Here is a 144179-nt window from a genome sequence, read left to right on the forward strand (position 1 = left end):
AGGCAGGTTCTACAAGAAAAAAATATTGGATCTGCGTCGCGGAAACCTTTCATGTCATGATGAATTTCGTCAGATTACGTCGTCTCGTTGGGCTCAGTTGAGAAGCGCAGGGTACATTATCATAGGGTGGGTCGGGCAGGCACATGGCGTGGAGCGGGGGCGGGCGCCGCGGCGCTGGCGGTGGCGGCGCGGCCAGACGTCAGTTCCAACTCGAGCGACACGCCGACCGAGCGCCGACGCGCGCCTCTACCGTGATCGCGGCTCGCGAACATAACCTCATGTACACAACGCTCGCGCCGCACGCTACATAGCAACCCCTGGGATACGTACGTATCCCAATCGACCTCGTACTCCACACAAAAAATCCATCGACCCTAACCTAACACTGCCGCCATAACAACCCTTATTCACTTCACTCGCAGTCGCTCCCTCTAATTATTGACTCCCCTAAACTTTGTTGAAAAATCCGTTCGCTCTCAATTCGCTTTTATTGCTGTAATATTTTTATTACTCTCTCGCTCACACAGCGAACAATTCCTCTCGGCGATAGCCGTCAGAGCTTCCTCCTTCTATTTCCTCGATTGATTTAATTAAGATATAAAGGCGACAATTATTTTTTTCCTAGATTTCATTAGCCGGAAAGCTTCTCTTTGGAGGCTGTTAGAAGTGAGACTGTGTTGCGAAACGGTTTTGTCGTCACCGTTAACTGTAATCGGGTCAATTAAGGCGCGCTGAACCATGACACTGCGTTGACACGTATTCGGTTTCCCTCGTGTGAACAGTGGATGTGACAGTGCGGTTTTTCGTGGCCGGCGTGGTAGGAGGTGCATGGTGGCATAAAGCCCGCCGCAGCGGATGTGCACACCGCTGCCGACCTGGTGGTTCGTGCCGGCTGGAATGCCAGCTGCTCTTGACCTAACTAGGTACGTTTACACGCTAATCTATCTCGGGCACACATCAACACGCAACCCATAATGATTGCCCCGGCAAAACGCAATACCCCGACCCCAGCTGTTCAACGACAAACATTGATTTTTTAATGACCATTAAATCGTGGACTCCGACGAATGTTTCCTTCTTAGGCTACATTATTATTATATTATGGTTAGATTATCTACTACTTATGTTAATTTAGCTAATGAGGAAATATTCCACTGAGTATGTATACTTATTACGTCATTCACTGCTTTAATATAACAAACAATATTTACATCGATAAACAATTATTGAGACATGAAATGATTGTATTTGATTAATAGGAATTGTAACTGAGTGCACGTAGCTTTTTAGTTTATCATATCGTACGTGATAGAAATCTAAATAACATTACCAAAGACATTTAAAACCACACGAACATCAATCTACAACTAGCCATAGAAAACAGAAATCTGAAGTTGTTTATAGATGACGTAATAGTTACTGATAACACAATTAACGCATGTGCCACCGATAAAGCGTTTCTAGATGCTGTGTGTGGTTAATTTACGAATGCCAAAGCGTTGAAAAGTGTTTCCAGTGAAACCATTGTTGATGGTTCGATCGTTATATCATTAACAAACATTTGTGTTGAGCGGCCGATGCGATAACAATAACAAATGCTTATGATTTCATTTTGTTATGAAAGAAAGCGATAATAAACTATGGCATTACTAAAGCATAATATTGCATTCGAATGCGTGATGATGTTATGTCAAAGCAAAACAATATTGAAGCTGCACCAGTACGTGCCAGATTGACCATTAAGCAATTACTCTCGATACATTTTCCATGAACTATTTTAAAAATACATCCAGCCAAATTTTTAAATCCATCACGTTCAACGTTAGCAAAAAATATTCGTTGATAGCTTCATCGATTACTATATGAATATCACGTCTCTATTCAGTTACTGAATTATGTATTCTAACTGCGATAAAAACGTGCTGGCATGAATTTTGATCATGCGCAAGTAATATATGACTGGTTATTATTATCCTTGTCACCTTTGGCAGATTAAATCACTTGGGCCGAACCGAAAGGAGTTTAGTCGCCGACCAAACTCTAGTAACCGTGTAACGTTTACTGGGTGTTTATATTCAGCGTACCACCCGCGTCGTCGACGCGGCCTCGCGACGAAATCGGAGATGCCTTGCTGGTGGCACTGGCAACACATTCATGGATTAGCTACAATACACCGCACACTCGACTGTTGTACGACCACGTCGACCACCAGCTGAATTTGTCAATTTTTATCTTTTTACAGTTCCAAGACAAATAGTTGTGGCTGTAACCTGTCTCCTCCGAGCACCGCTGGCGCTCTACAGCGGCAATCTATCTCCGCTCCCGCAGGAGTTGTCGCGTCCCGACTGTAGTCCCAATCGCGATGTTACAAAAATATAGCAGTTTCTCGTCGCCCATGTTGTACAATATTGTCAATATAGCTTCCAAACTAAAAATGTTGCTCCGCAGTCACTATATTGGCTAATGGCTACCTTTCGCTGTCTAGATTATTGTTATTGCTTGCCTTATCGGCGCCATGTAGCTATAACATCTGACTTTTATTGGAAGCTATATACCCAACAATGTGTTCCGTAACGCGCATTGTTCAGATAACAGTAATAAATCTAGGAAATTGCTTTATCATACAGGACCCAATACATAGGAGTCGTTTATAAATACGTGACTCTATCCCTGAAGGCATTTTTTTTATCGACTAACAGTTCATAATCCAAATAAAGGGAGTTTAATTTAAAACTTTATGCTCCGTAAAGCAAATGATTCCATGTAATGTGTTCTAAAAAAATTAAGTAATTTGCGTGGTAAGGGAAAAATTTCTACATTTTTTGTTCATCAGCAAAAACAGAAGAAAAGTTTAAACCTGATTCATATATTGCGTGCCATGTTTTCAAATTAAAAGCCAATTCCAAAGAGCAAAGTCTATGTTAAAACAAAATAGATTTTGCTTTATTTCTTTTGTTTGCTAAAAAAAGTTATCTGTCCTTATTATGGTAGACCGTATACATTATGTTAATCTGCTGGATCGTTTTCAAGAAAAATTGTATCACCGGAATAATGCTGATTGCTGACCAAATCCGCAATTGCAACCGCAAATTGGTCGAATCATGCTATTAATATGCTATAGTCCGTATCTACTTCGTTATCCACCCTATTGAACAAAGTTGGTCCCCTGCAACGTGTATTTCTTACCAAACATCAAGTATTGCTGATAAAATAAGTTTAAGTACTTCTTGATAACAGGGATGATTTGGAAATATTGTACATAGTTTTGGAACTGTTATTTATGCCTGAAACTGTTCTAGGATGTATTTAAAGTTGATAACAAGTGTTATCGAGTAGGCCTTGTACAAAACTGAATCAATTCCATTTTAATAGGTAATTTGGTAAAACATTACAGTGAACCTTTACGATACTTTCTTTGCTAACAAACAATTGTTCGATAAGCTTTATAATTTACTACGGTCTCGTGTTGTAAGAACACGCAACTTTTATTGGGGTCCGGCACCCATTGTAGCGAGATAATCTACTTTTTGATTGAGTAATCGCTTGGAAAATTTAATATAGCGTAATTTTGATGCCTTTATTTCCCTTTTCTAAAGAAACTTTCGTGTCTTAGGTAAACCTTAGAAATTAAGATAACGTAGATGAGCCTTACTTAGGGATCTTTCGCGATTGATTTATGTTGTTTGAGTGTGTTTCTTCGAGCTATGGTCAATAAAATTGGTCGTTCGCATCGTAATAGGATACTATAACGTTATGTTTAAGTGGATGTCATTGGCAGCGTCGTAGTTTTAAATAATCACGTGTAATTAGCATGAAACCGTCATTTTATTCAATGGACTGGTTTGAAAAAATGTTAATATGTGGTTTAGCGTTTACATTAAGCGTACCTAAAGGAGCGGCGTCCGAGCGTCCCGTTTCCTCGAAGCGACATTTTATCAGAGTTCAGTGTACCGGCGTGAGTCGTAAACATGTGGGGGAGTGTCAGTCGCTCGTCAGCATCGGACTATGAATGCCCGACTCACTGAGAGCCGTGTGTCGCCAAGCTTGAAGCTTCACTCTCATCTATGAGCTGAAATTTTGTAGCTTATTTAAAATCAAATAGGTTGAAGATTTCAAAATGAAAATGTTTCCATAATTCACTCTGTCAAATAATTTTCATGTCTCTTCGGACTATTTTCTCAAATTCTATAAAAAGTTACAATTGGTTGGTTAACAAAAGGTACCACTCACTAAATGTATCATTCAATCGTAATTCAAAAATCCAAATCACTAATAAAGTAACTATTAAAGCTTTAAAAATTAAGTGGGTAATTTAAATGCTATAAAACAGGTAAAATTAACTATTAACCACTTAACTTGTTATTTTGATAGGTACAACAAAGTAGATCAATGAAATAAGTGTTCCTAATTATGTGAACAGGAATACGTATTTGTATTATTTGTACAGTAGTCATTTGTGGCTATTTAAAAAGCATCAAGTGAAGGGAACATACTTTTATTCACAAATAAATGTTCTTATCCTTGTAAATTTTTTTTGGAAAATCTTCTATTTTGTAAAATTTGAAATCACTTATCTACTCGTTTTTGGAAAATCTACGAACCAATACTTTCCTTACCGTATAAGTATGTAATAAAATCTTATTATTTTCTAAAATTGTCATACCAATTCTTAAACTTCGCAAAGAATTGTTAAACTCATAAAAACAAGAACGGAAAGCAACGCTGTTTTTTAACTTTGTAAAATATGTATATTACATCACTCGCTTCCAATTTCCATTCTCTAGCGGGTAAAATATACCGGAAGAAAATATTTGCTGGGAATCTCTCGCAAATTATGATTTAGCTGAAGAATTTTATTGCAGAATAAATCTACTGAAAGTGCCGAGAAAGTGGATTTCATTCTCTATATTGAAGCGAAACTGATACATGGATTCCCAAGAGTAGGCTTCGTACTGTATGCGGGTGCACGTACAGTCAGCACATAAGCCTAACAAAATGTAGAATTTACTTTGAACCCTAATTTAACCTGATACTATGTTCAAATTTATTTTGTATTTTAGACTGTATTTTATCACATTGCGCGTGTTTGTTCTAATGTTATTGTAAATTGGTCCGCGCAAGGAATGGGGTTATCTGGTCTGATATTCCAGTTTGTTTTACTATCGCCTTTATTATTATGACATACGGAATATCATTAGTGTTCAAATAATAATAATTACATTCTATTTAATCATTTATACGTCATTTGGGATTATTACAAAAGGGGCTTGGGCTTGTTCCTTGGGGAACCGAAATTCCCTGTAAAAGTTGCTTGAAAATCTCACCTGAGTTTTCTGAGTTGACACCTTTTCTCTCAACATTTCGTTACAAATAGTGCAAACGTTTAGCATCACTTTTGTCAAATAATGACCAAAATGAACTTAAAAAATCTAATAAAATTTCGTCAATTTCATAGGGAAGTGCTTAATCTGTTCTCAACATAATATAATATGAGTAATCATATCGTGTCGTATCGTTTGTCACGCAGAAGTAGATCCTGCGCTATTATCTCCGGATAGCAATCCCTCTTGACATGGGTCGGGACTCGGGAGTTCTCCAAATCCGCCTTGCTAAAATGTGATTCGCAAAGTTACTAAATACCTTCCCTGTCATGATATTTCTCCTCGTAATAATGCATAGTATCATTTCCAAACAAGTTTTCGTATTAAGTACCTATTGTAAAACCTAGATTGTTAGCATACCTATTGGGTAGAGCTACTAATTTATAATTATAATTATAAAATTACAGTCTTCTTAACTGCAATTTTACTAAAACGTGATTTGGCACGTGACATTTCCTCATCACCATGATAGCTCCTTCCAAGAAACTAAAATTAACCAAACATAGTCGCAACCTTGGGCAAAACAAAAATGTCTTATGAGAGTCTATGACCTCTACAGATCGTTGCACAAGAAATTAACAAGTTGTATTCTTTATGTTCAATGTTGAACAAGCTTGCACACGATACAATCAAGGATGCTAGGGCCATGGGTGTCAGCAGTCGCTGGCATGCGTTAGCGTACAGTACAATCAACTTGGGCAGCGCTGTGGAACTACTTAATTCGTGAAGCTTGTAGGCGGCAGTCGAGCTTCCGCGTTCGTCAGCCTTATGTCGGCACACGCCGACAAGGTCGTGCGAACCTCTTTGTCTCTATTTTGATGTAGGTAAGATTAAAAAAAACAGCGGTTATTCACACAACACCGATTTGCACGAATCGTTGTCCTGCCAGGATGACGTCACTGTTGTTGGCTTAGTGTCCGTTTGGAGCAGGGTATTTTTACTATGTATATCTATTTTAAGACACTAAACAATTACAATTCACAAGAACAGACGAGACCATATTTGTGCTACAAAAACATGCATTATTCAGTACATACATAAGTACAAGGTTTTAGTATGCCTAATTGCAAAATATAACTAACTAATTTCAACATTGAAAATATTTAGAATTCATTTAAAGTTGTGACGACAGTATTCGTAAATGCATCATGCATATAACATAAGATTACCATCACTTTCGTGGCTTTCTTACTCTCCAGAATACTTTTTACGAGCCATATTTAGTTAACAACCACAACGCACGAACGTTTTTTAATTAACGAAATTGGATTCTCGAAAATACCGCGATAATTGTGTCTGGAAACAAAGCGGTTCGTACATTGTACCAAATGAAAAAAGTAATAAGTTAAACTCTATATCCAATTTGCTCAAAATTCGTCCATTAGCGTGGCGTCGCAGGTTGCTCATTCTTCCGCAGACAGTGCAACTTATATTGTTGCAGCATCACAGTTTTCGCAGGTAGTCGTAACGAACTCCGGCGAACTACGTCTCTGGACATTGTGAAACGCCATGAAACGTTTGCTGGATTAAGTTTTCTTGTTCGCTCAGAGCAAATTGTTTGATAGAAATTTCAAATTGTCTCAATTCAATGACGAAAGTTGCTTTTGTAACATCCTTTTCTTAATGTAAACTTGTCTCAGAATTAAATAGGTGACGTCGCAAGAGCTGAGTGTCGTAAAACAATGAGATCAATCAAATTATTACATAATCGCGTCTGGGTATATTCCACTGGTTGGATAAACTATTTATTATAGATGCTCAAAGGAGTTCTTATTACGCTTTGCGTTTGTTGTTGATTCGTTCAAATTGTTTATCTACACTGGAAACTCGATTACATGTGGACTACAATAATATTTTGTAGACCATTAAACGCGGTCCTATCATGACTTAAACGCAATTGCGTCTGCTGTAATTTAATAGAGTATATTTACTGAGTTGTTTATTCTTTATTAAGTGATGAGGAAAAGTCAAGTTACTCTTTAAAGAGCCTCGGAAACTCGGAGACTCGGAGTGTTATGAATGTTTTGTTTACGGATTAGATCGGTTGTTATAGAATTATTAAGGTTGATATTTTTTTCAAGGGATTTTAACTGTATTCTAAGTATAATTGGCACTAACAGAAATTAGCTAAGACTGAGGAACATTGACACTAATTTATCTGTCCTTATAAATGCGTAAACTTAACGTTGATTGCAAGATGAATGGGATCAATTTTTTAAAAGTAAGATTTTTACAATATCCCTTTCAGGATGACCTAACACGATCGTGCACGTTATTTCAAAAAATTCCCGCGCCTTTTCTAACCAACTTTTCGGGCCCAAGACGCTAGCCAACGATCGTGCAACAGTCTGTTTATGAATTAAATGCATAGGTGCGAGAGAGAAGGCAGTCAGTGTTCTTTGACACCGAGGTAAAGATGTCGACCTCTTTTGTTGAGCGGAGTGGTCAGCGTAAGTACTTATTATTTCGTGATTAATTCAACTATTTTACTAGAATTTTGGTTTTAATATTTTGTTTAGTTAGTAATGTAATTCGGTAAATAATATTTTTGGCATTATTTATTTTGCAGTGGGAAATATTACCTCTCAAAATTTTGTTTGCACGATAGTGATGATCCGACTCAAACCCAACATTCGGTGACATACTTTGTATGGCGGTGAACTATTCTATTTTAATGCTTTCAATTAAATTTCGGCTTTTAGGAACAGAATTAACGGGTGAATTATTGCTTCAGCTTATTGGGCATGTCAATTATTCCGAAATTGAAGAGATGGAACATGATGAAGGCAATGTAGAAGTCTTGGTTTGCCATTGATGCCTACTGATGAGCCTCAATCACCTCCAAGACCAGGTCCATTGTCAGTTACTGTGCCAATAGCTCTCTAAAAGTCGTCGGAAAGCCATGTGACCGGCCAAAGGGTCTTGATACAGATGCCATTGAACCAGAGGAATTATTACTATCCAGAACTATTGTCAGCAGTAGTAGTCTCCTTTGACCTACAGGCGAAGGCTGTGAAGGCGATGAAGGCTTTTGACGATATGTTTTTTGAACATGCAGCTGTTTGTACCAATAATTATCCGCGAAACGGGAAAAGTATTGAATACCCCAGCAAAAAAGTGCAAAAAGTAGTTTGAATTAATTTCTTCATGAGATCTATTCCGTCCCCACGCATTCACGTGTATTGGCGTCGAATAGAATGAGATTAGCTTTAGTTGCTGACAAAATTTTCAGAGATCTTTTTTGAGATTTAGTGTGGCTTTCCATGTTGTAAACAGTGATAAAGCTCCTGCAGTAGGAAAACCAGAATTAAGTTTCGGAAGGAAGGGCATGTTGTGCTTACTCAAGTCTAGAATGCTTGAGACAAAGTAGAAAGCCAACATTTTTTTTATTCCGTAGACGAGCAAATGGATTTCATTCTCAGGGACATGTCCACATGGGTTTTGACAATTAAAAAAACAAAGCCACATTCACAGGAGCTTTTATCGCTACTAGCCATGATGGTTTGATGATTGACTTCGAAGTTTATCAGGCCGCAACAATAAACTTTGAAGATCTCTAGGTTTTTGAACTTCTGCAATTCTTCATCTCTCTCAAGTAGATTGCAAGCAGTTAGCTCTGTATCTTTTGACAGGTTTTTCTCATCCATACTTTTATTCGAGAAATTTAATGAAATGGGGCATCATGCGACTGGCACAATTATGAAAACTGAATTTCTAGGACGAAAAATAAGGACATCAAGCAAGAATCCCAAATATTCATTAGTAATGACATTGTTATTGTAAAATGTATGGATAATGGATAACAAACCCGTCTTAGTAGCATCCAATTTTACATCAGGAGAGGATTTTTTCCTCATCAAGAGATGTAATAAAAATCTACTAGTGCCTACCGTTTTAGCTATTTTTAAAATGATTTGCAATTTAAATCAGATATATTACTTCAAGTTCCTTCGTATTAAAAATATTTATGTTTCTAAATATTTTATTGTTTTTTAGGTTTTTAACTTCAAAACCTGACACCGTCACTTTCGTGCAGTAAATTAATTTAAGCCTGAGCGTCACGATCGTGCTGGGTCCCCCCACGGAGAGGGGGGCGAGAGGGATTTTTAAAATAATTTTTTTGGAGTACCTTATACAATAATAAAACATGTTATGTACTCAAAAATGTTAATCTAAAAAAATCTGAAATCCGGCCTGAAAGGGATATTGCTAGTCTATTGGTACTGTACTGTTTTCATAAAGCTTAAACATTAGGCAGTGGTCGTAGGTTGCCGGACGCGGTTCGCCCCCCTCGTGCGTTGAACCGCCGGTTATATTTAACTGCGACAACACGTGTGAGTCGGCAACACGACATACTACTCTCCAAGATCGACGCAGTTTTAACATCGAAATCATTCAGTCTCGCTCGTCTGGCAAAAATACCCCGCTTAAAGAATTTCAACTCGACTCCGTACCCATACAGATCTGCAGGGCCATTCATTCAAACAAGCGCTTTAAAAGTATTTCTAAAGCGAGTACAGGAAGCTTTTAAAATTTGCATTCTCCCGTAGTTTTAGACGGCATTCTGTCGCCAAAAGTGCATTGTCGCTCGGTTCTCAATGAAATTTCTTTCCTGTGGGCTAATGTGCGTAGTGGGGAACAAGGTAAAGGCATTCTGTGGCAGTACCTGAAGATTCACAATGGTTCAATGAACTCTGAAAGCTGAGAGAGACTCCCACTCGGTCGTCATTGTGACTATCGCTCGCGTACGCAATTGTGACTCCGGGCGCGTCCCAATGTTCGGGACCGCGTTATGAATATATTTGGCTATCCGTAACTAGCAAATTCGAGATACGTTATGAATCCCACACGGCCACGGTACGAAACCCGAAATCAGTATTAACTGCAAATCTCTCGGCTAGGAACAGAGTATGCACATAGAGATTCTCCCGTTCTTGTTTTTCAAACTTTAAAATTTAAACACTTTAGTTTACTGATAACTAGCATTCATAACCAGATACTTCGGCGTTTGTAGTATGTCTTATTAGTAAATCGTCTATCAGCTTGACTGTTTGATTTAAGTAATTGATGTGATAGTCAACAACAGTGACGGACTTCGTCTTTAGAAGATAAGTAGCAAAACTTCAATTTGACTTGCTGCAATTGGACAATAACTTGTACATAGCCTACAATATCAAACGTTTAACTTTGTAGGCAACATGAAAACAAAAAAATATGAATTCCATTTCAGTTAACGGTTATCGTACGGTTGATTAATTCAAATGCCACAAACAATTTATAGTGGAAATCGTTCGCGAAGTTATTGCCCATCGGTTGCAACAATTATGAGTGACTAGATGGATCGGTTATTCCGATGCTATTCCTATCGGGATAATTGGGATCACAATCAACTTCAGTTGAGGTATTTTCAATGACTGTCACAATACAAATGGAGATAGAGTAGGCCCAAATTATTTCTAAACACCATGACAACAAAAGTCATTAAAAAAGTTTGAATCATTTGCAGTTGCAAGCATCGATTCTGATCTTTGATTGGTTGAAATTTGAATATTTATGACAATCATTGAACCGAATCTTTGTTTGTCAGAATCACTTTTGAGCATCGTTCCGTAATACGGGTCTTAAGAATTGAAGAACAACCACAAGCTCGAATCGATTCTTAAGTGCAGTTTCATACTCGAGTGTCGTAATAACGAGCCTGAGTCTTCCTATTTTATTCATAAATGAAATTGATGCGTTAACTTCGCCATTATGCGGGGAATGTTCAGCCGAGTTGGACGTGCTATTTGTGCTTTAGGAATTTAATTACGGCTTAATGTCGTGGTAATTAACCTACATGTAAATTAGCGATGGCGCGTACCTTTTAACTTGCAGCTAGTAACAGAATTTATGAAATTCAAATTAATTTTATATTAACAAGCTTGTTTAACCGATTTGATTAATATTAGAGGGGTAAAGCTATAATTATTTCATTTAATACGCTCATAGTTTGAATTATGGAAATCACAATTTAATAGATATTTCCAATGTTCGATTGAAATTCACTAAACATATTCCGTTATAATTTTATTTACTTTCCAATCTCTTTTTGATATGAATTAATGTTTTTGCGATTTGAAAACACAATTTCTAACCGTCAATTCGTAATACTAAAGTGAAAAAGGGAAATAGATAAAAACGTGTTTTATTTGCCAGTTGTATAAGTTTGTTATTAGATTTATTTATTTGTAGGGAAGTCGTATACAATTATTGTTACAATATTGCAAAGTTCAAAATATCGAGAGAGAGGGGTGCAATTATATTGATATCATTACCCATATAGTAATAAAAAATACAACCATAGGTCATGCACATAGAGCACATAGTTTATCTTTTTTTAACCGACTTCAAAAAAGGAGGTTATTATGTAATTTCTTGACCTCTATGCCTAATTCTGATAATTTATCCATAAGGAGAAAGTTAACAAACACTATCCCAGAAGCAGTGATCTATGCCGACGAAATATACACAGTTCCTGGTGAAACTCGTTCGTCAGCATAAATTTATTAATCAATCGCAAACGCGACCACAGCCACACGAAAAAGCTAGTTACTAATAGCCCTTACATACGCCAATTGACTTATAAAACATGCATTTCCACAACCCGATAACGCTACATTCGAAAAATCAAAACGTCATCCAACAACAATGGAATGCAAATCGAAGTAAATTGCCGCACATTTGTATCATTTACATTGAATTTTCCACTAATGAATAGCTTCATTGTCCGTTAAAATTTGCTATTGAATTTAGTATGTTTCAATTTTAATATCTGGTATTTGAAAATGACGAATTGTCCGTGTTTTTGTTAGCTGTTGGATTTATAAAAACCGATGAACAGGTTTTTTGTCATGATTCAAGTTTGGTCCAACATCTGGTCTTAACAAATAATATCTAAAACTTAATAAGTATGTTTTCAAAGGCTTTTTATACATTACAAAAGTTTGATTGACGTTACGAATGTGTAATGAATAACAAATAATTACTCCTATTCGCAATGCTTGAAAAAAATATTTTAAATGAATCGCATGGAATCTTGCTCGGTACGAGGGGCGGCTGAAAAGTTTTGAGCCTAGGGTATTAAAAATGCCGATAGAAAAGTATAAAAAATATATTTTTCTATTTAATCTCCCTCTACTACAACGGACTTCTTACATTTGAGTAAAAGAGCTTTTAACCCACTGAAAAAAAATTCGCAATCTTTGCCTTCGAAATGAGCCTTTAACGCTGCCTTAATTTCTTTGTCACTCATAAATCTTCGTTCCTGGAGGACTTTTTTCCAATTTGAGAATTAGACAAAATAGCTAGGGATTCGGACTAAACTGTGTGGTGGGTGATTAATTTCTTGAAATCCAGTTTTACCCGGGGCAAGTCATGCAACATGCGCGGTGTGCACGGGCGAATTGTCTTGCAATAAAAGATTTCCATTCGCCAGTTTGCCTCTTAATATTTCAACAACCACTTGACGTACTCTTATCAGCAGTACAGCATAATAATCCCCGTTTATTGTAGTTTTTTTTAAGTAGGTAGTCAATGAATAAAATTCCTCCACAATCCCAAAAATAGTGGCTATGAGCTTGGGTATCGATTGCTCCACTTGAATTTCCGCGGCGGCGTTTTCCCTTTTGAATCCATTGCATTGACTCTTATTTTGACTCTAGATCGTACTGCCGGATCTATTATTTATCAGTCGTGACAATGTGAGAAAAAAAATTGTTAGGATTATGACCAAAGATGTCCTAAAACTCCTGCGAAGTTGTGACTCGACGCTGGTTGTCGAGCGGCGTGAGCATTATTGGCACCCATCGCGCGTACCCCTATTTCATGTGTAAATGAGTATGAAAAATATCGCCAATATGCTCCTTGCTAATGCCTATAGCTTCAGCTATCTGTCACAGCTTAATTCGCTGATCTCTTAAGCAAGATTCTTTAAATTTTCATTATTTTATTCCTTAATGGCGAAATCTGGCCGCCCTGACTTGCGGTCATCTTTAAGCGACTCCCTGCCATGCTTGAACTATCGGATCCAATCTTTCATGGTGGCAAATGAAGGCCCAGACTCCCCATAAACTGTAGACATCTCTTCAAATGTTACCGTCAGCTTTTTGTTCCTCTTTTTGAGGAATTTTATGACAACTGTGTACTTCAATTTCGTACATTGCGCGGATGACTGAGACATGATGTTGTTTACGGATTAATTACTAAAAGCGTAATGACGCTAATGAAATGAAACTTTGTACATATACTAAGGAGGTTATTGGCAAATTAATTCAATCAAAATAAAGTCAATAATAACACTTGAACATACTTAGGCTCAAAACTTTTCAGCCGCCCCTCGTATAAGCATGTAAATATTAGAGCTCAACTCCACGGACCAAGTACTTAGTGTCCCGAAACTTTCCAAGTGATAATCTGCAAGATCCAAACGTGCAAACGTCTAGCGAGACTACGGACTCATGAGCATCAGCACGGAGTCAACTAGCTTAGCCTAACTAGGGCTATCGATTTGGACGACGTCGTAACTATTAAGCCATAAACGAGGGCTGCCATACTCGACATAAGGCCGCGCACACGACGCACCAAACTTTAACTAAGTAACTAACTTCCCGGAAAACTTGTCAAAGTTGATCAGAAAATTGTTTGGAAATCTGAGTTGGGTTTTGATTAAAATTATTCAGTTAATGCACCACGAAAAAAAAATAGGCACACGAATTTAGTGGCCCCGTGGTGCGAACGCGGCGCGGCCGGGTTTATTGATCGTTGCGCGCGCAGCGTCTGCCCAACTGTACACACAGTAGACGGCCGCTGGAGCGTTTCGTCGGCGTGCCGCAACTGAAGTGAACACTTAGTCACATCAAAGTACCATTGACTGATGAGATTCAACGGCACCAACAATCCGCTTGTTGATAACGCTCTTCATTTCACATCTGCAACGAACCGTATTATGATGGCAACTTTAATACGAATTCAGCTGTCAATACTGACTGGTAACGTGTTGCTTTCATCACGTGATGAAAATTGATTATTTTATTGAATTTATGAAGTCTGTTAAAAATAAGAGCTCCTTTTACTTAGAGATATTTACGTAGGCATACCTAATCGTCATTTGATGAATGGTTATTAAATTAGGAACGAAGTTATCAAAGGTAAAAAGAGGCTAAGATAATTAAATGAAAGTGGACCAATTTATCATCGTAAAAGATATTTCATCGAAGTTAATCTTCCTATACCTACCTAAGTAGGTACACATTAATATGTAAATGTGCTGACACCTTTTAGTGATGAATATGGGGTTTTTAATCCACTTTTTAGTATTTCCCCATATTAAGACCTATGTCAATCAATTCGCCGAATCTTCATGTGGCAAAAAACCCAACAAACCATTTACATACAAAAACAACCATTGTCCATGAAAAACAGTTCTCTCTCGTTTAAATCCGTAGAAAATGTACATTGTAAACCTTAATTTAGTAGTAAAAATAAACTACCTAGCCATTTAGGTTCATAAAGCGCTGAAATTCGTTTAAGAAAACGAAAAGTCTGCTTTGTGGTAAATTGTCTGGTCTGTAAATGCTAAGACTACTTAGTATCCAAAACATTTCGGACTTAATCGTACTCTGAATATAAACAGCAATAGTTCTACGTTTTCGATCGCCAGAGGCCCTTAAGATGTCGGACTCCCTCCCGTGTGATTAATTACCTCTATCGGAGACCATAGTTTGGGCTTTACTTGCTTGTTCAGCTCGTTTGTTAGTCGATCTTACAATCGCAATAGCCTTCGGATCACCTACCATTACCTTTCTACGCACTATTCTTTAAGCGACCACCAAGTATGCGAGAGATGAGATACGTGGTCTTTGCTAAATTTAATTGAATTTGGAAACTTCTTGAAGATAAATTGCGTATCTTACTTTCAGCACATAATTATAATTGAAACTTGGCGTTTTTAGTTGTCTTTGCAGCATTCTTGATGTCATTACAATCTTATTGTGGCAGTTAGACTCTGCTGGTTCGGCGAAGGCCTGTTTCGGAATGTATCATTAAACCCAGTCTTTATTCCCCTTCGCTCCTCCAATCTTCACAGATGATCGCGCCATCTAACAGGGGTCGCCTTTCACTGCGACTCGTGCCTACGCACATCGCTCCAGAACTCGTTTAGTCTAACGGTTAACTATCGATACTACCAGTGTAAACAGCTAATTAGCTCTTCATCTGACTGACTCTACTAATGCCCTAGCTCATGATTAGATCGTAAGATAAACTAAAGTTTCGAAGTACTGTCGAGAAGCCTACATTTTTGCTGCAAAACAGGACTTATGAGGACCTTATAAGAGTTTTACTTCATGTCGCGTCGTCATTACAATTTCGATAGAAATAAATCGAGTCCCAAAGTTGGATATTTGTTACAATGCGATCAGCTGTAGCTGTTGTCCCAGTAGAATGGCTTGCGCTTATCCGTCTTCCCCCGTTGATTAATCGCCCGCTTCTAGGGGATCCCGCCTATCGGTCCTGCAGCTCACTCACCCTTGAATAAGCTTGAGATAACTTGCCAGTATGCAGCTGTTTTCTACTTGCAAAATAAAATAAAACATACCGTAATCTTAAATGTAAACAACATTCTACAAGTCACAGGTCGATAATTTGTTCAGTAAATTAAAAACAAAACAATTCTGTCGTATTCAAAAGACTTCATTTTAAGAACTCTCGTACTAATCTCTTGGCAGAAAAGGCAGCAGTGTTGATTAAAGTGGATCGTATTTAATTAAACAATATTTAATATGAAACGGAGATCAAAACCCTTACTTGGCCCTTAGGGAGGCGAGATATCGAATTGCCAAATATCTCGACGGAGTCCCCCCGAGGTCGCCGGGAACCGGGATAAACTGCTAGTAAGGTTTTTGCGCAAACGATATACAAGCAAGACCTTTTGGGAGTAATCTCTCGGAATGAAACTTATTCGGCTACTGTTTTTATCATTTGCTACGTTTTGTACCAAACCAGATTTCTCGCCTGATACGTAATTGCATTGGTAACTCTGGTCGAAAGAAGAAAATTGAGCTTGACCAAAGAAAATAATTTGTATCAGATTTGATATCGAGTAAATTAAGAAGATAATAACGAGATATTATAAAACTGCAACTGCATTCAGTACATACGTAACATCCACTGATAATATTCGCAGTACTCAGAAAAGATAAGGGACTGCCATGGGAGAAGATAATATAATTACTGGTATCGTATGGACCACGACAGCACACCAAGGCATAATACATATTTTGTAGTTGTAAGTGAAATGTATACTTTGATATAGTCAACATCTACTAAGTTCTAACGTAATGTAATTCCGTAAACTGCTATTTAAAACACAAAAGTTCTTCCCTCTTTATCCGATTGTGTGCTCTACATGTTCTTATTACTGTTTACTAATTTCAATAACCAACAATATTATACCTATCTTTCGTAACCACTCACTCGTAATGAAGATTAACTAAGTTGTCGTAGTGTGTGATATAACGTTGCTTCCCTGTTATATTGATAGACTTTCACCGGCTTGCTGGCATGGTGTTTGTTAACAATAACCAGTTAATCTTGAGATATACTGCGGTTCCAATATTCCTGGTTACATATACTTGATTATGCGTGTGTGATGCAGACGAAACTTGATTAACACGGGACACTAGGCGTTTCCAATATTGCCAGGGGCGGATTGTCGATAGGCCATTAATTTTGACGCGCTTTATTTTAAATTTTAAAGTGGAAAATATTTCATGGGAAGTGTTGCGACGTATACGTCCAGTTAATTGGTGTCACGACAATGACCGTGTCTATTAGCCTATGAGCGGTAATAAAGAGCGGACATTGCTGCGTTATGCCAATAACTACCACACATACATGGCATGGTAGCTAATCGAGTGAACTGTAACATCCCTCTAGCTAGTGAAACTGTAGATACTGAATAGGGCACGTATACTGACCTGGTTCATGTAAGAATCATGTATTAATGTAAAAGCTTATTGCCTGAAAAACTTTTACAACATTTATTCAATTAAAACTTAAATTAACTTTAAAACAAATAACATAAATGCCTTAGGAATTTTAGGAATCAATAATTTATTTGTTACATAATAGTTTATTATAACTAAAAGACCCAGAATGTAAGGATTATCTTTCTCCGAAACGATTCAGGTCATTTCAAACTTTGAATATTCTAACCAAACTGGAATCCGGTACAAGGTTTTACCATCTAGAATTCTAGATCTGCACTCAAATTCGTCTTAAAACTAGTTTCAAGGCTATGATCGCTCTACATTTTAGAATTCAGACAATCACAAACTTGATACAAGTTCCGACTTGGAATCAGGATTTAAGTGTATTTTTAAATTAAATGCTGTAGCTTAAAAGAACGTTACTGATGATATCGATCTCGTATCGTAATTGATCTTGTTGCCAATCTCCAAGCACGTTGAAGGATTAGTGACCACGGATGACGTCCTACGTGTGATATTCAGTTTTAATGCTGCCAATGGCCGTCAACCGTACACTTGACTGTAACCTTGCCCGTCGCCGCAAACGTTACCGGCTATTGCTTACCGAATCATCACGTTAGGCCAACCGCGAGGCCACAGACGGGTTTGGCACCTGATTGTTTATTCCCAAGCTCACTCAACGTTTCGCAACTGTTGACTGTTGATCCCGTACTTTTCAAGTTCATGTATTGTGTGCACAAACTCCGGAACAAAATTACGAGATCCAAGTTCACGTTATGTCATAACAGCGTAATACGCAAGCATAATTTTATAATTAAGCAAATAGATACAGTCAGCCTTACATTTATGTTTATATTTTGCAACTTTGACCTTTATTTTGAGCGGATTAGGTTCAGCATTAATTTGCATCTGACTGTAAATAGTCTTGTGGTAACGTGACAATTTCATAGTGTGGTGCCTAGCGTACTGTACATTGTACAAGGTGTGGTCCAAACTTTATTGCCTTAGGTTGTATCTCTAGGTCATTTTTTCCCTAAATTAGTAGGAAACCTTTATACGCCTTCCGCGTATAGACGGCCTACTAGAAGGACTATTTGATCTTTAAATATGAATATTTTTTAGCTAACATCTCAAATCTCAATTAACTATGACTTATTCAATAAATAATGTGTAGTTATTGAATAATTTAAGCTATTAAATTACCTACTTTTTATACTAAGGAAATTATCATTCGCTATTGGTTGAACCTGAAGCAATAACACCAAGTCATACCAAAGAATATATCTTGTAGGTAGATTATTAAGTGCGCAGGTGGCCGGACGTTAATATTTCCTTGTACCTGCCTCTAATATTTCATTTACTAAATATAAACGCAATGGGAAAAGGTTAATAAAATCCTAACCAGAATGTATTGCGGAAAACTGCGCGAGGAAAGTGTTCGTACGCACCTATTTATCTCTTGTATGCTTTTACGAATTTATGTATGTACCTATAGCCACAGTAATATTATGTTGTTCCAGTTTCTTAGCTCAACTCAAGGTATTTTTGCGCTTTATATTTATCTCACCTTTTTTCTTATTTCAGGTAATAACAGCTATTCAACCGATGGAATATGTTCACATTAATTGTAAGTTACAATATTTTCTATATTTTACGAGTTTACTACTAACTAATTACTGCCAAAATTTTTGGATTGAGTCTGAATTTTTGCAATTAAAATTTTCCACGACTCGTTTTTTTTCCAAAAATAAAATACATACAAACCTGTCAAGTCGACCTTTGCCAAAATGATTACGCCACAACTTTCAAAGTTATAACTTGTGTTGTGTCGAGGCTGCATCACAAGGTTCCTTCGAACATTAAAATATTTTTATAGTCCTCGCAAAACCGTCGGCGCTTTAGCAAAGTTTGGGATTAAAAAGCCCATTTACATCCAAAATTGAACGTTTCATAGACACGCGCTATTTCCCAAATTTTGTTCGAAATGAGTTTGGTTTCAACAGTTTGATTGGATCTCGATTGAGTCTAAGCGGATATGGCGCGCGCCTAAGGGCATTGTTCGATGATATGTGTTCTGATGCTCCCGAAGCCGATTAGTTCGAGCCGCCCATCGCCATCAGCATCAGCCGATCGATATCTAGGCTGCATTACTCGTACTAAGACCCTTCGATAAATAAATATTACAACAGTTATTACAGTTATCACCAAATCTAAACTTGATCGTAACCAAGTGACTGTAACACCGATACCTGTCACAGCACCGCTGAATAACGGCCTAACTTAGTATCGGCATCACAAATGCATGGAAAAAGTTGTACGCGTAGCGGTGCATCTTCGCTGCAAATCTCGCTGCGCCATCATTTGACACACATTCCGATACCAAGCTATGTTATTTATGTGCTTCTTGGTATAAATCATTCTCATCGAAACACCCTGTGCAAGCATTCGAGAACCCAGTTATTTATCCGGCTGCGAGGACCAAATAGGAAGTAATCAAAATTCAGATTCCAAATAGAACTTTTAAGTTTAATAGAATGACGGTAAAACCCGGAATTTATGACGTTAAACGACGACTTCGTTTAATAAATTACTTTTTAAGAAGCCATTGGATAGCGAAAAGTCCATTCCATTCCAAGAAGACGAAAATACCGTGTTGCTATTACGTGTATTAATGTCTATTACGATGTCATTTGTGTCGTCTTAATTCCTTTTTAAGTTTTCCACTTTTACCAATTTTGTGGCTTTTTTTTAAATCCTTCAGCAATGAAATAATTCAGATTTGTGTTAATAAATTTTCTTATTGATTCAATGTTCCTTCGAATCGCCGATAGCTGAATAATTATACGACGCAACGATTCGTCATTGATTCGCTTAAAATAGCATGCCAAAATCAACATCATTCTTGTGTTGATTTTAGTACTATATTCCCGTAACACAACCAGTTTTCAAGGAAATAGTGAGCAACACACTTATCGATACGACAAAATATCTAACGGAGCGAGTTGCGTGGGGGAAATGGACCGAGAGCCTGTTCACGCTCAGCGCCATAATAGATCGTCATCCGTCCCAGTTGGTTTCGGCGCGCTGCACCGACCACGTGTATACGACATTTGGCGTTGCAACCGCGCGACAATACACTGTACCTTGTGTGTGACAAGTGAAACAATTCAGTTTGTGACAATGACAGTGCCCGCTATAATAGGAACTATGTGTCTTAGCCAGGATAACTGTGATTGAGGTATGTCCGCTCTGTTATCAGCAACGCTGTGTTTTTGTTTACACGTTTCTAAAGTGTTGTCAAACAACCAACTTCTAAGTGCTCTTAAGTGTTATAATAATTACTTAATGATATTGTACTATGGTTAAGAATTTAATTATTGATAACTTGGACAATTAGTGGGCGTCATAATAATTACCACGTGACACATTTATAGGACTGACTACTGGCTTTGATTTTTTTGTATCAAAGACTGTATTGAGATATTATTTCCAATTTCAACAGTATAATAATCCTACATAGGGTTTATTCGTTAAAATTATGATGAAACTTCTTTAGTTCCGAAATTGGCTTGAATAAAACCTTCTAAACTACCGTTACATCTAAACTCGTGGAACTTTTTGAGATCTAAACAAGTGATTAAATTAACATTGTAATAGCTCTGCTAGATTAACCTTTTATTGATATCGTGGCAATGATGTGGCCTTAGTGCTCGTGTGTCTCGACCGCAGAATAATAAAACCCGCTATACATTTAGATAGCTGGATATCGAGTTACCCAGATGCATTTGTGATCATAATACTGAACAGAACCTATATTCGTCTGGCGATGCCCCGTATAGCTTAAGTGGCATTGGTCATGCAGGTCTGTTCCAAATATGAATCGAGATTTGGGTCGCCCGAATATAGCAGAACAATGTCCAGTAAAAGCGAATGCTAATAGATGTCTTATCTGAGTAATTAATATCCTAATTAAGTGTGCTATCGTTGTGGTTGTGGGTAGACATCTCCAAATTAGTTATTATGTTTTATGATTTTGCATTTTCGACATCTTTTATGTGTTATTCGTCTTTGAAAATGTTACAATTTATCATTTGTCTTCTTGCAAGAATGGTATGTAAAAGGTGAATTCAAATTGCCGCCATTTATTGAGTAACCAAATAATCTACAAAACCATTTGATTCTTTTCTTTTTTTTTCTCTCTCATTTGACTTGAGATTCTGAGGAGAATAAGAGGCAGTTGAACTCGAGATTAACGAATTCCTGTAACAAATTAAAACCCTATTCTTAGTGCTTACGAAAAAATATATTTTAAACGAGATCCTCTACATTCTCTGAGAAATCCGAAGTCCCCAAACTAATTCCTGAATAATTGATGTGCAGTTAACAAAGACATCCTATTCCTATTAAGCCCGGTACAATTACACAGTATAATTTACAAGAACTAGATCGTCTGACACGTCGTTATCTCTGACCCTTGGCTATAACTTTAGCTAACAACAGTCTGGCGATATAACCCTTCCAGAAATACGCAAGCGTGTTATCAGCGCGGACGTGTGTCGTGCGTGACCCGGCTTGGGGTCGCATGACGTTTGTGCGATTTTGTGTATCGCAAAAAGATCGTACTGTAGTCGCACACTTTTTAAAGATTCGTAATAAGTAAAAAAAAAAAAAATGCCCTTTCTTTTCTTATCTTCGAAACCACTAAACGTAAAGTTTAAAAAAGGCACTCAATTTAAAATTATTGTGAAAATTAAGTTTATGATAAAAGTCACACCTAATCATAATATCATAAGAATTCTCTATTATAATATTTTATAAATTACTTTATTACAACTTTATTTTATTTAACTATAAAATGTTAATTAAACTACTTATTTGATGCAATTAAATTCTACGAAAGAAACCCTACGTATGCGAGCGACTATAACTCAAACTAAGGCGTTTTTTAATTAACTGAAGTATTACAAATAAAATGCAAATACAAGAATTTTATTCATAAGCATACTTGCATAGTACAAACACAAGAATTCACAGTTTGTATTCATGACCGTCTTATTACTTGGGCTTGGGTAAAACGAAATAAATATGAATTGTAATGAAATAAAAAACACCTTAATGGAGGTGTTTTCTTATCAGGCATGCACTCGTAGTTGCGTGCGCGCGCGCGTGTGCTCAGTACGCGACCTGTAAATGTATTTTATTGTGGACTTAAAATTTGCCTTTCAATACGTGGCACATGCTGCGATCCGCGACGTAAACATAGTTACTGAAAGTGGAAAGCCTTGGTATTATCGAGTAGGGAGCACGGGTATATGCTTATTTAGCAGCACCGACGGCCGTTCTACGTGATTGCGCAAATATTTAAGCTGTTGCCGATTCGTTTTCATGCATGATTCGCATGTTGACTTCGCATCGATAACGGGACACACATGACCTAAAAAAGGTAATTTGTCTTCATTGAGGTGTGTGTTACTGAGCCGGTGTCAACACGATGTGATGTTCCCCACCTGTAATGAGGCCACGTAGAGCTTTGCCAAGGAACAATACTGGGGGTATGTGCTCGCAACGTAGAGAATTTGCGCTACCTTTAAGAATTTTCAGGTTTCGTATGCTTTTGTGTATTTCCTTTCGAATACAAACGCTTGAGATTTTGTGTTGCTTAGGTTTTTACATGGAAATGTACTTTGCGTAATATTCTGCATTGTCGCATCGTGAAGCGAAACAGCGTTTGTATTTCACTCAATTAATGTTTTTCCTTCAAATAATTAAAGTTATACATTTTTGTACTAATAAATCTGTAACACATAATGCTTAGCAACGAAATGAATTGTTAATTATGCATGACACGCACGTTGTGTAAGAGTATTCGTGTAGAGCCCTAAGTCTGGCCACGTTGCCTATACTCGGATTAACTTCGCCAGACCCGGCTCATTATGCATTGTTAATTTTCCACGGTTTTAAGTCGTAAACCATCAAGCCTTTAATGTTTTGCTTTTGGAGCTCATGCGAACGTTAAAACAATTGTTATACCTCTTTTGCAAATTGTGTGTTGAAACCGTGTTAGAAGAAAGACTATGTACGACTCATAGTCTGTGTTCTGGTATGGCTGATTAGGGTCAATCCCAACTTCCCAACTAATATTATAAATGCGAAAGTAACTCTGTCTGTCTGTCTGTCTGTTACGCTTTCCCGCTTAAACCTCGCAACCGATTTTTGATGAAATTTGGCATAGAGATAGTTTGAGTCCCGGGAAAGAGCATAGGATAGTTTTTATCCCGGTTTTTGAAACAGGGACGCGCGCGATAAAGTTTTTCTGTGACAGACAAAATTCCACGCGGGCGAAGCCGCGGGCGGAAAGCTAGTAAATAATAAATCAATGACAATTATGAATATTGGTTATAGTGGTTTTTCCTTGTTAAAATGTGCTATAATCATGTTGACTAACCTTTAAATAATTTGCCTAATTTAACATGGTCGTTAAATTACTGACAGCCACTTAATAAATATTACTTTAAATCCTTTGAAAGGAATCGAACTTTGGCACGAAGTACCTACGATTCTAATAAAAAAAAGTTTATTTTTACACTAACATAAAAGGCTCTGCATAAGTATTTATTGTACGCTATTTTATTATTTATTGACTTTGTTTATCTTTAATTATATTAATTGCAATGCCCTACGGTGTCTTATTTCCGGAAGCGTAGGTGTTCATTAATCCAATTACCTTTTACTATTAGAGCAATAAATTAATCACAAAAAATGGCCTCCAAATATTATAAATTTTCCATGATGTGTGACTAGCCCTCACGAATTTGATGTTGACCCCACTGCAAAAGTGGTTCGTATTGACAAGAACATTCGCGTCCGTAAATATGGAAATAACACAAAAAACCTGTATAAATAGGCAATTTTTATGAGAGTGGGTATTATTTTCTCTACGAAAAGAACATTTTCTATTGTAGCAATGAACTTGTTTTTTGTTAAAATTAAAGTATAGACACAGTATATTATATGAGCTAAAGCAGTACGGAAACTTAGCCCTTTCGGCGAGTTAAATACCTACACTTCAACTGAGTGTTAGGGTTGGCACTCTTAATCTTTATAAAATTAATAAGGTTCTTACTTACTTATTTATTAAAACGTTTACTTACGTTTTTTAATTATCAATTAGTACCTAAGTGAATAAATTAATTGACTAAGTAGTTAACAAAAATACAACGTTAATTAGGTTCTATAATGATCGAATAAATTGATTAAGTACTATTAGAGGCCGGTAGAAGATCTTCTACCGGCCGGTATTTTATTAATATGAGAATAGATCTATTCTCATATTAATAAAATACCGGATACTTACTTTCACATACCTATTGCCTCATTTTAAATACAGTTCAACACTTAGTACAAAAGCGTGCGGAGCAAATTACTTTATCAAATAGAACACATAAATTGTTAAAAAGCGTAATTACGTAATTTAAAAAGAACTATTACAAAATCAGATGTAAGCACTTTATTTAAAAAGTAATATTTAATCATTTTTACAATTCAGAATTATTACGAAGTTTAAAAAATGAAAGTTCTGGTTTTGAAGATGCCGAGTTCAAGCAGCCGTATACTACGCAATACACTCGTGGCATGTTTTTAAAAATACAGCGGACAGCACATGCAATAAAATTATTATTAAAAACACAACGCGCGCGACACTCGCGACGGATGGACTGCGAGGTTCGCTTAGAGCTCGTGTAAAGCGTGCGTCTGTGTGCGTGAGTCTGATTTCGAGCGTTTGTATGAAGCTTCCGTACTGTTTGATTTATCTACTGTGGTATAGACGTCTCGAAGTTATTTATTAAAGCTATAATTTTATTTGTATTTATCAAAATTAAATGTTAATTCAATACTTTCAAGGATTTCAGATATTCGTTTTCCCACTGGCACTGCACGTATCTTTCTACAGATATTAAGTATTCAGTAGCACCCCTTCTCCAATAGTTTGTATTATAAATGTAGTTTCGTGCCTGACAATAGATCGTTATGTTGTGCAGTTAAAACTGCTCTCATCTGCATCAGCACTGTATTTTCTTACCTTTTCTTTTTTAACAGTTTGCATTGTCAAACTGCAAACGCTGTTATTCTGGTAAAAACTCAATAAAAATAGATTGGACTTCGCGCGCCGCGTCAATTGTTCAAACAAGGATTGTCTCTCTAACGAAGCCCAGCTTTACACAAATCCTTTATACTGGGCATTAAAATGTGTTTCAATTCTCAACTTTTGTTCAACCGTGATTTTTCTGCTCTTCGATGTGAAGTTTGTTTGCCATAGGCACTGATGGTTACTACAAACTGCTGACGTAATAGTTCCGATCTTGATTTAATTACACCCCGCTTTGCTGTAAAACTATCACGTAATTTCATGAATGAATGACTGGAAAACATTACCAGTTTTATGAATTAGGGTAAGTATGTATTAATTTCTAATACAATGAGGATCTTCTGGAGATTGTAATTAACCCCATAAAATAAGCAAGTAATCTTTTACTCGTGGGATTATAAAAGAGTTCGTTTTTAAATTTACTATCTTTTATTATAAGTATTACCGTTGTGAAAGGATTCTGCTCTGAACCAAGAATAATCCATAATAGAGAGGATATTTTCAAAAGAGATTTTCCATTGAACGTTTAGCTGAAGCAACAGTCGTGTAGAGCAGAACACCGACCTAATTAAATTGTTGCTAGTTTCAAGACAGCAGCGTTTTCGCTTCACCGACCGGACTTAGTAGTTTGGTTCCCAGTTGTTACGCCGAGCGGGTACTACAAGACTTGCTCTCACTGTATACAAATTAATTCGATAAGAACAATTGCAACAACAATTATTTCGGCCAACCTTTGTTACCCACAAGTTGCGGAAGAAATGTTTCATGCTCAACACTGTAAGATTTAAAAAAAATACTAAATGTGGGAACAAATATCAGCCTCATAGTGCCAAGCTTTATTTATCGACTCTACAAAAATATTCGTAACCAGACGAAGAAACAAAGATGTTTTGATTGAAAAACACTAACGGACAAAAGTCAATTTTACTCATAAACATTGCAAATGATAATGATAAGGCAAAGAAGGTCATAATTTATTTAAGATTTCCCAATGTTTGCTGTCTTGTTTGGTTTTCGTCAACTGGGTGTTTTTGCTAGGTCACCGTGACCTTAGAGTTGCGTAAGACGCATCGGTTCCTCTTCCTAGTTGCTCTTTGTTTACACTGGCCACCGATTTCCGCCGATACGAATTCCGATGTTTTATTATGATTTTACCAAAAATATGTCATTTTGCATTTTAATTTTTAAATGTAATTCATCGGAATTGGAAAACGCTTGTAGTTTCAAGATTTTTCTTAATGATAACTCTATACTTCTCAGTAGGGAATCCCAAAATATTTTGATTTTCGCCGATTCCCAAATAGAAGTGTGTTTTTTGCGATAAAGACTCCATTAATTTTTAAACTTAAAAATAACGTTTTTACCAGCTTGCACCCTACACATAATTTGAAAGGCTATCATATTCATACATAAAGCGAAAACGCCGACGAATCGTGTTATGCTTTTTTCAGCACAAATTCAGTAACGCTCGCTACGAGCTTTCATTTTGGTGAAAAGCGCAATTTTCTCCATTCACTATAGCCGCCTAGTGGAACCGTTATCATCCCACCCACCGCGTGGCTCCTATTTCCTAATGGCGGTTTCGCGTGCATTACTTTTTTATTGCCTACCTAGTGTTCTGACTAATGCCTAGATGCTTATGCCTGCATTTAACAAAGGCTGTTTAAGTGTTCACTGAAACGATAGCGTGGAAAAAAGCTGACTGGGAACGAGCTGGGATTCGCACAAAGGGTTCTATTTTTTTGTTCTACCTTATAATACTTAATTTTACAAAATTGTGTCGAAAAACACCTTTTTCCTGTATGGTTCTTTCTTATCCAAAATTAAAGGGAAACTTTCATTTCGGTTACTAACTTAGTCAATCAGTAACTGACAATTTCAAAAGTGCACTCAGTAGGTCAAAAGCACAATGACTCCGTCAAACACCTATAAATTAGCTCTCTGCAGCTCTGTAATATAAACTAATTATTTTATTACATAGTGCTAATCATAATACGTAATTAACACTAAGTAAGTAATTCTATGAAACAACTAATTTTCTAATGACTTGTGATTGAAATGACGGCCATATAAATGTTCGTCTTGTTAACGACTCTTCGTTTATTTACTCATTATATCATTCAACTTCGAATTTATACTTACTTATACAGGGTGTAAGAGATAGATTGGCAAAAGACATAACGTCTAATAATTCCAGATTTTTCACTAAAAGCATGTTGAATATTGTATGTAATGTATGTTTATGTCCACCCTGTCTCTTACACCCTGTAATTATAGCGTTGTAGCAACTGCTATGATACATAATTATTATATGTTCTACACTAGGTTTTGATACTTACTTACTTATAAGTAAAACCAATAATTATGATCTTAAAAATGGTATTTTCTTTGTATAAATATGCCAATTTCTTTGACTTTAGTGAAAAGAATGAGATCCAAATAAGTTTTTCGTAGAAATCTCTATACTACGAATTACGACTCTCAGAAAAAGATTTTCCAAAAAATGATCATTACAATACAGATATTTTTCAGTGGCAGTTACCTACACAATCAAGATGACGCAAAACAAATAAATTTCTTATTATCAAGTTACGATTTATCCCAGCAACTTCCGCGCTCTATCTATTCAATCGGTTTCCTCGTCCATCATCGCGCAACACTTCTAGGTTGGTTATTTTTATTTCCTCCATAACGGTATCAAAACGTTGTGTTCGTTATTTTGCGAGTGCATTTTCAATATCCATAAATATCGTATTCATGATAGGGTATCGATTCTGTCGGTCGCGCTATCTTCGTCTGAAAATATCGGTCGGCACTAGCGCTGGGTGGCGCTTTATCTCCGTTCCCACAGCGTCATCGTCTGCGATTGCAACTTGTGTTACAAATTTCAAAGCGAATCTTGATTTCCTGTCTTATGCGGTACATAACAGGTTTACTTTTTGACTACGGTTAGCTTTGATGGTATGCTCTACCTTCGTGCTTTGCAATCAATAAAACGTACACCTACTAATAGGTCAGGCAAACAGAGCCATGTTTACTCATCATCATTATAATTTCCAAGTGAATTAATAAACAAAATTGTTTATGGAATAATACTTCAAATAAAACAACTTAGAAATAATGTACATTACGTCGCAAGATAACGCTCCTGTAGTAATGAACATCTTGGAAGATTACCCTGTTTAAAATGCAAAATCGTCTAGTACGCCCGCCCGCTCAGTTTCTGACTTTCGGACAATAAACTAAATTACACCGAGAACAACGGGGCGAACGGGCAACAATGATATTTCGGTAGCTGGGAAAAAAACAAGAGGGTCGTTTCGGGACCCGTCGGGAATTCTCTCCGGGCGCTTTGTGAGGAAAAGAGGCTAAGTAGACAGCGCAGGAAGAGCTCAGGATACTACTATTTCATGCTATTTACATCGCCACGCCATTGTGGACGTCCGCTTCTAGATGCGTTTTACTCGCTTTGGAATTTTAGAACAATTCTCGGAGTTGACTTTCGTCGTTACACGTTTAAAAGCAATGCTCTTGGTGGCCTAATGAATTAATTTATGATAACCATAAATAAATATTTAATTTACTATGTTTGTTTTAGATTATGGTGATAAGAATGTTAAACATACATGCATCATTAATATGCAATGATACAGTGGTGATAATAGATAATAATTGCATAACAATTAGGTCAAGTTGTCGAGTGTGAAGTCAAGATACTCGTAAGGCGGACAGGTGAAAGAACTTTGTGACGTCATCCATTTGCAGGTGTGGTCTTTGAATTTAGCTTCAACAAACTGACGCAGGTAGTCACCCTTAATCTACACAAAAAGGAAGGTTCCAATATTTATCTTATTGTAATTTTAAGTGTACCTTGCATACTTTCTTTCCCTATTCGAATACTACTTAATATTATAATCGATAGAGCTCATAAATGAATCATTTCATTAGTAACCTCATTTAAAATTCTGTTAAAAAAGGTGTTAAGTTGAACGTCATTAATAAATGATACTCTATCTAGAACGTCGTCGTTAAAACAAATGAAACTTACTAGGTAACTGTTACTTTGTTAAATGAAAACAAACCTGTATTTGCGTAGTCTTCAAATTATTATTTCTTACAAGTTAGCTTTCATTGTGTTATTTAGATTAAGAAACACCTCTTCTATCTTTATCTATCTGTTATGTTACCTACTACCTGCTTGAATAGAACAATATGAGCGGAAACGAATTTGTATCCAATAAGAAGTATTTTCACAAAGAATAATTCGAAGATACAACATCAGTTCGCTTAATTGTTCAACCACGAGTACTGGTGAAAGTTGGCCGAGCCTTCGGAAATGAGTCATATTTGAACAAACAATATTCACATTATGTAAATTAGGACATGCGCCTGTAACTACGATTTTCTCCGATACCAAAATTTTAAGTATTCTAATTAATAATTATTATTATTACTCCTTCAATTACAAATATTTAGCTATTAAATATTTGTGGTGAATAGATACCGCTTACGTCGATTTATCATTTTGAAAATCCTTTTCCCTACATCCTAGAGAGAGAGCATCCTAGAGCACGCTGCAAGCATAAATTTGAGTTAGTACTTCTTTTGTCATTCGCAAATCCATTTGTATTTTTTCGTTTCGTCCTCCGGGATTTTACTGGAATGCTCTTACTCGATGGAAACAATACAACTAGCATCCTATAAGAAAGACGACACGCAAAGCCCCACGAGGTCCATTAGTTGGGCACTGTCGGCGAGGACCGGATCCCTTCGTGGTGGGGGTGGCTGCGGGATTGTTTTGACGGGCCCGAGGGCCGCGGGCTGGTGGCGGCCCGCGGAGAGCGCCCCCCCGGTACCTGCGCGTGCGCCGATGCGCACCTCCGCTTCGCCGCGCCGCGGAAACGGCAGGTATCGCGCGCTCCGCCCGACCACAGCTCAGTGCGCGCGCTCTCTCGCCGCCAGTGGTAGTGTACGTAGTGCGCGAACGCTCGCGCGCGATCCGCGAGCATGGTGGTGGCTAGCTGGTGAAGTGCTTATATCAGTGCACCGGTTGACATACGACATGTCCTGTGACAGGAGAACGAGGGCCGCGCGATTGCTCGATCTGCGGTGAGTTCGCAACGCAGCACCATGCTTCCTGTCACGACCGACCGATCCTTTGTTGAATCCTCGCGTGGAGTGATGTGCCGTCTCTTTTTAACGCGATAACCTGTTGAGCCGACAGAATGGTGTTCGTGTTTAATATTTATTCTAATTTGTTTTGTGGTGAAATTGTGAATGTTCCAAAATTTACCCAAGTCGACACAAACCATTTGTTATTAGTGTTCAGAGTGGCATTTCCAATTATTAAAACTGAAGATTTATTTGTGTTCACTAATAGGTAAAACGCTAACATTTCAAGTACAAAGTCATTAAAGTTGTGACCTTGACAGACTAAGTTACGAAACCAGCGACCAACCCGAGCACACGTAATCTCAACGAAATTGGCGGTCACGATTTTCTCTTCAAGCCTTCAAGAGGCTCTAAACCTTCAGAATTCGTTATCAGATCCCATTAAACCTTAAATAAGTGTACAAAATCTTGGTGAACTGTTTCGCCACTGAAGCAAGAGCACATAAGCGAGTTACAACAATGGCATCATTAGCGACAAGTCGTTATTCTGCGTTGCACCATCGATGCTATAAACGGTCAGCAGTGCACTTATGCGACGCCGATTGCAAGATCGACTTCTTTCTGGTGGAATGCAGACTGTAAAACACGAGAGCGGGTCGGCTCGCCAGGCGCAGAATCGCAGATGTGGGGCGCAGGCACTCTCCCCGCCTCGCCTCCCGGCCTTGAAAGGCTCTTGACCAAGCCAGCGCCGTCGATGTCGTATTTATTGCAACCTCCACGATCCGTACCGACGAGGTTATTGACGCCTTACTGCCTACCCCCTCTCAGCATCTTTTCATGGGAATACTAATAAAAACAAACGAGACACCGCTAATGCTCGCCTTCTCCTTGAAGCAATTGTTCTCACGTCGATCTCGTTATAATGAATAACTACAATAGTTATTACGTCATTGCTAAGCGAGTTTCCGCCTTCAAAGTTTGGTAGTTAACGATGTGAGTCACGCAACTAACACGCTTCATAATAAATCTATACTCTGCAGTACAAAAGTCTTAAGTGTATGAACCTTGGTGGTGCACTGTCCGTCTTTTGAGCTTCATACTTGACTGTTCTACAGCTGAAGTCACGCGCACGTACATAGTAGACAGGCGCAAATACAATCTATAAATACACTCGTCAGGCGAGCACCTACACAGGATCGATGCCCAGCCGGTCCTAGGTGAAGGACGATTGTTCAGTTCTTCGCCCCTACAGACACAGCAGCATCTCATGACAAAGGTTAAAAACCAGTAAGATCTTTATTGGAATTCATTCCGAACGATGAACGCAAACTATTTTCTCTTCAAATCTCACAATACTTTTGCTGAAATGATTATTATTTTTGTCGTTGCTAAACTGAATTTGTACATACTTGCTTCAACTGTACCTATAGTTTATTAGATTGTTGTTGTACGTCTGTTTTGTCTTGGAATTTAAACAGTCAATGAACAACTATCAAAGAAAGCAGATTCTGAGTAAATTCATAATTCAGCTGACGCGCCCAAATTAATTTAAGTAATTTCTCAAAAGTGTAAATACACCACGCTTTCATCTTTCTCCCGGTCCGTATACGTATTTATACGTCGAGTTGAATCAGCTGTCTTTGTGCCATATGGCGTCGAGATCCTCACTTCATAAAGCGAATGAGGCCGCATATGTTACCGCCGCTTTCACTCCCTTTATCACAATCGGTGTTTCGGAACAATGTTTACATGCGTAATCGCAATATTCGGCAAAAACTGCGTTCTTTTTAACGAAATGCCAACTTCAAATACAAAGTTTGTGCTTCGGCGAATAATATTTAACCTCATGGGAGGCACGCGTGCTTTAGAGACATAAATCCTTTTCCTTGATAGCACTGCCATTACTGCACATGTAAAATCGTTTATTTCGTATCTGCCTTAATATAACTTTCCAGACGTTCTGTCATTTAAGGGATAATATGCTTTATGTAGCGAAAGTCATTGAACCATTGAAAACAAAAACTCATCAGTAGAATGAGATAGTAACAATATAAACGTTTAGTTAATTAGAGTGTAGAATAAAGAGCGACGCATGCAGCAACACGCGTGCTCGGTTGAAAGCAAGGGTAGTTTTTGCCGACAGCAGCTGGTAACCCCACGAGTGACTCACGTCCTGTGCTGTCTGTGCCCCACTGTAGGGCGGGGTGCGTGTCATTGACCCCACTCACAGCCCCGTTCTGACACATACATACGCCACACAATCCATTGCCCTTTGTACTCTCTATTATTTATAGCATTTTTGCTCATACAATACATCCCTAGCCCTGCGCTTTTTTCGTCTCCACGCTTCTGAATTATCAATTTTGCATGGACAAGTGAGATTTTTAACCTAAATCGTAGAAAAAACTTAATGTGCATGTGCAATTTGCATGATTCATATTGGATCTATGAGTACGAGCAATTTTTTGTAGCATTGTTGTGCCTGTAACTTAAATGATAACCCTTTGTCATAAAAACTTAAACAGTCCATTGAAAAAACACTATTTTGTGTCTATTCATCATAGTGAAGTTGGGTTTTTTAAGATTCTTCTGATATTTACCGGTTTTATATTTTTTCTAAAATTTACCGTCGTTTCCAGATTCTATGAATCATTTGGAATTATAAATATGGGTTTCCTTTTAAGCTGTTTTTACTATTCGTATAATAACTAAACGATTCTGATTCTGGGAATGACATTGAAGCTATGGTCGATAGCCTTAAGGCGTTTGATCCAACTACAACTGCGGTTAATACCGGTTTCCACCAAGCCGAGACGCATCGCATTGTTGATCCTTCCACAGAAAAACAAATGAAACAATCTCTTTTTTATTATCTCGCTCGCTCGTCAGCGCTGTTGCGTTGCGGGCTTATACCGGCTATCTTCAGACCGTGTTTCGTTTTATGAACATTGACTCTGTATCTACCTGTATAAAAACTAAACTGAACTATTGTTGCAAAGTAGTAGTAAGACGATTTCAAGACCATGCAATTCCATTGACATCGGTGCTCACGGAAGCGTCTAAACCTCGTCATCACCGTGGTCACGCGTCGGCGACGCGATTTGCTTAGCAAATAGCACTGCTTCCTGTCAACCCTGTGAAGCAGATTTCAGATTTGAATTTATACTATTCTTTACTGGAGTTCAAATAAACCAAAATCCACGTTAAGACAAGTTTCATAAACCCAAGAATTTAGGTAGAGTAGTGCTCTACCTAATCTCACTAGGAAAATATCAGTGGTTGTAAATTTTTTCGCAATTCATATTACCCATTCAAAATTCCGATTTCATACTGGATTCTTATAATGTTTCGTGGTCTTTACGATATTGTGTTGCTTGACTCTACTACAATCTACATTCTACATCAACAAAAGCTGTGGAGGTCATTTAATTAACATTCAAGTGTCCAACTATGTACACCATTTTTGAGAAATCCTTCGTAATTTAACATTTCTTCACAAACATTATGTAAATATGGTTCTAATTCGCTAATTTGTATGCGAGAACACTAAAATTTTCGGGCCTCTAAAACACTTGTTAGTATCAAAGTTGACTCTACTTTCCCTGATGTTGGCGCGATGTAGTCGCACATTACGGCGAGCTGACGGCCGAGCCAAGAGTGCATGAATAATGCAGATCGTCGGCACCCTTCGCTGCCAAGGCCTGAGAAGGAGGCAGGAATGCCAATGTTCCTACCACGACTAATATACTAGCTATCTGATCATCCAACACGAAGATGTAGGTATATCTCCAACACGAAGTTTGTACATAGTTCTCTGTAATTGTAAATCGCTGTCACAAACATAAGACAGACAAAATTGCTTTAGTCGTAAGCGTAACTTTGAAGAAAATCCCTAAAAGAAAATGGAGAAAATTACATTTTATTACCGTCCAACAAAACTGTCCTAAAGCTGATGCTGACGGGAAACCCGATTGAAAATTGGTGTTTGTGCGGGGCCACATACAAGAAAAGAGCTTGTAACCTCCCAGAGAGTAATAATGTAGCTCCAGTTCAAAGAACGCCGCCTGTTTGCTCACACTGCTCGGGAAGCTTTCCACGGGAGTTTTATGTATGTGCCAAAACGTTTCTAAACTTTTAGTCGGAAGTACAAAAGTCTTTAGACGTGGGAATTGTGAGAAAGAATCTTTGCTCGAATGTTTACGACGCGGCAAGTAGAATGGCGTTAGTTGGATAAATTGTTGCTAGTTCCATATGCAATTTAGTATTAATGTACACTTGGGTATGGTCCAAGTATGAGATATTTTAACGATCGTATCGTGTGATGTATTGGTTTATTTTCCAAACTTGAATAAATTTTAACTGTTTTAACGCAATATTAAGTTACATACCTCATTAGATATACATTAGAGACGTTCCGGAGGAAGATATTGCTAAGTTTCTCATTCAGCTCGTAGACGCGGGCTCATTCAGCGGCGCTAAAGGCATTTAAAGGTGGCGGAGGGTGTGCTTATCTGACGGGAGGCGAGGGAGGCTTTGTTCTCGCGCCGGACGGCCTCTCCAACCACTTAGAAGATTGCTCCGCTTTGTCTTCGCCTTATACTTCTTTGTAACGGGAATCCCGTCTTCAATTTGGGTTTTGCATTTACACTAGTAAAGTACCCGAGTTTTGAGCACGATTAAAATTAAACCTGTCTACAAATTACGCCAACGTGACTTCAAATGCATTACCCTTCAAATAATGTAAATCCTTTGCGCATCTAATCATTATAAGCCTTATAACAGCGTAGATCAGCAGCATAGGTAATTCAAGTGACACGTTTAAGGCCTACTCAACTCCTGCCACGAAGGCCGTGTGCAAATTGTTTTTGCCTTCATTATGTTGCTATAATCTATTGTTATCAGTGTTGAAACATTCAATGACCCAGTTTCTCCTTCGTCTTGAATCTTACTTCCTAGGTAGACTATCCTCCTTGCTTTGTGTCTTGGAGGATGACTCCCAGAGAGCTTTTGATTAAAAGCTTCCGTTGGAATGTTACGGGATGTTTTTCGAAATCTTGTGCCTTATGGCTGCGGCGGCTTAGCGGCAGCAGATCTATCTAGGCCCAGCTCAGGCGTGGCGGCGAAAGCAGAGCTCCCTTGACACGCTACGGCGCGCGCGCATTGCAGTCAAGGCCCTCGGCTACCGGTGCATGCTCGACCCGACCACGCTATGCACCGCGCTAATGAACAAACAATATCAATTGATACATAAACATTACCCATTACACATTACTCACCGATCTAATCTGCTCCACTAATCTTCCCGCCTGAACACTGGAATGACGAGAGCCGTAAATGTTACGCACCAGTAATGTATATTCTGCGCATTTTGTTTACGTCACTTTTTATTAGTAATGCGTACATGTGCTGGTGCTGGGTTTTCCAATGATTAATATAGCTTTGCCCCTTTAATATAATGGCCTGAATATTTAATTCGAATTATTATTCACTGTATCTATTCATAGTTCGTACTTCGTACTCTACAATTCATAGAAGCTACCATGCTAAGGAAATGTAAAGTCAGATGTGCGAATGTACACGTATCCGGAATTCCGCATGTCCCGCTTACAGAAGTATTCCAGGTATTTCCAGCCAGGCCTATTAGAAACTTGCAGTAATTTTAATCACCATATTTATGTAAGTATTCAGTGAGCGAAATTATTTTTTAAAATAGCCCCGAAAGCCTATGATGCCTTTTTGGTAAAATCGTAGTTCAACCAGTATCAGATTCAACTTTCCTAAGCCAAACCTATCATGAAATTTAAAATTATTTTTTTTAAATCGAATAACATTCCGAAATTATCTGTCGATATTTAAGCAGGCTGTGGGCATGTTGACGGCCGTGGCACAATAGCTTCGTTAAATAATGCTGAAGTCAACACATCCTTGACATGACGAATGCAGCGAGCAGCATGCGCCGCGTCACACCGCGGCTTGTTATGTAACCGTCACCCACCAGTATCATTATTCAACGCCTCTTTAATCATTCAATGCATCCTCTTTTATCTCCCATTCATTTTGTTTATATAAACAAACAATAACTGCAATAGCATCAAGAATATTCAATCAAAAATTAGTGCCTTTTAACTCTACATTCATGTAAGACCTAAGGACGGCAATTTTGCAAATTTGCGAGAAATGTCGTGAGTGTAGTGACGTCAATTGTTTTGATTTATGCTAAAACAATACCCAACCATAACCTTGTTCAGTAGGTACTTGTAACTAACTAAAAACGTCAATTCGAATAAATATTTTTAACGTTTCTGTATTTTTAGACGTCAACTTCGAATATGTTAGATTGTACGTTTACCGTTTTATCTACATTTGTATAGGAAAAATCGTTTCTCGGTACGCATGCGAACTTCAAGTTAGCAACGTTCGGGGCCAGGGAAACTGTTAAGTGGGTTTTTCCTTGACACGAGTTGCAACACGGCAAGACGCAAGGTTGTAACGACACGCCCTGGCGATTATTTAATTGTTATTTAAAACCAGAGACAGTACATCACCGCGGTGTCGAGGCTGCCCGGATAAACCGATTTCAGTTTCACGCAATCCTTTTTACTTCCGAAATTGGATTAATTTGCTCAACTACCATGTGTTTAGGACACGCGTTGCTCTGTGTTGGATTTTTCACCTTCTTCAAAAAAGGGAATGTGAAGAGTAAAAAAAACACAAATTTCCCATCATAATGAATATCACGATATCACAAGATAAGTCTTACGACTGCAAAACATCCGTTAATTACTGAAGAATCTTGTTAATGAATAAACAATTCTCAGACGACTAGTATTTAACTTTAGCCTCGTCCCTGTTTCTGTACATTTAGGTTCAGTTACAGCATGTAAAATTGAATGCCAGTAATCGTACATTTGCTTGTACATCTTATCACATATCTAAACTTTGAATTACGAGCCCTACAAACGGATAAATATTTGACATACGATAACCAAACCTTACCCTCGAGTCGTATCTGTTCGCGAATGAGTTTTCCAACTTGAACTATCAATTTTAACCAAGTTTGGAATCGAGCACGATAAAGGATTTAGCGAGTTAGCGGCATCGAAACGTATTAGAATGGTGGATGTTGGCGAATTGTTCAACTTGCTACTAACACCCAGCCCAAACTGTTAAGCGTCTCGTGGAAACGGCATTTAAATACATTAAGTTATTTAAGCATCCTTATATGGCACGGTCGTCGTTTCTTTCGCAAGATGACCCTTACCATTAATGCAGAAAGTGGCAGCTCGCTTTCTGCTCGCAAGCTGGGAGATTTTAAAATTGCGCTTCGGCTCGTCACATTAACTTAATACGATACCGACGTGCACAATTATCTCGCTATTTATTTTCACAACAATTCTCATTTGCTAAATCCCTGTCATTTCTCCAATTAAGCACTGTTTGACATTGTAGCGTTTTAAATTCGTTTAAATAATAAATGTACGTGCTGTGATCCAATTAACAATTAATCCACCCTCCACAGGCTCGTTCAGTATTCAATTCAGTTTCAGCAGAACGTTTCAATTTCGCTCGTAGATTTCGTTTTTGTTTGTTTACCGAATTAAACGTTGCCAATCAGTATTTTGTTTAATTACTAGCTACCTTGGCCTCATAGAGTTGGTGTCTGAAAAATAAAGCAAAAAATATAAGTATCAATGTAAACACGATTGTCGAGATAATATTTAAATTCGAAAACAGCTCTACCAACTCAATATTAATTTCGGGGCAATATTGCGCGTAATCGAAGCGAATTGAGGCGATATTGCCAATTCGATCACAAGTCGTTGACTCTCATGACATGGGTAGTATCGCGCGCCGTACGCCCAGGGATATAATATTTACAATGGTGACGTCCAGCCAGCGCACGTCACTCGACTAGTTCATTGTTCGGGCGCGTTGGCTGGCGCAAGCTAATGTTGTCGGCCTAGCAACGTTCGCCTGTTCCATTCACCTCTCACCGAGCGTGAACGGCGCTGAACAACCGCACCCGAGCTTTACATTTAAGTACTCATTGCTTTAAAAAAGAACCCACTCTATTTCTACATTTGCCGACGTTGGTAAAACACGCCGCAACGTTTTCCCACGACGCGATGCGATGAGGCAATATCAATAGTATCGTGTATCCTGGCATTTCAGACGCGAGTTGCAGCACTTGCGATTTGATTATTGAAATTCTTGTTACAGTGTTTTTTACAGAGAAACATCACGTCACTTATTGCAACATTTTAAATCGAACTCAAATGTAAATCACTAAGAGCATGCCCGCAAAAAATAGGTCAGGATTAGTTTAAAATTGTCGGTTAGCATCCACGTGGATCGGTTCCAGAGCCGGCATGTCATGACGTCACGCTGTCGACGGCCACACGTGTCCTATCTGTTTGTTTACTATCTGGCCACGCCACGTGATTCTTGTATACCCCAGATTATATCCCACTATCGATTAAATTCTGTTTGTGACCCAAAATCTGCAATTGCGTATTTATTTTTTACGCAAAAAGTTAAATGATAAAACAATGTTGTATTATTCACGAGTGAAATAAATCAAAGCGGTTTTGAATGTTTAAAATGACGTGTCTTCCGCTGTCTGAAAGGATCAATGAACTCCTCGAGCTATTTGCAGTCACATTCTTTTGTGGCCGTGATACCTAAATTCATTGCTTTTGCCGGTTTCATAATTGAACTGCGTACATACAGACGTTAGTGGCTTTGTAAACATATTTATAAAACCACGCTATTAAAACACGAACATGTTTCACAATAATTATGGCAAACCTGCTCAAGTTCACCGTTTATCAAGTGTGTCAAGCCAGTCGCCGTTCTAGGAACGCAGCGTTTAACAATGATGTTGGTGTTCGTGGTGTAGCGACGCGACGGGAGGGGACACATTCACTGCCTTTCACTTCCCGCTTTTGTCATGGAGTCGCTCTAGGCAACGGAAAGGCAGACGGCCTTGTAGCTTGCGTGCCTTCTAGGCGTCCCTTCTCATCATGCTCTCAGTCTATGTGGCCGGGTCTAAAACCTCACTGCGTCGGTGACATCATCCCCAATTTGCGAATGCTACGTCCTGCGCTCTCCGTACACGTCCATTTTAATGATGTATGGCCACACCGATATTATTTGGTAGTCTATACCGACAAAGAGCCAGCAAACACGCCGTCCATAATCAAAGATTTGCTGTGCAATTACATGACATCATGGTCAAGGATAAAAATAAATAGCATTTAAAGCATCGGTCATAGAACATTCGGACATATGTCGGTGGAGCGAGGCTCCAGGGCCGACTTAACCTTGGCTGTTGATCGGTGACTTTCACGGTTAGACGGCCGCCAGTTACATAAGATGCGCGGCTACTCCGCGACGCCCCGGCATCTGCTATGACGACATGCGTGCCACTCACTAACGTCCAAACCGGTTCCTCCGATGTCCACAATAGAATTAAGTAATAATTGCAAATTAAATACGTAATTGACTATCGCGAATTCATAACTCCCCTCGCGGCCTTAGAATTCTTATCTAAGTTATCATACAATTTTACGACTGTAATTACGAGACTGTGGCGCGGGTGGAAATGGAAATTCGCTACTTTAGACTTCTTATTTTCTGAGGTCGACCGTTCATTCTGTTCCTGTTTTTTGTGACTTCTTAAAGGTCAAAGTTGTTAAAAGTATTACGCGCTCTTTGATCGGCATCATTTATGAGAGAAATCTGCACTGACAAAATTTAACGCTCTCCTTTAACTGGTTTTGGATGTCGAATGCATTAATGCGACCTCTTTGAAGATGGATGGGGTAATGAACATCACGTGATATCTGATCATATCCTTCTATATTAATTAATAAAACGTGCACCTTTGTCACAAAAATTTTGGATTACCTGATAAGAGTTGATAGAGTAGGTACCCTCAGATATTACACTGTGCTGTTGAGCAAGCTTGTCAGAGACGGCTATGTTGGATTTTTGGATTTACCTTTCGTACGCCTAAGCACTAAGCACTGATCAAGACGAGAGACACAATGACTTGCGCATTGTTGTCAAGAATCTTGGTATAGGACTGGTTAGGGAACATTGATCAATTATCAACTCCTCAAACGTTGACATCCTCGATGAAGGGTATCCATCAAGTTTATGGACAATCAAACGTTTATGCTATAACGTTTAATTTAATTGTTTCCAGGTACAAGAGCGGGGTGCGCTCAGTGAGGGGCGGGGGCGGCGGCGGCGGCGGCGGCGCAGAGGAGGCGCGGCGCAGCGGCCTCAAGGCGCTGCCGAAGCGCGCCCGCACTCGCTGTAGGGGCATGAACATGGGTCAAAAGCTGTCCGGCGGAGTCAAGTCGGTGTCGCGCGAGTGCACGGCGCCATTCAAGGTACAACTAAACCAGTTTCACACAACTCCAGCCAAAATAAAGGCGGTGGCGATCACTGCGCGTGCAAAAGTTGTTCGCACTGCCTCTTTCGCGTTCCAGAAGTTATAAAAAATTCGCCATTTTAAAATCAGAAACGTCAAAATAACCAGCGCGATCTGATCGCCATCGGGCCGCGTGCAGACGCTGTATAGGAGGCCGTGGTCAATGACAGAACTAGCTGTAGGGGCATGAACATGGGTCAAAAGCTGTGCGGAGTCAAGTCGGTGTCGCGCGAGTGCACGGCGCCATTCAAGGTACAACTAAACCAGTTTCACACACTCCAGCCCAGATACCGAAATAAAGACTCGGCCATACCAACGCGTTCGCACTGCGTCCGCGATAAATGCGCGTGCAATTTTTTTCGAAAAATTCGCCATTTTAATATCAGAAACGTCAAAATGACCAGCGCGATCTGATCGCCATCGTGCCGCCTGCAGACGCTGCAGCCAAGGACAGGTCACATCAATGTGAACACGTTGCTACGAATGCATACGTGTACGACGTCTGATCGCTACCGTGCACGACATCGCACGCCATTGGTTTGGCCAAAGCTTAACTCAGACTCCGAACACTTTTGCCAAATTAACATAACTCATGAATTGGTAATTTGGGAGATGGGAGATTCAACTCATCCGTTATCTGATTCTGTGACATTAAAAAACAGTTAACAGCTGCATGACGATTTCTAAAATGAACCCTTGAGACCTTTGGCGCACAGGTTATTGGCGAGGCCAACACAACTCTACCATGTGTGTTTTCAATTAAGAAACTGTCTTTTTGGTTTTTATATTTCGAGGAACGTAGAATTCACTTCCACGAAAATATGTCTTTCTTTTTCTATATTTTGATCCTTGTCCAATATTTATGGTTCATGTTCATTTTAGTCTCCAGGTAACAACTTTTTCTGTCGTATCGGCTGTAAATTCGTGATTATTATTACTGTTAACATAACTATAAAGTACATAATGTGCATCTTTCTTTTCGGATGGACTCTCTTCTTTAGAGTAATTATTCTGACAGTTGACACTTCTACCAATAGCGTTGGGGCCCACGTCACTCGTGAACTGTGTGGATCTAGAAATCAGCTTATCTCAACGCTGATTTTTGATTTCGAACTATTGAATATTAGTGTCCACCCACAAGGTCCGACGACATCATTAAGGTAGCAAGAAGCCGCTGGACGCAGGCCGCTACCAGCTGGACAACATGGAAAGCATTGGGGGAGGCATATGTTCAGCAGTGGACGTCCTATATGGCTGAGATGATGATAATGATGAATATTAGTATCAACTACCCATTTGCTTTGTTTTCTTATACAATTTTGAACTAATAATAATAGCCTTTATTCAAACATACAAAAAGTTTACAAAAAAAATAACATTATTCTATTTGACACTTGTCTGTGTGCCTTTTTGGGCAAAGACCTCCTCCGTTTCCACTCTCCTTTAATTTTGAACTAACAGTTAATTCCTCAATTCCAGGCGGTGGTTGCGCGCGAACTGGCGCCCGAGCCGCCGCGGCCGGCGCGCCTGGACGCGCTGCTAGATGCGCCTCCCGCGCACCCCGACCAGCAGATCAAGCATGCGTGGAATCCAGATGACAGGTGCGGCAATGGCATTTGTTTTTTTTAATAAGCAAGACACTGGCACTTGTTTTTTAATAAGCAAGACACCGGCACTTGTTTTTTTAATAAGCAAAAGAGGCTATAAGCTTTTATTACCAGAGAGATGATAGACCCTCAGGTGTAAGACCCCACAAGCTACAGACTTTTTTATTGACCGATAGCCTGATCGGCTTCTAAATTGCAGTTATCTTTCCCACGGGACAAACTTGACCTTCACTGGTTGGGTTTTTATTGGCGGTCAAGCTGTAGATCCTAGCTACACAGGAGTTGCAGCGGTGGGAACGTGATATGGGAATAGTCCCGTTTCTAATTTGCATAAGAAATCAGCCGACACCAAATCGGTGTAATGTGCGTAGGTACTTTAATGCTTGTTCATCAAGCGACTAGGTGTCTCACAATGCGTAGAGTCAAGCTTTTCGGAGATGATTGTATCATCTACGTTGAGATGAGAAAAACATGCGTGTGATTCAACAGATCGCGACCGTTCAGTGGCATCCGCTACAAAAGTGATTCGTACTCTATTTTTGATGTAAATGTAATATTATGTAAGACACACCATGAAGGGAATCCAGTTTTGTGGATTTTTCCTATGAAAATGAAATAGACCGCAAAGAACGTAATACTGTTGTAGGTAGGCATGCAAGTTTCGTGTCGTTTTCCGAGCAAACTTACATAGAACGTAACACTAGGCAAAGGTATATTTACATTCTACGTGACGTGCGTGGGGCGTGCGATACTGAGACACCAGCTAGTGTACATATCGCACACCCTACATAATTATATAAATTCGCCCTCAAACAATGTATTTTAAGTATCTCCGTCTTACTCGCTCTAGGATGGAGGGTACATCCGAAAGTTCCGAATTAGTATCTTTCTAATTAGATTTGCTATAACCACATAATAATAATGTACTTTCTGGGGGCACGGCAGTGCCCCCACCAAGTCGAGCAAAAAAGCGGCACGGCCGTACCATCCTTTTCTCGAAGCAATTCAGGCCATTTTCGACCGCCTGTAACTTCGTTGTGGATAAAACTAGAAGGCTGAATTTTCATTAGCTATGCAGGCATTGTAAAGACACGGTATATTTAAAATTTCATTCAATTTGAACCAGTAGTTTAAGAATTATAACGGGTCAAAGTTACTTAATTTTGTCACTCACTGACTGACTCACTGACTCACTGACTCACCGATCATCAAAACTCTAAGGCACTTCTAGCAGACCTAGAAGCTTCAAATTTGGAATATAAGTAGTGTTTGGTGTATGAATCAAGGAAAAACTAAAATATTTGGGGGCACGGTAGTGCAACCGCCAAGTCGAGTAAAATTTTTCAATTTCGGTCCAGTTTTCTAGATACATAACTGCTGTCTACAAAATACGAAAAGAAATGATATTTGGGGGCACGGTAGTGCAACCGCCAAGTCAAGTAAAATTTTTCAATTTCGGTCCAGTTTTCTAGATACATAACTGCTGTCTACAAAATACAAAAAGAAATGAGATCCCATCAAAAACAATACTTGTCAAAAAAACCAAGTCTCGCAACTCAGTTGTTCTACGTTAAAAAGTTGTGAGATCCATGTAATACCAAGTCCAGGCCAGGAAATCTTTAACGTTTTACATAAATATATTGACTTGGCCATCGCATGAAAACACGTGTAAATTAAATTATTTAGTGCGATGGCCAAGTCAATAATTTATGTAAAACGTTAAAGATTTCCTGGCCTGGACTTGGTATTACATGGATCTCACAACTTTTTAACGTAGAACAACTGAGTTGCGAGACTTGGTTTTTTTGACAAGTATTGTTTTTGATGGGTATAACTGACACGTAAGTATAATAAACACACAGAAATATTAGTGGTCAATGCTATGTTAGAGGAAAATTAAATACAGCACACTTAAATTCACCATTAACTCCTAAATCTGATGTAACGGTACTAAAACAATGGTTATTAAATACCACAATTTATTTTATGTGGTTAGAATGAATAAATTTGAATAATATTTCAGCAGGAGATAGTAGACGGCAGACAAAAGATAATAAAGAATGGAAGTTAATTGGACAAGGGAACGTCGATAACTATGAGTCCCCAAAAATAGGGCTTCCCTTGTTGGTCATAAATTAACCGCCAAGTTTTACATGGCTAATGATGCCAATTTGTTAATTACGCTCATATAAAATGTATTAATGACCTTACGTATAGTATGTAAACAGGAAACTACTTTGAACGGTACTCGTGACGCACAAAGCTGTTTTGTTACTGGAATCCCTGATCCCATATTTTTACAGAAATTAGTAATTGAAATAATGAAGTTCCACGATTCGTGGTCAACAGTTATGAATCTTGTAAATATAATTATGATAACTTGCAATGAATAACGTTGTCGCATTACGATAATTGCACCTTGCTTTTTGATTGGACTTGATTGAGCAGTGCAAATAATGAGCGCTATCAGTCGACGGTCGTATCATTACAGCTTGCAAAGGTTGCTCTTCAAAATAACTGTTTCGCCACTAATTGCTCCATCGTAAAGACAATGACTGCCGCGTCAGCCGTCTGAATGATGACCCAATCAAGTCCTCCCACCGGAAAAGATGTCGACAGGCGTCTAGCAGATGATATCTTTGATGAATAAGATTTTACGATGCTTTGGTCCAGCTAAGACAAATTGTTCTAAAGTTCTAAGAAATCTCTATGCATGAGACGCGAGACGGCATTGAGCGTATCAACCGTGACAGGCGCGTTGTTAACATGCAGCTATTTATATGCTTGATTTGTTTGTCAATAGGTAGAGGTAAATAAAATAAAATAATATATTGGTATAAAAATAAATGAGCAAGCCATATAAATCACAATGGGTCCGTTTGAAGTACGTATAGTAAGTTGCGAGAGTGAAGACATTTCATTGCAAGAGAGAATTCTCTCATTATAAATCTAAGCTGGATTCCAATATTATAGCAGGCGATAACTTTGAGTACTTTACAATCAAATACTTTCTTATATGACTTCCCTCCTGGGCAGCGAGGGTCGAGTCCTCCATTCGCCTCTAAACGATTGGAGAGGGTCGTCCTCCTGCAATGAAAACAATGATGTGACTACTAATGTGTGTACTTATAAGTTTCTTCGTAAATTCCAGATCACTAAACATATTCGTAAAAGAAGAGGACGCGTTAACGTTCCACCGACACCCGGTGGCCCAGAGCACGGATTGCATCCGAGGCCGAGTGGGCTACTCGCGTGGTCTCCACTGCTGGGAAGTGGTGTGGCCGGCGCGCCAGCGGGGAACGCATGCGGTTGTGGGCGTGGCTACGGCACACGCGCCGCTGCATTCCGTTGGGTACCAGAGCCTAGTCGGCGCCACGGACCAAAGCTGGGGATGGGACTTAGGCAGAAATAAGGTTGGTATCATGTGCTAGAATGTTCTGTGCCTGTAGAAAAGTTCACCTTCGTTTTGTTCAAAACGATTTGAGAAGTGAGAGTGTTAACCTACAGTCATTCGTTCTTGGGACGTCTGCAGCGCATGATATTGAATAACAGTGTAGAGAGAGTCACATGTATTGAGTGATGTTTAATCCTCTATCTCCCGTCCTCTCGACTTGCTTAGCGATATTACAAATGATGATGATGAAATCATCTACGAAGACGCTCATTCCCATTGGTTTACAAGGATTATCAGATGTTCCAAGCAGGCGCGGATCCAACCCCAAAAAAGGTTGTGGTCCCATCACTAATACTGTCGATCTCCATAAGATTATGTCCATTTTGCCCGCTATAGTGGATCCGCGACTGGTCCCAAGGATTATCAATCATAGTCATCATTACTTTCGTTCCTTTTCCTTAACAAAAACCTTCTATTTCCAGGTGTACCACAACGCCAAAGGCACGGGCGGCAGCGGCACGACCTACCCGTCTTTACTACGGCCCGACGAGCAGTTCTTAGTGCCAGACCGACTGCTCGTAGTCCTGGACATGGATGAAGGCACCCTGGCCTTCTGCGCTGACGGCCGTTACCTCGGAGTAGCAGCGCGTGGCTTACGCGGGAAAACGCTGTATCCTATCGTGTCGGCTGTGTGGGGACATGCAGAGATCACTATGAAGTACATCGGTGGGCTAGACCGTGAGTACATTTGAATATATCTCTTCTTGAACAAAGGACGTCCAGTGCTGGAGAAAGCCAGTTCTTAAGTGCTTGTTCACGTTGACTCGCGGGCGCGGTGGCGGGCGCGGTGACGAAATATCAAACATATGTAGTGATTCCAAGTGTTCACGTACGAAACGCACGTGCGGTCTAACTAGCGGGCAAGCTAGCGACTGGTGCGCGCGGAGCGCTCGCGGTAATTTCAACGCGTGAAGATGTTTGTGTGTGTTCATGTCAAACTAGCGGCGGCGCGCGCGTTTCACTCGCGACGTCAGGTAAGTTCAACCAGTTTGAACTTGTCGCTAGAAACGATAGTACGTCACACTCGCGCGAACGCCTGGTGGTTAATGTGAACACGAGCTCGCAACGTTTCCCGCGCCCGCGCGTACTTACGTGAACAAGCACTTAGTGCCTGACCGACTGCTCGTAGTCCTGGACATGGATGAAGGCACCCTGGCCTTCTGCGCTGACGGCCGTTACCTCGGAGTGGCGGCGCGTGGCTTGCGCGGGAAGACGCTGTATCCTATCGTGTCGGCTGTGTGGGGGCATGCAGAGATCACTATGAAGTACATCGGCGGGCTAGACCGTGAGTATCTTTGAATATATCTCTTCGTAAACAAAGGACGTCCAGTGCTGGAGAAAGCCAGTTCTTAGTGCTTGTTCACGTTGACTCGCGGGCGCGGTGACGAAATATCAAACATATGTAGTGATTCCAAGTGTTCACGTACGAAACGCAGGTGCGGTCTAACTAGCGGGCAAGCTAGCGACTGGTGCGCGCGGAGCGCTCGCGGTAATTTCAACGCGTGAAGATGTTTGTGTGTGTTCATGTCAAACTAGCGGCGGCGCGCGCGTTTCACTCGCGACGTCAGGTAAGTTCAACCAGTTTGAACTTGTCGCTAGAAACGATAGTACGTCACACTCGCGCGAACGCCTGGTGGTTAATGTGAACACGAGCTCGCAACGTTTCCCGCGCCCGCGCGTACCTACGTGAACAAGCACTTAGTGCCAGACCGACTGCTCGTAGTCCTGGATATGGATGAAGGCACCCTGGCCTTCTGCGCTGACGGCCGTTACCTCGGAGTAGCGGCGCGTGGCTTGCGCGGAAAGACGCTGTATCCTATCGTGTCGGCTGTGTGGGGACATGCAGAGATCACTATGAAGTACATCGGCGGGCTAGACCGTGAGTATCTTTGAATATATCTCTTCGTAAACAAAGGACGTCCAGTGCTGGAGAAAGCCAGTTCTTAAGTGCTTGTTCACGTTGACTCGCGGGCGCGGTGGCGGGCGCGGTGACGAAATATCAAACATATGTAGTGATTCCAAGTGTTCACGTACGAAACGCACGTGCGGTCTAACTAGCGGGCAAGCTAGCGACTGGTGCGCGCGGAGCGCTCGCGGTAATTTCAACGCGTGAAGATGTTTGTGTGTGTTCATGTCAAACTAGCGGCGCGCGTTTCACTCGCGACGTCAGGTAAGTTCAACCAGTTTGAACTTGTCGCTAGAAACGATAGTACGTCACACTCGCGCGAACGCCTGGTGGTTAATGTGAACACGAGCTCGCAACGTTTCCCGCGCCCGCGCGTACCTACGTGAACAAGCACTTAGTGCCAGACCGACTGCTCGTGGTCCTGGTCATGGATGAAGGCACCCTGGCCTTCTGCGCTGACGGCCGTTACCTCGGAGTAGCGGCGCGTGGCTTGCGCGGGAAGACGCTGTATCCTATCGTGTCGGCTGTGTGGGGACATGCAGAGATCACTATGAAGTACATCGGCGGGCTAGACCGTGAGTACCTTTATTTTGAATATATCTCTTCGTAAACAAAGGACGTCCAATGTTGGAGAAAGCCAGTTCTTAGTGTCAGACCGACTGCTTGTAGTCCTGGACATGGATGAAGGCACCCTGGCCTTCTGTGCAGATGGTCGCTACCTCGGAGTAGCAGCGCGTGGCTTACGCGGGAAAACGCTGTATCCTATCGTGTCGGCTGTGTGGGGACATGCAGAGATCACTATGAAGTACATCGGCGGGCTAGACCGTAAGTACCTTTATTTTTAACTAGCTTTCCGCCCGCAGCTTCGCCCGCGTGGAGTTTTGTCTGTCACAGAAAAACTATATCGCGCGCGTTCCTGTTTCAAAAACCGGGATAAAAACTATCGTATGTCCTTTCCCGGGACTCAAACTATCTCTATGCCAAATTTCATCAAAATCGGTTCGGTGGTTTTGGCGTGAAAGAGAGACAGACAGACAGAGTTACTTTCGCATTATCAGAAATGAGGAGATCCGCAGGAGAACCAAAGTAACCGACATAGCTCGCAGAATTGCTAAAATCAAGTGGCAGTGGGCGGGGCACATAGCTCGTAGAGACGATGGCCGTTGGGGCAGGAAAGTTCTTGAGTGGCGACCACGGGCTGGAAGACGTAGCGTGGGCAGGCCTCCTACTAGTTGGACCGACGATCTGGTAAAGGTCGCGGGAAGAGCCTGGATGCGGGCAGCGCAGGACCGTTCATTGTGGAAAACCTTGGGGGAGGCCTTTGTCCAGCAGTGGACGTCATTTGGCTGAAAAGAAAGAAGAAAGAAATATTAGTATAGATATATCTCTTCTTAACAAAGGACGTCCAGTGCTGGAGAAAGCGTCCCAAGGATTTCAACAACGACCGGTCTTGTGCTATCTGCATTCAGATGCTTCTCGCGCCTGCATTCAGGTGCTTTTCGCTACCTTTGTTAGATCGTCTATTCAATTAGAGAACCGAGAACTATTGTCTCAACAGCCATCAGTTCAAAAGTTCTGCGAGCTTTGAATATATCAAATGTTTTAATATCCTCCTTCTATATTCGGTTGTTGGTTCGTAAAAAAAGACTACACAGCCCTATTAGCCGCTGTACTTGTGTCTAATAAGATTCTATTAGCACACATTAATGTAGTCCGTTGTGTATATCTCATTCTTAAAAAGGTTCAGTATTGTTTTAGTTATCTCTGTTTCTCTCTGCAACGTCTGAGTCAATAAATTAACGCGAAGGGATAAATTGCTCCACACGTAGTTTTTAATCTGAGTGAGAGAGTCTGATGCGGGGAGCGCAGGACCGGTCGTTATAGAAATCCTTGGGGAAGGCCTATGTTTAGTAGTGGACGTCCTATCGCTGAAATCATGAGGATGACAGAGTCCGAGTCTGAGCCTTAGATTCAATCAACTAACGCCCGTATTCACAAACTATGCTTGCTAAGTGCACACTTGCACAGCGTTGAATAGAGCTCTGTGATTGGTTTATGTATCACCCTGTGCGTCCACGCGCACTGCGAGACCTCATAGTAATGTTTGTGAATACGGGCGATAATCTCCTTCTTGACGAGGCACTCGGGGTGTTCGATGTCATCTCCGAGGGTAGCTTTTCTGGCGATGTGCTTCCATTTCTGACGGTTAGAGGCGTCGCGAGTACACTGGACCATGGTGGACTCAGTAGCCTTTGTGACGGCGTCTATTCAGTAGATTCTATAAAAAATCGTTTATTAACTTCCTAAGTGACACATTTTGATTTACTTATTAATAATTTTGATTTTTTTTTCATTGAATCTGATTATGCAACATTGACTTTAACTTTAATTTGATTTGATTGATTATGCAGTATTATTGTAATTGATATTTTTTTTTATTTAATTTGTACACCGCAACGACATGTTGATACCATTTTAAATGCTGACTTAACACCTTAGGTATAGTTCCAAAATACTGAACTGTCCTATGCCTGACATTGACAGTGGGGCGCCACCGTCAAATCCGGATCGCTAGTTCCGATTTTTGCCATGTTAGAAACCATATAGTTGAACGATGGTAGCGCCCCCCTGTCATTGAGTTTGGTGGGACAGTTCAGCGTGGGTCATCTATACACATGTTTGAACAAATAAATGTATCTTTATCTTTGTAATTATGTCTCTTTTTCCCTCAGCCGAGCCCCTGCCGCTAATGGAACTGTGCCGGCGCGTGATCCGGCAGCGCGTGGGCCGTCCACGCCTGCGAGCCGCCGCGTCCCGCTTGGCTCTACCGCCCGCGCTCACCGCTTACCTGCTCTACCGTGCGCCCTAACGCCGCGTCCCGCCCGCGACCTCCGCCTCGCAATCCACGCCGCAGGTATAGCTCGCGCGACACGACTTGAGGCATCTACACGAGCAGAGAACTGGATACGAGCGATCACCGACTCGGGATAAGCTGACGTCACAAGCGAGCCCCTGCGTTGTCGTCTCGCAGACATGGTTGCCAGTGTATTTGAACTTGAATGTGTAGTGTTGTGTACGCCTCAACTTTCGTTGAGCGACCTATACAGCAGAGCACTCTCGCCCAGTAAGTGCCTCGGACGCGCTCGAAACCGAACTTTTGTGACACCCGAAAATATGCGCTAGTGACACGATGAAACTGCATAATTAAAGGTTAAGTTCACCGTACGTGCAATATACGAATTTTTTATTGACAAACAGGTTTATGTTGTAGATCGGAGGTGCCACTTATTAATGTAAAACGGTTGAACAGCACGTGATTGTAGTGTGCCACAAATGGAACGGTTGAGTGTCGCCTGATCCCCATTGCTTGAACAAAAGTCATGAGCCAGCGAAACGCTCGTGCGATCGCTGTGATAAGTCGATGTAAATCACAGCGATTGACGATGTTTCAATGAGCACTTTAGGAATGAACACATTTGGACGGGACGTCACAGTGATATTGTGTCGTTGACACATTTTCATTCTTTGGATATCAGAGACGTACGAGTTGCGTGAAGGCTTATAAGCGTCGTATGACAAGGAAATAGTTTATTTTATCTAAAGACTCTAAACGTACTACGTATTTGTTATACGACGCTGATATACTTGGGCGAGTGGCTCTGTCCTCAGCGAAACGCCGCAGTACCTGCAATCTCCGCTTCCAGATAATTGTAGCATAACAAATAATGGAATAGCACTGGTAGAAATTACTGAATTCGTAATATGACGATATTTTTAGAAGTTACAAAATAGATGATACAAATGCCTCCGTATTGCACCGTTAGTGACTACTCGATACTGGACCGGTCAGCGGATCAGTCGATGTTCGAGAATTATATGAAATGAGCTATTATGCCATTATTTTTATAAATGGCCTCCGCCCCACAAATGAAAACGCCAAAAGTTAATGTTTACTTCAATGTAAATTTTTCATAATATTTTACAATATATTATGAAAAATTTAATGTACACATTAAATTCGCAAATCGGCCCGGAGTATATTTAAACGCGGGTTGTTTTAGATGATTATTACGACGTTATTAGAATTTTCTATTAGCAAACTATTCGGGTTTAAATATACGTTTTGCGAAACGCAATCGGAGCAGTTTGTCGCAAATGAAACAATAAGCACGTCTCGAATCGATGTTTACCGTGATCTGGAGTTTGCTCGACTACCCATTGTTCATAACGAGCCCATTACGCGTGAAATGGTGATTTTATTTACAAAAAAGTACCCGACTCGAACGTAGTGCCTATTCAAATCCGTCCGCACGCCCGATCACGGTAAACTCTCCAGAAATAAACCTAAAATATAGAATAGATCTGTAGACAAATCATAGCAGGGTTTTAAGGATTATAAGGGCGAATCTCAACGAGATCACTCAACAAACAAACCTACATTTTCTATAAATTTTGTTATACCTGGCTTCCGACCAGTTAGCATCTTGTCCCTGCTCAAATAACGCGTACTTGATATACAGAGGCCACGGATCGTTGCAGCGGGTGTTAAAATTATATTGTATTGCATTTTTTTAGAATAAACATATTTAATGTATGTATATCCGAACGTATTATATCGCCCGCGAAAAAATATATTTTATACCGATTATAAAAATCCACGAATGCCTGAACATCGCCTGTGGACCAAATAATCGGTAGCAATCGAGCAATGAGAGCTCCAGAAGTTATTGCAAATCATTTTAGTTATAATTATTATTATTTCTACAATTCCAGCATAAATATCTTACTTTTATTTTAACGTTATCTGTGATAATTTTTACTATAATGACAAATTGAAATCAGCGAATTATTACTGAATTCAATGCATATTTCTCGTCCATTAATTTGTTGCATTGACGTCGAACCTCTCCGAGCCTCACTGTGCGGTGACTGCGGTATTTAGTGGCGGGCGAATGTGGTACTGTTCCGTTACCGAAATCAATCTATGGACAATTTATAAGCGATATTATAAGTTAGCTGTGGCAATTGCTGATATTGTGTTAACTTGATCAACTGTAATGCAACCGCACGTGTTATGAAGCCATATTGATCTCTTAAAATACAATCTCTGCTCTGACGCGGTGTCGTTGCAGAGACGCGTATTTTACTTGTTAAGGAGTAATGTAGAAGGAACAACAGCAAGTTATGATAACTCACGAGCCTCGGCAATTACTAATAACTATAATTAGGATGTCATTGTTCTTACAACAATCGCATTACGCCGGACCGCGGTCCGCGCCCTAGGCCAGTGTATCGTTGGCAATCTTACATACTATTTTATAGCTCATTAAGTGACTGGTTTATTATTTTTTTAGTTTAGTATCCTTAATTCCTATTGTAAAAACGTGTGAGTGTGTAATGTATATATTTACGATATACGCAATGTATCCACGAGAATAAGTGAATGTGTCACCCAGGGATTATTTTAGCTGTACATTTCTGAAACTTAGTGTATTTAGATTGGTATATTGCGAATTAATCTCTTCTCGTTATGTCTTCTTTTGCGACTCTTAGACTTATAGGTATAATGCAATAAATTAATGAAAATAGTATTTTCAAAGCACTGTACTAATCGAATCGTCAGCCATTTTTGACCCAAATTAGTTGTATCGTAAATTATAAAGATGTGTAAGTACTTCCATTTTAATAAGATTTTTTCATATGTAGATTGTACGGCAAAGTAGACATCCCATGTGGAGCTCACTATTGTTAAATGTTAATATTCACATTTTATCTCTCGCCTTCATGTTTTATATGTAATCACGTAGTGTAGTATCTGTTCAAGTGCAAACGCTACATTATTTTATATCGTTGTGAGGTTCCATGTGAATATTGACATAACGTGAGAATGACTATGATAAACTGCCAAATGCGACGTGAATGGACGTGCAGTGAGGTGCGAGTGCGAGTGAGAGCGAGTGCGCGAGGCGTGAGTGGGACGGATGAGTGCACGCGAGTGAGTCGAGTCCGATAGAAGGATATTTTCATTGTGTAAGAGATATAATCATGATAATATAATAAAATACACCAAGCTCGATGTACTGTTGACGCTGTCCTTTGCGCTAAACCCCTCAGAAGGACCAACACTCTCGTTTAAGCCCGTGGTTTTGTTTATCATTATGCGAACTTTAACTTGTCTCCCGCACTTCTCTCTATATCCTAACGACCGGGGGTTTACTGCGAAGGATTAGTATAGTAGCAAAAGTAACCGTTTGAATTTTATGAACCGTCAAATTTAGTCCTGTATATATAAAATATTATCATTTTTGCGGTGTTTAATGAATATATTTTAAGTGGAAATGCATTTTAGTTTTATAAGTTGTAGGCAATATATGAAACGGTCATTTCTAATGGATCACTGCGATCGACAGTCGAATCTCTTAGATACAATGATTTAAAAAAAATAGGAAAAACGATTGGAATAAATATAACTGGTTAAGAAAATAATAAATAATATGAATTAAAATTGCTTTTTATTTTGCTTTTATGAGTTTACACGTTAAGGACGGAATATAAATATGAAATTGATTTTTACATGTGAAAATATATCTATTACATCAGACTTATGCAATGAAATTGTTAATAGAAAAATGGTAATTAGAGAGAACATTTCATTACATTATCATAACCTAACATACATTATAATTACTCAAACAAAACTTAATTAACAATACATTTAAAATTAAATTAAATACTTATCTATCACATTAGTTCAAATTAAAAAGAGGTATGGTCACATAGGGACATGGTGTGTCATTTGTAAGAGACGGCACGTGCGCGGGTCTTTTGCGAAGAAAACCCTTTAGCTATGTGATCATACGTTAATACAGTTTAATCGCAAAGAGTGTGATGCTCAATCATGGTGTCGTCAGTTATGATGATGGTGTTCTCGTCAGCAAAGTCCTGCGGCAAATCAATTTGCGCCGTGAGCTCTTGCAAACCGCCTATCAGCTCGTTCAACGATGCCTGTAAAAAGATTTGCACTGTAATGAAGCGATAGTGAATACCAAGAGTTTTACAGTCAGCGTCAAATAGGCCGTAACACCCAAAGTGAAGTGGCAATGGGCAGGGCACATAGTACGCAGAACTGACGGCCGATGGGGCAGCAAGGTTCTGGAATGGAGGCCGCGTACCGGAAAACGCAGCGTGGGACGTCCACCTACAAGGTGGACCGACGACATCGTAAAGGTAGCAGGAAAGCGCTGGACGCAGGCCGCTACCAATCGATCAACGTGAAAAGCATTAGGGGAGGCCTATGTTCAGCAGTGGACGTCCTATGGCTGAAATGATGATGATGATGACCCAAAGTGGCCAATAAGTTCGCAACGCGTCTTTGTTACAATTGGAATAAGGTTGGGTTGTCAACTTAGTGGCCACTTTGGATGTCACGAATTATTTGAGGCTGACTATTATCCTCTGCATTTTTGCATCGCACACACATAAAATACTGATAATAATGATTCTATTAAAATTTTCAACTTTAACTAACCTTAGTTTCTTTGAAGTCAACTAGACGAACATCCATGTTGGGGTCTTCACCTTCAAACTGGCCAGCCAGCACTTTCAGATGGTCTGGCAGCATGGAAGTATCCAGTTCCCCATTCGACTCGTCTTTCAGAACCCTGAAAGAAAATTATTTATGAGAGGAAGGCTTTGGTATCTTACAAGCACTTGCAATAGTTTTCAATTCAAAAATGTTGGGGGTAGAATCATGAGAAAAAAGAACCTTAGGGCATACCCTAATTTAGGTAATTTCAATAGACAAAGTAGATACTTGAGTTTATTAAAAACTTGAAACAGTCACTCGCCCGGCAAGCAGAATATCGTAGCTTCAAATGCTAGAGTCAATTGAAAATTTTCAAGTTAAAGAAAAGCCTCCGCTGAATAACCGGCTCATTCACCTGCATAAGGCCGAGTTGCACCATATTACTTTAACTTTAACAAACGTCAAAAATCTGTCAAACGCCATACAAATAGCACCGGTTATCGTTATAGTTACCGTTAAAGTTAGTTGGTGCAACTCAGCCTAAGTGGTTATAAGGCTTTAGGGCCTAAAATGTAATCCTAACAACTTACTTGAGTATCCTCCGCCTCGTGTATTCCGCGCCCGTAAGCACGGTGACGGTAGCCAACGCGCTGCAGGCGGGAGCGTCGCGCGCTCGTCGCTCCACACGCGCCCAGTCTACTGCCAGCGACAAGCAGTGCCGTGTCCGACCAGCCACCACGTGGCACCCGCCCGAGAGACGCGCGCTGTTCGCCACGCATCTGTATTGGACTGAGAATGCAAAACATTTAGACCAATAATTATTAACACATAAACGAGCCCTTAAAAATATCTCTAAATGTCTCCTTAAATTTCGGGCTCTGCCAGCGCTTCAAGACAAACGTAACACTTAAGACCCCTCCTGGACCCCAGGAAGGTCCTGCGTGTGGCAAATAATATTTACGTCATTATTTAAAAAAAAGTTTTACATGATACTGAGAGTCGAGAGAAGATAGAACATTAAATAGCGCCAGCGACAGACAGTGCCGAGTCCGACCCGCCACCACGTGGCACCCGCCCGAGAGACGCGCGCTGTTGGCCACGCATCTGTATTGGACTGAGAAAGAGTAAAATAAGCCATACATCTGTATTGGACTAATAAAAGAAGGATGGAAACAATTTAACAGCGTCAGCGACAGGCAGTGCCGTGTCCGACCCGCACCCGTCAAAGAGCCGCGCATCTGTATTGGACTGAGAGAAAGTAGGAAATAATAAGACATCTATATTGGACTAAAAGAAGGAAGGGAATAACCCGACCCGCCACCACGTGGCACACGCCCGAGAGCCGCGCGCTGTTGGCCACGCATCTGTATTGGACTGAGACAGGTAGGTCTTTTAAAGATTTTTTTAATTCGATTCAATTAAACTCATATTCATTTTGTGTGACGTATTTCCGAGCATACCCACTACGCAGCTCACTTTAATTGTTGCGAGTCATTTTGGCTTAGTTCCTTGGCTCGTACGGACAACAGCACATCAAATTAATCACAAAGGCGTCGTATCTCGTAATTGCTGTCGACTACATTCGGAGCTCGTGACTCATCGTTTTCAACATGACTAGTGGCAATAGTGGCAAAGTTAGACTTGTGCGAGCGCTTGTATTCCCCATTTTTCTTTACGCAGCAGAGACATGGACAGTACGCGACTTGGAAAAGAGGAAGATAGATGCCCTAGAGATGTGGTGCTGGAGAAAGATGCTCGGGATATCATGGACAGAGTTCCTTACCAATGTGTCAATACTCCAGGAGCTCGGTGTCACTAAGCGTTTATCAACCGTAGTACAGTCGCGCATACTGCAATACTTCGGACATGTCTCGAGGCGGGATGATAACTCCATAGAACGACTGGTCGTCCAGGGAAAAGTCGAAGGAACCCGATCGCGTGGCAGGTCACCAATGCGTTGGACCGACCAAGTGAAAGCAGCAGTGGGAGACGGCTTATGTGACTGCACCAGACAGTCTACCAATAGAGAAAGATGGAGGGAGATCGTGCGGAGAGTTGTATCCGCCTCTACAACCGATGTGAACAACGCCTCAACGTGACCACGACCGCTCTGCCAAGAGCGTAATGAATAAGAAGAAGAAGAAGTGGCAATATAATACTGAAGAGGAAGTGCGGTGTAAAATACAATAGAGAAAAAGCTGATGAAGAAGCAAGGGAGGTAGATACATTTATCACTAACTAGCTGACCCGGCGAACTTTGTTCCGCCTTAATGGCAATAAATAAGCAGACTTTTTTTTTTTTATTTCGAACGGGATAAAAAGTATCCTATGTCCTTCTCCTGGCTCTAAACTACCTCCCTGACAATTTTCAGCTAAATCGGTTCAGCCGTTCTTGAGTTATAAGTGGAGTAACTAACACGACTTTCTTTTATATATATATAGATAATTGTAATTGGGCAAAACATTTCGTAAAGATTAGGGTAAGCAAAGTAGACACATTATTCAGCAATAACTGTATACTCACTAGGCATGGAAATGATTGCTATTTTTCATTCATTTTCATTCTATGAAATGATGATTTTTTTTTCATATGATTTCACATGCGAAATTTCACAGGCAATGATTTTTATTCGCAGTGTTTTAATGTAGCTCTTTCATATAATGTGCTACTTTTAATGAAGTATGAATTATGATGAAGGATTGCTAATTATCTAAAATATGAAATGTATCAATATCTGTTTCATTTATGTCGCACAACAAAAAACAAACAGTTTCACAGCACATTGATAACCGCGCGACTAATGAAAATCATTCATTTCATCTGCCTGCTATCTAATGAAATCACACGAATCATGACAAGGAAATCTAAACCTTACACCCTTGAGTTTAAAGTTCATATTTAAAATGCCCAGATTCGTCCGTCATCACATCTCTTGTCCTTTTCTAACACGCACATGATCAAATCATTCCTTCTTACTCGCTCGGTCGCTTCGCAGAGCTGCGCTCACGAACTTCGCTCGAATGAATGAATGAAATTCATGTGATTCGTGATTTCGTTGACTGTGAAATTATAGCAGTCTATGTGAAGTAAAATAGCAGGTGTGATTAATGAAATTCATTTCATATGATTTTTCACCTGCTATTCATGAAATGTTCCATGCCTAATACTCACGGTTGAAGTGTACAGTAGCACATACGAAGGCAGGCGCAGGCGCCTTGTTGTAGAGAGCTAAGGCTACCGGCGCGCGCGCCGCCGCCCGAACCAAGGCGGTTGCGCCGTACGTCACCAGCCCCGACCAGCGCAGGCCTTCGCCCCCCGAACAGCCGTGGAGCCTCACCTGGGAACATTTCGTAAGTTTTAATACATGAGTTTGTTCATATAGCCCCAAACTAAGCAAAGGATGTGTTGTAACGACTAGGTATGTATAAAATATACTGGCAACGAATAGCCGAACGGTGAAGGGGTTTTGGTTCGACTATTGTGGTGAGCTCACTCGTGACACAAGCATATTTACCTTAGTACGAGGGGAGGGGCTAACGGGACTATAATTATTATTTGTACAATAACAAATTACTAATAATATTTTTTAATAAAAAAAAGAAACTACCAGGATCTGTAGGTATAAAAAAAGCCTTGGGTTATGTAGTCAATTATGGAGAGACACTAGTGCATGCCGTCGGCCTGCGAGCATTAGATTTGGTTAGCGTAACGTAAATAAACCTAAAATGCCGTTGGGCATGGTGCGACACCAGGCAAAGTTGCAGTGATCCACGTCAGTTCCATATCGCAGTCTTCATTAAAACTAATTTACATTATTCTACAAATCTGATATGACTAACCTTTCTTGAAACATCACTATTCTTATCGAAAACCAGATGTAGAGTCGCGGTCTGTGGTGCACTGGAGCTTGGATTGAAGAGCAAAGGCAGAGGTCTACACTCGCAAGGCCCGAACGCCAACAAATAAGTCCCTCGGGGTTCGCCAGGGAGGTCTACTGAGAACCCATCTCCAACTATCTGACACTTGATATGCACTTTCCTATTCGTGCTATTCTTCAAACTGATTTCTTTACGGCCCGGTCGAATCCACGATATAGAATTGTGGTTCGTTTTTATGGGGAACATCTTGGGTTTATCAGCACCGCCCGATATATCAATGGTGGTTTTGGCACCTGAGGTAATTTCTTCGAATGTTATGGTCCTGTAAGTAAAAAGTAACAATTCAGGTTTTTAAATTGGTGTCATGTGTGGTAGTTTTAGTATCTCAACACAGAAAAATGGCAAATTATACAAGTAAAATTAAAGAATTTATAAAGAAAACTTACGCCTCAGAAATGGAGTCATCAGAGCCTGTATAAACCATGTTAATATTTTTCGAAGTTCCAGGTCTGAGGTCGAATTTTGATGGCGATATTTTGAACGGAAAGTTTTGTCCTGGGGCAAGCTTCAGTCTCATATTCCAAACGCCTGCTATGGTTCCAGTATTTGATACTGTTATGCTCTTGGGATCTAAAAAAAATCGAATATTAGCAGTAATTCTACTTATGGAATTTAAGTTGCTGAATCGCTAAGTATACTTGCCATGAGTGAGATGAACTTTTTCGCCAGCAGATTCAATTACAAGATTCACACTGCCAACTACACCAATGAGCTCAATTCTCCTTAATATTGTCTTGACTCCTATCAAGTTAACATTGAGCATACCAGTAAATGATGCTGTATTTGCTGAAAAGATAAATGTTTTTAAGATTTTGCGTTATTTATTTGATATACAGGGTGTTAGGTAAATGGGTATATGAGCCGACACTAGCCCATGTTAACATGGGCATATATATAAATGGTATGGTGAAGTCAGAAAATTGATATCTTCATTTTGATTATTTTAATTTTCATACAAATCGGATTTTATAAAATTTATTTTGTATGAAAATTAAAAAAAATAAAATGATGATATCAAATTTCTGACTTCACCATACCATTTATATGACCATGTTAACATGGGCTAGTGTCGGCTCATATACCCATTTACCTAACAGCCTGTATACAAAATAAATGTAACTTACATAGCTGTAAATCAGCCAGTTTCGGGGCACTAAACCCAATGGTGACTTTGATGGCGTTGCCGCTGGAAAGCCTGCACAGTTGCTTATTCATAACTTTATTTTTGCCTTTCCCTTGGGCCGGTGGTTCCTCCGTCGACGCTTGACGTTCCGTCAGCACTTTGGTAACATCGCTCTTTTTCATTTCCTGAACGTTCTTTATAGAGAACATGCTGTCCCCTTCAGAGATAGAGAGGTCTAATTGCAAGTCCATAGGGCAATCGCTCATAAGCACAAACGATTTGGTCAGGAAAGAAGCTTCGGCTGTCGGTGGAAAGCAAAGTTTGTTGACTCCGTCGCAGGACACCGCTTGTATCGCAGGCATTTTGATGTTAACGGGAACAGAGCCCGTTTGTTCCACATCCACGTCTATGGACGCGTCTCTGAGACACATGGTAAAAGGCAAAGCCGTGTTCAATTCAACACTCGATGTTAGATGCAGGGTAAACTGTTCCGATTTCCCCGGCGAGAGAAGTATCGGGAAGCGCGGTAGTTCCACTGTGATGTGTTCGTTGTTCTCGCGCAGATCGTCGAATTGGAATTTGGCGGTCAACCAACTGTCGGTTAGCGTTGTGACTGTGACCGTGACGGGGCAGCTTACGCCTGAAATTATATTTTTTCTTTAAAGTTTAAGTTCCTTTCAATGGACTTATGTGTGGCACTAAGGTCAATATAACCGAGGTCTCATGTTATGAGCCGTCTTTTGGCATCAGAAAAGCTTCAGTCATACCAAAGGTTAACACAGTTATCACTGTGTTTTGGCGAGACCTATTTTGGTTTAAATTTAAAATATTTTACTCAGTAACGATAAAGGAGAACTTACCAACGAATCCATTAGCTGCTGTCGACACAATATCTGCCAATTGTTCTGTAATCACAATAGAATTCACTCTGAGACTGATTACTTTTCTAAATAATTTAATTCTAATATATTATCAGTAAAATAATGGTGTATTAGATGGTTACTTGATGATGGTTTAGACGTGGCTTGGCATTTTTTTTAATTATTGGTTATTTTGGTGAAGATGCGTGTTAATAGCGAGTTAGTTTATTAATTTAGACCCAGTAAGAGTGCGCCCCACCAACCTTTAGCCAAGCCCTCCTGTTTCAGACGCTTCTGAAGTAAGACCTCGTGCCAATCTACGGATCTATCTAACTCTTTGTACTCTACGTTTGGAGAGGGTGCATGGGATGTATTAGGCTCGCCTGAAATCGTAACTACGCTTATACTGATGGTAGAAGACAAATTTTGTCATAACAAATTAATAAACGACAATGCAAACACGTTAAAGGAACTGTATCTATAACAAACTAAATAAAACCGACATTATTTTACATTATAACTAAGATTCATACAAAATTACATTGCTGCAACTTTCTAATAAAATTCAAATGCAAGGAGGTACATGAAATTTAAAATCATGTCATAGTTTTTATTTAATATTTAGATCAATAAAAGGTTTTCTCTAAGTTTCAATTATCTACAGGGCTGTTTCTGAAAATAGCTCCATATCACGACCAAACACTTGTAGGACATTATAGCATTCTTATACTACAAATAGGTGAAGTAACATACCTTTACTACTATGCAGAGGGCTGTCTCCAGACTTGAAACTTGTGAAATTCTCCTGAACCGTACTAAGAGTGGACTGGCTTTTACTGGACGGTGACTTAGATCTAGTCTGCCTTTGTTTCATTTTGACATCCTCTTCACTTGGCGCCTCACTTCCAAGCGTATGTTCGGTAACTACCAACGCTGGGAGATCTTTGGGTTCATCGCTACTTATTTTCAACTTATCAAGAGCTATGACAGTGTTAACACTGCCGGCAGAGCTAGCTGTCACAGACTTCTTTGAATCTCTTAAAGTTGCGACCTGAACTTGATTGGCCATTCTGTCTTGGGTGTTCATGTGAAGTTCTGTTAATGGTTGCTTGCGGTTTATAGCTCTTTTGGAATTGCCAAGCTGAAGCATATCTGTAACACTTACATTGGATTGTTTACCTGAAAAAGAAATCAATATTAAAGATCATATGTTTCGTCTTGCAAAGAAATAATGTGAAAACATGATTTTTTATAGTAATTTACCAAGATAGTCCGCAATTTTGGAGATGCTCAGTGAATTTTCAACAGATCCTTCAGTGTCATCGGTTATCATTCTTAGTGAAGACTGTAGATTCCTGAGCAAAACATCTGTAGGCTTAGATGAACTGAAAGTTTTTTGACTGCTCGTCACTGGGTTAAGTGTAGATGTAGAACCATATTTATGTATATCGCTATTTATAGTTGGATTTTCAATTTTTGTAGTTAATCTGCCACTAAATGCGTCGTGTTTGGAACTCGCTACATCGCAATTGTTTTGTTTCTCCATTATGGTGCTAAGATTATTGATAATACGATTTTCAGGCACTTTCTCAGTGGTGCGAGACTGTTTCACTGGTACACTGTCTAGGGTCTGATCCATTTTGTACACATTTGTTTCTTTTCCTGCATACTCTAATGCTGTACTTGAAGAAACTGAAAAAATAAATAATGTAGAGGTAAAAAGATGTGTTGCTAAGTTCATAAACTAAATACACAAGAGTAAAAAATACTTTTTGTGGAGGGACAGAAAGAACTATCAAATAAGATAATATCAATAAGTAAGAAAACAAAATATTTACCTTCTGTAATACTTGGACGAAACAATGATCTGTCAGGGCTATCAGTCTTTCCCAACATTTTACCAAATTCAGGACATCTGTGCTTGAAGTATGCCCCCACCGACATATTTGAATTGTTAATTCTAAAATAAAACAAAAACGTTTTTAGTGATAAATTAAGTGATATAAGTTGACCCTCTTTTCTACAATAGATTAAACTTTACTTAAAATAATCAGTCTTAAAATAATAAAGATTATTCTATTCTATTCTATTCTTACGTAGAGTTATCAGCGAAATTATTCTGAGTGTTTGGCACAGGAAGAGGTGCTTCTCTCATCATTAATGATGCCTCATCTGCTGTCAGGTCCCTCTGAAACAATTATCACAACAACATTAGAACTTATAGATAAATTAAAAACTTACAAATGACTTATCTACAATGTTTTCTATAGTACTTATTGCAAGTAAAATAATTTTCAATATCTGATCGTTGTTAGACTTTAGCTACAATTTACCAGCTACATTATTTAACTTTTATTGACAAGGGGTAATTGTATAAAGTTTCAAATTATGTAAGAAATTTTAAACCATTGACACAAACCTTTGAATGAAACGAATAATTAGTTGCAATTGAATGTCTCATGATATCATTAATCTCCGATGTTTGCTTGTCCATCTGGTTGGTGATACTGTCCAGGACTGAGGAATGTCGTCCCAGGTCCTCAAACGTTCTGGTCGTTCCCAGATCAATCATAGGCTTCACCTCCTCAGTGCCAGTGGACCGACCCGTCATCTCTCCAGGATTAAAAGCAGTCTGTGAAAGTTAATTATGTGTTTTCAATAAACTACAAAATGTAAAAACTATCGAACTAATTTTTTTATTTACTCACAATTGAAAAAGTTGTTTTAAAGGTATAAAAAAGTCCCAGATCATAATACAACTGATAAAATCATGATCAATATTTATTTAGGCAGACAATTACAATACTTACAGATTTACTCAGAGAAATATTGTCAATTCCAGACTCTCCAAACCCTGCAATAGAGAATGGGAACACTTATAATACATTATTATGGAGTTAATTAAATTCTGATTCATTTAAGTAACAGAGAAGAGAAAGTCCTACCTTCAACTTTGTCCAAATCTAAAATACCTGATGAGGACTCATAATTTGTGCTGGTTTTATTCATTGAAGCTCCTGGATTTGCAGTAAGGCTGTAAAACATAAGAATGGTGTTACTTAATAAATACAAATAATTACACCTAGATATTCGGAGTTCTTTAATTAATTAAACAGAAAACATTGACTCATCTGAGTACGCATGTACGTAATTAAGGTTACATGAAGAAAACTAGTTAAAAATCTGATAATGCTGGTGACAACTAGTAAAAAAACAGTGCCTTTGTATATTCTTGTATTCACTTCCAGACCAATTATGATTCTAGCATTTTATATTATGTGTAACATGGGTAATTAGGTAAGTATATATCTCTATAATTAACTGTACATAAGTACTTGTTTTAATCAAATAGCGGCTGTTAGAAAACCCAAACAGAAACTTACCGTTTCAAATCTTCATCGTTTAGTAAACATCGCCGCGAGAGATTGAAAGATTTGTCTTCTGCTAAATGGATAAGTCTTCGTATCTTATTTGGAGTTAATGGATTATCCATATTTCAATCACAAAATATCAGAATAAATCGTCAGCAATACACCACAACAAAATGTTCGTTGATAAATTTTTTTTTTTTTTTTTTTTTTTTTTTTTGGACTATCCCGCGGATTTATTGCCGCGGTGATTCTGCCAATGTCAAGTGTTTAAGGAGACACATACTTTAGTCCGCTTCAGTAATATTTTAGATAGGTAAACTAATGCAGCAGTTTTTTCCCTTTCGTTTTTTTTTTTTTTTTTTTTAAACCTTAAAACCACCACCTAAAACAACAACAAACATCACAGTCAAACGACACAACAATTATGTTAATAGGGAAAGAGGAGTTAGAATAATTATAGTTTGATGTCAAAGACAGCACAATATTTACTTAGATATTTAATACAAAAGTGTTGAGTTAATATATATTGGAAGTTGAAAGGACGAGGAGTTTTAAGGGGAAGGATATCATATAAAGAAACAGAATAATTTTTACAATTAAAGAAAATATGCTCAGGGGAACCTTCGTCTTCTCCACAATCACATAATGGGCTATTTCTCACATTAATTTTATGGAGGAAAATTGGAGTGCATGCGTGACCAATGCGAAGACGGCATATCGTTGACACTATGCGTTTATCTATCCCTTTCTGTTTAAAAAACCACGGTTTTCTGGGAATTATTGGTTGGATGTTGGCATAGTGTCGACCTTTTGTTTTAGACGATTCGTTGAAACGGATCTGCCATTGGTCAACAAGGTCTCTGAGTGCTAAGGGTAAAGTGTCACAAGCATATATCGTATTAAGAGGAGACCCTGCATGTGCAGCTTCTCCCGCCCATAGGTCAACCTGTTCATTGCCGCGGATACCACTATGACCTGGAATCCACCCTAGTGCAACCTGAATGTCTTCACTGTGACAACGAAAGAGAATGTTTTTAATAGCCAGCAGGGTAGGTGAGATTAGCTTACTTCTGAAGATATTACTAGATAAGGCCTGTAGGCAACTCTTTGAGTCTGAAAGAATGATAGACTTATTTAATTTATGGGAGAAAACATAAGAAAGAGCCTCTAGAATAGCCAGCGATTCACCTGTGTAAACAGAAGATTCTTTTGGAGACTTAAAGCTTAAAAGAACTTTAAATTTAGGAATCCATACCGCACTACCAACAATTCCATCCTCTGAAGACTTAGAGGCATCCGTGTAGATAGGTAGCCAGTGTTGCCAATCTCTAGCTAAGCATTCAGTAAGTTTGGAATCAGCCGCAAGGTCACCTTTTGAGATACCTAAATCTAAGAGAACATGGGGTGGAAAGATCAGGGCATCATAATCAGTTTGGAATATAGGGTTTTGATGAAACGTAACTACGGGGTGGGACAGTGAAGAAAGTTTTCTAAGACTAGTTATTAATCTAGGGGGCTCTTTATGGGACCAGTATTTGCAAGAGGGAAGAGAAATTAAATCAGATAGATCTTGGAGTCGGGGTATCAGAGGATGACGGGCAAATTGGCTAACTTTAAATGTGAATCTATCAGACAAATATTGACGTCTAAGATCTAGAGGAGGGTCTACACTCTCAACTTGTAGTGCATTTTTAGGAGAGGACCGCATAGCTCCCAAGATAATTCTTAGACCTTTAGCTTGAATTTTATCTAATTTCGACAATGCTTCTTTACTGCAGGGTTCTAATAGAAAAGACCCATAGTCAAGATGGCTACGAACTACTGCATTGTATAATAGTTTTTGGCAATAAGGATGGGATCCCCACCAGACTCCAGAAAGGGATTTAAGAATGTTGATACCCTTCTCGCACTTTAGGATGACTTGATTAAAATGAGGTATGCCAGACATTTTAGAGTCAAGAAGAACTCCAAGGAATTTAACTTTTTCGTCGACAGGAATGAGCTGATTATTGCATGAAATTTCGACAGAGGGGGGATATTTTTTCCTTGAAAATAGTACAACGTTACTTTTGGGAATTGATAGAGCTAGACCATGGTCGTCCAACCATATACTTAAATAATACAGAGCTGAATTTAAACGCGATGAAATATCTTCAATTGATTTCCCAGAAGCATAAAGGCAAATGTCATCAGCATATTGAAGGATATTAGAAAAACATGAAACACTTTCCTCAAGATCGTAGGTATAAATACTATATAAAATGGGGCTTAGAACTGAACCTTGAGGCAGACCTTTCCAGACATATCGTGGGGGTAAAAGTTGGCCATTTAAACGGATTTTGAGCAATCTGCCCATAAGCAAGTTGGTTGCACAATGGACTAACCTCACAGGGAGACTCACGCGAAGCATCTTCTGTCTGAGCACCGGAAGTTGAACATTGTCATATGCAGAAGCTATGTCCAAAAAGACGCCAACTAAGAACTCCCCTTTCGAAAAGGTGATACGAATGTCTGACGTTAAAATGCTCAGGCTGTCCATGGTACCTCTAGATTTACGGAAGCCGAACTGACTATTCGCGAGAATATCTCTATTTTCCACTATCCATTCTAGGCGGTTTTTCAATAAATGTTCAAGAACTTTGCATAAAGTAGAGGATAGGGCAATTGGTCTATATGAAGATGACACGGAGGCATCTTTTCCAGGTTTCAGAATGGGAATAACTATTTGGGTTCTCCAGGACTCCGGAATTATACCAGACATAAAAATAGAATTAGCTATATCTAAATAAAATTTCTCCCCAATTGGGCCAAGATGAGTTAAAAATGAATAGGGGATTCCGTCCTCTCCTGGAGAGGAATCTCGAAGTCCCGAAAGAGCACATCTTAGTTCAGGTAAAGAAAAGGGTTGATCAAATTTATCCGAACTCTGGAGGTTAGGATAAGGGGTAGGTATACAATTTTCAGCAGGGACAAACGGGGGAGTCAGCCCATCTGCAAAGTCATTTAGCCAAACAGATGGGTCGTTTGAAGAAGGAGATTCTATAAATGACCCACGAAAGCGGCGGATATTTTTCCAAACTGCTGCGGAAGGGGACCTAGGAGTGAGGGATTCGCAAAATTTAATCCACCCACATTTCTTTTTTTTTGATAAGAGACGCTTAGTACGAGCCTCCACTTGTTTATATTTTAAGAAGTTCTCCATGGTCATAGAGGCATTATAATCTTTTTCTGTCGATTTACGAAGTTTAATCATCTCCGAGCATTCCGAGTCCCACCATGGAGGGGGAGCTATCTTTTTACGATTGAACTTTTTACGAGGGAATTGTGAATCCGCAGCAGATAACAATGACTCTACAAATATGGAGCACTTCTCGTTTACATCGGTGGAAGGGGAGCTAATATGGTTTGATAGGAGTCTGTCTACCTCTGATGCATAATTGGACCAGTCTACATTATGTAATTTGTATTTAAGTAATGGAGGGGGAGCTGGAGTAGGTAATACTGATTGGGGCTTTTTTATAATAATGGGGAAGTGATCACTACCATAAGCCTCTGGAAGAACCCACCATGAACAGAGAGATGCAAGGGAAGAGGAGCATACTGAGAGGTCAACAGCTGATCTAGGATCTTGACTAGGATATACTCGTCTTGTCGGGGATCCATCGTTCAGGACACATAAATTGAGATCCTCAAATATATCCATTAGTTGGACAGAGAAGGAATCACAGCTGTGAGCACCCCAGGCGATATGATGGGCATTAAAATCTCCTAACAAAAGGATAGGTGGAGGAAGTGAGGAAAAAATAGTCAATAATTCTGGGATAAGAGAAAGGGTAGGGTGAGGAATATAAATGGACATAATAGAAATATTCATAACACGAGCAGCCACAGCGTTAAAAGCTGGACTGTGGGGAGGGATGGAGAGAAGAGAGTATGAATAGCATTTCTTGATAAGAAGACAACAACCTCCGTAGCTATCATCTCTGTCATCTCTAAGGCAGGCATATCCTGGAACCCTGAATAGGGAACCTGGTCTCAGCCATGTCTCAGAGATGGCAGCGACTGCCACTGAGTGCTGGTTAAATAAATAAATTAGATCAGATTTTTTCGGACGGACACTTTTACTGTTCCATTGAAGAAACTGAGAAGTGTCCGTCGTCATCTTTATCGTCTGAGGATCGAAGAGATTTAGGTAGTTTGTTGAATAGTATATTAAGTTTTGAGGCAACGTTGTTCGGTAGTGAGTCACTAAATTTTGAGAGAATTACCGTGAGCATTGACAGGCAATTTTCTATTAATTGGTCATTCTCAGATATATCTGAGTGGGAACAACCTTGTAGTGCGCAACCATTAGGCACCTGAGAAGGGACATCAGCAACTAAGGCCTGGTGGGCCTGCCTATCATATCCTTTGGACAGAGAGGATCTGCTGCGGGGAGTAGGTGGATTTATCCTTCTAGATACACTCGGTGTTTGTTGGGAGGGGATTGATCTTGGGGGAGATTGTGGTGATGGGAAGGAAGCAAAAAATGAATTACGAACTTCTTTTGCAACATCGTTATATGGTTTTCTTGTTTTAGGAGTTAAGTCTGAAGCATCTAAATATGAAAGACCTTCTTGAGACATAAGTTGCTTTATTCTTTTCTGTCTGATGTGTTCTGGGCAGTTTTTGTCTGTAGCCAGATGGGCCCCCGTGCAAAGTAGACAAGAAGATCTCTCATCAGGGACATTACAAGCGTCACCAGAGTGGCTTTGAGCGCAACGGAAACAACGGGGTTTAGAGCGGCATTGATTTTTTATGTGTCCGAACCTACAGCAATTATGGCACTGTATAGTTGGAAGCTGGTATACTTCCACCACCAGAGAGGTGTGGAACGAGTAAATCCTATTTGGAAGTTTTTGCCCAGAAAATGTGAGGACCACAGTTTGTGTAGGAGTCCAAATAATATTCCCATTGTTAGACACCTTTCTGTTAAGACGCCTGGCTTTTAAAACAAATCCGAATCCCTCTGGGATTTCAAGAGAGTTAATAAACTCATCGAGGGTCCAATCTACCGGGACACCACGGACTAGACCCATTCGAGTAATATGGTATGTGGGAATCATGGCATTGTATTTGTTGTCTGTCAGTACCTGGGAATTAACAAAATTGTTGGCATCTTCTCCAGAGGTGAATTCGACTGCAATTTTATTTCTGCCAACATTTCTAACGCCATCTTTGGCGATGCCTTTAATGTAGTTTCGGTGCAGAAATTGGCCAAACTTAATAGGGCGGATAGTGGTACCCGCGGCAGGGTCAGGTTCAGTACGAGAGCAATGAACAATAAATGGTCCGCTGTCGTTTGCTGTGTACATACGTGCCTCAGTGAAACTGGGGTGGGTATATATAGATTGAATGGAGGTCGACGATTCCTCTGAGTCCCGAATGCGTTTATCTAAGGTTTCCTTGCCAGTCGGCTCCAACGGAAGCGTACGTTTTCTTTTCTCAACATTTCGTTGGCTCTCGTCAGAGAAAACCGGCTGAGAAATCATAGTAGCATCGTCCGGAGGATCCGGAGGTTTTGGGGGTACATCCATAATTGATGCCCTCAGAAGAGATAGGATTTAGGGACAAAGGAAATAGACAATCACAAAACAAATAGTGTTAAACACTTACCCAGCACCCACAAATATCACAACACTTAGAAAAAGGAAAGAAAAGTTATTTATAAAAGTGAAAAAAGAAAATCAATTTCGCGCGATGTGGCTCACTTCAACATCAACGGCAGAATCTCCGTTGATAAATTTCAAATCGTTTTAAAGTTTGACAGCTGATGGGCTGGCAACAGATGTAACTTTGACAACCAATTGTACCAACTTTGTAATATGAAATAAAAATCATAAGGCCCTCTGACATGATGCAAAAATTATTTGAATGCAATTGAATAATCGATTACATCTAAGCTTTCAAATCTTAGTGGTAGGTAAGGTGTTTATGAATACTTTCTAATAATAACAGTAAGGCGAAAAATCTTTTATAATAAATTCTAATAAAACCAAGTCAATAAAAATACCTAATAGCACTTTTTCTTTTGTTATATTATGGTCAGCCCTGGTCAGCCCTAAGAGTAACATAGTCAGTCAGCTTTGAAGAAACAGTTCAAATCTGAAAACATTTAATATGAATGTTAATCAAGTAATAAGATGTTTAATCCATACTAATATTACATTCATATTCCTTCCCCTTCATACTTAATTTAAACAATGTCCTCTCCATAGGTTGTCTGGAAGAAATCGCTTTATAGCGATAAGACCTCCTAAATGGTACTGTGATCTATTTCTTTTTGCTCTATCTGTTACATTACTCTGAAACCGTTCATTAGGGTCAGCAGATCAGGTGATGCATACTCTTAGTGCAAGCAAGCAGAATGCTTGACATATAAATTGGTCAACTTTCATCAGATAGGTATTAGGCATAGAGGAAGTAGGTAATAAAAGTCGGTATTTGTAATCATAATTACATTTATTATAACTAGGTATGCATTTAGTGATAGATTACCACTTGTACAGCAGTTTACAAATTATTGTAGAATAGAATATTACAGCCATTCTAATATAATTTTGACCTTAGATAAATAATGTAGCCAATAATAACAAAAAAAGTACATGAAGTAACATTGTTATTGTTACAATATTTGTAGATGATTTCCTATTAAAAGATAAAATTTTAAAGTATTTTACAATTGTGTTTATATTCTTAGCTTGTATTAGGGCCCGTCAATGGCAAAGCATTTATCTCCTTGTTTAGCCTGATTTGTTCATTAATTGCTCTCCAAGCATCTTCCTTCTCTTTCTTAGTAATTGGTCTCTTTTTCTGCTTAGCTGCTACCATCTTTTTGTAAATATCAATACATTCCATATCAACTTGATCTAGCTGTTTCTTCAAGTTGAGTCTAATCATCTCTTGCTTACACAGTCCAATGAGGTTTTTAAGATTGCGGCAGTTATCTTTTCTAACTGCAGTCAATTCAGTCTGGCACTTCTTTATTTCTGCTAGAATTTCATCATCTGCAGGGTTTGTAAGAGGTGGCAAGTCTTCTGGGTCTAAAATCCCTTGCTCCACCAATTCCTTCCTCAAACATTTCTCTAATGTTAGTGAGTTCTTGTAACTATTCTTAGTGTTAGGGATTTGTTTAACATTTATGTCAGGTACTTCATAAGGCATCACATTTTCTTCCATCAGTGCTGAGACAAGTCTCTGAGTCAGTGGACCTGTAATCATGTTTTCATTTGATTTATTGTCCAACTTTTTACGAATGCTCGATGCATCAGGAGACATCCCAGATTTATGTCTGTTGAGGCTTGAGGCATTTTGGTCCTCGGTCAGATGTTCATCAGCCCACACCTCCGAGTAATGTCTCCCTAATGGAGGTATAGGTGGGAGGGTTGTGTTACTGCTCTGTGCCAATAAGGATTCCAAAAATTTTATATCATCCAGTGTGATTGGAGCACAATAAGGTTCTACAGAATTCCAGAATTTGTATGGAATGTTATTCTTTGGCAATGCAAACTGTGACATTTCCAACTTCACAGAATTGTCAGAATTTAATGGATCATTTGGATAGCTGTGTGAAGCTCCGGAGGTATTTGAGAAGTTTTTAAACTTAGGTACTTTTGGTTGGTTGGATAATTTTGTGTAATCTTTGGTCTTCACTAATTTGTTGTCTTCCATGAATTTTCTTTTGACAGGGTACTGTAATTGTTTTCCAGCAGCTTTACCCTTCTTTTCTCTCTTAGATTCGTTGGTATCAATGCTGTCGATTTCCGATTGAAAATAGCGTATTCGTAAGGCAGTGTTGCACAGCAGGGACTCCAGCTCCAGCTGCAGGGCATCCAGCTCGTCCATCCCGATCGGCTCGTCCGAGGAGCGCGCAGCGATCGCCGTAAACCTTGGAAGATGCACGGCATTATCTTGAATTTTAGTATACGGTATTGGACAAGTTTCAACCTTGATTTTACCAGCAGAAACAGATCCTGGTATTTTTGCAGGCTTATTGTAAGGCGAAATTCCCGGGCTCGAAGGCTTCCCGCCATCGTGACCCTTGCTCGCCAGCCTGCCTTTGCTGTTGTGATGCATCCTCTTTCCCAACATCTTGATACAATCAAATTTGCCCGCGTAAACACTTCAAAGATGCATACGTACTGTCATGTCATGCGTCACAGTTACGCCCAATTTATTTATCAATCAAATTCCTTATCCATTCTGCACGCAATTAAATGTATTTACTTAGCAGGAATGCACTATTTTACGTTGGGTCTTAATTAATTATGCAGTTTTACCAAAAATCGAACTAAAATACCACGACAACGATAAACGAAATCTGACAAGTAAGAACAATATGGCGGCCTTAGGGATGCTCGACCCTAGACTCATTTTTCCCGAGTTTAAATATTCTTTGTCTTTCCCTATCTTAGTTATTTTACAACTTGTGATTGATAACGCTCGCTGTATTAACTTGTTCAGCAAGCAATTTATCCAATCTAATAGAGTTCGTTAGTCTTAGAAAGAACGAAGGTAAGTAATATGAGAAAACACTACTGTGGGCATGTTAAAATTCTAAATGTAGTTTTTATAATATTCACTGTATTTATAACGATTTTAAGACAAAACAAAAATTCATATTGAGACTTTCACATAATATTTAAAACATACCTAAATTTTAAGTGATTAACACAAAAGTCAGGAGGGAATACTATGAATGCTGGTAACCCAGAAAAACTATAGGCGTGAACATCCATACCGGTTTTCTGACTCGTATCGTTTTTTATAAACTTCGAGTAGAAAATGGATTAGGAGACGACCTATTACATTTATTTGGTTCTTGTTTGGGAAGGTATCTAATGGATAAAACATAATGCAAATGCATTGCATAAATTACTTTTTATTGAAATTAAAAGAAGAGTTAAGATTCTAGATTCTTTTCTAGATCTATTGGTTCATTAATTTATTTTGAGTTTAGACATAAAACCGGATATATAAAATGACGTGATGGCTTCCCTATCCCTAATTTGTCAGTCTTTCCTTACTCTTTGGTTTAGTCTGACATCTACTGTCATTTATATGACAGCGTAATTTCTCTTTGGTTTTTGCAAGACGTGAATTCGGTGCTTTCTTCACGTTATTAACAAATTAGTGTGAAGTTCCTGAGTTATAAAATGATTTTGTGTTGAGAATTTAGATGCGAACTGAATGTAGCACCTTGGACATGCAATGAAAGTTATTTTGTTTACAAATTTCTTTAGGTGCATTACGACACCCAAGTGCTCACTTGTGAGCCCTAAGAGTATGATTGAAATGAAGTAAATGTATGCAATAACTTCTCAACAAAATGGGAGACATGAGTTTGAAATGCCCACTCTGCTGCAATCAGACTTTTGATTCAAAATTGTCACTTGTAGAGCATTTGGCGAATATATTATCTAATCTAACTTGTCCTATTTGCGAGAATAGGTGGTCATCGTTGGCCCATCTTATAGAACATTTGAATCTTGACGATTGCCAAAGTCAAGCCATCCACATAAAAACTATAGATGAGTCTGAAGAGGATTCAGTAATAAATCCCGCACCTCCTTCAAATCCAAGTGAGAATGACAGTGGTAAGTGGGTTTACTTAATCTGAAAAGTACATAAACATTGTCCCCATCCCCTAAAATATTTGTTTTTTTTTAGAAATTCGAATCGAAAATGTAACCACTGTTGAAACTGTTAATGAAAGTGTGGAGAATGAAAACTTTGTGAGTAGCATACCAACTGAGAATAGTCACATAGAAATAAAGCTTACTACTGACGGTCTAAATGATGGGAAAATGTATGTGGAGTATGTGAACCATGATAAGTTGAACTCATGCTTGCAAACCCAAGAGCTGAAACTGTTGACGGAGGATGGTGAGATGGAACAGTTTGTGGTGATGTCACCGAACAGTGGTGAACTCAGTTTGGGGGGTGCCATTGTCACGAAACAGAATGAAGATGGAACCATCTCCCTAACTACAGTTAAAGGTATGTTATCATTTTTTTTTATAATTAGTTATTAGATATTCCAAGTGATTTTCTGATGAAATCATAAAAATCAATAAGGCTTCTCGAAGTTTGCAAAAGTAACATCTATATTTATAAAAGGGAAATGTCACTGATTGACTCACTCACTCACCACAAGTACGTAGTCGCGGGTGGCCGCTAGTATTTTATGTGTCAACCTCATGATTTCAGATACAAAAGAGTCTGAAACTGTGATCACACCTGCTGAAGTGGAATTGGAAGACACTCCGGAGCTGTACAGCTGCAACACGTGTGGGGTTTCGTTCTCCTCTGTCGCCGAACACATTCAAAACTATCACAATGATCAAGAAGTGGTGGTTGAGGTAACTTTAACTTGGATAATACTCAACTTGGTGCTCAGCTTTTAAATCTTCTTTGGATAGTTCTTTGTTACACAGACATCAATTGCTAGGGTAATATTTTTTGTATAATAAAGTAGCATAATCAGAAAGAGACATGAAATTACTATATCAGTTCATGAATTACTTACCATAATCATAAAATTACTTCCCATCTAGTTATTGCTTGCAGTTGTCTTCAAGTCTACATATTTTATACTTATTGAATGAATGCTTCAAGCACTCATATTATTACACTTTAATTTCATTGAATAGATTAACTTTACCTACTTTTTTATCTTAGGAACCCATGGAGGATGATTCCAGTGCAGTGGTTGAAACACTGCAGTATGACACTCTGACCAGTGAAGTAGTGACACCTCCCAAGCCCAAGACAAGGCAGATTATCACTGAAAATGGTGATATAGTGGATGCACCCTTTATAATTGATAACCCTCCTGAAACTGAGGAGTTTATAGGTAACTTGAGAAACAATATTGATTTGGTTTTCTAGATCCATTTTGGTCCCAGTTATATTACAGTCAACAGCACATTATACAATAAATTTTTGTTGCAAAATAAAATTGCTATTTCAACTTAATAATATGCTTCAGTGCTTACCTTGATATGCTGTTGTCTGTACAATTAATATGTCTTATGTCTATTTATTAATATGTAGTTTCTTTTCTCATTTGTTATTCTATTTTTTTCAGTTCCAAATGTGGTTGAGAAACCCAAAGCGAAGGGGAAAAAGTTTGTACAAATTGATAAATTCTGTGATAGTCTTGTAAAGAATATTTACCAGATTAATGGTAAGTAAATATTTCTACAATCGATGAAAGCAAGCTTAAAAATAAAGCCATATAAAATAATCTAGCATGATCAAGCATCTAACAAGGAGGTTGATTTTTTGAGTAATTATTTACCCTTTCCATGCGTGAAATCCTACTCTCTAGTGTAAGATTATAATTGTTTCAAAATTATTTTTCAGAAAAGGATGGCACCTACCACAAAGTGATTATGAACGAATCAAAAGCACCTGATGGCACCAAACTTAAAACATACTGGTGTTTGTCTTGTGAGATCAGTGTCAGTAATCTAGACGATTTTAAACTGCACCCTTGTAAAGTTTGTAAGTATATAATTTCTGGATTTAAAGTCGTGTAGGTACTTACTATACTTGACCTTCATTGGTTGGGTTTTTATGGCGGTCAGGCTGTAGATTTTGGCTACACAGAATTTGCAGCGGTGGGAACGAGAGGTGGGAATAGTCCCGATTACTATACTTATTTATTTGCATAAACGTGCTAATCTCAGGAACTTTTTTGTTTTTTTAAAGATTATTAGTAATTTGTATAATAACAAGTCCCGTTAGCCCCTCGTACTAAGCTAAATATGCTTGTATCACGAGTGAGCTCACCACAATGGTGGAGCGGTGGCGAGGACCGAACCCGCCTTCCCCGGATCACGAGTCAGCCAGTCCGATTTCACGGTTCGGTTATCGTGGCTTCTGGAACTGAACTTCTGGTCCAATTTGAAAAAATATTTTTGTGTTGGATAGCCCATTTATTGAGCAAGACTATGGGCTATACACACTACGACCAATAGAAGCAGAGCATCGTTGAAAACTGCTGTATACAATTATGTAAATAATCAACTTTTTTTTTCCAGTAAAATATCAATGTGTATATTGTTCTGTTGCTTATTCCAATTCTAAATCATTGTGTGCTCACATGAAGGTACACAAAGTGAGACCAGGTAAGATATTTACAATTAAATAATTTGGTACTTTTATTGTTTTGTTATTAATTTAAATTTTTTTTAAAGATGGAATGAGTATCGATTTACCGCGGCAAGACATACCCACGCGCTATGAATGTGAGATCTGCAATACAGCCTTTCAATCAAATAAATCGTTGAAATTGCACAAGAGAATGCACGATCCTGTCAAGTAAGTTTGGTTGTGGAATTTAAATCTTAAGTACATTTTACGTTGTGACAAAGAATGGGTACTGTTGAACGTCGACGCCATTTCTCTTTAGGCACCCCCCACACCGTCTTTTGAACGTTGTCGACACGGCGGGCCAACGCATTTTTCGGACTAGTGACGTAACCTGAAAGTTCGAAAGACGCTAGTGTGGAGTAGAGCTTATGGCCTGGTTTCCACTAAGGCGAAGCGGAGCGGAGAGTTTTGAATGACTAATATAATTATTTTCCAGTTCTCATTTCCGCTCCACACCGCCGCCGCTTTCAAATTCTATAAAAAAAAAACGGCCCAATTCTTCCCCGCTCCGTTCCGCCTTGGTGGAAATCAGGCCTATACCTCTGTTTGTAGCAGTTTAGATTGACCAAATATTTTATTGTGTCCCTTTAATTTACCCTTGAAATGTCTTCAGTAATAAAAAAACAGTGATTACAGTGAGTACTAAAGTTGAAAATCTAAACATTTGTTTTCTGTAAATGACTTCACTACACAGGGCTCGGCAAATAGAACCGCCAGTGGAGAACGCCGACGGCACAGAGACCAGTAACTGTAGCTACAAGTGTCCGATCTGCGAGAAGATGATTCCAATGGACTACCTCGCCATACACCAGGAGTCGCACAAGTCGAACGAGCTCAACTGCCATATATGCAACAAGAAGTTCTACTCGACAGAATACCTGCAGATGCATATGACTGTCCACAATATGGATAAGGTGGGTAATGGCAAGAGTAAGATGAATTTGCGCCCGAACTTGGTGTAAATTATCATCGGTTATTTATGCCAGTTTTCACCATCAATCCCTAATTTTTATGTTACCCTAATACTTAACAGGAATTTTGTTTACATAGGGGTCACTTAAAAATTAGGGGTTGATGCTGAAAACGGGTATTAGTCTCCTATCTCGACCATCTATTTTACCAGAGGCAAATGGAGGATTTGGCTTACACTCCTAACTCCTTATGGTAGCCACACAGGTTGAAGAGGCTGATTATACTTCTGCAAAATCTACCATATATTCATTCATGTCCCAAATGGTCTATATTTATTGTGTTTTATGTTTCCGTTTTATCCCAAGAATTTAAGGAAATCACATTGAAATAAAGTATAACAGGACCTCTTCTACAGTAACCTTCTTATTTGCAGATAACAGTAAACAAATCAGACAAACTGCTTCCGTATAGCTGTTCCTACTGTAACAGACGGTTCGTGAGGCCTCACGAAAAGGTCAAACATGAACGAATACATACAGGTGCGCTAACACATATTTTATTTATTATATTAATTGAAGAAAAAATCCTGCACTGAACCAGTGGGGCTACTTCGAAAAACGTTATCCGAAGTTTCGAATGTTCCCATCCCTCTCACGCAAAGAGAGATGCCAGCACGAGCGACGATGACAGATAGACCCGAAACTACGTAAACAGGGTTTCGGAGTAGCCCTGCTGTATGCATTTCTTTGATAATCTTTGATTTATGTGCTGCATGTACTAACATTAAACGTGACATCTCTATGTAATGAGCTAAGGCCCGGTCCGTGAGCACGTAGAATTTTGTCCAATGACCCCTAGCTACCCATCCTTATCGCTCGCGCGTAATTATATTGCTGTCGCGACTGTGCGACTGGCACCCGCAGTGAGTGTGCGAGCGCGACAGCAACATAATTACGCGCGAGCGATAAGGATGGGTAGCTTAGGGGTCATTGGACAAAATTCTACGTGCTCACGGACCAGAGTATAGTAATTGGTTATTGTTTTGGCCACGGTGGCGAAGACGCCACTAGCAAATGACTACAGAGTGGCGCCAACCGATGAGCGCTAAAGCGCTAGGAGGACTATCGCAGAATGGCGTCACTGTAGAGTGGGTTCATGTCAATCGCCAGTGGTGCCAACTGTTAAGTATAAAAACGATAGACCTCATTGTAAAAGGAGTGAATTTGTAACAAAAATGTATAGTATACGTGTCACACACGAAGACGCGCCCCACCATTCTTCCGCTAATGTTTGAGTGTTATCGGTACACGCTAAATTATCCATGACTCACACTACAATAATGACGTTAGGATTGCTCGGATCAATCTCCCCGCACCCCGCGTTTCCCTCGACTAAAAATTGGTGGGGCGATCAAACGATCTATAACTAGGTATGCAGTGCTGGTAATTTATTTATTAGGTACACCAACAAAGTCACATACATAATACAGTAATTATATAGCTAAAGACCAAATTATTTCAAACTTTAAACTTATGTGTGGAATTAATATGCGTACATTCATATTTACCGCGGCGTCAAATTGTCGGGACGTACGTGCGAGAGCTAAGCGCATTATTTATACGCAAACATTAATTTTACAACGCGCATGACGTGAAAATACTATCACAACTCGCGTTTCCGCAGTTGTATTGACGGGTGTCCTTAAAATACCTGGCTGTTTAATATTAACAGTCGTTTACGGAGTAGTTTTAGTTACTGCACTTTCAATTTTATTGCAATATGAAGTGAAAGGTCAAAGCACGATGATGATATTGTGTAGTAGGGCATTTTGGCGTGGAAAGAGCATACAACATTTGCATGTATTTTTTTTTATAAAAATCATGTAATTAGGTCATTAATTTTTATAATAACGGCTTTAATAAGCTTTTTCATACGAATCAATACAAAGTTAATTCTGTTACTGTAATGAAGGCCAGCTGTGTAAAAATGTCAGCTCCTTTTGCAGTAAAAGAAACTGTAGCACTTTTATAATGTTCCGACCTTTGTCCTCTTGGGATAAATGAATACGAGTACGAGTTAGGTATATCCCTTTTTTTAAGAGCAAAGAAAGATAAATAATCATGCGAGATATAATAGCCCTTTTCACTTCTGTTTTAAGAGCTGTTTTCCTTTCTACCAGGTGAGAAACCCCACTCGTGCGAGATTTGCGGCAAGTCGTTCCGCGTGTCGTACTGCCTCACGCTACACATGCGTACGCACACTGGCGCGCGCCCGTATACGTGCCCGCACTGTGGGAAGAGGTAAGGAAATGAAATACATACTATGTTTTGTCCTTTTTTATCGTGTACATGCAAATTCAAAAAAGGGAGAGGACGTCGAGGCTGTGCCCACCCCAGGATTACCATGCACGTTTTTACCATCAATCCCAAATTTTTAAGTGACCCTTATGGTAACACCTAACAGGAATTTTGTTTTCAAAGGGGTCACATAAAAATTAGGGATTGATGGTGAAAACGGGCATAATCGCAATAATGAAACAATTGAGTATTACTGTTGAGATCGCAACATTATCCAGGCAAATACTATGCCGCTAAGTATTTACACTTGCGATCTAAAGTTTTCAGCGCGGTGACTGTCAGGAAGCCATTACGGCATGAACGCAAATGTCAGTATTCTTAGTTCAATATACATACCTAATATTAAGGTATCATTAGACGAGTATAAATATTATCACTATGTATTTGTATCTCTAATGTCTACAGGTTTAAGCCTAGGCGCAGACCACCAACTTTTTGTCGGCCGACACTTTAGTCGGGCAGTTAATCAGTATGGGCATGTATGGAAGTGCGCACATTACACCGATTTGATTTTCATACAAATTAAAATCGGGCCCAACTATCGGCCGACTAAAAGTCGATGGTCTGCGCTAAAGAGCATAATGTCTGTTAATAGCTCTTTGTAAATAATTTCCTTTTAAACAGATTTGACTTACCCATACTCTTTATACAGGTTCAAAGCGCACAGTGTGTACAACCACCACTTGCTCACGCACTCAGAAGTCCGCGCGTACAAGTGTCCCTACTGCCCGAAGGCGTTCAAGACGTCCGTACAACTGGCCGGCCACAAGAACTCGCATACCAAACCCTTCTCTTGCCCACACTGTAATAGGTAAGTGAAATAAAAATAAGTCGAGTGACTATGGCGTCGATGTTTTTGAACGTGGCTGGTAATCAAGTATTAATCTTTTGTCCTATCGATGGTAAAGTGATGTCGATTAATTTCTCGCTCAAGAACAGTATAAAAGATGTACACTTGCTGACGGCCGACGAGAGCCGTCTCGTCACTAACTTTTTGCAGCGATAAGAACTGAAAAATACCTGAGGGATTCTCGCTTCGCGCCAATGAGACCCCATTCAGCGATCATTCTACTCTACAGTGTACACACTTGCTTATAGTCCGGGCGACAAAACTATCGAACCTACACATTATACCGCTGCTTAGTTTCGTTAGGATTTGTATAGAGCCTTACCGCGACGGCGGCGAGTTTGATGCCGCCGCGGGCGCTGCACTAGTTTTATTTGTATTTTTATGGTGCCAACAAAGCAAAAAAATTTCTACAGGCGATATCGAAGTCGAATAAAATGAGGAGATCCGCAGGAGAATTAAAGTGGCTGACACAGCCCGCAGAATCGCTAAAATCAAGTGGCAGTGGGCGGGGCATAGTTCGCAGAGCTGATGGCCGCTGAGACAGAAAAGTTCTCGAGTGGTGACCACGAGCCGGAAGACGTAGTGTGGGCAGGCCTCCCACTAGGTGGACCGACAGTCTAGTGAAGGTCGCGGTAGGTGCCTGGATGCGGGCGGCGCAGGCCCGGTCTTTGTGGAGATCCTTGGAGGAGGCCTTTGTCCAGCAGTGGACGTCATTCGGCTGAAACGAACGATATCGAAGTCATGACAATTAAACTACACAGCTGTAATTCTTTCACTTCACAGGCCGTTCGCATCTCTCTACGCTGTCCGCGTGCATTCGGAGACGCACGCTCGCCAGAACAACCTGAAGTTCTCGTGTTCGCTGTGCGGCGCGAGCTACGCGCGGGCCTTCGCGCTCAAGGACCACGTCAAGCAGGTTCATCAACAGGACGTCGACGCCATGGACCTGCCCGTGGTGAGACGACACTAATTATTACATTCAGAGAAGAAATAATTTCTTTTGAGACAGCTACAAAGTTTCTACACATCGCCATGGAAATATCGGCGGCCTCACCGCGATTTTATTGTTAAGCCTTCACTGTTTATTGCGGCATATAGGCCTCTGCAAGTATTGGTGACACAGAGATGCAAGCAGTTAAGCAATTAGCCAATTTAAAAATATCTCAACTAGAAACTGAAAACTTCCTGCTTGAGTAAAGATAAATGATTTTTTCTTGCAAAACTCTTAAGAGCTCCGTGATCATAGGTTCTTTGATAAAACCGGACCGTGGATGGATAAATTGATGGCAGTGGAAATGGTTTTACATATTACATCCGCAGACAGTGTAAGATTTATTACTAAGTTGTCTAACTAAAGAGTGCCATTAGTAGAAAAATTGTTGCAATATTCTATGTCCGATCATGATCACTTGCATATTTACCGAAATTCACTTGAAAGTATACGATAGTACTTTTAAAATTTAAAATTCGTCTAAAATCGGAGTCCGATAAACCAAAAGACTCGTTCATTTGTCACTCAGCGCCCTATAACTTTCCGCACTCGCCAAAGATCAAACGTACCATCGCTGCGCAAAACACAAATTAATAATTTCGTGAACCCAATAAGCAGTGCGTTGGCTAGCTGTTGATCTACAATATTCCCATTCGCCGTCAACTAGCTCTTGAGCAATTTATCTCTTTTGGACAGATGTTCCCGTTTGCAAATGTCTGTCTGATCATTTAGAATTACTTTATGATGTAGCCGCCAATTTTGCGCACGTTATTACAAATAAGTAATGTCAGTTTTAGGCACTGTAGGCGCGTAAAGCCATTTATCATGTCAATTTATACACCTAATTCTTACTAATATTTTATTTAAAATTCAAAAGCAACTTTATTAGTTATGTTTTTGCAATCGCTGAACCATTTTCATTGTTTTTTGTTTTATAACTCGACTAGCGGCCGCCCGGGACTTGGTACACGTGGATCCCGTTTTACCCTCTTAGGGGTGGAGTTTCGTAAAATAATTTCTTAGCGGATGCCTACGTCGTAACATCTACCTGCATGCCAAATTTCAGCCCGATCCGTCCAGTAGTTTGGCCTGTGCGTTGATAGATCACTATGTCAGTCAGTCAGTCACCTTTGAGTTTAGACCTTTAGATTAGATCTTTAGATCTGACAAAGGCTACATTTTATCACAAAATGGTATTTGGCATAATAATTAACTAGTAAAATTTTTATTCAAAGTCATTCTAAACAACAATTATTATTCTTTCACAGGTGAACATAGCGAAGATTAATAAAGACGACTGGCCGTTGAAAGAAAGCGATGGCGATGTTGAGACCATAACCCTCACTCACAAAGATTTGTCGCAAGAGGTAAGTTTAAATTAGCATAAACGTACAAAAATTTATCTACTGATGACATTATCTTCGGAAATAAAACAAAATATACCTTTTTTTACAGATATGTGAATTAGAAATGTCTTCCAGCGAATTAATTGATCCTATTAAGGTAACAAATTAATAATTAAAGGTAATTTTAATGTACAGACGTCGGTAACATGAAATCAAACATGAATTATGAATTATGATGTGCTGCCGTCTGTATTCTGCCTAAAAATGCAGTTATTGCCACGAATGTATTTTGTTATACTTACTCCATTGTTTAAATCTCATTATTATCGAATTATCACAACATAAAACTTATTTTTTTGCAAAAAATATAGACTCTAAGCAACGCAATAAAACAGTGTCTTCATCACGCCGTTATTTAAGCGTACATTTAAATAAATAAATAAAAAATAGGAGTAAGCTGTTATTATAAATTCATCAAGACAGTTGATTTTATTTTTATAGACATATTTGCTATGAAGTTGAACTATTATATTGGTACTTGTGTAAATGCAGTGATTTTAAATATTGTTTATAATATAATGTAAATATGACATAATTGTACAAATAATCAAGGTGATATTTGTTTCTAGCAAAATATAATACGCGGCAAAACCTTATCAACCTCTAATAAAACAATTTGTTAAATATTTAACAGTAATTCTTCTATTAGTTGTTATGAATGAAACAGAAAAAACAGTCTATCATTATTAATAAGTTTAGTAGTGAAATACCTAGTTCTTTTCTAGCAAATTCTATGTTGAACTGTTTTAGTCAAAATAAAAATACCTTATTTGTTTCTACAATATAAAGAATTATAAATTGTTTCTAGTTAATCAACTTGCATTTTATAAAAGTGTTTATCCATAAACCGATACTGACTATACAGAGTGCATTTTTGAGACAAACAATAAGGGCAGGTTACCCTTATAAAGCAAAATAATATTATTACTTACCAGACGTCCTAAGACATTTTCTCGTGATTTAATTTTCGAAATGTATAAATATTGTGAAAATACAATAGGAAACTGAATATTATGCTCTATTATTATGATCATCCTAATATCAAGAATCCACTGTGTTACTAAATAATTGTTTTCAAAATGTTTTGAGATGGGATTTTCATGTTACCTAGTATTAACGTTGAGCATTTCTGTTTGTCACAACAATATGTTTGTTCTTCGTGAATTCTATTGTGTCGGGATAAAATAAACAAATGTCAAGCCCTTTGTATGATAAATATGAATTATGTTTTTAAGAAGTTGTCTTAATCGAATTCAGAAATGCAATAGTCAATACACTAGTTTTCAATGATTTACAAGGCCTACTGAATTAGGTACTTACATACAAAGATGCATTGCGAAGCAAAAAAATTAACGAAAAGTAATTATCTCAATAAATTAATTCTCATATCGTATTGGGTATATTACATTTACTCTATACCCTTTATATTTACTCCATAAGCAACTAAAACATTATAGTATTTATTACAGTTTTATCAACACTAGGCAGCGATTGACAAACATTTTTATAATTAAAACTAAAAGTAAGGGCAATTTTTATTGATACTTCTGAATGCGTGTACATAGGTCTTAAATATACATGCATGAATGTATTTGGTTATTTAGGGTGTAATTTGTGTAGGTTTAATTTTATTTAGGCGGTTAAATAAAAATATTTACTTAACAAAAAACAATCGTTCCTTTTAACTTAAACTCTTGTATCTAATGTTGCTGTAATAGTGGTTATTTTGCAACAAGAATACTGCTGTCGATTAATGAATATTTAGGCCTATTTTTGCTCTAGTCACCATTGCAAATTTTAAACTGTTTTTTACTAACTATATCATATGTGTATATTTTACTAAAAATGGTGAATAATGTGCAAGCATTTAAAATGTCATGTAAAATACCTATAAAGAATATGAAAATCGGAACGAAAAATAGTGTTTCGAATAATCATGAAATCTTTAGGCCTGTATTATGAAACAAGGTCGAATGTATGGAACTCAATCATAGATTGTTTTTCCTGTGATTGGCTACACTAATGTTATAAAGAGGAATGATTTGTTGTTTGTTTGTATTGAATAGGCTCCGAAACTACTGAACCGATTTGAAAAATTCTTTCACCATTAGATTTCTAAAATTTTTCTGATGAACATAGGCGGTACGAAGTTCGCCGGTCAGCTCTGACTAAATATTCAAATTCAACCAATGAAAGGCTTTATTCTATGTTTGCGAATTAGTTAAGTTTTGAGCGTCGTGTCGCATTCATATCGTAATATGGGTGGGTACTGGGTATACTATTTTTGAACATTTTAACTTGTACCTACAATTTTTTATTTTAATATCCTTTAGCACGGATTGTGTGTTGCTGAGTATCATTTTAAGCTTATAATTATGAAGGTTAATTCCGGAATGTGACCAAACAGTGTTGACAAATACTTATTTAGATCTGTAAGCGTTTGAGACGCTGCTGTGACTGTGAAAAGTGTTACTGTAAATAGATTTTACGTCCTATTACGTTTTTGTATTGTGTTTATTTTATAATTGCAATCAAAGCCATGTAAATATTATGTACTTAGTTTACGCAATAAAATCTAAACAACGATATTTTTAGTTTTTCTTTACAAATCAAAATGCAGTAAATTTTTGAAAAATAAATTTATTTTTGTTTATATTGTAAATTGATAACAATTAACACTTATGCTATAAAATATGATGTGAATGCCACATTTTTTCTATTATTTTTGGTAGGTAGCCGTATTCACTTGAATTACTAAAATTAAATTTTTCGTATATGTAAGGATCACTAATTATTTATAAGAGATTTAAAAATATACACGTTAAATTATTTTAAGGCCTACTAAATTAACTATCACATGTTTGCAATTTTTACGATACTTTCAATTTAAAACTACGTCTAACTTACGCTAGCTTATTTAGAAATGTTTACAAAAATGGAATATTTAAAGCGTCTTTTCACGGTGGTTTACACTGTCACGTTTGTCCATTGGTCCACTCGCCCTCCATCCTCCAGACGGAGAAAGCGTAGCTGAGCTTGTCCTGGGCTAGATACTTGCCGTGGTCGCTCCCGGCGTCGCTGCCGCTGTCGCTGGCCGTCTCGCCACTAGACAGGATCTGATACAGGAACTCGATGTACCGCGTCGCCAGTTGCAGCGTCTGAATCTTCGACAGCTTATCACTCGGCAGCGACGGAATGATCTGCCGCAAACTCGCAAACGCCTCGTTCAAACTCTGAGTACGCTGCCGCTCTCTCACGTTCGCCATCACCCGCTGCACCTGCATCTCCTCGTAGCTCTGAGCCTTCTTCCTCGACGACTTCGAACGCTTCCGCGATCTCCTCTGCTCCTCCGTTTCCACATTCGACTGATCATCTGTCGAGGTATTACGGTACCCCTCCCCCAGCTTCGGCGTCTCACTATCGTAATAATTTCGGAGTCGGTCCTGTGAATTTGAGTCGTCGAAATAGAAATTCCTGTGGAACTGGCGCTCCAGGGAATTCCTCTGGTACTGCTGGTCGTAGGACGGGTAGGGATGTTGATAGTCTCGCTCCTCGCTGTCGAAGGAGATGTTGGCGGGCCAGGGCTGCGGCGGACGCTCCGAGCCGTTGCTCAGGTCCATGAGCCGCGTCGGCGAGGACGGCGCGAACGCCGACAACTCGGCGTGGCCGTCCACCTCCACCGGCGTGTAGCCGTAGTACTGCTCCTCATCGTCCGGGTACTCGGCCTCGCGTTTTATCGGCACCGGTGTAGTTTCACAAGCCTCGTAGTTCATCCTGCGAACGCGCGTCGAGAGACATGAGCGCGATGATCAGCGCAGTCGGACTGCAGCCGCGGACTGGGCCCGAGTCCTGCGCGCCCGCCCCTACCCGTCCCTTCATTGACAAGATACAAAAAATAACCATTTCCACCGCTCCGTTGCGCCTCCCAGCGCGCCGCCTCCTGCCCTGTGCGAGACAGAGACGGAGATATCCGCGCTGATTGTTTTTGTGTCTTGTCCATCATTTCATGAACCGATCCTATTTACCGCTCGTACACAACGTAGGTATAATATGTGCCTACGTTTGGCGGCCATGGCCGATCGCTTCGTTGGTCACGCATCCTGTGCGAGATGTTGAAGATGCAACATAATCTTGCGCCTTTACTTCATTTTTATCCATTCCGTATAGAATCCTGCATGAGCCGATAATGTTTTTCCTGTTAAAATGCAGTAAAACTTTCGCGCATAGCTCTATAAATATTCTTAGAATTTGGGCCGTCAGACGGCACTTAAAATGTCGCTAATTAAATCGAACCAGAAATGCTAATAAAATTTCACTGTACTCGAGATTCGGCGCCGAGGGTGGATATAAGTTTTTGTGCAGTCGCGTCGTCCTGTCGCCTCCTAAAAATACCCGTGACGCAACAGGAGTCGCTCCCACGCCGCCGCCGGTGATCCTTTGCAGCCTATAATATAAATATTTGATATTCATCTCTAATAACAACGATAGCAATGGCGTGTCTGTACAGTGTTACGGTCTTGTGGGATGGGTTTATGGAATTTTTTGTTATACTTTTATAAACATATTCACTAATCTCAAAACTCAGAGTTAAGTAGGTATTGCATCTTATTCGTATTTTTTGGCGACGCGTTAGCATTCTTTTCTTTTAATGTTAGCTCAGTAATAATTTATTTTTGGAAAATTTACCACAGCGGTGATGAAGCCGTTAATATTTATTAATAGCTTCATTAATCATTGTCTAAAAATATTCCAAGCTTAAATTATTGGTATTCTATGGCATGGTATGAGGACTAAAGTGTTGAAGTATGATAGAAATTACTTTTAATTACATTTCGGAAATCTGAAAACATTTTTTATCTTTATCAGATAAAAACTAATAGGTTTAATGTAAGCCTGTTTTGTTATCCGTAGTTAAATTAACCAATTGCTAAGTTTTATAATGATACCTCTAACCACAAGTTCTATACAATTTGTGTTCTGTGATCAGTTGAATTTCAAAAGTTTAACTTGACTTTAGATTAGGTACCTATACGAGACCCTGAAATCATTCATCAATCAAATCTTGCCATAACAGTGCCATCTTAAGAAATAATGTCAAACAAAGAGATTTCAAATTCCTCCAACGTTAATCTGAAACTGAATTGGTTTATCCCAATGGGGTGTTGTTAGTTAAAATCTTCGTTAATCTGTGTTAATGAAAGAGATAAGTAAACGTCATCCCCTCGGGTTGCGTACAGATGTTCGAACTATAGGATTAACGCCGTGCGGTTTATTTTGTTAAGAGTTTTACGGCCCTGTGGTATATTTTTGACTTTTTGTCGAGTAAGTGACACCTACTTTAGATAACGAAGCACCTATCCATATGTATGACTCACCTATTAGTAATTGCGCAGATGTTTCTCAGAAATCCGCCAAAAATTAAATAGGTAGCTAGGGAAATCGTGTTACGAACTTACGAATTATTATTAACTATTTGAGAAAATGTTATTATTTACATTATGGCATAAGGTAATTACTCTGTTTCGCCGGACTATGGTTACAAGAAGAATTGACTTCAGTCAGTAATAATTTAAATAGATAAGTAATGAAAAAATAACAGGATAATGTGGTTAGATGAAAACATGAGTTATGAGAAATTGAATTTTTAATAGCCTATTATTTTTTTCAAACTTCTAAATAAGTATTTAACTTTTTTTACAAAACACATTTGCTAGCGGTCTTCTAAAATTAAATAACACCTTCATGTATAATTTTGGAAACTTAAGTTCACAAAGAAAATACATTGTGTTTTATACATGAAACTCATAAATGCTGTAGAAACCTCTAAAATATCTTTCACATAGGATTTCTTTCCAGTCTCCACATCGTGAATGCATGGTTTAGTCTGGCCTGTGTATCTTTTACATGCTTGTCTCCAGTACCCGGCTTACTTAGCATATAGCACAAGAACTCAATGTACCGCTTCGCTAGCTCCAGAATTTGAATCTTGGTGAGTTTGTTATTTGGCATCAGTGGGATAATTCTCCTCAGAGTGGCAAAGGCTTCGTTCAAATTGTACGTTCGATGACGTTCGCGCTCATTTGCCGTTAGTCGCTGTATACGCAATTCTTCCACTTCTTCGTTGCAGACTTTGTTCGATTTTGGCGGGAGTCTCCAGGTCTTCAGTTTTTCAGTTTCACAATTGGCTTCTTTTCTTGGTATACTGTTATCTGCCTCCAGTCCCAGATTATTGTCACCATCTACATTATAGTTGTTATGGCTTAAATTGTCTTGAAAAGTTCCATTTTCTAGTTGTTCTGGTAAATTATTTTGATATTGTGGAATGAGCGCATATTGGATCTGTTGATGATTTTGTTGTATGCTATTGATTGTTACGTTGGAAGACCAGGGTTGATAAAATGGCTGCACGGAGCTACTGGTCAATTCACTGAGAAGCGTTGGCGATGGAGGAGTTATATGCGAGAATTCACTGGTTATTTCCACTTGCGTCGGTTGCAAGTAATACTGCTTATCTTCTTGTAGATATGTGGTGTCTTCTAGTTTTATTACTGGTAGCTTGTTGTCACAGGTTTCATAGCTCATCTTGTTTGTGCTGACCGCGTGCGCTGACGTAATGATAGGCTGTTGCAAACTAAGCTCGTGCCAGAGTTGACCAATTCTTGTACGGCATTTACTTCCATTATTACTGTCATGAACAAAAAACAACAATGGCGATTTCTTTTTCCAAAGACGGCCCCTCCCAAGAAGACGCCTTCTGTTGGTGCCTTTGCAGACCCTTTTGAGAGCGACAGGGATAGAGCTATGCAATTTTTGACTTCCATGTTTTTGTGGTTGTCTTTTGTTTAAATTTATTAAGGATTCCATATAGTTTGGCCCTAACGTATGAATAAAAGTTTCTTTCTTGTACGAGTACCTACTACTATTAGGTCTACGCATGAAAAAAATATTTGTTACAATCGTAACACTCTTCGGACATTTGCAAGTCTCAATATGTTATCTATAGCGATTCTGGTACCTATTTATTTATTTATTGTATGTAGATTTTTTAGGATAGACAAGTTAATTTGAAGTGAGTAGGTACCTACCTACCTATCATGCATCTAGAGTACGCAAATTACGAGAGCTCCTTTGTGTTTTAGTATGCCTTTTGTCGCCTAGATCTCTTAACTAAAAATATCCTAAGCCATGACACAAAAGGGCCCGTCGCTCCCACGCAGCCACCGGCAACCGACGCTCCTTTACAGGCTATAATATAAATATTTGATAGTTTTATCTCAATAACAATGTTTGCTGTCTGCGTAGTGTCATGGTGATCTAATCCAGATGAGTAGCTTCTATAAAACCTATATGTATGTAGTTAGTATGAAGGCATATTGAGGCATTTTTTATGTCAACGTTTCGTGTTGTGGATTAGTTTTTTATCCGAAGGCTGTAGATTCAATTAGTAGACGCTTCAGGAATTTCAGGATATAAATTTATTGGCCATTCTCTAATTTCTATGCGGAGTTTCCCCATTTAATTTAAAAAAAAACGTTATGCCGATTAATAAGTTCACTCTATCAATCAATGGTAATCTCTAAGATTTTCATGAATATGACTGAGGAAGCTCTTGGCCTGCATCTCTCCTGATGGAAAGTGAAGATCAGGACGAAGGTGGAAGCGGGCTTCACCCGGAATCCTCTACCACGGAGGAACTATCTTACTTCCAACTGCTAGACTATAAGTTAAAAGTCAGGTGTTAAAATATTATGAGTGAATATTAACTAACACATTACAATACCTAGGTACTTATAATATGGTGGCAAGCAAGATAAACTTTGTCAACTCGGTGCAACCATACAGATGTTCGAACTCCGAAATGAAGGTTAACGCCATGTGGTTTATTTTGTTAAGAGTTTTACAGCTTCGCGGTATATTTTTGAACTGTTTTTGTGTAGGTGACACCTGCTTTAGATAACGAGGAGTTTAAAATGAGGATATGACAATTTTCACTTTATTGAAGTGGTGTGGGTGGTTGAAGATTGCAATAACTGGCAACACACTTCAGAACTGCGGTATTTTGAAAGAGAAGTTAGTATCGTGAAGCTTTCCGGAATTGTCACAATAATATCGATCAGAGTTGATCTTGAATCTTGATTCATTTATTGTCGCGTTCATTCCAAACCTTGACTCTAATACATAGTAGGCAAATTAGTAACTTTTATTCCTGTAAGATAAGTGCTTTATAGTCTTGGACCCGCGTGTAGTTCTGGCTATAAATCAACAAGCCCCTCCCCCTATGAAATTGCTTCGCGAATCACGCGTCTACCTGCGCCTACGCATGTAGGTAACACACGCCCATTGTCAATTGGACGTTTTCAGGCTGCAGAGCTTCCATATTTTATTTCACGAGTACCTACCTATAATAAAGATAAAGATATTACATAAAAGTAAGTTAATTGTGCTTGAGAGCTTATTATAGTATTTATACTTGAGTAAAAAAATCGATCCTCTTATCTTATTTTAAACCTTCGTCTTATCAATTACAATTCATTTTGTTTGGTAGGTAGGACACCTAATAAACCAAAATTGCTTTACGACCAAACGTTTTAACTGAACTTGCAGTTCCCTGGGAACTGAGGAGTAACAAACAAAATAGCTGGTTACTCAGTCAAAAATGTTAGGTCAAGCAATAAAACAATTGGAGAAAACTGATTCCCACGAGCGAAGCGCACATCTGCTAGCCATGTGCCAAAAATACCCATTGCCCGACGATGACCATTGTTTCTCTGCATAATAAAAACGAAGATTAGGTTCTAAACGGCAATATCGTAATAAATAATAAAGCGTCTTGGAAATGCTCGCTGCCATAAAACATCTGTGGAGACCTACGCAGCTGCGTTTAAAGGAAAATACGTCACACGTGTGCCTGATCTATAGCCCGATCCTCGTTCAGCGCCGATACCTGCGCCCGCGCTGATAACGGCCATTGTCTACAAAAGCACAGATCACAAATTCCCACTGTACTAATAATCATTTTTGAACACCTGCACTATTTTGAATAGAAAGTATCGACACTTGTTGAAACATGTATTCTCTTAATCGCTATTGTGCTAGTTTTTTACGTATTATCAACATTGCTAATTATTTTTTGCGCAGTTGAAAATAGAGGATGACCTCCACGAAGCATATAATGAAATTATGTTTTTCTAGATAAATCCGAGAGTAACTAGATAAAAGCTTAAGATTGAGCAAAAATGGGATAAGTAAGGAGGTATTTAAAACTACCAATCAATTGTCTTCAAAATGTTGTAGGTATGAGCTGTAAAAACAAAGTTTTTAAATTTTGTATGGCATAGAAACCTCATGACTCGATTAGTCCTTTAATCCTTTTTCTTTGATATTTTCATGTTATATTTTATAATATGATAGATTGATTGTGTTATATTTGATTTCCATGTTGATCGATTGGTTATCGTCGATGATGTTATCGGTCCACCTTGTGGGTGGACGTCCCACGCTGCGTTTTCCGGCCTCCACTTCAGACCAGCCTACCTATATAGTTATTTAATTTTTAGCGTTAAGAGTCGCATCTCAAACTAATTTGAAAATTATAAATAACTTGAAAAAATCGAACTGCCTAAGGCGGGAATTGAACCCACGACCTTCCGCTTGCCGGGCGACTGCTCTTCCTCTTCAGGCAGTTCGATTTTTTCAAGTTATTTATAATTTTCAAATCAGCCTACCTATGTTCAGCAGTGGACGTCCAATGGTTGAAATAATGATGATGATGATGATTATGATATGACTTTAATTTCAAAGAAATTTGAAACTCATAAACTGCCAGATATTCTATTTGTTTTTGTGTCTAATAAAGATTTTTCTATTCTATTCTTTTCTATATTCAGGGCTATAATGAAGTGATTTTTTTCGTTTTTTGTCTGGAGTTTTACTCAATTATAAATAAATGTGTTAATGTGTTCCCAAGGGTCCGCCCAATCGGTCTAACTAAGTAAGTAGGGGAAAGTAGTACGAGATGATCCCCTTAAGCGGGAATCGCTGTAAAATACATATTTTTCAAGGTAAACCAAAAATAAAGACGATTACTACTAGTATATTTATCTATCCAACTTTCCTTATACTCAAAACCAGAAATTAATTGAGGTTTCATTAAAATATTTCATTTTTTGCAAAACCTTACAAAGTGATCATCTTGTACACCCCTGTGGGTAAGATGATCCCCCAGGTAGGGGTAAGATGATCCCTATGATTCTGTTCTATGATCTATTCTTTTCTGGTTATATTCCTTTCGGAGTACCTAATTATGCGAACAAATCGTTAAAAAGTTAGAAAAGAAAAACATTTACGAATTAAATAACGAAAATAACTGATTCTTTCTTAGTACCTGCTAAAAGCGTTTAAATAATTGAAACGCTTTTTGGCTGGAGCTGTGTTGAATATATCACAAATAAATTCACCTGCTTCATCACCCTCTACCCCAGCACATGCTTTATGGCCCCATTTTCCACATGCATAACATTTTATCCATCCTTCACCCTTGGTATCGCTTGAAAACTTTTCTGTTCAGTACAACCACTCAGTATCATCTCCTTCAGACTCAGGTGAGTTATTTATATGAAGTTCTCTTTCTTTTATTTCACTTCCCTTTACCTACTCCATTGACTTTTTTGTTTTAATTCCCAGGGATCATCTCGTACATATAGGAAGGGATCATCTTGACCCAAGTCCCACTTTTTGTTAAATATTTGCTAAAATAATCTACAAGTACGCGGCTACGTTTTTATGGCCAAAATATTAAAATTAAACATAATAGAAAGCCTAACGACAACAGTAATTACATTTAACATTGTTTGAATAAAAGTAACATAAGCTCAAAGTCATGCCTATTTTAGATCAGAAGTACACAATTTTTCTTTTTTCTCGTCAAATTCGATGTATCGCTCACGCCACCAATACGATTTGACTGAGGCAGGGATGTGTCCAGAGCTATGTTTTACCAGTGAAAGAAACTAAATGACGTTAGTGGTTTCAGCACAATCGCGAAAGATCATCTTACCCCAGGGGATCAACTCGTACTACTTTCCCCTACCTACCTACCATTTAATTTATTTTTTTCGTTATAAATTTTATTTTGTATCGTTTTATTTAATCGACTGAACTCTGTATTTAAAATGCAAACATAATACCTATCTGCCGCCGAAACTGTGTTCCAATACCGGATTCGTGTTATAACTACGGCCCAGTGGTGTACCTCCAGCGAGCGCGCAGATGCGTCCCATGTGTGGCGTTTACTCCGCGCCGTCGACTCTGACGCCCCAAAGCTGTCTCCACGACTTATAGAAATTGCAAGACAGTCCTAATAGACAACTCATTGTTTCAGATATAATATCATAAAAATGAATTTTAGTAGGTTGCTATAGGAGCGCTCTTACCCACCCCCACATAAATTACCTAACTGACTTACTCTAACATTTCAGGATGAAAATGTGGGTGAGTTGTCGTATCAGCCAAATGACGTCCACTGCTGGACAAAGGCCTCCCCCAAAGATTTCCACAACGACAACCTGGATGCGGGCAGCGCATGGCCGGTCGTTATAGGACTTGTGGGTGAGTGCTAAGAAGAAATTCACAGACGAGTTGAGTCAAGACATTATAGTACTTTAGACTTCAGAAGATTGTTTGGTTTTTACGAGGGGAAAGCAACGCACGCAATCCAATTATAATGCAAATGCGCTGTTTTTATTGTTCCTAAGGATGGGGCACGATGGTTTACGTTGGGAGGGACATGTAAAGAGATTTTAAAGTCTTATTCTTAATCCTGGCGGTTTGATGATTGGAAATGATAATTATGTCCCAAAGACTTCAGTTCTTCATGCTCACCCTAATCGGTATTGACCGGTACAGTTCACATGAACTGCCCCCCTAGACAAAACGCACTTTTTGATCGAATCGAAAATCGAATCCGTCAAAACTCCATACAAAAAAGGGTCTTTTCGACCACTTTTCGACTGGTTTGCGATTATAATTTGCACTTTGTCTAGACCCACTGTTTTGTTTCAGGAACGCCCCGTAACGTAACCCGCCCTCGGGCTACCTACTCGGAACTACGCCAAGCCAACTAATTACGTTCTGACAGCATCAACATTGCATTTTGTTCATTTAAATAAACTACGCATTCCGTATGATCCGGTTTAAATCAGTTTCTGTCATTAGAATAAATTATTTATTGTGATGACGCGCTCTATTATTTTCAGGAAGACCAAAAGGGCAAAAAGCAGAACCTGGTATACCTACTTATTTACATAATAGGTAAGGAAGTGCTTTTCAGATGCGATAATACTACCTAATTATACTTAGTATATTGGAATATAGTACACCTTACTGTGTGGTTGAGGAAAATCAAAAGAAGCTGCTCTATCAAATCGTTAAATTACTTTTTAATTTACCTACAACGGAGAAGCTCTTGGCCTGCATCTCACCTGATGGAAGGAAAGTGATGATCAAGCCGAAAGGCTTGACTGTGGTCTTAAGAACTAGACCACAGAAGCGGTAGTAAATGTCTTGACAGATGTCATACTAGGACACCTTTATCAGGAATATCAATGAGATCACACGTGTGCCGTTTTCCAAACACATTAAAGTCGGGCAGACATAAAGGACGTTTAGCGACACTTATTTGCCTATATTGCCGTCGTCGGTTTTACGACGTATTTGCCGGAGTCCGCTAGCCTGCGCAAACGCATGGGGGCTTGCTAATTCTGTCATGTGCTGGTTCTGCGATGTTTCCTGTATAGATTCCTTGTGCATGTCATTTCCTTGGTACGTTGACAAATGAGTCTAACTCCTCATTCTGTACTGGTGCCTAGGTACTAGTTATTTTAAGACAACCAGTCACCGTTTCCTTTTTGTGATCGAATTTAGGAAACGATTTGTCATTATTACACATCGTTCTTTGATGATGCTCTGACTAATGTTACCTGCTTTCAGGTGGAATACTGGCATGGTATTTGCAATTCCTACTTTTGTTACTTACCTAGCTACCATTAATATAGTTAACTTGCCTACCAGCTACTTATACTTATTATAAATTATTCTAATTAGTTTAAACTGTTAATTAGAATGGTCACTTTTCAAATTAAAAGAGGATTTGACAATTTTGTAATATTTCTTAATTTCATAAAGTTTTCAGCGCAGTTTCAAATCATATCAAAATAAGGCCACCCATATTATGGATAATGACTTTCGTGTAGATATTATTTAGGTGGGCTCCAGGATTTATTCTCTCACTCGAAACGTTCAAAATGATCGCGAAAATAAGCGTATTTACTTTGAAAGCACGCGGCGTTGATAACTTTAGTGGGCGCTTCCGTTCATTTGAGATGCTCTTCGATTTTAAAATCACCATCCTGTGTGATGATTTGTGTCACTACTTGTACGTTTTATTTTTAGAGATTGGCAAAAATGGGATAAGTAAGGAGGTATTTAAAACTACCAATCAATTGTCTTCAAAATGTTGTAGGTATGAGCTGTAAAAACAAAGTTTTTAAATTTTGTATGGCATAGAAACCTCATGACTCGATTAGTCCTTTAATCCTTTTTCTTTGATATTTTCATGTTATATTTTATAATATGATAGATTGATTGTGTTATATTTGATTTCCATGTTGATCGATTGGTTATCGTCGATGATGTTATCGGTCCACCTTGTGGGTGGACGTCCCACGCTGCGTTTTCCGGCCTCCACTTCAGACCAGCCTACCTATATAGTTATTTAATTTTTAGCGTTAAGAGTCGCATCTCAAACTAATTTGAAAATTATAAATAACTTGAAAAAATCGAACTGCCTAAGGCGGGAATTGAACCCACGACCTTCCGCTTGCCGGGCGACTGCTCTTCCTCTTCAGGCAGTTCGATTTTTTCAAGTTATTTATAATTTTCAAATCAGCCTACCTATGTTCAGCAGTGGACGTCCAATGGTTGAAATAATGATGATGATGATGATTATGATATGACTTTAATTTCAAAGAAATTTGAAACTCATAAACTGCCAGATATTCTATTTGTTTTTGTGTCTAATAAAGATTTTTCTATTCTATTCTTTTCTATATTCAGGGCTATAATGAAGTGATTTTTTTCGTTTTTTGTCTGGAGTTTTACTCAATTATAAATAAATGTGTTAATGTGTTCCCAAGGGTCCGCCCAATCGGTCTAACTAAGTAAGTACCTACCTACCTACCATTTAATTTATTTTTTTCGTTATAAATTTTATTTTGTATCGTTTTATTTAATCGACTGAACTCTGTATTTAAAATGCAAACATAATACCTATCTGCCGCCGAAACTGTGTTCCAATACCGGATTCGTGTTATAACTACGGCCCAGTGGTGTACCTCCAGCGAGCGCGCAGATGCGTCCCATGTGTGGCGTTTACTCCGCGCCGTCGACTCTGACGCCCCAAAGCTGTCTCCACGACTTATAGAAATTGCAAGACAGTCCTAATAGACAACTCATTGTTTCAGATATAATATCATAAAAATGAATTTTAGTAGGTTGCTATAGGAGCGCTCTTACCCACCCCCACATAAATTACCTAACTGACTTACTCTAACATTTCAGGATGAAAATGTGGGTGAGTTGTCGTATCAGCCAAATGACGTCCACTGCTGGACAAAGGCCTCCCCCAAAGATTTCCACAACGACAACCTGGATGCGGGCAGCGCATGGCCGGTCGTTATAGGACTTGTGGGTGAGTGCTAAGAAGAAATTCACAGACGAGTTGAGTCAAGACATTATAGTACTTTAGACTTCAGAAGATTGTTTGGTTTTTACGAGGGGAAAGCAACGCACGCAATCCAATTATAATGCAAATGCGCTGTTTTTATTGTTCCTAAGGATGGGGCACGATGGTTTACGTTGGGAGGGACATGTAAAGAGATTTTAAAGTCTTATTCTTAATCCTGGCGGTTTGATGATTGGAAATGATAATTATGTCCCAAAGACTTCAGTTCTTCATGCTCACCCTAATCGGTATTGACCGGTACAGTTCACATGAACTGCCCCCCTAGACAAAACGCACTTTTTGATCGAATCGAAAATCGAATCCGTCAAAACTCCATACAAAAAAGGGTCTTTTCGACCACTTTTCGACTGGTTTGCGATTATAATTTGCACTTTGTCTAGACCCACTGTTTTGTTTCAGGAACGCCCCGTAACGTAACCCGCCCTCGGGCTACCTACTCGGAACTACGCCAAGCCAACTAATTACGTTCTGACAGCATCAACATTGCATTTTGTTCATTTAAATAAACTACGCATTCCGTATGATCCGGTTTAAATCAGTTTCTGTCATTAGAATAAATTATTTATTGTGATGACGCGCTCTATTATTTTCAGGAAGACCAAAAGGGCAAAAAGCAGAACCTGGTATACCTACTTATTTACATAATAGGTAAGGAAGTGCTTTTCAGATGCGATAATACTACCTAATTATACTTAGTATATTGGAATATAGTACACCTTACTGTGTGGTTGAGGAAAATCAAAAGAAGCTGCTCTATCAAATCGTTAAATTACTTTTTAATTTACCTACAACGGAGAAGCTCTTGGCCTGCATCTCACCTGATGGAAGGAAAGTGATGATCAAGCCGAAAGGCTTGACTGTGGTCTTAAGAACTAGACCACAGAAGCGGTAGTAAATGTCTTGACAGATGTCATACTAGGACACCTTTATCAGGAATATCAATGAGATCACACGTGTGCCGTTTTCCAAACACATTAAAGTCGGGCAGACATAAAGGACGTTTAGCGACACTTATTTGCCTATATTGCCGTCGTCGGTTTTACGACGTATTTGCCGGAGTCCGCTAGCCTGCGCAAACGCATGGGGGCTTGCTAATTCTGTCATGTGCTGGTTCTGCGATGTTTCCTGTATAGATTCCTTGTGCATGTCATTTCCTTGGTACGTTGACAAATGAGTCTAACTCCTCATTCTGTACTGGTGCCTAGGTACTAGTTATTTTAAGACAACCAGTCACCGTTTCCTTTTTGTGATCGAATTTAGGAAACGATTTGTCATTATTACACATCGTTCTTTGATGATGCTCTGACTAATGTTACCTGCTTTCAGGTGGAATACTGGCATGGTATTTGCAATTCCTACTTTTGTTACTTACCTAGCTACCATTAATATAGTTAACTTGCCTACCAGCTACTTATACTTATTATAAATTATTCTAATTAGTTTAAACTGTTAATTAGAATGGTCACTTTTCAAATTAAAAGAGGATTTGACAATTTTGTAATATTTCTTAATTTCATAAAGTTTTCAGCGCAGTTTCAAATCATATCAAAATAAGGCCACCCATATTATGGATAATGACTTTCGTGTAGATATTATTTAGGTGGGCTCCAGGATTTATTCTCTCACTCGAAACGTTCAAAATGATCGCGAAAATAAGCGTATTTACTTTGAAAGCACGCGGCGTTGATAACTTTAGTGGGCGCTTCCGTTCATTTGAGATGCTCTTCGATTTTAAAATCACCATCCTGTGTGATGATTTGTGTCACTACTTGTACGTTTTATTTTTAGAGATTGTTGAAGTACTTAATGCAAAAGTTGAAATACGGTAAGAGTTGGTAAATAACGGTTAACATTTTCTATTCTGGCGAGTTTCATGTAGCTTACTGCAGCAGCTGCTTACTTTATTGTTTGAGGAATTAAAATTACTATGTATTGAGCTTTGAGCGCAAACATGGTCGCCCCAAGGAAACTTGGCGGCGCACTGTAGCAGACGAGACGAAGAAAATCAGCAAAGGTTCGGCCAAACCAACGCGATCACACGCGATCAGCCGGCGTGCAGCGATGGCGACCATGCAATGCATTTAAGTCTGATCGCCATCGCTGCACGCCGGCTGATCGCTGGTAATCGCGTTGGTTTGGCCGAACCTTAAGACTTGGAGCGAGATCAAACGCGAAGCTCAAGACCGAACGCGATAGAAGACTGATGTGGACGCCCTCTGCGGCCTCTGCCCCATCTAGGGGACATAGTACCTTAAGTCAAGTAAGTCGTGTATTGTGCTAATTAATTAGAAGATTAGGAAAATTAGTAGGTAGCCTACCTATACATTTTCTCATCCTTGTGTTAAGACTGAAATCTACGATTCTAAAGTAAAGTCAGATGATGAGATCATCATACCTAGTTTATAAAATGTCGATGGTCATCTACCAGGCTTATGAAATGTAGTCTACCTACATAAGTATAGAAATCTCGCTGTCTGGTGTGCCGTTGCGTTGCGTCATCTCCTAAATGGCGAATGTAGGTTCCTCTCAGTACAGAGCCCCTCAGAGCAGCAATAATACTGTCTTATGGGATCATGTTACCATCGATTCAAGCACCGCATTTATAGTGAACTAGGTTCTGATGTTACGTCTTGCTTTATTGGTAAATCTCTACCCCTCTTGAGTCTCACGTCGCAACTAAGTATAACATTTGATTACCTACAATCTCTTAGCGGTTCACTTTTCAGGTACCTACCTATAGGTAGGTACTTAAGACTTAGCCTAAGTATACCTTATTGGCAAAGTACGTAAAATAATCACTAAGAACAATGGTGAATCTTTTGAATCAATTTGATTAGACTATTCATAAATATGAAATTAATTAGGTAAATAGTTCCGCTCAAGCTTAGTCCGTTCAAGCTATTATTACGGTTAAGTAAACTGTATTTACTAACATCCTTTTGTTTTTATATAATATCATTGCTAACATCAGAAAGTGTTCAGTACAACGCATAGTAGTATATTTGTGTTTAGTTCTGACGGTCTGTTTATCTTTAGCCGCATTTACGATCCCGACATGAATTATTGCCCGTTACTAAATGACAGCCTGTCTCCGGTGACCAAATAAAATTGAAATAAAGGCTAAATACGAAATTTGTTGGTGCTCATTGGTTTAGTTGTGTTTTGTAAGTTATGTATTTGATTTATTTGGTTGTTTGTAAAAGTGTAGTACCTACCTACTTACATGCGTGTTATAGTTACCATAAGAATAAATACTTACTAACCTGCCTAGTATTTTAAAATTAATGTACTACGTCAGCTGTCCTCAGGCCATGAGGCTCGGGATTATCAAGAAGAGATCACTTCCTAGCAATAAGACCGCCTACATGTGCCTGTATAGTTCCAAAATACTGAACTGTCCTATGCATGACATTGACAGCGGGGCGCCCACCGTCAATACCGGATCACTGGTTCCGATTTTTGCCATGTTGGAAACCATATAGTTGACCGATGGTAGCGCCCCCCTGTCATTGAGTTTGGTGGGACAGTTCAGCTTGGGTCATCTATACTAGTTCTGTTGGCGCCATAGAGTTGGTTAATAACTCTATGGTTGGCGCTCCTGTCTCTCGCCAGTGGCGCCTACTGGTGAGCGAAAATACGATAGCAATTTGATGGCGCAAGTACACTATGGGAAATTGTACAAGATGAAAAACACCATCCTCCTCCTTTTCCCACACCCGTGCTTGGCCCATATTTCGGTATAGCTAGCGCATCGACTCGGACTTGCGGCATGAAATTTCATAAGTTACATATTTTGATGTGCTGTTTTGTGGGGTGTGCAGTCATAGCAGTCTATATCTATGTAATTAATATTAATACCTAGCCTTCTAACAAATCGACTGGTGGAATTTTTTTAAATTAACTGTTACAAAAATAAAAACTAATATGTACTGATTCCTTTGCTATTTGAGAGCAAAGGTTATTTTACTGACATGGGCTGTCAATTGATTCTGTCACTTCACTTTGCGTTATATCCACAGTTAAGGATTAGAGTAGATATTGATACAGCAAGTTGATCGTCAAAGCGTGCCATTCCGATATGTCCAAATGGACATACATGGTCGAGTGATGTTCATGTAATCCGATTACAACAATCGGTTACGATGATTTTACGAGGACAGTAGTACTAACATGGTAGAAAGAAGAAATTATTTACGGATTGAGAATTGTAATTAACAGCACAAGTAACAAATAATTAATTAGAATAAAGTAGCAGTAGAAGAATTATAAAGTAGCATTGTTTTTAATACATAATATCCTGCGATGTACTCTTAAGAGTTAAAACCATGGTCCCTGTATGTGGTGCACTCATACCGATCCCAAGGAACCGTACTTACTCATAACAATAAGACACACACTGATGCATGTATTCATGCACTTGACAAATTTATGTCTTGAAACGCTGGTAGGGTAAAAAAAATAACGAGATTTGACGATTTGTAAGAATTAATTTATTTTAAAAAGGTAAATAACGATGTTTTTGGTTTTGTATTTAACAAATTATCAGTTTTATCGGAATTAATTAATTTTCGAATCAAGTCACACGATATCATTCGATGACTTTGCAAATGCAGTACGATGATACGATTACTTTTACGTTGCGGCAATCACTAAAATTCGCTAAAATGACACTAATGACGTTTAAAAAGTGGCACGCTCGGCTTCATACAATTTTTGACACATGCTGCATCTATCCATATCTGTGGTTATATCTGTGATTTGGTGTAACAGTTTTGGCGCGTGCTATTATTTTTATTTATTAACGATAATTATAAATGAAATAATAAATTAAAACAATAATGGAAGGCGGGGAATCTTTTTTGTCGTGTGCTGTTAATATTGAATGGATGACCCCCCAAGGATCCATAATCAGAAAAGTCAATTACAAAACTGCATCACTTCGCTTGATTAGAAACGAATTTAGAGAAATGTTTATGGAAATATCCAGTGAGAGAAACGCTGCAATAAGATTAGCTTTGAAAGGCATCAATGTGTTCAAGAAGTTCATGGCTGAAGGCAAAGCGAGCATAAAATTTCAGGAAGTAGGTTGTACTTTGTTTGTATCAAACGCACCCCCTACAAATCTTGTCTCCTTCCTGCGGACGATATTTGTCAAGATGACTGGTGATAAAGATCAGCAGCAGACATCCTCAAAACAGTCTATGAGGTCTAAATTACTGAGTGGAAAAGCACAATCATTTGAAGAAATAAGTCCAGTGACCATAGCAGATATACATAGCGCCAAAACGAAAATACCTAAATCGACACTGACCACTCCCTCGCCACCTTCTAAGAAACGAAAGGCTGAAGATATGACCAGAGGTCCGGCTCCTAAAAAGCTGTATTCTCCGTCACCGTTGACTGCCACTAGTTCCTTGAACGCTGAACAGCAAAGAGTATTGGAAGCTTGTTTAAGTGGCAAGAACATATTTTTCACGGGCTCTGCGGGCACCGGTAAAAGTTTCCTTTTGAAGAGAATTGTAGCTGCATTGCCTCCGGATGTTACGGTGCCTACAGCTTCCACTGGTGTTGCAGCTTGTCACGTTGGTATGTGAAAAACCAGATATTTCAATTACGTACTACAACAGATAAAATGTTGATATCTATTTTGTATGTTATTATGATTGTTATTATTTACAGGAGGTACAACCCTTCATGCTTTCGCTGGCATTGGAGATGGCAGTGGTTCTCTGGATAATTTGTGTGAAAGGGCCATGAAGATACCACTTGTAGCACAAAAGTGGAGGAAATGCAAGCACCTCATTATTGATGAGATTTCCATGGTCGATGGAACTTTTTTTGAGGTACATATTAATATACTAAAAATTAAAAGGTGGAAAATATTCAAAATATTTAGTAGTAAAAAACATTTCACTCACATTAAAATTTTATGTTTCAGAAACTTGAGGCTGTAGCACGTCACGTCAGAAAAAATGATAAACCCTTTGGAGGAATACAGCTCATACTTTGTGGAGACTTCTTGCAATTACCTCCAGTTGTTGAGAAAGGCAAGACAGGAAAACGATTCTGCTTCCAATCCCCATGCTGGGACAAATGCATTGAAATTTGTTTTGAACTCAAGGAGGTGCATAGACAAAAAGATCAAGAATTTATTTCTATTCTGAATAGCATAAGAATCGGACGAGTGACAAAAGAGATAAGTGACCGCCTCTTAGGAACAGCCAGACAGAAAATTGAGAGTGATGGTATCCTTGCAACAATATTATGTTCTCATACAAATGACTCTAAAACAATAAATGATACTAAATTAAAAGACTTACAGGGCGAAACTAAAGAATTTATATCTCAAGACAGTGATAATGCAACTAAAGTACTAGATATGCAAACCATAGCCCCTTCAAAATTGGTTCTGAAAGTTGGTGCACAAGTGATGCTGCTTAAAAATATTAACGTAAATGCAGGTTTAGTGAATGGCGCCAGAGGAGTCGTGGTAAAATTTGAAGAAGGCTTTCCTGTTGTAAGATTTAAAAATAAAAAAGAGTATACCGCTAGGACTGAACGGTGGTATGTTAAAAATGCAAATGGAACATTGCTTTGTCGTCGGCAAATACCACTGAATTTAGCATGGGCTTTTTCGATACACAAGTCTCAAGGATTGACTTTAGATTGTGTTGAAATGTCATTGTCCAAAATATTTGAGGCTGGTCAGGCTTACGTGGCACTCAGTAGAGCTCAAAGCCTAGACACATTGAGGGTCCTGGACTTTGATTCACGACATGTCTGGGCTGAGCCTAGTGTCCTTGAATTCTATCAAAAGTTCCGAAGACGATTACAACAAATGGAAATTATACCCTTAGGAAGACCTTTGGCTGACAAAACTAATAAAAGAGGAAAGTTGAGAGAAATTTTAGAGAAGCAATTACGTAGAAAATAGATTAATTAAATATTTAAGTTATAATCTGATATTTATTATTATTTTTTAAGTAAATGGAAATTCGAATGTATTTTTATAACTGACCCTAACATAATGCTTATAAATTAAGACTGATATTGTAACATATCATTTTAATTAATAATTTTAATAAATAGTTATCAAAATCAGATTTAGTCTTACTAACATTTTATTACTTCAACCAACAAAGATACAATGCTGTTCAGAAAGGTGTTATTATAATAATATTGAATTAGTATAGGATATTTCAAAAATAAAAGAACACTTATTTTTTCAAAATGTCTTAAGTCTAGCAGGCAACACAATGTAAAATGCGTATCATAATGTTTGTATTTGTATTACATGCTATCTGGACTCTACGGCAGTCAAAATTTCAATTTGTTCTTCAAGAGTTGCATGTTTTTCTTGAAGGCATTTTACAATGTACTTTAAAGACTCCACATTTGATTCCATTTCTTTCTTGGATGATCTGGATTCATTCATTTTCTTTTGAAGTACCTCCACATGCTTCTTATGTTGGGAAATTTGTTCCATCAACCTTGTGATCAGATGGTCCTGTTTTTTGGCCAGCAGCCACAGTTCGACTTCTTGAGGTGCGTCAGCTTTGCATTTTAAATCATCCGTAACGTAAGCATTCACATCATCTGGCTCCTGCAATTCACTGATTGCACTTTTCACACCGATAGTAAGCTCTGATTGACTTTGTTTATTTATCAGTCTTTCAATCCTTGTCTGTGCAGCATATTCTTCCTGAAAATAACAAAGGACAATACAGGTTTGTTAAAAATTATGAATTTTATCACGAATACTTTATAAATCAGTTTAAATTCCTAAATTTTACCTTAATTACTTTAACCTGTTTTTGGAACAATGTCGGTACAGCATTCTCCTTGAGTCTTCTTTGAGAGTCAAAATATTTGTTTTCGAAATGTTTTGAACATATTTTACTTTTGGCCCAATCAAGTAAAGTGCATTTATTCTTGAGTAATATAAGCCATTTGTTTCTCATTTCACTGGAGGTTGGACACCTAAAAAATGTAATAACAGTAAAATAAATTGAACAAGTTAAAGTTGCACATCACTTTCAGAAAATGTATTGCAGCTTACGATTGCAGTGCAATCATTACACTCCAAAGCTGTGGTTAAAAACATTGGGATGCAAGCTTCATGAATATATTTCTATTATGGATATTAAGTTATATTGTATCCAAATTTTTTACTTACGAATGAAATGTAACACCCGGTGGTTTGTTATGATATGAAATTTTGCAAGTAGTTATAGCGCAACGCATATTTGCCATAATAAATATGCGACGAATTAATTAAGTTTTTTGTCTCGGTTATTTAAAATGTGAACAGTATTTAGTTACTGAACGGGTAAATTATACGATTTACAAAAACAATCGTCCGCCTCGCGTAAAAAACCAACAAACAACGCCAATGTTGACATTGACAGATGTCAATTTCACATTTTGATTAATTTTTTTTATTTTGATATTAGCTGGCATAGAAAATAGTACAAGTTTTACAAAACAATAAAACTTGTATAATATTATTGAGCAGAGACGATGCACAGCATCTGGTGAGAGATGCGTCTACTTCCGGTGTAGTTTTTTACCATTTTATACCTTAAATGACGTCATTTCCGCAATTATTTAATAGGAATTGATTTGACTTACTTCCGTTTGCCGCCATTTTAGTCACCTGGGGGCGAGCTTGCTCGGAGTTCTTCATAGAGAGCTCACCAGGAGGCCTTCTTGGGATGCTGTGCATCGTCTCTGCTCAATAATACAAGTTTTATTGTTTTGTAAAACTTGTACTATTATTCGGCATGTGACGATGCACAGCATCTGGTGAGAGACTTGTTTATTAGCTCCTGGTGACTACTTACCAATGGCGCTATGTGATGAAAGTTTTCGAGTTTCTGTAACAGAACTAGATTAGAACATGATTAATTTCAGGGTATTAACATGTTTTGTTCTAAATGCCCAGTGAGAGCAGCACTAATATCACAAAGTAGGAGGGTTTGTACTTTTGTATGTTTGAAATGAATAAACTGGAAAGCTACTGAACTGAATCCAGAAATTCTTTCCTCATTAAAATGCAGATTGAGTGTGTATTGATATAATTTGCCCGCATGGCAGTAAGATTCATGCGAGTCATCAACATAAGTTTATAATACAGGCGTACGATGTGATTGAAGAGTATCCAACATGCTTTAGATCTGTTGATTGAAAGTTATTAATTAAATAATATTTTATTTGGTGTATCGGTCGTAGATCAGTTAATAAAAGTGTCTGCCTTTTAATATTGCTATTATTGTTCTGCCTACGCCAATATCTCGTCAAATAATTTCATCTATGGCTAAATATTAACCCAAACTAAAGATGCCACAACGAAGTCAACAATACCAGGAGAGGTTTTAAATCCAACAACCTTTATACTGTTTTTATCCATGTAGATTCCTAGTATTATTTGGTGTTGAAAAAAAAAAATAATAATGTGTTATATTCCGCTGTTCGCCTCTGCTCGCCTGATTCCAGTAACTTACGCAACCGTAGCAAGGGCATACATTATGTTGTTTTTTGGGATTAGCTGTCATTTTTCCCAGTTGTTTGTATGATGCCGTAACGGTGCCGAACTTACTCGTAGGTCAAGGTTTATTAACTTAATCTTGAAATTATTCAGGTAAGACTATGTTTTGTCATGTCAGCCGCTGATGTAGATGGTAGGAGAAAAATATACATAAGCTAGTCTACGAGAAGCCTCGTAAAGGTCACATTTTAGATACCTACTGTTGGGTTTAAGGCCTTTATCAGGAGGTGAAATTGGTTAAGCTTTTATGCTTAGTAAGAAAATTAAAGTTATCTTTAATATAGTTTTAGATTTGTAATACCAGCCCCCCTAGACAAGTAGCACTATTTGATCGAATCGAAAATTGGATACGTTATAACTTCATATAGAAAAAAGAAGGCTAATCGACCATCCTTCGACTGGTTTGCGATTTTAAAGTGAATTTTGTCTAGACCCACAGGGCATAAAGGTAGTAGAAGAGTAGATAAACGATTTAGTCTAGCATATAAATCTTGCTGTCGAGCTTCAAGAGGTAAGTATATAGCTACGACTGTTTTCCTTAGGCCATTAGTTTAACCACCAAGGCCAGGTTATTTTATAAGTTTTTAAAGTGGATTTTTGCCAGGTATGTTTTAGGAACGATACCTTATTACCCCCAACTCAACATACTAAAAAATTACATGTTACCTGATCCTGACGTGGAGGTCACCATGTGGTAAGAACATGGTGGAGATTCTGTATTTTGAGGGTCGGCCTCGAGCCCTGCTAGGAAAAGCCAGAAAGGTCACTTCGAGGTGCTAAGCAGGTACCTTTTGCTGTGGTGAAAAACGGGACAGCAAAGATTTAGCCTAGTTTACCACCATAGCCACCCTGGTTGAAGTCGTTGCAAAGGCTGCTGGTGAATCTCTGTGGGGTCTCTGGATATCCAGTTTCCCGAACTTTTGAAATAACGGGTGTAAAAAAACCTATCCCGAAGCCGAAGACTACTTATTCTCCACATCATGGGGATCATTTTTTTCTTTGGGACCATACCTGGGAAACTTGTGGTTTAGGAGATATTGAAGGTCAAAGTCAGAATATTTTTTTCAAGATTTTTACATTATCAATTTCAATTCGTTGTTTAAAATTTTTTTTTCTAAGAAACCTTATTAAAATTTTGAGTATTTTCGTCACAATAAGGCTTTTGTCTTTACAATAAGAAATGGATAGCAGCGCGCGCACACACGCTCAAGCGCTGCCCCCACGCCCCGAACCGCAACCCGCGCTCGCCCATGAGTCATTCAACTCTACTATGAGTTCAACGACTACGACTGGACCAACTGAACTGAGCTTAATCCAAATCTACCTAGTTTGTAAAAATGAAATGAGTACCTAAATTAGTTACTTACACCTTAATATCACCTTACCAGTTTAGTTTTTATTCTAAGAAATAATAAATTACATTTTAATTAATAAAAACCCTTTACACGAATTTGTTTCTTTCCGCAAATTAAATAATCTTACAGAACCTAGGTTGTTAACTAAACCGTGCTTTTACGCATAACCGTTATTCTATCACAATGTAGTATCACAGGTCTTATTAGCTACGCAAGTGTGATAAGCGTAAGTAGGTATCATTAAAAAGTACCGTAAACAGATGAATAATGATCTTTTGAATGAGGCCTGTCATTCTTTACATTAATAACTCTCTACTTCAATAACTTAAGTCTTTACGATAGTAATAAAATTCATAAAGTAAAACTCAAATTATTGCTTACACCACACCGCTCTAAACGCCTAGAGTAAACACCTGGCAATGTTACTCCTATCGTTGATTAAGGCATTCACTTTCGATAGGAGTGATGATTGTGTGTTCTTTAAACTTAATTGATTTCAGCAACTAAATAAAAAGGTCTCTTTTTTCAGTCTTCCTTCCATACTCATTACTTCCTTTCTTCATAATTTACTTGAAATAAATAATGGTTATGCACGTGATTCTAAATAAACGTAATTTTAATCGTTAATCACAGGCAGTAAGCAGATGTGATAAACTTGTATCATTAAAAAGTACTGTAAACAAATGACAAATGCTTTTACACACAGGTTCATTATTTCTAGCTCTCTAACTTAATAAATTTTACGTCTTTACGATAGTAATTAATAAAATAAAACTTAACTTACTTCTTACTTATTACTGCAATCTGAACGCCTAGAAATAACACACTGGCAAACTCTTGCTCCTTCACTTTCGATGGGACATTAAAAGATAAGATTTTATTTTTAAACTCGATTGATTTTAGAAACTAAACAAAATTTCATATCTTTTAGCACTTCTTTCATACCAATTACTTCCATTCTTCAACATAAAAAGATTCATCGTCTTGTTCGTGATTATTTTAAATGAACGTAACTTTATTACACGGAATAACTATCAAAATGTATTGATATTCTTATTGTTTTATTAATAACGATTGCGCATCTACAATTCATTCAAATTTGAGTATTTTGGAAGCTTGCTTAAAGCATTAATTATTATTAAGTATGCTAGGACGGATCTTTAGTTAACAAAGATTAATCAAAGTATTTTTTCCGCCGCTTTTACAATCTCATTCGTTGATAGACTTGCCTGTACTAAAGTGATGAAATTACATTTTTGTTAAGTTAAAAATTACGTAAATTTGTAGTTGAAAATGAAGAGTAATAACAAAGCGCTACCGATTCACGACGACACATTCGATAGACGTATTGCTTGACTGTTATTGGTCAGTCAGTCTCGCCGCGCGGGGCAGTACCTTTGTTGCGAGGGGCCGCTCGCGCCACGCGTTGCTCGCACGGCCATCCGGCCAGTTCGGTTTCTTCGGCCGTCGAATGCGCTTGCGACTTTTGATTGTTTTCTCGTGCGGATAGTTAGTGTGTGAACGTGTGATAGTGAGTGTGGTAATAGTGAATGTGTGTTAGAAAGATGCCTAACCATACGTACAGTGCTCGTGAGTACGTAAACATGGTTTACTGTTATGGGAGGGCACGTGGAAACGCATCTGAAGCCCTGCAGGCTGTAGGTATCGGGCTGAACATCCTACAGCGCACCACCGTACTGATGCACGTATTATTGTTCTGGCTGTACAACGTCTGTTGGACAATCAGCCGATTGTGCCTCCGTCCGCCTCGTTGTGGCCTCGTCTAGGCGTGTATTGTGTCGGATTTGAGGAACTTAAATACCGGTCTGTACGTGAAGGAATACTGGAGCGCGCATCAAAACACGATTTACCTGGCACGCGTTTGCTTGCACGTGGAAGGCCGTCAGTTCGAGCCACAACTTGTCCGGTTGGAGCGGCCGATTCCAGACGACGTCGAAGGGGATTAGTCGGTAAGTACTTAGTTCTAAACCTAAACAAATGCTAAAGGAATGTGTTTCTTAAATGTAGGAAGTGAATAATCTGGTAATTTTGTGTACAAAATACTTCTGCGGTCGCGGTAGGTAGTGGCGGGAAAGCGCGTACGCTCCAATACACTCACACACACATAGGCACGGTCATTGCGTTGCGTGGCGCGCTGTACATTGCGGGCTGCGGAATATTGTATTTTTTTTAATCATAAAAATAAAAAATATTTCCCACTAATAATATTTTGTAATATTACTTGGTTGGGTGTACAGAAGGCGTAGTTTCAGTCTTCGTGATAGGTTTTTTTACACCCTGTATATACCTTTGGATTTGAACCCAGGAGATGCCACTAAGTAGGTTGTTTTCCCCGTAAATCGACCTAAATCGTCAGATAAATTTGATTGAATCGACCTGGGAGATAATATTTTGCGCTGTCAGAGCTATTTTTACCCGACTGAACCGAAAGGAGGTGATGTTTTTCAAGTTGAAAAGTTAGAGAGACAGTTCCAATAGAGGCTCTGAATGTGCCCCTTCCTCCCTTAGTTTCGAGTATAGGCTATGCTTTGATTGTCCGATAGCAAAATTAGTGAACGCACATGAAATTAATGAAAGAATGAGAAATCCCCCATCGCTGATTATGATTTCTGATATTTGTAGACATCCAGATGGTTGTTAAGAGATGCTGAGCTGGAGTCTTGTGTATTGGATCGGTTGTGTGGGGTCGAGATGTGATGAGCCCTCACTGGAGATCAAGCTTACCATTATAGGCACTTGTTGAGTCGTATAGATTTCGTATTTACCGACAAAACCCTTAGAGATGACGACTTGTTGAACCTGAGTTCACGTAATTGACAAGGAAGTGTTCCAGAAGATAAAATGTTACACACTAACCTTCCGTTCTAGTAGTTGCTGTCTCGTCTGGTTTGTCAAAGGTGACGAGGTTTAGTAAGTAGTTTGTGATTGTATCAATGTTTTTCGGTATGCAGTAGAGAACGAGAGATTGATAATTTTAGGGTACCTTGACCAGACATGCGGAGAGGCCGGCGGTGTCTCTGTGATCGGTATCTGCATCCAGATTTAGAATTTAGCATTCAACTACTTCAGATCGGATCAATACTTACATAATTGTATCTACTGATTAGGACGTTTAATAGAATAGGTTGTTTGGTCTGTCCTTCTTGCGAAGGGATATTGTGAGGAGCAGGCTCATGCTGAGCGGTGCCTTATCTGGTAATTTCAGCACCTGTTTTAACAGGATTTCGGTTTATTTGGTCAGCGTTAGACAGTCAAGAGTGTTAGAACGCTGAATAAAGCACGGCGTTGAAGGGACAAGCACCGGCTTGGAGGTGAATGGCAGACGCATCCCTGGAACCATTGTCAGGTAACAGGTTGACCTCCGCAGTCTGATGACGCCTGCCACTGCCTAAGATACGCTCAAAGGCAGCCTCCGTAGAATTTGCTGAGTGGAAAGTCACTTGACTTTGCTATTCTTATTTGGTCAGCGCTAGACTGTCAAGAGTGTTAAGACGCTGAATAAAGCACGGCGTTGCAGGTGCAGGGGCAAGCACCGGCTTGGAGGTGAATGGCAGACGCATCCCTGGAACCATTGTCAGGTAACAGGTTGACCTCCGCAGTCTGATGACGCCTGCCACTGCCTAAGATACGCTCAAAGGCAGCCTCCGTAGAATTTGCTGAGTGGAAAGTCACTTGACTTTGCTATTCTTATTTGGTCAGCGCTAGACAGTCAAGAGTGTTAAGACGCTTGGAGGTGAATGGACTGATTTGGAATCCTTGGCTTTTTGTTCTAAATCAAAGGGAGTTATTTTGAGGCTTATGTATTTGCTTTAAAGATAATAAGATGTGTAGGTAGAGGTTATTTACTTATTAGTATTTGACGATTTGTAAGAACTAATTTAATCAGTATAAGCAAATAAAGATATTATTATGGTTTGATTTTGCTTGAAGTGACCGGCTAGAGAACCAAGGTCGGATTATTTTTTAGATATCACCAGTACGAGCACAGGGTGATTTTGCCGAACAAAAATCCAGCACTGGGAGGGTGCTCCTCGCACAATGCTTATTAGGAATTTTAGCCAGGATACGCTCGTGACGTCATGTTCAAATCCAAATTCAAAAACGTTTATTGCATGTCACATTACAATTTATATGTTGTTGCAAAATAGAAGTATACATGTTCGATGCACTTAGCACATTTTGTCATACTTATTAAGCTTCTTGATTTGCAAAAAACATTAGAATTTAATAATTCAAGCTGTAAGCTGGCTCAGTGTTGGGGGTGGCCACCCAGTCTACTAATAGTTGTAGTTTAAAGTGCTTTGTTGATGTGGTAAAGCATTTGTAGGTGCTTTATTTTATTAGCACAATGAGCCTTTTTAAATGGGTATTTATTAAGAAACTCGTACCAGAAAGAGTTATCGTTCGATTGTGGTGATGCTAACAACGTATTTTGATTGGTAATGTTTGCGATTGGGGCTGACGGGGCCGCCGTTAAAATTGTATAAGATGGTTGTGGGTACTTTATTCAATCTATTTATACAATATAGAGATTCGCGAGAATGCTCATTTGATCGAAAAGAGTGTTAAAGCTATCAGAATCCCACGTACCTCGTTTCATCCGTTTTGAATCTCGCCGGGGTCCGAGTTTCTCCGGTATCCGACGCTCTGGGTCCACCTGCTCGTCGTCCGGAAGACACTCGTCCCCTTTGGCGCCAACCACCATCACGTACATGTCGTTCGCGGTCACACACGCGCGGTCAATTGCACTTTTTAATTTTAAACTTAGTATAAGAACGTTGAGAAATAAATTATTTCAGTAAAAATCTGAGCAGAGTTTCTGCTTACGATGTTGCTAGTTTGGAAGTTAAAGACGCTATGAAGAACTCCGAGCAAGCTCGCCCCCAGGTGACTAAAATGGCGGCAAACGGAAGTAAGTCAAATCAATTCCTATTAAATAATTGCGGAAATGACGTCATTTAAGGTATAAAATGGTAAAAAACTACACCGGAAGTAGACGCATCTCTCACCAGATGCTGTGCATCGTCACATGCCGAATAATAAGTGTTATAAATCGTAGCTTTTGCAGCTTGTAAGGGTGTTTTCTTTACCTACATCGTTTGTATACAAAATTCTTACTGTCCCACCCAACTCATTGACAGGGGGGCGCCTCCATCGTTCAACTATATAAAGTTTCCAACATGGCAAAAATCGGAACAAGCGATCCGGTATTGACGGTGGCGCCCCCTGTCAATATGACGAGTGGGCCGTAGGACCACAGATTCTGTGGGTGGGAGTCGTGGGACAGTTCAGTGTATGGTCTATCTATAGCCAACAGTGGGTCTAGACAAAGTGCAAATTATGATCGCAAACCAGTCGAAAAGTGGTCGAAAAGCCCCTTTTTTGTATGGAGTTTTGACAGATTCGATTTTCGATTCGATCAAAAAGTGCGTTTTGTCTAGGGGGGCAGGCAATAGGTATAGAAGTGAAAAACACTATTTAATCTGTTAAATATTTAATTCCTTATAATATGAACAATAATTGGTAGCATACAAAAATAAATAAATAATATTAATCCGTGACGCTTATAGCTACAGGTGGAATGAATCTCCATACATGACTAACTTCGCCGGCGCACGGCTGGATGAGCGACTGGTGATCCGACTCCTTGAGTATTGCAGTGTCTTCGAGCACCGGTTCCGTGGTGGAGCATTGTATGTCGATCTTGTATTCTCCAGGAGTAAGGAATACTACCGTACACTCATGATACGCCTTTGCCGATTCTGGGAGAGTAGGTAATACGACCCTGAAAATAAACATACACCTTGTATAAATCAACTTTATTACATTTAATAAAGTCACATCTAAGTTCTTGAACAAGAATTCAGTCACGCACGAGTCTGTTTTTAAGAAAAGACACATTAAATTCTGAAAAAATAAATCGTTTCGTTCGACTCGTCTGGCTCGGATAAGTAAGTGTGCATTTACCTTTAAAAGACTTAAATGGTTTCTGAATTGAGATTTTTAGCTTGAGCGTGCTCATCTTCTACTTAAGTGTGAAATAGCCTTAAAGCATATAAAACTAAGCTTACGCAAGCTTTTAAGCTGAAAATCTCAATTCAGAAACCCAGCTGGGGCGCGAACTTTTTTTTTGTGCAACAAGGCAGGTATATTTGACCACAATCGCACCTGGTGTTGAGTGAGATGCAGCCTAGGATGATACATATCTGCCCTGTAAGTGCCTATTCACTCTCGCCTTGGTATTCACTAGTGGTGCACTCACTTGTAAATGTGGCACTGATAAAGGTACCTAGTTGCTTTATTTTATTTAATTTTTTTTTGTTATACCGCCAAACTAATTTCTCTGCATCATAACCCAAAAGTAAACTGGATGAGAATGCCTTATGGCATTAAGTTCGCCTAGTGTTAATATTTTTGGCATTGAAGTATAAATAAATAAGTAAAGGTAGCAGGAAGGCGCTGGATGCAGGCCGCTACCAACCGTTCGATGTGGAAGTCATTGAGGGAACCCTATGTTCAGCAGTGGACGTCCTGTGGCTGAAATGATGATGATGATGATGATGACTCACTTGTTGTTCCCGGCGGCCGCGACCCGGCTGTCGAGGCGGTAGCTGAGCGAGCCGTTGTTGTAGTCTTGGTAGAGCTGCACGGAGAGGCGCAGGCGGTTGCTGAGGCCCTGCTGTGAGGACTAGTGCGGCACTCACTTGTTGTTCCCGGCGGCCGCGACCCGGCTGTCGAGGCGGTAGCTGAGCGCGCCCTTGTTGTAGTCCTGGTAGAGCTGCACGGAGAGCCGCAGGCGGTTGCTGAGGCCCTGCTGTGAGGACTAGTGCGGCACTCACTTGTTGTTCCCGGCGGCCGCGACCCGGCTGTCGAGGCGGTAGCTGAGTGCGCCGTTGTTGTAGTCCTGGTAGAGCTGCACGGAGAGCCGCAGGCGGTTGCTGAGGCCCTGCTGTGAGGACTAGTGCGGCACTCACTTGTTGTTCCCGGCGGCCGCGACCCGGCTGTCGAGGCGGTAGCTGAGCGCGCCCTTGTTGTAGTCCTGGTAGAGCTGCACGGAGAGCCGCAGGCGGTTGCTGAGGCCCTGCTGTGAGGACTAGTGCGGCACTCACTTGTTGTTCCCGGCGGCCGCGACCCGGCTGTCGAGGCGGTAGCTGAGCGCGCCGTTGTTGTAGTCCTGGTAGAGCTGCACGGAGAGCCGCAGGCGGTTGCTGAGGCCCTGCTGTGAGGACTAGTGCGGCACTCACTTGTTGTTCCCGGCGGCCGCGACCCGGCTGTCGAGGCGGTAGCTGAGCGCGCCCTTGTTGTAGTCCTGGTAGAGCTGCACGGAGAGCCGCAGGCGGTTGCTGAGGCCCTGCTGTGAGGACTAGTGCGGCACTCACTTGTTGTTCCCGGCGGCCGCGACCCGGCTGTCGAGGCGGTAGCTGAGCGAGCCGTTGTTGTAGTCTTGGTAGAGCTGCACGGAGAGGCGCAGGCGGTTGCTGAGGCCCTGCTGTGAGGACTAGTGCGGCACTCACTTGTTGTTCCCGGCGGCCGCGACCCGGCTGTCGAGGCGGTAGCTGAGCGCGCCCTTGTTGTAGTCCTGGTAGAGCTGCACGGAGAGCCGCAGGCGGTTGCTGAGGCCCTGCTGTGAGGACTAGTGCGGCACTCACTTGTTGTTCCCGGCGGCCGCGACCCGGCTGTCGAGGCGGTAGCTGAGCGCGCCCTTGTTGTAGTCCTGGTAGAGCTGCACGGAGAGCCGCAGGCGGTTGCTGAGGCCCTGCTGTGAGGACTAGTGCGGCACTCACTTGTTGTTCCCGGCGGCCGCGACCCGGCTGTCGAGGCGGTAGCTGAGCGCGCCGTTGTTGTAGTCCTGGTAGAGCTGCACGGAGAGACGCAGGCGAGCCAGCGCCCGTGGCAGGCGGTTGCGCACGCGCACTCCTAAAGCAACGCACTCGCCCGCCGCGCAGCGAAGCTCCTGCTGCGGAGCTATTACCTGCTGGTTCACGCTCACCTCTGCGGAATACAAGTCAAGGTTAGTAACTGTCATAGTAGTGAAGATCACCAGTTGGTTCCTTCCCGTTCACCTCTGCGGAACTCAAGGACATAAGTGGTAAATTTGGTAATGTGGTGCGAACCAAAAGTTGGATTAGATACAATATCGGTGCAGTAAGGTTGTAGAGAGTATACCACGTCCTTTCCAGATGGAGCGGCGCCCTAAAGAGTTAACCAATAAAATTAATACGAATTTCCCAAGGTTGCGCCAGCGCAGCAACGTTGTTCGAGAAGAGTTCTGCTGAGCACAGGAACTAGAAGCTGTTGGTCTACTAATGTCCGCTACTTCTAGAAGGGCTGTTGACTCGTAGCTCACCCCAGTTGAGTGGCGACATGCGGACTATGTCCATTATGGCCTGCGAGATGTGTTCTGCTGAGCACATGAGCTCGAGGCTGTTGGTCAACTGTCACTGCCCATTCCTGTGAAGGTTCTACTCTAAGCTGTCGACCGCTCACCCCAGTTGAGCGGGGACATCCGCACGATGTCCATCATGGTCTGTGAGAGCGTGAAGCGCCAGCAATGGTCCACGTTATTCCTGATGTGTTTTGCTAAGCACAGGAACTCTAAGCTGTTGGTTTAATGTCCCCTGTAAGGTTTGTTGACTCAAACTCAGACTCTGCCCTGTAATACTCAGACTGCTCACCCCAGTTGAGCGGCGACATGCGCACGATGTCCATCATGGTCTGTGAGAGCGTGAAGCGCCAGCAATGGTCCACGTTATTCCTGATGTGTTTTGCTAAGCACAGGAACTCTAAGCTGTTGGTTTAATGTCCCCTGTAAGGTTTGTTGACTCAAACTCAGACTCTGCCCTGTAATACTCAGACTGCTCACCCCAGTTGAGCGGCGACATGCGCACGATGTCCATCATGGTCTGTGAGAGCGTGAAGCGCCAGCAATGGTCCACGTTATTCCTGATGTGTTTTGCTAAGCACAGGAACTCTAAGCTGTTGGTTTAATGTCCCCTGTAAGGTTTGTTGACTCAAACTCAGACTCTGCCCTGTAATACTCAGACTGCTCACCCCAGTTGAGCGGCGACATGCGCACGATGTCCATCATGGTCTGTGAGAGCGTGAAGCGCCAGCAATGGTCCACGTTATTCCTGATGTGTTTTGCTAAGCACAGGAACTCTAAGCTGTTGGTTTAATGTCCCCTGTAAGGTTTGTTGACTCATACTCAGACTCTGCCCTGTAATACTCAGACTGCTCACCCCAGTTGAGCGGCGACATGCGCACGATGTCCATCATGGCCTGCGAGAGCGTGATGCCGCGCACGCAGGCGCGCCCGCCCGCGCCGCTGGTCGTGAGGCGCCAGCGCAGCGCCACGTGGTTGGTGATGTGCTCTGAGCACATGAGTTCGAGGCTGTTGGTCTACTGTGTGTCCACTCCTGTGAAGGCTACTCTAAGCTGTCGACTGCTCACCCCAGTTGAGCGGCGACATGCGCACGATGTCCATCATGGCCTGCGAGAGCGTGATGCCGCGCACGCAGGCGCGCCCGCCCGCGCCGCTGGTCGTGAGGCGCCAGCGCAGCGCCACGTGGTTGGTGATGTGTTCCGGGCACATGAGCCCGAGGCTGTTGGTCTACTGTAAGTATGTCCACTCCTGTGAAGGCTACTCTAAGCTGTCGACTCACCCCAGTTGAGCGGCGACATGCGCACGATGTCCATCATGGTCTGCGAGAGCGTGATGCCGCGCACGCAGGCGCGCCCGCCCGCGCCGCTGGTCGTGAGGCGCCAGCGCAGCGCCACGTGGTTGGTGATGTGCTCTGAGCACATGAGTTCGAGGCTGTTGGTCTACTGTGTGTCCACTCCTGTGAAGGCTACTCTAAGCTGTCGACTGCTCACCCCAGTTGAGCGGCGACATGCGCACGATGTCCATCATGGCCTGCGAGAGCGTGATGCCGCGCACGCAGGCGCGCCCGCCCGCGCCGCTGGTCGTGAGGCGCCAGCGCAGCGCCACGTGGTTGGTGATGTGTTCCGGGCACATGAGCCCGAGGCTGTTGGTCTACTGTAAGTATGTCCACTCCTGTGAAGGCTACTCTAAGCTGTCGACTCACCCCAGTTGAGCGGCGACATGCGCACGATGTCCATCATGGTCTGCGAGAGCGTGATGCCGCGCACGCAGGCGCGCCCGCCCGCGCCGCTGGTCGTGAGGCGCCAGCGCAGCGCCACGTGGTTGGTGATGTGCTCCGAGCACATGAGTTCCAGGCTGTTGGTCGACGTGCCGGTCGCGGTGGACTTTGATTCGGCAGTTTCTGAGAAAGGGAGAGTTCGATAATAGAGATGTTTCCTGGGTAAAAAAGCAAGAGTTTTAATTAGTCCGTCCGTTAGCTTATCAAAAACTACTCGACACGTATTTTTCACTTTTTAAAACTAATGAATATCTAAAGTGATAAAGCGTGCCAAAGTTCTAAAGAAAAGGCCTGTGACGTCAGTGAGTGCGTAAAAGTGCAGCACTTTATGACGTCGCGCGGAACTTCAATGCACTATAACTTTGTAATTATTTGTTTGATTGACATTTAAAAATATATGTGTCCAATATTTTTTTATATTAAAATTGAAGGACTAAAAATTTTTTTCTAGGAAAGTAGCCTATTGTATAAATAATATTGAAACGGTTAATCATCATCATCATTTCAGCCACAGGACGTCCACTGCGGAACATAGGCCTCCCCCAACATCGCACAGTTGGTAGCGGCCTGCGTCCAGCGCTTTCCTGCTACCTTTATCAGGTCGTCGGCGTGAAGCGATTACACCTACTAGAAATTCTGATGAAATCAAACTGCCTGGTCTTTTTGGGTTTTGCTGATTCCGATTGATATTTTGTATGTGTAAATAATTATGCAATAAGTTTATTATTCGCTTTACGATAGATAGAAAGGAACTCGCACCTGTGAATTCACAATTATGAAACAGCTATAAGCTTGCTTCAAAGCCACACTAGTGTTTTGAATACCGTCTGAGCACAATGGAGTGAGAAGATTGCGTTACTTGCCCGAAAGAAACGTTGAACTAGATGCAACGCCAGCGTCACGTCAACGCTACATGGGCGCTGGCAAGACGACAATGTTCGAAAGATGCTAGTGTTTTCTCTTAGCTTTTTTTATGACCAATCATGTTTAATCTACACTAATATTATAAAGCTGAAGAGTTTGTATGTTTGTTTGTTTACTTGAACGCGCTAATCTCCGGAACTACTGGTCCGATTTGAAAAATTATTTCAGTGTTAGATAGCCCATTTATCGAGGAAGGCTATAGGCTAGTAGAAGCAGAGCAACAATGAAGTCGCGGGCACAGCTAGTATGTAATAAATGAAGACAAAGCCAGTTCCCTTATGATGGACAGATGGTCGAGACACACAGTTCCCTCACCGTCGTCCAGCTTGGGCGGCGTGGCGCTGAAGGGGCAGCGGTCGAGCGGCACGGGCACGCGGCAGGACTCCTTGCTCTCCACCAGGATGTGCCGCCGGGCGCTCCTGCATGATGGACAGATGGTCGAGACACACAGTTCCCTCACCGTCGTCCAGCTTGGGCGGCGTGGCGCTGAAGGGGCAGCGGTCGAGCGGCACGGGCACGCGGCAGGACTCCTTGCTCTCCACCAGGATGTGCCGCCGGGCGCTCCTGCATGATGGACAGATGGTCGAGACACACAGTTCCCTCACCGTCGTCCAGCTTGGGCGGCGTGGCGCTGAAGGGGCAGCGGTCGAGCGGCACGGGCACGCGGCAGGACTCCTTGCTCTCCACCAGGATGTGCCGCCGGGCGCTCCTGCATGATGGACAGATGGTCGAGACACACAGTTCCCTCACCGTCGTCCAGCTTGGGCGGCGTGGCGCTGAAGGGGCAGCGGTCGAGCGGCACGGGCACGCGGCAGGACTCCTTGCTCTCCACCAGGATGTGCCGCCGGGCGCTCCTGCATGATGGACAGATGGTCGAGACACACAGTTCCCTCACCGTCGTCCAGCTTGGGCGGCGTGGCGCTGAAGGGGCAGCGGTCGAGCGGCACGGGCACGCGGCAGGACTCCTTGCTCTCCACCAGGATGTGCCGCCGGGCGCTCCTGCATGATGGACAGATGGTCGAGACACACAGTTCCCTCACCGTCGTCCAGCTTGGGCGGCGTGGCGCTGAAGGGGCAGCGGTCGAGCGGCACGGGCACGCGGCAGGACTCCTTGCTCTCCACCAGGATGTGCCGCCGGGCGCTCCTGCATGATGGACAGATGGTCGAGACACACAGTTCCCTCACCGTCGTCCAGCTTGGGCGGCGTGGCGCTGAAGGGGCAGCGGTCGAGCGGCACGGGCACGCGGCAGGACTCCTTGCTCTCCACCAGGATGTGCCGCCGGGCGCTCCTGCATGATGGACAGATGGTCGAGACACACAGTTCCCTCACCGTCGTCCAGCTTGGGCGGCGTGGCGCTGAAGGGGCAGCGGTCGAGCGGCACGGGCACGCGGCAGGACTCCTTGCTCTCCACCAGGATGTGCCGCCGGGCGCTCCTGCATGATGGACAGATGGTCGAGACACACAGTTCCCTCACCGTCGTCCAGCTTGGGCGGCGTGGCGCTGAAGGGGCAGCGGTCGAGCGGCACGGGCACGCGGCAGGACTCCTTGCTCTCCACCAGGATGTGCTTGCCGGGCGCGTAGTGGAACTCCATTTCTTCGCCGGTCAGGTTCGTCACGTCTAGCACCAGGTACAGTTGGGTTGGGCTGCGAAGCGAACAGGCGAATGTTTATCATGACTACAGCATCTGTAGTATAGCTAAGTTAGTAAATACGAGCCAGGAAACAAAGATCAGATCATGAGAGAAATTATCAGCATAAGGCTACGTTCAGAGTTCAGACGACTGTCAGATGGTTAGTCCAATCGCATAAAGTGATGTGGATCGATAGTGGCGTAACTATACCATCCGTGTCTCGTGGCATTGAGGGGAAGCCCTGGCCCCTGGTATCATAGCACGAATGAATGAATACCTACCTACTATCAACTATCATTTTTGAATCGGTAACCCAAACAATTTAATGTGCACTTTACTTAAATCTATAGGCAGCCCTACCACCCTGTAGTTACGCCACTGAGGATATCTCAAAAACGAAACGTCCTATTGGTGATCAGTCCAATGGAGAAACGACTGTCAGAGAACGTTTGCACAAAAAACGAAACGTCCTATTGGTGATCAATCCAATGGAGAAACGACTGTCAGAACGTTTGCACAATCGACCTGGTGAAGGTCGCGAAACACCTGGATGCGAGCAGCGCTGGACCGGTTGCTGTGGTAATCCCTGAGGAAGAATCTCTTTTGGCTGAAAAGAAACGAACAAAGTTACGGTACACTTACATCTCTGCAGGCAACACGTCCCAATGAGTGATAGAAACACTGGGCAACAACTCCAAGTTGATTTGAAGCGTTGACTGGCGACAGTGAAGCTCTTTGCCGGCGCCTCCTGAGTACCTAATTATTACCTGAAATATTAAAATAAATTTAGAAAAATGAAGACAGACAATCACATTCGTAAAGCAATAGCGTATATCCCTGCTTAACACATGTTATAGATCCTTTCATCCACGAAGACGCGCCCTATCAATTTTTGGTCGAGGGAAGCGCGTGGTGCGGGGAGTTTGATCCGAGCAATCCGAGCATCATTATTGTAGTGTGCGTGTGCACACTCATGGATTTATTTAGCGTGTACCGATAACACTCAAACATTAGCGGAAGAATGGTGGGGCGCGTCTATATGTAATGATTTGAATTATTTCTTGAGTAAGTATCTCGTTTACTTACTTGAGTTTCGATTAGTCGGCCTCTAGATGGTGGCATGACTGAGATCGGAGCCGACCAGCTTGTTGTATGAGAATTGGTTGATCTGAAAGAAGTTTAAATGTCATTTATAGGACTCTGGCACTATACATAGTTTGAAACCTTACTTCATTTATTTTAAGGTTGAAAATCAATGAAAATTTTCATCATGTGCTTTAAAGAGGGTTATGTGACTCGAATCCAAAATTATACAATATTCCCCCACAATACTTACCTAAAGCTCCCAGAAGTCCTGTTGGCCATCAGTCCACTGCTCAACGAAGTTTGCGGATTGGAACTCTGCGTTGGCAGAGATGTTTGTGCATTTGGAACTGGCGAGCCAACCCTCGAAGGGTAGTTTGAAGTGAGGCTGTTTGGAAACAGATTCTCGCCGCCTACTCCGCCTAGGTCAAGGAAGTCAGCCTCCCCATACAGTTTCATTACGATGGTTGCAGTCTCATCTGGAGGGATCGGTAACTGAGCCTTGATATCTTCGGTCGAGAATTGGAACACTTTTGATTGGAGTTGGCTATCCATGTTAGACTGTAAAAAATATTTTCTGTAGTACCTTCGAATGAGTAGAGAGAGCGTGAAATTGAACGAAATAAAAACGTAAGGACACAAAATATACTCAAAGTCAGGTGATATAAATAAAATAGACACTTCATTACCTGGATAGCTATGTCAAGGTATTCGATAGGCACGTTACTAGTGTTCGTAATCTTCATAGTGCACTCTGTGCTTTCTCCGTTATGCAGTGAAATGTTTGTAGTGCTCCCAATGTTCTCGAGACTCGACAAGCTTACGCTACCAGAGGGCGCCACTGTTGTTTCGATAGTTATAGTGGGCAGGCTGGGAATCACTTCGATGGTAAAAGATGCTGGGAATTTGTTGGGCATCGGCATGTTTTTGAGCCTACAGTTTGACTTGACTCCTAAAGTGTGAGTCGAATAGCCCAGGATCTGAAGTTCGCCGACTTCCTTGGGAGTGCCGTGGAGGTTAACTGTGGTCGGTGAATCCGGTGGGAGGATTATTGTCTCTGGTATAGACTCGAAGACCACGCCGGAGGTCAAGAGCCGCATGTTGGAGACTTTCAGCTCGAATGGCAGAGGATTCGTCAGCTTCATTTGAACCTCGCAGATATCGTCCTCGACCCATAGGTACTCTGTAATTACGGGCTTAGTTTAATAAAAAAACAAGATTTATGATCCACAAATACTATTTTACAAAACCAATTCATAAAACAAAGTGAGTGAGAGATTGTATTTGAGTTGATGTCTACGCATGGGCATCGGGACGGGGATATTGTTTCGATATTGTAGTGGAGAAATCAAAATGGCGATGGCGAATGGAATGTATGAAACATTAAATTATAGTGACTTTGGTAATTTATTACAATGATAGACCGTTTAGTCAGAGGCCTCGGGCTGAACCAGGAACAGTGCGGCACGTGCGTGAGGTTGGCTGGGGTTATCCCCCCTATTTAGCTACCTTACACTTAATAGAATGGTCGACATCGTAAAGGCAGCTGGAAGGTGCTGGACGCAGGCCGCTACCAACCGGGCACCATGGAAAGCATTGGGGGAGGCCTATGTTCAGCAGTGGACGTCCTATGACTGAGATGATGATGATGAAATTACACGTCATACCCATTTTCCCTTCATCCTTCTTGGTCTTCCGCTCCAGCGTGCCGAAGTGTATCGGCGTGAAGATGAAGGGCCCGGTCTGCGTCTTGCACTTGACGAGGGTCGGCGCGCGCGGCGGCGGCAGCGGCCTCGGGCTGAACCAGGAACAGTGCGGCACGTGCGTGAGGTTGGCGGGCGGGATTCCCCTATTTAGCTACCTTACACTTAATAGAATGGTCGACATCGTAAAGGCAGCTGGAAGGTGCTGGACGCAGGCCGCTACCAACCGGGCATCATGGAAAGCATTGAGGGAGGCCTATTGTTCAGCAGTGGACGTCCTATGGCTAAGATGATGATGATGAAGTTGCATATCATACCCATTTTCCCCTCATCCTTCTTCGTCTTCCGTTCCAGCGTGCCGAAGTGTATCGGCGTAAATATGAAGGGCCCGGTCTGCGTCTTGCACTTGACGAGGGTCGACGCGCGCGAAGGCGGCAACGGGCGCGGACTGAACCACGAGCAGTGCGGCACGTGCGTTAGGTTGGCGGGCGGGATTCCCCTATTTAGCTACCTTACACTTAATAGAATGGTCGACATCGTAATGCAGTAGGAAGGTGCTGGACGCAGGCCGCTAGCAACCGGGCGCATGGAAAGCATTGGAGGAGGCCTATGTCCAATGGCTGAGATGATGATGATGATGATGAAGTTGCATGTCATACCCATTTTCCCCTCGTCCTTCTTCGTCTTCCGCTCCAGCGTGCCGAAGTGTATCGGCGTGAAGATGAAGGGCCCGGTCTGCGTCTTGCACTTGACGAGGGTCGGCGCGCGCGGCGGCGGCAGCGGCCTCGGGCTGAACCACGAGCAGTGCGGAACATGTGTGAGGTTGGCAGGGGATTCCCCCTATTTAGCTATCTTACTCTTACATTTAATAGAATGGTCGACATCGTAAAGGTAGCAGGAAGGTGCTGGAAGCAGGCCGCTACCAACCGGGCACCATGGAAAGCATTGGGGGACGCCTATGTTCAGCAGTGGACGTCCTATGGCTGAGATGATGATGAAGTTGCATATCATACCCATTTTCCCTTCGTCCTTCTTCGTCTTCCGCTCCAGCGTGCCGAAGTGTATCGGCGTGAAGATGAAGGGCCCGGTCTGCGTCTTGCACTTGACGAGGGTCGGCGCGCGCGGTGGCGGGAGCGGCCTCGGGCTGAACCAGGAACAGTGCGGCACGTGCGTGAGGTTAGCGGGCGGGATCACCTCGCCTGTCTCCAGGACTAAGGGCACCGGGCCGCCTTCGCACTGCGCTGAGAGGGCCTGGAAGAACCAAATAGACTGGGTATAGTTTCGCTACGAGTGGAGTTCTGGACGAAAACCTACAGTTACCACTCCTTCTTCCCTAGCTTCCTTCTTGTCAGAATAGCATGGGAGCACGCCCTCAGTTTTTAGTGTTAAGGCCCCGTCATTTTGGCGGAAAACTTCACACATAACCACGGGGAAAGTATGCCATTTAAAATAGCTGTTTCAAAAGAATCAAGATCGAGGACGTGTAACGCAAAAATCCTAATAATATCCTACTAATATAATAAATGCGAAAGTTTGGATGTCTGGATGGATGTTTGTTACTCTTTCACGCAAAAATTACTGTACGGATTTTGATGAAACTTTACAGTATTATTATTTATAACCCATAATAACATATAGGCTTGATTTATAACGATCTGTGACACTAAATTTTACACGGGTGAAGCCGCTCGGGCAAAAGCTAGTTACTAACAAGATAAACTGTTCAAAGAAACATTTATCTGCCTAACAACAGAGAGAGTCCTATATCTGAATAATTTTAAAAGAATGCTGCAAGTATTATATGACTCATACCTGCAGCTGGATGGCCAGGTCCCGGTGCTCCTGGCGCGCCAGGTGCGGCCACATGGTCTGCAGCAGGAAGGTCATGTGCCTCGTGGCCAGCGCGGGGTGTCCCATATGTCAGGCGGCCACCACCAGCTCTGTAGCAGCTGGATCAACAATGAGCTGCAAGACTCATACCTGCAGCTGGATGGCCAGGTCCCGGTGCTCCTGGCGCGCCAGGTGCGGCCACATGGTCTGCAGCAGGAAGGTCATGTGCCTCGTGGCCAGCGCGGGGTGTCCCATATGTCACGCGGCCACCACCAGCTCTGTAGCAGCTGGATCAACAATGAGCTGCAAGACTCATACCTGCAGCTGGATGGCCAGGTCCCGGTGCTCCTGGCGCGCCAGGTGCGGCCACATGGTCTGCAGCAGGAAGGTCATGTGTCTCGTGGCCAGCGCGGGGTGTCCCATATGTCGCGCGGCCACCACCAGCTCTGTAGCAGCTGGATCAACAATGAGCTGCAAGACTCATACCTGCAGCTGGATGGCCAGGTCCCGGTGCTCCTGGCGCGCCAGGTGCGGCCACATGGTCTGCAGCAGGAAGGTCATGTGCCTCGTGGCCAGCGCGGGGTGTCCCATATGTCACGCGGCCACCACCAGCTCTGTAGCAGCTGGATCAACAATGAGCTGCAAGACTCATACCTGCAGCTGGATGGCCAGGTCCCGGTGCTCCTGGCGCGCCAGGTGCGGCCACATGGTCTGCAGCAGGAAGGTCATGTGCCTCGTGGCTAGAGCAGGGTGCCCCATGCGTCGCGCGGCCACCACCAGCTCTGTAGCAGCTGGATCAACAATGAGCTGCAAGACTCATACCTGCAGCTGGATGGCCAGGTCCCGGTGCTCCTGGCGCGCCAGGTGCGGCCACATGGTCTGCAGCAGGAAGGTCATGTGCCTCGTGGCCAGCGCGGGGTGTCCCATATGTCACGCGGCCACCACCAGCTCTGTAGCAGCTGGATCAACAATGAGCTGCAAGACTCATACCTGCAGCTGGATGGCCAGGTCCCGGTGCTCCTGGCGCGCCAGGTGCGGCCACATGGTCTGCAGCAGGAAGGTCATGTGCCTCGTGGCTAGCGCAGGGTGCCCCATGCGTCGCGCGGCCACCACCAACTCTTGGAGCAACTGGATTTGCAGCGCTGGCCAACCTTTCAAGGGCAATAAATAATTCAGGTCTATTTTTCAATGGCAGTAGTTGCCAAATGTTCAGGAATGATCCTACTCACGGGTCCTGATTATGAACAACTTTTACTAACATGGTGACATGTAGAAACTTGCTAGAAAAGGTTAAATCGATAGCAACTTTTATATGTATGGACCAGCTAGGTTGTTTTCTGAAATTCGGCAAATTGTCTTAAAAATATTTTTGATCATCTTACATGGCACCATCTACCTCCATACTAAAAGAAGCATGTACTATTGGTAGGAAAATGGATACATATCTGAAATGCTTTTTAAACACATACAAGTATGATAAACTGTATCTAAAACAGACACTTTTAAGAAAATGAGACAATTTGCTTACCAACTTGGTGCTGTATGACGTAGTTAGGGTCGAGGCTCAGCCTGTGCCCCGGGAAGCTGTGCAGCATGAGGTAGTAGCAACGCTGCCAGTCCGGGTTGGGGTTGTTCGGGCTCACTTGCCGAGTGGCCGCGAGGCGCTGGCAGAATGCTGCCTTGCGGAGGAACCCTATGAAGACATGTTAGGACAGTTTTTAATTATGGTGACAAAATGGGGCAAAAACTAATGAAATTGATACGAAATCATAATAAATTTCAAGGCATTTAGTCGCCATTTTAGGAGGACTGTTCTCTATAATTACTAGAGCCAGAAAGGAGGATTTTCCTTACGCTAGCCAGACGAGTTGCGGTTGCCTGATGTTCGCATATTTTTCCTCTAGTAGCCTCTTAGACATCCACGGGAAAAGTGGGGTTGATCCTATTTGGCAGTGTTCCAGAGACTTAAGGCATTATTTAGATGATAAGATATTAAATACTTACCTATCTCTTTGTATAGCTCAGCAAGTGTGTCAAATCTTTGTATCTTCTCTTGTTCACTTAAAGTCAAGTTGATAAAAATAACGTTCTGCAAAAAACTGGACGCGTGCAGACTATTGTTTTGCTCTACCGCGATCCTTGCGGCTTTGAAGCACGCCTCAGTCTCGATTATACCAGCGTTCTGATACTTGCTGTAGTGTATGATCGCTTTACGATACTTCTCAGCTATTTCTTCTCCATTCAAAAGGTATTGGTTATTGATTTGAGTCACCGGTTGTCTGGGAATCGAAGGGTGGTCGGAAGTGTAAAACGACTTCTGACTTTGGTATTCGATGTCACTGGATGATGCTAGAGATTCGGAATCAGCATTATCAGTCTCTGATTGTCTAGAAGACGTGTCGATGCTATCTGAAGACGAAGGCGTCAGTTCACTGGGTGGGTTAATAGGACTAGAGTTCTTTGAAGACCTGAGAGGTGATAAGGTGGCTTTATATTTTCGAAATGGATCGATGTTTGGTTGGAACAATGAGAGTGGTTTTGTTTTATTAGGAGAATTCTCTTGAAGACTAGCATTTCTCTGTAGGGGCGTTGTATTCCGTAAGTTTGGGTAAAGAAGAATTGCAGAAGCGGCGCAGAGTCCTGAAATATAAAACATAATCAAATATAATATGTAGTCACGCGTTTCATTTTTAGAGCCAGAAAGTTCAAAGTTGTATACCTTCTTTAGCAGCTGCCAGCCAAAGCCAGTCGTTCACGGACTTTAGAATTTCCGCCGAATTATGGTATAAGCCAAGACTATCAGCGACCAGACCAGATTGCAAAGTTAAATCGGCGAGATTCTTCGTCACGCGTCCCATGCAACGCTTTTTATTATTGCGGGACTCCATATCAAGGCCTGAAAATTTTACAAATTAAAAATTTGGATGAATTGTTACTTACGAATTTTGAAAATTCAATTATTTCGTACCAACAAAGTCCTTCTTTTCAAAAGGAGCCAAAAGTAGGGATACTTTCTCAAGCTTTTCTCTAGATCTCTCCAGCCTCTTAGATTCTACCACCCAGAATAGAGAATTTATGAGATCTGCTACATTCTGCTCTAAGTCAGGCACTGGGTCATTTTCGCCGTAAAACATAGCATGTGTTTTAAAGTTTGATGGTGTGGTGAAATTCTCTTCTTGGACAGGAAATGATGCAGTAGACGAAGCTGAATGTGGGAAACTTTCAGAAGATGATAAACTGTCTGCTGGTTCACTGGGCAGAGAATACCTGAAAGATCAATTGATTTGTTATTTAAAATAAACTGATTCTTGACTTTATAACACGATAAATGGTTTATTCACCTTTATTATTACAGTATAACACTTATTAACAATACCAATTTTAAACTATTTTATATTACAGTTATTTCTTTTGCTAAAAATAAAGAATATGAAATACGTCAATAATATTCGTGAAAAACATTCGCCTGTAATACCTATTCCATTGCAAACAGGAAGTTATGCTATATTCAACTATATTGGTCTTCAATTAATGCTTCCTTGTCACGCGATATCTAATGGCGAGCGAGTCTAACGCAACGCGTAAGTGAAGTAAACACTTGCGCCTTGATTTTGTTATTACAGTTATTTAAAAGAAGCCACATCTAGGTCTGATGCTACACTGCTTAGCATATAAATAGCCACATACAAAAAATAAATTCAAAAGTATTTCTGTTTGTCTATTACTTTTTGGTAAAGAAAGAGGAAACAGAAGGTCATACTATGCTGTCTTTTGTCTCAAAGATAATAAAGGAAGTGAATTTGTGGGTGAAAGTTTTAAGGAATAGTTTTATCACCATGTTTTTAATATTATATTATTATTAAGAGACTTTATATGTAACATGGCACACCGAAATTCGCGCAGATCAAGTCACATTTCGAACTAGTGGTACACAGCTTTCGTAGATGTCTGGCTAGATTGTAGTTATGGTAATGGGTGAATGGCAATTTGCCACAGTAAATTCATAATTTGAGGTCACTGCTCGTTTAATGATTTAGTACCGTACAGTGAATCTTACCAGACAAGTTATAAATAAATTGGAAAAATATTTATTTACTTAGAGAACACACTGAGTTAAATTATGATTATGAAATCATCTTACATGTAAAATTGTAATATGAATTTCAATTATTATTAACTAAAACTATTATTCCATTTTAGATTGTGTAGAGATACATATAAAGACAAATAAAGTATGTACTTAATTAGTATGATTTTGAACAACTACTAATGATGTACCAATAAAATGTTAATATGTATTATTATTATAATTGTAGAAATTATGAAATTTATGAAGTAATGAAGAAAATGAATATTTATAGGCAAATAAATTCAAAGAGCATTCATATTATGTCGAGTGAAACATGAGATAACATTTTAATTGCCTTTAAAATATAGATTTTAAATTAGTTATTACGTAATATATGAAAGTTTCTTACTTGTCACTCAAACTGCTGCCTTCTTTGGAAACTTTATCTTCTTCATAGCTGTACGTCTCTGGCTCTTGCTCGGGCTTCTTCAAGTTGCTCCCGGGGCCAAACATGAAGGCTCTCGAGTCGTACAAGGTGTTGGAATACTTCACCTTGAGAGATTCATGGACTCGGCACACTTCGTTCAATTCTACTTGGTTTGTGAACTTACTAAGAGTAATTAGGCCTAGCAACCGCCTGTGGAAAGGTAATGAACTATCAATTATTTATGAATTAAACATAGGATTTATAAGGTAGGATTACACATAATCTTACTTTTTATCAAAATACTACTTATTTAGTGACTTGTATTGTATTTCAACAATTTACAGCATTGGCCAAGTACCTATAATTGCCTTTTAATTAAAGGTAAATTACTTTAGTGCTAGCTAATAAGAATATTTATTTTGTTCTTTTTTGTTAAAATTTTGTTAGTAGGTCTTCCTGAACTTTATTTTTATTTTTTTTAATTAAAAGTGGTGTGAATTTGAATGAACTTACCTATGTGTTTGAAAGTCACCCCAGTCATTGTTTTCCACTGGGTAATCCCGGACATACCTCACCCAGATATCTCTAACTTGTCCTGAGGAATCTAAAATTGAAAACAAAAAAAAAAACAACAACAGCTGTTTATAAATCTAACATTAGTCACTTTTATGTTTAAAAGAATTCTTATTAGAAAATAAAGAAAGCAGCTTAATTAAGTATAGAATAGAATCTGCAGATTCCCAAGTTGATGGATGTTTTATGTTTTAAAACATGTTTTCTTCATGAATTGACCTAATTCCTAGTCACAAAGAACACGTACCAGTAACTTTTATATTGTTGACTTTCTGTATCCTCTCCCAAAGTTTGTTGAAGTTTTTGAGCATTCCCCCGATGCCTTTGACCAGCACCAGCAGGCAGGCATGGTGCTGGGCGTGCTGCGCGTAGTCAGGGTGCGACATCACCGACTCTCCTGGCGCGTGAGACAATATGTAGCTCACTGACGAGCGCATTGATATCTCATTTGATTACGGTCAATTACGGTGATAAAGTTACGCGGTGCGCGACACACACGAACTCGCAGGTCATTCGGTAAACTATAATAAATACGGCTGTCAATTAATTACTTCTATAATGCTAATTAAACTAAAATTGATGTATTGTTATTTATTTTCGTTTAAATTTCTATTTACGCATAGTGAAATCTGGGGCGTACTTTGAAGTTTTCGTTTGGAAAATATAAGTCACAGCACAGCTGACGTCTCGCTGACAATGGCTTAATTAATTTGTAAAAATGTTTTATCACTACTTATTTATTTATCTCTTTATATTTAATTTAAATATAAAAAAGCACTATATTTTGTAAAATAAATCAAATTCATTTTATTTTTTAAATTAATTTCTGAACGAACTGATTATAAAAGTGTTGCCATTTTATTAAAACGTACTAGTTATGCAAAAAAGCTTGAAATTTTTGGATACTTGATATTTTGTAATAAGTAATGTTTTTACTGTAGTCGTGCGGCTTGTTGTGCAAACGCTAATTTAAATTAATGAAAAAGAAGCAGAGGATGAATCCAGAGAGATTTTATGATAAGGTTACCTGCGACTCCTGCGAGACAGTGGAAATAATAATTTTACCGACGTGCAAAATAAACAATTAATAAATTGTGTATAGCCTGACCAGGAACATAAAAACCCTCGCCATGTTGCGGAAAACTAATGGTACTAACAAAGAGCATAAAAGAGTAAGAGACGGCACTCCATAGATATTTTTTGAGCTCACGCACACATATGCATTTTAGAGAACGACCCGCAAATCTTTACCAACCGCACAAACTACAGGCGGAGCTACCAACATAATGCATTATTTTCTGACAGTATTAGTGACGTTCGTAATAACTTATCGATTATCGATACTTTGCTAGGGTTGTAATTGCATATCGATATCTAGTATAGGAACTTTCAATATTTTAATGCTATTTTTATTTTATACTATGTGTAAGTAAAACGAACTTTTGTAACGTAAATTATTTATTTCGAAATAAAATAGGTATATTACAATAAGTATTGAACATGACATAGCAGTTGTAGGCATGAGGAATTATTGAATATTATAACAAAGTACAGAAATGATAATTTTGTAAACTTTTATTTTCACAACTTTTTCTAAGAAAAAATAGGATTTTTATTTATAAACATCTTTAATTTTCTTATCAGCTGATCGAACCTCAGCCTCAAGATTACTTTTCAATGCTTTGTTGCTGTGCTTTTTTACTTTTGTCAGCAAAATTGTTTTCACTTTTTATGAAGCTGTCATTAATGATTTTACAACTTTTTCTTAGAAAAAGGTAACTTAATATTTTAAACATCTTATCATAAATTTCTTTATTATGTTGTTGACATTTAAACCAACTAAAATTACAATTTGTACTCAACATTAAGAAAATGAATTTTCCAACATTTTCCATATATATCTGGTCGGCAATATGGTCATGATAAAATTGTTTAGCTTCATTTACGGTGGTACATAATTGAATTGTTGGATAAACGAGACTTTTTTTATCATGCCACCATTCGCGAAGAGATATATATGCATACAAATCATTGTCAACAGGAGTTTTCACGCTCAAACACTCTTCACAAATTAAACAAGAACTGTTCTGTAATAGTTTGGCAGCTAAATACCCGCTTACATATACTACTGGTTGGTTTTCAAGGCTACACAAATTTTCAATGGGCTGTTCTAAGTTTTCAGGGTCCGGGATAGACAACACAGGATAAAATTCAGTGTCTGTGGAATTTTGAACATTAATTTTTATTTCTGTTGCTTTTAAATTAGTTTTTAAAATGTCTTTATATTCCAGCATATGTTTATTGTTGTCTGCTTCACAATTAGCACTTCTGCTATGAGGCACTTTCAGCCCAGTAACCATGCTTGTTTTAAGCGCTGCAGTAAAGTGCGTGATAGTGGGATTTCTATTGGTTACACTGTGTTGCCTAATGATTCCAAATAAGTTTTCCAGAGAGTCTTGGTTAAACTGTCTAAGGTTCATATATTTAAACCCTTCATTCTTTAACTTATCCCAAATATCGTTTAAGGATTTGATAGATATTTGATATCCCTTTACGCATTTAACATTTTTTAGTATCGTGTTTTCTGCTGTTATAAATTTTATGGTTTTTAACTTATCAGTATAAAAGGTCCAAGACTCAATGTGATTACTTGATGTGGAAACATTTTCCCGGATCCCTTTCTTTACGTCATTTAAAGATGATGGACCATTTGTACAATCAAATAGTTTATCTAACTGTTCAATCACAAATGCTGTATCATTGCAATCAGAAACTTCTTTCCATGCCATCATTTTTAAAATAGCTGCCACGGTATTACTCAGAGCATGCGCAGCATACTTCACCCTCATCTTAGTTTTGAATGTTGAATTTACAATGGTACTATTCAGTTTTTTAAAATTTAAAAAATTTCTGTTGTGTTTTTCTGCAACTACCAAATGCCTCCATTGTGCAATTTTTCCATCGAAAGACATATTTCCACTTTTAAAGAAATTGTTTCGTAATGATTTGAACAAGTGAGGGATGTCATAGATTATAAAAATTTTGTCATTATTTACAGAGAAAAAGTTGCTATCTATGCCTTGTCCACAGTTTCTTTTTAACATGTTAAGAGCTCCTATATTTGTAGATCCCTGATCACAAACTGTTGTTAGAACCACAAATCCGATTTCTTTTAATTTTTTGATGATGTCCGATATAATTTTTGCCAGTTTTGCTGTTGATATTGTGCCTTCCACAAAATAGTGCGCAATATATTGTTTGTATTTATGTTTAGCACCCTGTATCATAAACACTAACGCATGGTCTGCAATTTTATTTTCTTGTCCCATGTTCTCGCCCTCTCCATAATCCACGTAGCCATCCACTTTATCAGCAATTTCGTTATAAATTATCCGTTTCTTTAACGCCATCTCGTCAAATATTAACGAGCAATATTTATTTTCCTTTGGCATACTTGATGCTTTTGCCTCTAACATATCAATTATATTTTTATTTATACCAGGCTCCATTGGTATATTTTTTAAAATCCTTTGGAGCGTTTTAGTGCTTGGTAGCGTAAACAGCTTTTGCATATAGCGGTATGCTTTAGGGGACCGTTTAAATATAGCCAAAGCATATATTTTGTTGGCTAAAGTCCACCTTTTTCCTTGTGACTTTTTTTTGTTATTCTGCACTACATCCTTTACTAACGATGTCAGCACTTCCGAATCTAACTTGTCTAAATTCACTCTTGACTTCGCTATATTCCTTATTGTTTTTTTTGCATTTTGTAACTGTCGCCAAAGCCTCTTCTCTTTAATTGTAAATGTTGATGAAGTGTCTGTAATAAAAACATATCCATTAGTAAAAAAACAACATTAAAGCAAATTGAATTGAAGATTGGTTAATTAATCAGCAATTTTACTTAGTTTTTTAAATTAGGTATGTTTTATCTTACCTTTCATTTCAATGTTTTTCTTAGGTCTTTTATAACTGTGGACTAATATTTCTGCCTGTGCATCTTGATGGCAAATGTTTTTATCATCTGAAATATTATAAATATGCTAATTAGTTTAAAATTTATTTAGTTGTTTTATGAAACATATTATTTCCAAATCAATCAATCATTATCAAGTTTTAAAAAAATGCAAAGACAGGATAATGATAGCTCTTCTCATAAAATATGAAGCGTGGGCCCACCTTCAATAACAATGACATAATATTAAATTAAAGGCATTTAGAGGTTTTAATGTTCTGCATTCTGGATGCGGTCTGCGGGTATGTCAAGACAATCTGTAAGTGGTCGTGATAAGGCAATCAGTCACGTGTGCTTTGCGTTCTTTGTTCGTATCCGCACGGTCAAATCGCATTAATATAAAATGTACAGAGACCTAGAATGTTGTACATATAAGTTCATTTTGACCTGACTGCAGACTGCAGAACGCATCCAGGGTGGCATTCTTTAGTTTGAGGGAAGGCATATTTTAGAAGGTAAATAATTAGTTTGTACACTTACCATGAGTAATTGGTTTATAGGTCATATGTTCTGGTGCATTGGAAGTAGAAGGAAGAGGTTCAAAAGTTGTTTTCGCAGAAATACCAGAATCTGGTATATCCACAGCTCCCAAACATGTTGAATTTAGTTGTTTGGTTGTAGTTGTAAGGGGAACTGAAAGCAGAAAATGAAATGTGAATTGGGTAATAAAATGTCATGTTCTTACCCAACTTTAGGGTACAATCAGTCTAGTACATGTCTTGCTCACATTAAAAATTACTAGCTTAAAAATATTATTAAACTAGCTGACCTGGCTAATTAATGTAGATTGCCTAAAATTTTTCAAATTGGTCCGGTAGTTTTTATGAAGAATTTGTATTACACAAATTACTAAAGTCCCTCTAACTCAACACCTCATTCTAAGCTAAATTGTGTTACGAGTGGGTTTACTACAATATTCAAGCTGTGGGGTTCTAACCCGCACTTTAGGCTATCTTGGCTTCGAGTTACGGAGCCGATCAAATACAAACAAACAATTAAATATTTCCTTTTTATATTATTAGTATAATTTTAGATAAACATACCTCGTTCAACTGGATTTGACTTCTTTGGAATGCAATATGAATGATCATAAAGAACTGTAAAGGTCTGACGACTGTAGAGGTACGATCTGGTAAAGGTCGCGGGAAGAGCCTGGATGCGGGCAGCGCAGGACCGATCATTGTGGAAAACCTTGGGGGAGGCCTTTGTCCAGCAGTGGACGTCATTTGGCTGAAACGAACGAAAGAACTGTAACAAAGTATAGATATAATTAATATTTTTTTTTTTTTTTTTTTTTTTTTTTTTTTTTTTAAAAGATTATTAGTAATTTGTTATTTCACAAATTACTAATACTCCCGTTAGCCCCTCGTACTAAGCTAAATATGCTTGTGTCACGAGTGAGCCCACCACAATAGTCGAGCGGCGGCGGGGACCGAACCCGCGTTCCCCGGATCACGAGTCGGCCAGTCCGACCCCTTCACCGTTCGGCTATCGTGGCAATAAATAATATATAATTGAAATTATATATTATTTATTGATAAGCATACAACACATGTTTGTGTTTACAAAGAAAGAACCTTGTTAAATTGCATTCGGTTGGTTTGTTTTGGAAACCAAAGAAAATTAATTAAGACATCTAAATAATTCAGAAAAATTGATAGATAGTAAATAACATTTAAAAAAAATAATTGAAGTCATCATCATACCTGTCTTGAGGTTTTCTTTATTGGAGTCTTTTACATGAAGAGGAAACTCTGTCAAAACTTCATCTGGCAAGATGGGATTGCTCAATTCCAGTGTTGGAATAGCTGAGTTCTTCAGCCGAGTTCCTTTGGCATTGAAGGATTCAGGAGTGAAGTGCCCACCACAAACAAACTTAAGTTGGTGTAACTTTTCAATAGGTACATATGCTAAGTCTTCTATGCCAGCATTTTTAACCCACATTCGACAACTGAAATAAGAAATACCTATTAGAAAAGAAAAAGAATAACAAACTGAAATTTATTCATCAACTAATTTCTTTTAGTATTGTTATGCAATGCATTTACCGAGTACGAAACAAAATACTGAAATTAAAAATTGGTTATGGTTATTTACTGTATGATTAAAAATATTAATCCCAGCCTTTAAGTTTACACAATCATTAAAATTATCTTGTAATAAATGAGTGTTATTAGAAACTTACCGGTCAGAATCCAGAGGAAACCTACTCAAAAGTAAGGGTGATCCACCACGACTTCGCCTCTTATTACAAATAACGCACTTCTTGTTGTTTCTACTCTCCATTATCAGTAGAAGCCTAAAATGAAATAGGTATTAATTAAACAAAGCCTATAATTTCTCTCCAACCAGTGTCAATGCCCTGGTTCATGCATTTACCAGTTTTGAAAGTACATTTACATTTTCATCACATAGGGTTGTTTTTAATGAAAAATAGATTTGTAATAGATCTAATATTTCAAGTAAGTAGATAACATACCCATTAAACAGAAAAGTAAATAAGAGTTTAAACTTCTGTAGAAGTTGAAACACAGCTTATTTAAAAGAGTCTCTATCTCACAAAAAACAAAACACTGAACAGCAAACTTTATCACGCCCGATACGGAAGAACTTAATCAACTCAACGTAAACGACAGAAAAGTTTATTTACAGTAATATTGCACCAAATCTGAGAAAATAACTTCACACGAATCAATTCGCCGGTTAAAAACTCAAACTCAATTGACAGACATTTTTTTTCATTTGTCAAACTAACAATACTACCAACATTAAGAACACTAACAATTATTTTTAGTATGGTGGTATTGATCCGCGGGTTCCCCTGCTATATTGAAATCAATCCAAAATGCACTTTATTGCTTAAGGGATAAGGTTGTATATCAATTGCTACATATAGAGACTAGTTTTTGTATGAGAAGTGTCTACCCACTGGGTACTAATTTCTTTTAATGGCAACAGCAAAGAGCATGGCAACAGTAACTGAAAACTTCATTGACATGTCACCTTGCATGTCAGTCTATGGCTGTCACAATGTGTTAAAGTGTTTCACACAAGTTAAATGTGTGAAATACTAAGGGTTCGGACAATATTTCCATCGAATAATGTTTCCGACAAAGGTTGTCAAATTGACTGACATGTTTATCGTACAGTACAGTCCACTATGAAAATTAGCTGTGGTTTGTGTCAAATACCTATTTTAAAGTTTTTTGTCACTTTCTAAGTGTTGAATTTAATGGAATTGGGAAAGAAGTACCGAGTTTGAAGCGTTCATGAGCAGACATTGCAGTTGAATATTCAAGTTCTGAATTTGATTATTGATGAATAATAAAATAAATCCTACTAACTCGATTGATGGTTTCATTTAATTTATTTAAACCAGGTTACCTATAATAATATGTTTTCGTTAATTTATGAAAAAATCAAATTAGCCCGTAATCCTGAATCCTGATACATACAGTGTGAGTCACGTTAAAGTGCACATATGAAAATAGATGAAACTAGACCTATTTTTATCGACAAAAAAGAGGTCAAAAAATTTTTGAGATTTTTTTTAAAATTTTTATCGAATTTTTTTTCTTCCAATTACTTATTGTAAAGAAAACGTAATAACTTTTAAACTAAGCGGTATATCCTGATAAAATAAAAACAGTAATAATGCTAAATAACAGGCGATACTAAAAAAATACATAAAATACACAAAAAAGGCCAAAAAATAATAAAAAATGATACTTTTTTAAAAAAATCTGCTAAAAAATTAGTGTTTTTTGGTTATTTGATAAATTTCTCCAAAAAATGCCCCTATAATCGGTGGTTTTTATTACTTTGTGTTATTCTCTATCGCATCATCTTTGTAAAACCAAAAATCGCATGTCTTTATCTCTATCACAACGTTTGCAATGATCGTTTGAACTAAGCCTCTCCGGGCGCGCCATTCAACGCTTCGTTAACAACGAAACTGAAAATGGCTCTAGATTTGTAATTTTGATAAAGACAAGTTAGATTTCAAATAAAAACAAAAGATTTCGAAGTAAAATAAGCATTTTAGTTAAAATTAAAATTTTCTCTACCTGTAGCGGAGAGTAATGTTGTGGCAGGCCTTTGTTCAAACGATCATAGCAAATGTTGTGATAGGGATAGAGACATGCGATTTTTGGTTTTACAAAGATAATACGATAGAGAATAACACAAAGTAATAAAAACCACCGGTTATAGGGGCATTTTTTGGAGAAATTTATCAAATAACCAAAAAAACACAATTTAAAAGCAGATTTTTTTCAAAAAGTATTATTTTTTATTATCTGTTGGAATTTTTTGTGTATTTTATGTATTTTTTAGTATTGCCTGTTATTTAGCATTATTACTGTTTTTATTTTATCAGGATATACCGCTTAGTTTAAAAGTTATTACGTTTTCTTTACAATAAGTAATTGGAAGAAAAAAAATTCTATAAAAAATTTAAAAAAAATCTCAAAAAAATTTTGACCTCTTTTTTGTCGATAAAAATAGGTCTAGTTTCATCACAGACATATAAAGAGAAGCAGACCAAACGTAAATTTGACAAACACATAGATAAGAATAACTAATATCTCCATTTCTTTTACTCCAACTCAAAGTCAAATATTGCATCTCTTTTTTTTTTACTGTCGCAACATTAACGCACACACTGACAAAACCGACCATGAAGCAGACGCCATTTTGCTAAGCTACAAAATAAGCGACATATGGCGATGTAAACAAACAAGGTGCCGTGTTTCTTTAATTTATTTTTGTGAATCGTTGTGCTTTAATGTGCCAAAAAGACTGAAACAAGATGGTGAAGTGTAGTGCGAAAATGTGCGAAAACGCATCTTATAAGAAAACACCCGATATTAGTTTCCATCGGTAAGTTTGTTGTTCATTTTTATGCCGTCAATTGTTATTTTGTTTACTGTCTTGTTACTTGTTAGTGATCGATCATTTTGACGCTATTAACTGACTGTCATATTATGTCGTAATCTCCTATCGGCCGTGAGTTTCATTTGTTGCTAAATATTGTAATTTACAAATATTTTTCTTGAATTCTTGATCGTGTTTGACGTTTTGTGTACTTGCATATTTTTGAGGGGCCGCACTCAGTTACTTCATATTATTTTATGTAATTATTAATATAAACTTATTAACATTAGTCTTTTACAGGTTTCCAAAAAATATCAATTTGAAAAAAGCATGGTTGTCTATGATGAAGAGACAAAATTGGCAGCCCAAATCATCTAGTGTGCTGTGTTCAAAGCATTTCGAAGCTCACTTGATAGATAGAAGTGGTTTCCGTACAGTGCTTAAATCTGAAGCGATCCCAACAATTTTTGATTCATTGCAAGATCAAGAAGTGAGTTTTCCTTTCATTTATTTTAATTAGTTTCTAAGAAATAGTAGCGAGAGTAGTTAAATCATCATCATCATATTCATGGGAATGCTCAACTACCTACCAGATATTTATAAAATAGCTTTCAAAGAACTATGCAGGAGCATCTTAACATAATTAAACAACTTGATCAAACAATTTGATTTACTCGGTATCCCACACAATATCATGATGATTAAACAATAATGTTAATAGAAAGAATTGGAATAAAATTGATTTGTTAATATGGATTGTGTGGCACTTTGCCTTCATTATGCCAAAAGTTTAATGAAGTAATTTTTTATAAATATTCCATTTTGTCATAAATATATTTTTTTCAGGATATACCGACATTACCACAAACAGGAGGAAGTGCTGGAGAAGATCTAGCTATCCATAAAGTGTCCAATGTACAGCCAACCTCTAAAATACATACTCAATATGTAAGTTATTTTATTTTATTACAGTTACTGTTCAGATTAGGTAGGCCACTACCTAATCTGATCTTCTGATGCTTAAGGTTAATTATGTCGTCAATTCAGGCTCCCACAAAAAATAAGAAAAGAAGACAGTTATTAAATTACTTCACATTGATGTCAGATTTGTTCAAATATTTTCATTGTTTGTTTTCAGATAATACAAGAAACACAAGACAGGCAATATGGAATTTTACAGGAAATTCAAAATATACAGTCATGTGTAAGTATAAAATAAACTGTAAATAAGATTTAAAGCTCAGTAATGTATAGTTTAATTAAAATTTCAACTTTAGAAAATAAATAGCTTTTACATTAATTAGGTTCAAAGGGATTTCATTGCTCCTTTGAGGAAATGTAATTATATTGGCTTCGGAGCCCTGTAATGTATGTGTTAAATACAATCTTGTTCAGGTTTTCCTACAAATATTAAAATAATGAATTTATTAGATTATAATAGATTGTGACACTTCGTTAAATATTAATTTTCAGAACATACCTACAGTACCACTAAAAGCTGTACCAGGAGGAAGTGCCGGAGAAGATTCTGTTGTCCCCAATGTGTTCAATGTACAGCCAAGTACCTCTACAATACATTCTCAATATGTAAGTCCTTTTATTACTGTTTATTATTATTATTAACACACAATCGCATTTAACTACTAGTCCTCTTAATAAAACAGGTGTAGAGTGCGTGAGCTGGAACCTTAGCAGTTTCTTCAGGCATTTGATTAGGATGCCTAGAGGGTAAACATACTAAAAATTCCGCTGCCCTTAGAGGCAGGAATTGTCCGTGATCCGTCGTTTGCCTCCTGTCACATAAAAAAAACCCTCTGCTCTGGTCTGGGCATCTTGAACACATATCTGAAGAAATTGCTTAAGTTTTGTTTTTTGTTTTTATCCACAACGAGGAAGCTCTTGGCCTGTATCTCACCTGATGGTAAGTGACGATCAGGCCGAAGGTGAAGTTCCAGCTCACACACTACATCGGCTTTTGGATTATTCTTTGAGTGAACTATAGGTACTGCCTGAAACCTGGAAATTTAATGATAAACTGCTTTTTTAAGTTAGTAGGTATTAAATCCTACTTAATGTTATAAAGGCGAAAGTTTATAAGTGTGATGTTTGTTACTCTTTTACGCAAAAACTACTAAACAGATTACGATGAAATTGGGTATGTAGGTAGGTAAAGACCCAGAATAACACATAGGGTAGGTAGGGTACGTGTAGGGTAAGTAGGGTAGGTATTGGGTAGGTGTAGGGTAGGTGTCGATTGATTACTGGGCAGGACAACGTCTGCCGGGTCAGCTAGTAATATATTGCTCTTGCATTTGTTTTCTTTTTTTCCTGTGTTCCTTAATCGATACTTAACCTACTTCTATGGTGTGGCACGCAATTTCTTAACGCCCTGCATAATGCAATCTCTATACAGGGTGTTTGGTAAATGGGTATATGAGCCGACACTAGCCCATGTTAACATGGGCATATAAATGGCATGGTGAAGTCAGAAAATTGATATCTTAAATTTAATTATTTTAATTTTCATACAAATCGGATTTTATAAAATTTATTTTGTATGAAAATTAAAAAAAAAAAAATGATGATATCAATTTTCTGACTTCACCATACCATTTATATGCCCATGTTAACATGGGCTAGTATCGGCTCATATACCCATTTACCTAACACCCTGTATATGTAGGTATATTCAGTGTTAAACACGTGTCATGAAGTTTAAAGACCTGTACGCACATATATATTTATAATGTTATGGTTTTTCAGGCTGAAGACAACCGAAGAAAAGAAGAAGAAATAAACAAATTGAAACATAAAACTTTCCTCAAGAATAAAAAAATAAAAGCACTGAAACAACAAAATAGACGGCTTAAAAATAAAGTTACAAAATTTTCTGACATAATATCCAGTTTAAAAAAGAAATTAAATCAGGACGAATTTCACATTATGTCAGGAATGAATATACAAAACAAAGATTTCTTTGTCAGGTATTTAAAAAAAGCAAAAAGCTCCACTGTGAGCAAATCATTTTCCCCAGAATTGAGGGCTTTTGCTCTACAATTAAATTTTTATTCTCCCAGAGCATATCATTTTGTAAGAAATTCTTTTAATACGGTTTTACCTCACCCAGCTACATTGTCACGCTGGTATAAAAAAGTTGACGCGGAACCAGGGTTCACCTCGGAGAGTTTTGATACTTTGGAGGCATTAGCAAAAAATTGCACCCACGAAGTTATCGTTAATTTAAGCTTGGACGAAATGGCTATACGAAAAGGGTTAGTATGGGATGGGACCGAAAATAAATTCAAAGGTTATGTCGATACAGGCACGAATGTCACCGACGATAGCCTACCTTTAGCCACACAGGCTTTAGTTTTGTTGGTAACAGCTGTAAATTTTAATTGGATACTTCCAATTGGATATTTTTTCATACATGCCATGACAGGTGTACAGCGAGCAAATGTTGTTAAAATGGCACTTCGAATGTTATTTGACATTAATATTATTGTTTGTGGCTTGACATTTGATGGTGCTGCATCCAATATCGCTATGGCGACACATTT

General features: G+C 39.6%; 7 protein-coding genes and 2 long non-coding RNA genes across 12 annotated transcripts in view; 4 read left to right on the forward strand and 5 right to left on the reverse strand.

The window, feature by feature from the left end:
* The first annotated feature begins 224 nt into the window (after nt 1-224).
* LOC135078933 (protein gustavus) lies at nt 225-54578 on the forward strand. The gene is made up of 6 exons (XM_063973533.1): nt 225-923; nt 40876-41065; nt 42586-42707; nt 45865-46126; nt 46590-46845; nt 50806-54578. The coding sequence occupies exons 1-6, from the start codon at nt 856-858 to the stop codon at nt 50940-50942; spliced, it is 1035 nt and encodes a 344-aa protein (XP_063829603.1). The 5' UTR covers nt 225-855; the 3' UTR covers nt 50943-54578.
* A 35-nt stretch (nt 54579-54613) lies between these two features.
* On the reverse strand, nt 54614-65076 carry LOC135078915 (uncharacterized). 2 transcript variants are annotated; one of them, XM_063973495.1, is made up of 18 exons: nt 64904-65076; nt 64466-64554; nt 64331-64374; nt 63940-64152; nt 63617-63708; nt 63359-63480; nt 62784-63212; nt 62274-62699; nt 61784-61903; nt 61521-61565; nt 60662-61300; nt 60180-60323; nt 59924-60107; nt 59439-59799; nt 58771-58936; nt 56189-56387; nt 55602-55734; nt 54614-55078 (listed from the first exon to the last, which is right to left on the reverse strand). In XM_063973495.1, exons 1-18 carry the CDS (start codon nt 65011-65013, stop codon nt 54944-54946), a joined length of 3651 nt encoding a protein of 1216 aa, XP_063829565.1. In that variant the 5' UTR covers nt 65014-65076; the 3' UTR covers nt 54614-54943. The 2 variants fall into 2 exon arrangements, with proteins under 2 accessions (XP_063829565.1, XP_063829566.1); XM_063973496.1 differs by lacking the exon at nt 61784-61903.
* A 6297-nt stretch (nt 65077-71373) lies between these two features.
* On the reverse strand, nt 71374-73283 carry LOC135078494 (transcriptional adapter 3-A). The gene has a single exon (XM_063973037.1). It carries the CDS (start codon nt 73019-73021, stop codon nt 71627-71629), a length of 1395 nt encoding a protein of 464 aa, XP_063829107.1. The 5' UTR covers nt 73022-73283; the 3' UTR covers nt 71374-71626.
* Nucleotides 73284-73995: 712 nt separating this feature from the next.
* Nucleotides 73996-83760, forward strand: LOC135078920 (zinc finger protein 595-like). The gene is made up of 15 exons (XM_063973516.1): nt 73996-74526; nt 74600-74929; nt 75140-75291; nt 75611-75785; nt 76020-76118; nt 76298-76438; nt 76978-77064; nt 77134-77257; nt 77784-78003; nt 78435-78540; nt 80181-80301; nt 81011-81169; nt 81992-82163; nt 83468-83566; nt 83655-83760. The coding sequence occupies exons 1-15, from the start codon at nt 74259-74261 to the stop codon at nt 83712-83714; spliced, it is 2313 nt and encodes a 770-aa protein (XP_063829586.1). The 5' UTR covers nt 73996-74258; the 3' UTR covers nt 83715-83760.
* A 2469-nt stretch (nt 83761-86229) lies between these two features.
* LOC135078495 (twist-related protein-like) lies at nt 86230-87453 on the reverse strand. Its single transcript, XM_063973038.1, has one exon. It carries the CDS (start codon nt 87376-87378, stop codon nt 86581-86583), a length of 798 nt encoding a protein of 265 aa, XP_063829108.1. The 5' UTR covers nt 87379-87453; the 3' UTR covers nt 86230-86580.
* Nucleotides 87454-102708: 15255 nt separating this feature from the next.
* On the forward strand, nt 102709-105506 carry LOC135078899 (ATP-dependent DNA helicase PIF1). Its single transcript, XM_063973477.1, has 3 exons — nt 102709-103991; nt 104085-104248; nt 104344-105506. Exons 1-3 carry the CDS (start codon nt 103244-103246, stop codon nt 105337-105339), a joined length of 1908 nt encoding a protein of 635 aa, XP_063829547.1. The 5' UTR covers nt 102709-103243; the 3' UTR covers nt 105340-105506.
* Nucleotides 105507-105602: 96 nt separating this feature from the next.
* On the reverse strand, nt 105603-106804 carry LOC135078900 (uncharacterized). Its single transcript, XR_010258688.1, has 3 exons — nt 106582-106804; nt 106199-106385; nt 105603-106107 (listed from the first exon to the last, which is right to left on the reverse strand). It is a non-coding gene; the product is annotated as an uncharacterized LOC135078900 (long non-coding RNA).
* Nucleotides 106805-114805: 8001 nt separating this feature from the next.
* LOC135078684 (protein brunelleschi) lies at nt 114806-132397 on the reverse strand. The gene is made up of 28 exons (XM_063973227.1): nt 131977-132397; nt 131670-131760; nt 131139-131366; nt 129629-129927; nt 129380-129556; nt 128665-129300; nt 128189-128353; nt 127651-127811; nt 125844-126081; nt 123817-124310; nt 123381-123688; nt 123131-123212; nt 122687-122811; nt 121743-122057; nt 121453-121701; nt 121163-121411; nt 120873-121121; nt 120728-120831; nt 119410-119611; nt 119202-119353; nt 118987-119122; nt 118804-118930; nt 118568-118727; nt 117113-117320; nt 116978-117051; nt 116303-116916; nt 116033-116151; nt 114806-115113 (listed from the first exon to the last, which is right to left on the reverse strand). Exons 1-28 carry the CDS (start codon nt 132164-132166, stop codon nt 114879-114881), a joined length of 6387 nt encoding a protein of 2128 aa, XP_063829297.1. The 5' UTR covers nt 132167-132397; the 3' UTR covers nt 114806-114878.
* A 7871-nt stretch (nt 132398-140268) lies between these two features.
* Nucleotides 140269-144179, forward strand: part of LOC135078901 (uncharacterized) — a 5321-nt gene continuing 1410 nt past the window's right edge. Inside the window, exons 1-6 of one of the 3 annotated variants that reach the window (XR_010258690.1) lie at nt 140269-140625; nt 140910-141109; nt 141466-141567; nt 141758-141823; nt 142093-142206; nt 143383-144179. The exon at nt 143383-144179 is cut by the window's right edge and continues 1410 nt beyond it. This is a non-coding gene — a long non-coding RNA (uncharacterized LOC135078901). Of the gene's footprint in view, nt 140626-140733; nt 140752-140909; nt 141110-141465; nt 141568-141757; nt 141824-142092; nt 142207-143382 lie in introns of those variants that run through there. The other 2 variants (XR_010258689.1, XR_010258691.1) reach the window with 2 other exon arrangements.

The sequence above is a fragment of the Ostrinia nubilalis genome, chromosome 15 (assembly GCF_963855985.1).
Source record: "Ostrinia nubilalis chromosome 15, ilOstNubi1.1, whole genome shotgun sequence".
NCBI classification, from domain to species: domain Eukaryota; kingdom Metazoa; phylum Arthropoda; class Insecta; order Lepidoptera; family Crambidae; genus Ostrinia; species Ostrinia nubilalis.

Coding starts and splice junctions, on each gene's coding strand:
- LOC135078933 (XM_063973533.1), top strand. CDS start 856: ATGTGCACACCGCTGCCGACCTGGTGGTTCGTGCCGGCTGGAATGCCA. Junction 924..40,875: donor GCTGCTCTTGACCTAACTAG/GTACGTTTACAC, acceptor AATTGTTTCCAG/GTACAAGAGCGGGGTGCGCT. Junction 46,846..50,805: donor GTACATCGGTGGGCTAGACC/GTGAGTACATTT, acceptor TTTTTCCCTCAG/CCGAGCCCCTGCCGCTAATG.
- LOC135078915 (XM_063973495.1), bottom strand. CDS start 65,013: ATGGATAATCCATTAACTCCAAATAAGATACGAAGACTTATCCATTTA. Junction 61,301..61,520: donor AGCAGCTAATGGATTCGTTG/GTAAGTTCTCCT, acceptor ATATAATTTCAG/GCGTAAGCTGCCCCGTCACG. Junction 60,324..60,661: donor ACTGGCTGATTTACAGCTAT/GTAAGTTACATT, acceptor TTATCTTTTCAG/CAAATACAGCATCATTTACT.
- LOC135078494 (XM_063973037.1), bottom strand. CDS start 73,021: ATGTTGGGAAAGAGGATGCATCACAACAGCAAAGGCAGGCTGGCGAGC.
- LOC135078920 (XM_063973516.1), top strand. CDS start 74,259: ATGGGAGACATGAGTTTGAAATGCCCACTCTGCTGCAATCAGACTTTT. Junction 76,439..76,977: donor ACTGCACCCTTGTAAAGTTT/GTAAGTATATAA, acceptor TTTTTTTTCCAG/TAAAATATCAATGTGTATAT. Junction 77,065..77,133: donor GGTACACAAAGTGAGACCAG/GTAAGATATTTA, acceptor TTTTTTTTAAAG/ATGGAATGAGTATCGATTTA.
- LOC135078495 (XM_063973038.1), bottom strand. CDS start 87,378: ATGAACTACGAGGCTTGTGAAACTACACCGGTGCCGATAAAACGCGAG.
- LOC135078899 (XM_063973477.1), top strand. CDS start 103,244: ATGGAAGGCGGGGAATCTTTTTTGTCGTGTGCTGTTAATATTGAATGG. Junction 103,992..104,084: donor TGTTGCAGCTTGTCACGTTG/GTATGTGAAAAA, acceptor TATTATTTACAG/GAGGTACAACCCTTCATGCT. Junction 104,249..104,343: donor TCGATGGAACTTTTTTTGAG/GTACATATTAAT, acceptor TTTATGTTTCAG/AAACTTGAGGCTGTAGCACG.
- LOC135078684 (XM_063973227.1), bottom strand. CDS start 132,166: ATGCGCTCGTCAGTGAGCTACATATTGTCTCACGCGCCAGGAGAGTCG. Junction 126,082..127,650: donor ACCTGGCCATCCAGCTGCAG/GTATGAGTCTTG, acceptor TGGTTCTTCCAG/GCCCTCTCAGCGCAGTGCGA. Junction 118,728..118,803: donor CGCAGGCCATGATGGACATC/GTGCGCATGTCG, acceptor GACACACAGTAG/ACCAACAGCCTCGAACTCAT.